The sequence below is a fragment of the Hippoglossus stenolepis genome, chromosome 16 (genome assembly GCF_022539355.2).
Source record: "Hippoglossus stenolepis isolate QCI-W04-F060 chromosome 16, HSTE1.2, whole genome shotgun sequence".
In the NCBI taxonomy this organism is placed as follows: Eukaryota; Metazoa; Chordata; class Actinopteri; order Pleuronectiformes; family Pleuronectidae; genus Hippoglossus; species Hippoglossus stenolepis.
The window spans coordinates 11,378,118-11,513,691 of record NC_061498.1 but is presented as its reverse complement, the minus strand read 5'-3'; the positions used below and the strand labels follow the sequence as shown (position 1 = coordinate 11,513,691).

At 42.1% G+C, this 135,574-nt stretch overlaps 16 protein-coding genes and 1 long non-coding RNA gene across 22 annotated transcripts in view; 6 read left to right on the top strand and 11 right to left on the bottom strand.

Annotated features, from left to right (window-relative positions):
• pbx4 (pre-B-cell leukemia transcription factor 4) overlaps positions 1 to 22,796 on the bottom strand; it is a 43,017-nt gene extending 20,221 nt beyond the window's left edge. For 2 of the 4 annotated variants that reach the window (XM_035181171.2, XM_035181172.2), the window contains exons 1-7: positions 21,962 to 22,796; positions 19,602 to 19,715; positions 17,829 to 17,902; positions 2,266 to 2,510; positions 1,345 to 1,535; positions 574 to 709; positions 227 to 383 (exon numbers count right to left, since the gene is read on the bottom strand). In XM_035181171.2, the coding sequence (XP_035037062.1) occupies positions 227 to 383; positions 574 to 709; positions 1,345 to 1,535; positions 2,266 to 2,510; positions 17,829 to 17,902; positions 19,602 to 19,715; positions 21,962 to 22,146 (1,102 nt within the window). In that variant the 5' untranslated portion in view covers positions 22,147 to 22,796. The remainder of the gene's footprint in view (positions 1 to 226; positions 384 to 573; positions 710 to 1,344; positions 1,536 to 2,265; positions 2,511 to 17,828; positions 17,903 to 19,601; positions 19,716 to 21,961) is intronic. The other 2 variants (XM_035181174.2, XM_035181173.2) reach the window with 2 other exon arrangements.
• Positions 22,797 to 26,893: 4,097 nt separating this feature from the next.
• Positions 26,894 to 31,108, bottom strand: LOC118122825 (kinetochore-associated protein DSN1 homolog). The gene is made up of 11 exons (XM_035179701.2): positions 31,002 to 31,108; positions 30,720 to 30,750; positions 30,325 to 30,613; positions 30,161 to 30,234; positions 29,217 to 29,289; positions 29,014 to 29,101; positions 28,824 to 28,880; positions 28,647 to 28,718; positions 28,394 to 28,541; positions 27,594 to 27,681; positions 26,894 to 27,492 (listed from the first exon to the last, which is right to left on the bottom strand). Exons 1-11 carry the CDS (start codon positions 31,076 to 31,078, stop codon positions 27,410 to 27,412), a joined length of 1,080 nt encoding a protein of 359 aa, XP_035035592.2. The 5' UTR covers positions 31,079 to 31,108; the 3' UTR covers positions 26,894 to 27,409.
• A 1,796-nt stretch (positions 31,109 to 32,904) lies between these two features.
• Positions 32,905 to 41,502, bottom strand: atp13a1 (ATPase 13A1). The gene is made up of 25 exons (XM_035181186.2): positions 40,825 to 41,502; positions 39,949 to 40,038; positions 39,234 to 39,497; positions 38,967 to 39,122; positions 38,772 to 38,841; positions 38,570 to 38,676; positions 38,307 to 38,436; positions 38,128 to 38,183; positions 37,896 to 38,022; positions 37,622 to 37,759; positions 37,203 to 37,323; positions 36,925 to 37,082; positions 36,571 to 36,746; positions 36,372 to 36,482; positions 36,154 to 36,279; positions 35,966 to 36,074; positions 35,621 to 35,814; positions 35,198 to 35,294; positions 34,926 to 35,110; positions 34,608 to 34,722; positions 34,319 to 34,515; positions 34,051 to 34,193; positions 33,815 to 33,926; positions 33,583 to 33,726; positions 32,905 to 33,486 (listed from the first exon to the last, which is right to left on the bottom strand). Exons 1-25 carry the CDS (start codon positions 41,149 to 41,151, stop codon positions 33,376 to 33,378), a joined length of 3,564 nt encoding a protein of 1,187 aa, XP_035037077.1. The 5' UTR covers positions 41,152 to 41,502; the 3' UTR covers positions 32,905 to 33,375.
• LOC118123673 (coiled-coil-helix-coiled-coil-helix domain-containing protein 5) lies at positions 40,899 to 43,530 on the top strand. The gene is made up of 5 exons (XM_035181188.2): positions 40,899 to 41,037; positions 41,629 to 41,763; positions 41,971 to 42,111; positions 42,208 to 42,359; positions 43,175 to 43,530. Coding segments are annotated over exons 2-5 (324 nt in total). The 5' UTR covers positions 40,899 to 41,037; positions 41,629 to 41,761; the 3' UTR covers positions 43,204 to 43,530.
• A 420-nt stretch (positions 43,531 to 43,950) lies between these two features.
• lmx1al (LIM homeobox transcription factor 1, alpha-like) lies at positions 43,951 to 62,739 on the bottom strand. The gene is made up of 9 exons (XM_035181187.2): positions 62,370 to 62,739; positions 60,173 to 60,261; positions 59,365 to 59,554; positions 48,516 to 48,748; positions 47,110 to 47,273; positions 46,915 to 46,992; positions 46,700 to 46,820; positions 46,437 to 46,592; positions 43,951 to 45,611 (listed from the first exon to the last, which is right to left on the bottom strand). The coding sequence occupies exons 1-9, from the start codon at positions 62,411 to 62,413 to the stop codon at positions 45,454 to 45,456; spliced, it is 1,233 nt and encodes a 410-aa protein (XP_035037078.1). The 5' UTR covers positions 62,414 to 62,739; the 3' UTR covers positions 43,951 to 45,453.
• Positions 62,740 to 63,603: 864 nt separating this feature from the next.
• LOC118123883 (GEM interacting protein) lies at positions 63,604 to 76,393 on the bottom strand. 2 transcript variants are annotated; one of them, XM_035181531.2, is made up of 21 exons: positions 76,142 to 76,393; positions 74,904 to 74,994; positions 74,048 to 74,144; positions 73,829 to 73,892; positions 71,647 to 71,772; positions 69,951 to 70,015; positions 69,733 to 69,840; positions 69,562 to 69,642; positions 69,196 to 69,357; positions 68,874 to 69,011; positions 67,971 to 68,161; positions 67,747 to 67,838; positions 67,584 to 67,646; positions 67,376 to 67,465; positions 67,076 to 67,218; positions 66,810 to 66,986; positions 66,580 to 66,717; positions 66,288 to 66,487; positions 65,859 to 66,183; positions 65,186 to 65,288; positions 63,604 to 64,358 (listed from the first exon to the last, which is right to left on the bottom strand). In XM_035181531.2, the coding sequence occupies exons 1-21, from the start codon at positions 76,185 to 76,187 to the stop codon at positions 63,724 to 63,726; spliced, it is 3,135 nt and encodes a 1,044-aa protein (XP_035037422.2). In that variant the 5' UTR covers positions 76,188 to 76,393; the 3' UTR covers positions 63,604 to 63,723. The 2 variants fall into 2 exon arrangements, with proteins under 2 accessions (XP_035037422.2, XP_035037423.2); XM_035181532.2 differs by lacking the exon at positions 76,142 to 76,393 and having other exon boundaries at positions 71,647 to 71,767; positions 74,904 to 74,948.
• Positions 76,394 to 76,826: 433 nt separating this feature from the next.
• colgalt1a (collagen beta(1-O)galactosyltransferase 1a) lies at positions 76,827 to 84,271 on the bottom strand. The gene is made up of 12 exons (XM_035179874.2): positions 83,871 to 84,271; positions 81,234 to 81,344; positions 81,029 to 81,146; positions 80,355 to 80,489; positions 80,056 to 80,260; positions 79,845 to 79,964; positions 79,615 to 79,691; positions 79,379 to 79,485; positions 79,137 to 79,269; positions 78,921 to 79,048; positions 78,624 to 78,830; positions 76,827 to 78,514 (listed from the first exon to the last, which is right to left on the bottom strand). The coding sequence occupies exons 1-12, from the start codon at positions 84,101 to 84,103 to the stop codon at positions 78,247 to 78,249; spliced, it is 1,842 nt and encodes a 613-aa protein (XP_035035765.1). The 5' UTR covers positions 84,104 to 84,271; the 3' UTR covers positions 76,827 to 78,246.
• Positions 84,272 to 84,350: 79 nt separating this feature from the next.
• Positions 84,351 to 87,923, bottom strand: pgls (6-phosphogluconolactonase). The gene is made up of 6 exons (XM_035179879.1): positions 87,763 to 87,923; positions 87,125 to 87,411; positions 86,939 to 87,046; positions 86,182 to 86,283; positions 85,802 to 85,942; positions 84,351 to 85,406 (listed from the first exon to the last, which is right to left on the bottom strand). The coding sequence occupies exons 2-6, from the start codon at positions 87,386 to 87,388 to the stop codon at positions 85,260 to 85,262; spliced, it is 762 nt and encodes a 253-aa protein (XP_035035770.1). The 5' UTR covers positions 87,389 to 87,411; positions 87,763 to 87,923; the 3' UTR covers positions 84,351 to 85,259.
• Positions 87,924 to 88,599: 676 nt separating this feature from the next.
• LOC118122924 (zinc finger and SCAN domain-containing protein 5C-like) lies at positions 88,600 to 90,603 on the top strand. Its single transcript, XM_035179878.2, has 4 exons — positions 88,600 to 89,078; positions 89,170 to 89,251; positions 89,340 to 89,436; positions 89,837 to 90,603. The coding sequence occupies exons 1-4, from the start codon at positions 88,780 to 88,782 to the stop codon at positions 90,526 to 90,528; spliced, it is 1,170 nt and encodes a 389-aa protein (XP_035035769.1). The 5' UTR covers positions 88,600 to 88,779; the 3' UTR covers positions 90,529 to 90,603.
• Positions 90,604 to 91,613: 1,010 nt separating this feature from the next.
• On the top strand, positions 91,614 to 95,384 carry LOC118122923 (zinc finger protein 182-like). The gene is made up of 4 exons (XM_035179877.2): positions 91,614 to 91,991; positions 93,176 to 93,312; positions 93,431 to 93,536; positions 93,618 to 95,384. The coding sequence occupies exons 1-4, from the start codon at positions 91,730 to 91,732 to the stop codon at positions 94,229 to 94,231; spliced, it is 1,119 nt and encodes a 372-aa protein (XP_035035768.1). The 5' UTR covers positions 91,614 to 91,729; the 3' UTR covers positions 94,232 to 95,384.
• On the bottom strand, positions 95,223 to 98,820 carry LOC118122922 (zinc finger protein 287). Of its 2 annotated transcripts, none has more exons than XM_035179876.2 (4): positions 98,382 to 98,820; positions 97,540 to 97,655; positions 96,588 to 96,681; positions 95,223 to 96,500 (listed from the first exon to the last, which is right to left on the bottom strand). In XM_035179876.2, the coding sequence occupies exons 1-4, from the start codon at positions 98,656 to 98,658 to the stop codon at positions 95,608 to 95,610; spliced, it is 1,380 nt and encodes a 459-aa protein (XP_035035767.2). In that variant the 5' UTR covers positions 98,659 to 98,820; the 3' UTR covers positions 95,223 to 95,607. The 2 variants fall into 2 exon arrangements, with proteins under 2 accessions (XP_035035767.2, XP_035035766.2); XM_035179875.2 differs by having other exon boundaries at positions 95,223 to 96,503; positions 98,382 to 98,818.
• A 38-nt stretch (positions 98,821 to 98,858) lies between these two features.
• vac14 (vac14 homolog (S. cerevisiae)) lies at positions 98,859 to 101,561 on the top strand. Its single transcript, XM_035179873.2, has one exon. The coding sequence runs from the start codon at positions 98,995 to 98,997 to the stop codon at positions 101,365 to 101,367; it is 2,373 nt and encodes a 790-aa protein (XP_035035764.1). The 5' UTR covers positions 98,859 to 98,994; the 3' UTR covers positions 101,368 to 101,561.
• Positions 101,562 to 104,900: 3,339 nt separating this feature from the next.
• trim35-13 (tripartite motif containing 35-13) lies at positions 104,901 to 108,897 on the top strand. Its single transcript, XM_035179630.2, has 6 exons — positions 104,901 to 105,928; positions 106,744 to 106,839; positions 106,938 to 107,168; positions 107,274 to 107,296; positions 107,388 to 107,506; positions 107,594 to 108,897. The coding sequence occupies exons 1-6, from the start codon at positions 105,527 to 105,529 to the stop codon at positions 108,130 to 108,132; spliced, it is 1,410 nt and encodes a 469-aa protein (XP_035035521.1). The 5' UTR covers positions 104,901 to 105,526; the 3' UTR covers positions 108,133 to 108,897.
• slc27a1a (solute carrier family 27 member 1a) lies at positions 108,216 to 114,919 on the bottom strand. The gene is made up of 13 exons (XM_035179629.2): positions 114,446 to 114,919; positions 113,444 to 113,611; positions 112,946 to 113,340; positions 112,156 to 112,323; positions 111,476 to 111,545; positions 111,300 to 111,391; positions 111,098 to 111,207; positions 110,775 to 110,984; positions 110,566 to 110,692; positions 110,092 to 110,229; positions 109,639 to 109,803; positions 109,353 to 109,499; positions 108,216 to 109,249 (listed from the first exon to the last, which is right to left on the bottom strand). The coding sequence occupies exons 2-13, from the start codon at positions 113,608 to 113,610 to the stop codon at positions 109,092 to 109,094; spliced, it is 1,947 nt and encodes a 648-aa protein (XP_035035520.1). The 5' UTR covers position 113,611; positions 114,446 to 114,919; the 3' UTR covers positions 108,216 to 109,091.
• Positions 114,479 to 116,647, bottom strand: ptger1c (prostaglandin E receptor 1c (subtype EP1)). The gene is made up of 4 exons (XM_047343873.1): positions 115,784 to 116,647; positions 115,493 to 115,645; positions 114,737 to 114,812; positions 114,479 to 114,612 (listed from the first exon to the last, which is right to left on the bottom strand). Exons 1-4 carry the CDS (start codon positions 116,645 to 116,647, stop codon positions 114,479 to 114,481), a joined length of 1,227 nt encoding a protein of 408 aa, XP_047199829.1.
• A 2,670-nt stretch (positions 116,648 to 119,317) lies between these two features.
• Positions 119,318 to 127,068, bottom strand: LOC118124063 (adhesion G protein-coupled receptor E5). The gene is made up of 17 exons (XM_035181856.2): positions 126,696 to 127,068; positions 125,021 to 125,101; positions 124,632 to 124,802; positions 124,394 to 124,534; positions 123,938 to 123,981; positions 123,723 to 123,827; positions 123,393 to 123,546; positions 123,061 to 123,183; positions 122,761 to 122,951; positions 122,513 to 122,674; positions 121,962 to 122,156; positions 121,514 to 121,731; positions 121,358 to 121,418; positions 121,179 to 121,270; positions 120,869 to 121,037; positions 120,690 to 120,785; positions 119,318 to 120,251 (listed from the first exon to the last, which is right to left on the bottom strand). Exons 1-17 carry the CDS (start codon positions 126,724 to 126,726, stop codon positions 120,210 to 120,212), a joined length of 2,076 nt encoding a protein of 691 aa, XP_035037747.2. The 5' UTR covers positions 126,727 to 127,068; the 3' UTR covers positions 119,318 to 120,209.
• An 8,029-nt stretch (positions 127,069 to 135,097) lies between these two features.
• Positions 135,098 to 135,574, top strand: part of LOC118123322 — a 10,541-nt gene continuing 10,064 nt past the window's right edge. Inside the window, exons 1-2 of the long non-coding RNA XR_004698568.1 lie at positions 135,098 to 135,247; positions 135,407 to 135,539. This is a non-coding gene — a long non-coding RNA (uncharacterized LOC118123322). The remainder of the gene's footprint in view (positions 135,248 to 135,406; positions 135,540 to 135,574) is intronic.

The window sequence follows — 135,574 nt, the reverse complement described above, 5'->3', positions numbered from 1 at the left end:
ATATCAGATTTCATGCTAAATAAATAGGATCCTTTCACATGGTTCTGAACAGACGCTGTGAGGGGCTGATTTGTTGTGCATTGTGGGTTTTGCTTTTTGACGAGTCAGCCAATGATTGTGTGGTTCTGTCGGGTTTGGTTGCATTTAAAAAGGCATCAGGATGTAAAGGAACTTGTTAATGAGAAGCGGCCGAGCTTTTGAAACGATGAGATGGAGCAGTAAGTACCTGAGTTGGGTGTTGCTGGGGAGTTAGCCTGGCTAGCCTGCGCCGACACATTGGCAGCATCCACCGCCGTTTTAACTGCGTAGAGGTTTGCCTCCTCCTGGAACTTACCAATGTTCTTCTTGTAGCGTATTCTCTTGTTGCCAAACCAGTTAGAAACCTGAAGGACAGATGGACATCAGATATTCGAGTTTCCTCATTTAACTCTTGGAGCCTCAGTGTTACAGCTCACTCAGCTAAAAATATGTTAATACTGCAATAAACAAAAAGTGATAATTTCGACAAACAGCACAAAAACAGCTAAAATTGATTTTTATTGTCCTGAACAATGAGCATTGTTAGCAACTCACCTGAGACACAGTGATCCCACACTTTTTGGCCAGCTCCTCCTTGGCTTCCTCACTGGGGTAAGGGTTAGACAGGTGGGAGTAGAAATACTCATTCAGCACCTCTGTAGCTTGCTTGTTGAAGTTGCGCCTCTTACGTCTGAACACACACAGAGAGAAGAGATAATGACCCAAGTGCTCGGAATGTACATGTCACAACAAGGTCGACGCGCTTGGATCACTTCAGCCCTCAAGAAAACAACCAGCCATTTACACACACACACACACACACACACACACACACACACACACACACACACACACACACACACACACACACACACACACACACACACACACACACACACACACACACACACACACACACACACACACACACACACACACACACACACAATCTGCGCAGCTATCCTTGTGAGGACATTGCATTGACTGCAATCCATCCTAGTCCTAATGAGGCAAAACGACATCTCTGATGTTCTAGTTAAGGTTCGGGGTAAGGTTTGAATAGTGGATAGCCTAAACAAAACCCTAAACCTATGCTTAACCATTACCAACTGGCCTTAACAAAACCTAACCTTAATTCACACCATAACCAGGATTATTATTATTATAATATTTAGCCTGATTAAGACCAGGCTTTGGTTCTCATGAGGAATTCTCTTTCAGACAAGGTCAGTGTTTGTATCAGAAATTGTCTCAAAGTGGTAACAAAAACACATTAATGCACACACACACACAGAGAAAAAAATACAGCGAGACACACGGACGGACCTGGCGTCTAGGAAACGTGAGCGCAGGATCATGACGGCCTCGCAGGTGCTCTGTTTGAGCTGCATCTGAATGGAGCTGAACTTGCGGTGGATGATGGCCACCATGCGCTCAATCTCCTTGGGAGAGATAGGCCGTGTGCGAGACTGCTCTCTCAGCAGGTTCATTACATGGTTGGTGAACTCACTGCAGGCCTGGACCGAGGAAAGAGCGAGACAGAGAGAGAGGAGTTGAATGTTATTGTGAGAAGATAGTCCGAGCACAGATTCTATCCACTGCCCTGACATGTGATGATGACATGTAGGGCCTTGGCTTGCCTTTTCCCAAAAAATAGGCTAATATTAGAAAACATGATTTGTGAGACAATAGTGGCCTTTGAAGCATGAAATACAGTCTGTAGCTATGCTTCTCAAACCGGTTTTAAATCAGTGAAACACGAGGAAAGGGTGGGTCTGCCAAATACCAAAAACCAAGTGGTTTTTCTATTCTTACCGAGTTTAAACATATTATGTGTCGAAAAATGTTTTTTTGTCAAATCTTATTTTCATTCTTTACAATGGAGCGAACATCTTTCTCCAGGCAGTTCAATTTCCTGAGACATGTGTTTAACAACCCCGGCTTAAGTTTTTATTTCACACCACAGCCGCTGATAATATAAATTAAAATACATTAAAACGTGGAAACAGAGGTAATCAGCCTTGTATTGTTGCATGATTGGCCACATTCTAACAGAACAACAGTTCATTCAGTTCACTGTACATTTCCTTTTGCTTGGCACAAAATTAATGTTACCACACTAGTGAACCCGGGTACAGAGGAATGAGTCTCTGACTAAAACTGGCTTCCTTTATTAATTTATTACATCATGTTAATTTTAGTGATTAACGGTGTATGTTCAAGTATTTCGGTCAGCTCAGCACACACCTGCTCATACTTCTCCAGCTCAGAATGGTATATCTGGCGGATCTGGGCGAGCTTGGCTCTGTAGTCGGAGTGTTCTATGCTGCTGTCAGTAGGTGAGCCCCCTGCTGCTGCTGCAGCTGCAGCCGCTGCGGCCGATCCTCCTCCCTTCTCTGGTCCTGACACACCTTCTGCGAGCAGCATGTTGTCCAACCGCATGATCTGGGGATCTGGTGGGTCCTCCTCCTGCACACCTCGTATACTCAGCACTGGGCGGGAGAAGAGAGAAAGCAGGAGTTAGACGGGCAAAGTTTGTGTTAACCTACCGAGGAAAAAAAACATCTTTTATAGGTCTGACAAAACTTGCAGGTTAAGAAGTTTTGAAAAACTGAGAGACCGCACATTTCGTTTTAAGGAAAAGGTTAATACTGTGGGTTCTGGGGTGCACAGGAAGACATTTTATCATTGCTAAAATTCAAAGAAGTGCAGCCCTGTCAAAGCCTAGTCAAGTTTCTCCCCTGAGTCATTGCTTCGAGCGCCCGGCTGAATGCTCAATGAGCCTGAACTTCCTCCAAATCAACAGCAGAGGGCAGTGTGGCCCCTCAGTGGCAATCTGCCAGAGATAAGGGCATGAGGCATGGGACCAGTAATGGGAGTGCATGTGCTGTCACTATGAGCCCCAGTGGCCATAAGTATAGTTATCAGTCGCTGCTCTCCACCACTGTATTATACCAGGACCTCTGTCAGCCTGCAGCCATGCTCTCATCTCTCTCTCTTCCCGAAACACACATACACACACACATACGCACACACACTCCCACACAGATACCACTTTGTTACTCTAAAGTTTTAAGTACAGACAACCATCTTTTCTTCAGAGCCTGAAGCTTTCAACTCTCGACTAAATTTCCTCTTGCCCCTTTTGCTTCTCAATCTTTCAACTTCAGAAAGTAAAAGAAGAATCTTGGCGCATGATTTACTAACAGTTTATTTATCAATAACCAGTACACCTAAAAGTAAAACAATTATAGAAGGAAAAATGTGGTTTAGAGATTTGTTATTCAAACCTGATTTTCTTTACTTATTTTGAAAATATGTAAACACCTCAGAGCTCTTTTTTTATTTACAATTTGTTTAACAAGCAAACTACTGAATCGAACGAAAACTGAATGGCACCTATTTTGATGATTGAGCAATTCTTCTCTTTATTTTCAAGCAAAAACCCACAAACTATTCATAAATAAACAAACATGTACTGGTTCTAGTTAGCACTGTTGCCTAGGAGACTAAAAGCATAAATTCATATCATAAATAATCAGCTGACTTACTGATAAAGTAACCTTAAATTGCAGGCCTATAACACATTTGTATGCACTGAAAAAAATTAAGTGTCAAGTTGTACAATTAATACATTTTAATGTATACATTCATTATGAAAGTAAAAATTGTTGTTGCTGGAATTTGTCCATTAATATGTATACCAGGGCAAAAAGGTTCAAATGTGATGCAATCATGTAATATTGGTTCAGAGTCACAAATAAAGCAATTACTATGCACCCATTTATGCTGATCTTTATAATATAGGATTAAATTAAGGAGGTAAAAGCCATTTTATATGGCAGCGAAACCAGACAGGATTCTGAAGGAGACAGACGCCAACAATATGGATGACAGGATTAATCCCAGTGGAAACTGGGTGGTGTTAGGCGCTTGTCCTCCTCAAGGATTACAGTAGTTAATCAAAGCTCATCAAAAGTTAGGGGGTGCATGAATTAGTTAATTCAGGGATTTTCTTGTAGCCACAACTTTCAAAAGTGTATTAGTCTTACTGCTGCAGTAAAGATTTCCCTGTAGGAGTCGTGCAGAAAAACAAGTTTGCAGCCGTGGAGCGGTCAGAGCTAACAAATTAGCAGGACTGTAGTGTGGGGCTAACAGATGTGAAAGAAATGAGGACAAAAACTGTTCTGCCTAAAAGTTTCCAAGTGCTACAGAGAAGGCGGATTTTTTTCCTTTTCAAACTTCATTTGATAAATGAGTCTGTTCCACCATTTAAGGCCTCCCTTAGCAAAGTGTCCAACTTTCCCTCTTTTCCCCTTTTTTTCTTGTTCCTTCTTGCCTGTTTCTTTCCCTCTGCTTAGGTCTCTTCTCTCTCTGAGGCACATTCCTGCTCTGCTGCTCCCCCATCTCAGGGCTCAGGAATGCAGCAGACCCAGCCGCCTGAACTAATGACCCTGATTCGCCCATCTCTTTCCCTCCACTTTTTCTTTCCTTGTAGTCATCCACATATGATCCCTGCACCTCTTCTTGGCCAGATAACCCGACAGCTAATTTAGCGATCAAGGAGCAGAAGTGTTTGTTTTGTCCTGATAGTATGTAGTCGTGTGTGGTTGATCTTCACTGTCCTTTTACAGATAAGTACAACTGAACTACAGTGGGGAGGGCAACTGTGGCTCTTGGAGCCTCTCACCTCTCCCTATTGCCCCCACTCCTCATTATGGCCCCCAGCTGTAGCCTAATGCCCCTACATTCCCCTAATTACTCCAATTAAGCTGTGATTACCCACAGTTGCACTCATGCTCAGTCTAGTGGCCTAGTGGTATTATAGCAGCTGTTGAGATGAGTTAAGATCCTGCACAGAAAAAGACCATATGACATGGATGCACCTTAAAAAAAACTCTCCATGAGACCTCAGAAAAATACAGTTAACGTTTATGAGAAACATACAGCTCTGAGAAATGCAGCGTTTCAGTTTGAGCAACCAGCTCCTTACGTCGCCGCCGAGCTAGTTAAATTACAGAGCGCCTAAAACTCAGAGTGCTGTAAGTAATGATACTTAAATTCCTTTAAAAAAATTTTAAAAAAAGCAGGAGAAAAAAAAAGCAGGAAGACATCTTAGGCCTGCAGCCTGCATCCACAGCTCGCAGAAATCACACCATTATGCACACGTTACCACCCTAGCCGAGCTGTGTGCCATTGAGAGACGGAGCGAGCAACACATACTATGAAATATTCAGGGTATCCAGCTGGGCTTTCACTGCATACATAATCATTCTCATTTCTGCACAGCCAATGTAGAAACGGTGCGCCGTGCAGACACAACACGCAGTATATGAAGTGGTGCAGGTAAGGGTGAACAACCCAACCACGAGCGTGGTGCTGTACATTAACTGTATTGCCTTCCACACATTGAAATAGATAAGACTTAAATGCAGTCAGTATATCATTGCTCAGCTCACAGCACAAGCTTTATCCTTGTCTGTCTTTTCCCTCGCTAGCATCCCGCTTTTCACTCTGTCTCCCCCAACACACATCCTCCCCTCTCCCTTTCAGCACACCCCCACCCACCTCCCCAGTGCCCCCTCCCTCTGTTCTCCATTTCAGTCGAGTTCTCCATGTGAGCCGCAATCCCTCATGCTGTCAGCCCCCCCCTCTCCCTCTCTCTGTAGACAGACAGGATTAGCATTTTAATTGCATCAGCTCCCTTGGGTATTCTCAGCCTTTCACTGGGAGAGAGCAGGGGAGCGGGAGAGAGAGAGAAGCATAGAGAAGGAAAAAAAAGGGGGAGAAAAAAAGGTAAGAAGAGAGAGGGTAGAAGGAGAACCAAGGAGAATTGAAAAAAGGAGTCACAGGAGAAGATATGTGTGCGAGAGAGGAAGAGACAGAGAAAGAGAGAGAGAGAGGGAGGACGGCTACAGGAATATACAGAATCCACAGTACAGACGTGCCAGCGAGCGAGTGAGCCAGAAAGAGAGAAAAGATAGGACTGTGAAAACATCAGTTTTTCCTTTCATTACAGACAGAGAATTCAGATAAAGAGAATAGGCCATAGAAAGATGGTTTTCACAATGAAAATATGCAACATGAATATGTAAATTCACCTCACAAAAACTACAAAAATAAATCTCAACTGCAGCTGGGCAAAGAACGTATAACAAAAACTGTTTGCAAGATGTAAATTATCATCTGGGGAATACAAATGCAGCAAGGGAAAACTGGGACCAGTCTTCACATATTAAACGACTCTTCACTGTTTTATGTTTTTACCATTAAAAAACACATTAAACTTTGAAAAACTAGAATGGCACTCAGTAGAGTCCCTACCTCGGCAAGGCCCAACAGCCCCATTATGAAATCACATTTAAATTCACAAGATCCAGATTTTTATCTGGATCTGCACCAAAGTGCAAACTCAGTATTAGTCCCCTTAATATGCAACATTTTGTAAAATCAAGATCCATCCACCAAAATATTGAAAAAAGCCCCCTCTTGCAATTTTAAAGAAAGAGAAAAGAATTCCGGACCCACACAGAAAATAAATGTTTTTTTTCCTGACCCATTCTGCATCTTTACACCAAGTTTCATGGTGATTCATTAAGTAGTTTTAGTGTAATGTTGTTAACAAATAGACAAACAAATAGACAGATGAAAACACAACCTCCTTAGCAGAGCAAACAAATGACGACCTAACTTCTTCCTGTACAGTGCACAACACTAAGATAGGTTCCTGAAAACCCATCACTTTTGAATTTGGTTTCCAGGTTCTAGTCGGACAAAACATTTGATAAAGAAATTCAGCTTCAGTGGAAGTTTGACAAAACCCAAAGCCAACCAGATGTGATTTTTATTTTTGCTTATTTTTGTCAGTTTGACCTCCATATATATTTTTATGAGTGACATTAGAGAACAAAGTCCTTGACCTTTAAATCCATGCAGTAAAATACACGCTTCACTGTCCTGATGTTCAGTTAGTCACACAGTTTAAATCTGTAAATGCAAAATCCTGTACTGGTATCAGGACTGGTGGTCTTCTGCAATCTGAAAAAGGGCATTGATAACAGTCACAACTTTTTTGTAACAGCTGGTTAATATCAACTTTTCCAAACAGGTTCCTCTGTGCATACAGGATTTTGATTTACCATTTCAGTAGAATACAGTGTTCCTCAGAAAAAGGACTCGGGTGAATAAAATGTTGCCTTGGGCGAGTTGTAGAATACGGCATTAAAACTAAAGAACAGAAAATGAATAATTTCACTGATGGGCTATTTGCCAAATGGATATTGGGGAAGAAGCACTTCCACTGCAAATGCAACATAAAACCTGTGTGCCCCATTCTTTTAAAAAGGGAGCTTTTAGAGGAGTACAGTCAACTTAATGAGCCCAATCCATATGTCCTTTCCTACTTTTAAGCAGCTCACGCTAATCAGCATCTGTTTGGGTAGTTCACAAGAGTCCTGTTGCACGCAGCCCCCCAGTCTGACACGCACGCACGCGCACACACACACGCACACACGCACACACACAGAGAGTAAACACAGTGTGGTCTGATTAAGGTGTGAATTGGAGAACTCACACCTTGGGCAAACACAACACTTCAGTCCAACACATCATCAATCAGCCCTTAATTAACTAAAGAGAGAGGCTTGGACACTCGAGCGATGACTACGTGTACCCCCCTTGAATGGTCACACACAAACACACCGTCACACACACACACACAAGGACACACACACAAACACTAATGAGGGATCAATTTGTGTTGGCACCCAATCTGCACAAATAGATGCTAATAAAGAATCTACAATATATTTTCCCCATGCCCATCACTTACATTAATAGTTCTTTAAGTTATCGAAGCAATTTCCCAGATAACCGTTTAAGAAGTTTTTTTAAACATAGAAAGTAAAAGGTAGCAGAAAAACAAAATCTAAAATATATCTACATTTAAAAAATACATTAACTTGACAAAACGTGACAAATAGAGACATTAATCTGTGAAAGCCTTTTATTTTCCCTAACCCAGCAGAATTTGTTTTCCCCCATAGATTATTGGGGCCTTATGATGCAATGCTTATGGTAAAACATTGTAAGAAATGATTGAAAAAATTCTACATTGTCTTTTCACGATTAATTACACGTTCATTGAGTACGGATCTAACGATTCTCCACGAGCTCTCTTTTTTTGGTTTATTATTCTGAAGCTGCTAGTCACTTCTGTGTGTTGGTTCAGATTTCACTGGGTTTGGTCCCGGGCTTGTGATTCGATTGGAGTGTGCTAGGACACGCATACGCACACACGCAACAGGCTGCACCTGATGCTGTGGCAGCGAGTGGGACTGGGCAGGGAGACATGTTGCGGTTCCATCTTAGCGTAAAATGAACCAAAACCGTGGACGTTTGGACTGCAATTTTGGTTTCGGTTCAAGAATCCTTACAACCTTATCATTGAGTGCAACAGATATTCTCAATGAATGGAGTGAAAACCAGTGTAACTGCAGACTTTGACAGAGTGTTGCGTTATGGGTTGGTTGCAGTCTGTCTATAGCAAGTCTTTAAGAGTTAAGCTGCCTGACAAGTGTTTGGTTTGTCCACTTAAACCTGCAGGAGTTTCTGAGGGCAAGTGAAACATGTTCTTCTGACACAGAAAATTAGTTATTAGTATCTCCTGACATACACACTATCAAAAGACCTATCTGTCATAGTTAGACTTGCTATCAGGAGCACTGGGAGGAATCCCGCCACAATGGTGGCCTGGTGGGCCGTCAAAAAATCCATTACATTTTTACTGTCCTCAGAAGGCACGCAGAACTCTGCATAACACTGGTAGTTTATGCTTTAGCTGTTTGTGTTCCCACAACAGGCGTACAGTTCTCGGAAAGAAGACAGAACTCAGCATAGTACTGGCACTATCTCCATGAAACAACATGTAATTATGTATTACTTTGATTTATTCCGTTTCTGCTTGGGAGATTTGTGTAAAAATCTGCAGCGCTCCACATTAAAACAGTCAGCTACAGTTAAACGTACAATATGCAACTTCAGTTGCTAGTTTTACAATGTCGTAAAGCAGCGTGGCATCATGGGAGTTGTCGATGAAAATCTGCTGACGTTACTCAGTCGCAAAACCATGTCCACGGATGAGGTCAAATATTAAAGTTTATTCACATTACAAAATTCAGGAGAATTAGGTCAAGTCGTTTTTAGATATTTTAATGAAAGATTGTTACGATTAAATCTTTAAAGTTGATGTCAACTTTAAAAGGCCTCATCTTGGCGCAGGTGGCTATATCTAGTCACATCTTAGGGCTAATGTTAGACTGCTATATGAAATTACACCCACATATTGGGTCCAAACACTGTCGTGAGCACAGAATTAAAGTAGTTTGTGACTTTAGTTTACCTTTGACATCTCACATCGATCATATGTCCACTCTGTTTTCTAAAGAAGACCTGTCACAGGCCTGAATGGACCAGTGACAAATCAATCAACTGCACTGAAACTTTCACTGGCCCTTGGTCATACTGTATGTCGGACCCTGTATAGTTTGTGGTACATTTTCTAGCCATTTTCTTATTTAAATCTTAATTAAAGAATTGTCCCAGGTTTACATATTACGCAAAATAAAAGAAACAAAATAATATATGTTAACAGGGCCTGTCAGATAATAAAAAAATTGAAAATAGAAAAAATATAAATAATGTGTGAACCAAATCACTCAAACAATATCAAAATCAAAACTAGCTAACATACCCCAAAATATGACAGATTGCACCCTTTAAAATCAAGTCACATTGGGAGTTTGCGTGTAAAATCATGCGCTCGTGACCAAAAAGAAGTGGCACTCAAGTGTGGGCAGGCTGAGCAGCGGCGATGGTGAAATTTTAATCAGCCTCGTTTACAACCATAATGTCAGAGTATATCATTTATTATGTTCTTTCCTCATGTTTTTAGGAATTGTATGTTAGCCCTGTTGTTGAACATCAGGACAACACAAGAAACCTCTTTTTGGAACATACTGATGTTAATTTAAGTTACTGAGCAATATTACATTTTTTTTAGAACCACTATGGCAAGTTTGTTAAAACGAGTGATGTTTGAAAGATATAGTAAGCACTGTTAAGCACATGTGACTAAATCTGTAATACAATATCTCTGGTCTAGTACAGTTCTGCACACACAGAAAGACAGAGAGACAAGGAAGAAAGAATTTGAAATGTCACAGGAGGAAGGAGGATGACGAAGAGCACCTAAGCAGGAGGCTTGTTATAGCACTGCTAGGATCTTCCCCCAGTCAACTCTCATCAGGCCAGCTGCCTCCTGTGCTCATTAGCACAGACTCTTAAGGAGCTCCTAAAGACTTTGTGAAAAATGAACGCTCATTTGAGAGGTCGTTAATTTGCACTGTTATGCAAATTAGGTGGCAATTAAGCGATAGATCAGAAGAGCAGTGCCCATTTATAACAAGTGAACAAGCATTATGACACAGTCAGATGGTGCCAGAGAGAGCTGAGGGTACATGGTTAGTCTGCACAGGTCCAATGTACCAGTTTAGTGAGGAATAAAAATCACTCTGCCTATAATATGTACGGCTGGTCAGGATAACAATTTACCAGGGGTTTTACACACAGACTACGTTAACATGTAACACACATTAATGAGTGCACATTAAAAGAGATACTGAATTAAAAAAACTAATCAACCTGCCAAAATAAGCCCTCAATCTAGTTCAGTATTAGATTTATAAGGAGCACCAAGGGCTAAGATGGAACATGGGCTTCCCAGTATCTGTAATAACCCAATAAATACAGCTAATCTCCGAGTGGGTAGTAAAACTCGCTCCCTCCACCGGCCCTGATGTTTCCATCTTTCCCCTGCATTTATGACATGGTGTGAAATATACAAACATACCGTACAGGACAGCAATGTGGACTACTGAAGAGGGGTGGAAGGCTCCCATCAATTGTAATTAATCCTTAATTAGTCAGGATTAGGAGCTAGGCTCCGACACACTCCCACCCCACTGCCACCAAACTAATGCAATCCAGCTGAGGCCACATTTACATATCTTTAATTAAAGCGACGCCAGCTTCCTTTAAGAGCAAAGCCTAAAAGCAGTGTGAGAAGCATACATGCTGATTGGGGGTGAAGAGGTAGGAGTCCAAACTTGACCAGTACTGATGGGTCACTCGGTATTTCTTTGTTGGCCATAACTCGCTGGGAAGATATGGATCAAAAGCTGGACAAATTATGGTGCATTGCCCAACATGCCACTCTGGCCAATTAAATCAGTCTCTGTCACCAATATAAGCACATCCACTATCTTTATTTGCTGCAATTTGATTTTGTGAGTACATGCAATTAATTAATCCAATTAATTTCATTTAAATGTTCTGCTCCAATCAGTAAATTCTGGAATAATATATCAGATGTGAGATTCACAGATCATACCTGAATCAGCACTAACAAAATATATTATCATATATAGACACAAACACCTGGTAATTTTTAACCCAATGTTCTGGGCTCTTATTCATTAAATCTCTGCATCACAACATCATATCTCGCCGTCCATCACACTTAATGTTTTAGCTGAATTACACAAGAAAATAAAAAAGTGGGCTGTTGTCCTAAGTTAACTATGCAGTTCAGTAAAAATCTATCTTGTTATATCTAATCTTCAATTAAAAACGCAGTCGCTATCCATATCCAGACACCGTGACCTGGCTGAAATACTGAGTGACAGCACAGTCAAATCCCTGCCCTTGATGAATCCTGGCTAAAATCGTATTGCAGCAGTCTTAAAGGTGAACAATTCCACTGAGCTTTTCCCTTCCTATAACACACTCAAGACAGCAGTTCCCCTTGTCAATATACAGAAGCCCTGTTCCTACAGGAATAATACCACATGGGAAAATCAGTGGGCCCACACACCATTAGGCCGAGGCTGAAGGTTGGGGTGCTCTGCCTCCCCGGTTTCAGTTGGGGTGGGTGGGTGGGTGGCGGTGGTGTGTCTGTCAAGGCCAGGGGTCTGTGTGATATTAGCCGTCTGCCAATCTGGCTTGGGGAATGGACACCGAGTAATTACTCCTGCTCTTACTGCCTCATCAATCTCCCTGTATTGCTCCTGCACCCCCCCAACACACTATCTTTTTTCATTCTCTTCAGCAAAGAGGCAGGGAAGAGAGAGAGAGCGAAAAAAGGAAAAACAAATCGAGTGGCAGGACACCACAAAACAAAACTGAGATTTCTGAAACAGCAATGAGATAATCCTGCACCACTACATAGCGAGAGTAAATTAAAATGAACTATTTAAAATGGTGATTTGACCATGTGTCCCATTCTCATTTTATACCCAAGTGACAATAAAACTGAAAATGCAGGTTTAGTAGCTACACATGGGTTGTATTCCTGCCACAATCAATTTTTTATCTTGTAACAGCTTTTGGCTTAAAATGCACTATATGCTCTCCATCATAAAAATATAATAAAAGTCTTCCCACAGGTTCTGAACAAGTCATGAAATTTTATGGCTCTGTTCCAAATTGAGCTCTTTGAAAACTAATAATAATTAAGTTGCTTTAATGAAGCATGCGAGTCACTAGACTTCATTTACTGTAGTCTATCAAAGCTGGTGGAGTACAAACATCTAAATCAACCATGTGATGCTGAAAGGGGTTTTCCTTACAAAACTTGCGACCGAATAAAGAACCTCGTTTATTTTTGTTAACATTCACGTGTGCCCTCTTAAATAAATATACAAACAAATTTCACAAGACTGAGAAAGGTCAAATGTTTATTCTGGCTGTGAATAAACAAGTGGCAACTATGTGTGACTTTTAATACTGTGGCATTGTTTAAGAGTTTTTACGACTACTAATGTGCTGTAATTCAATTAACATGTAATTTGGGCCATTTGGTTGCTAAAATTCTATTGTAACGCAGACTTGAGTTCAGTGAATGCATCTGATTAGTGGAGTTACATGGTCTCCAAAAACATTACAATCCCAATAAACAAATTTAACACACTGTTTAATAGTGTGGTTGCTGTCGAAAAGAGCCAACAAGCTAACAGAAGCTAATACAGGGATCCATTCATATACATGTTATTCTAAATAGAAACACAAAGGTCTGCACTTTTGTGAGTGTGTTGCTACAGGTTACAATATAGATTTTATTTACATAATTTTGAAGCCTCAATAAATAGTTAATACTCCTCCATTTTTTTTCATTAACACATAGCTAATTCATAACAATTCATTTTGACAAAATATACAGCTACAAATACATTGAGGAACAAAACAAAAACAAACATGTATTCGGAATATATAAAATGTTATATGTATATAAAAGTAAAATCAGCCTAAGCGAGACCTTTAGTATTCACTGATAAGACATCATAACTATTTGGCAGGGGGGAGTTCTCTGTTAAATATAGTCAGAAGTAGCACTGAGAAAACCAAAGCAATATTATTGAGTTCAATAAATCTCACCTTTCATTCATCTTGTACAAGCATTAATAGGATGTGATGATGGGTTGTCAGCTAGACGCCTTGCAGCATAGTAGCTAAGTGCTGCTGGCTCTGTTAGGGTGCAGCAGCTGTGCGATTTTGATGCTTGTAGGTTGTTATAATAAAATATGAAACTTCCATCCAGGTAGATGGTAGGCAGTCAATTAAACAAACATTAGAAATAATCAACTCAGGATGCAGTCAGTGCGTGTGCAGTATTACATGTAGAGGATTTATTTGTGGTGGTGGTTGGTGTGGCGTGTGACCGATGTGCTTGCAGAGACTAATGCAGTTTAGAGGGGGAGAGTGTAAACCAGGTTCTTCTCTGCAACTACAAATCCCAATTTTGTCGTTACAAAAATGTATCAATGTTCCCAAAAAGCCTCACATCCAAGTTTTAGGACCCCATTTAAGCTGCTTTCAGACAAGCACTGGACTCCGCAGTTCCTCAATATTTTTATCTAAGGACATGCATGTGTGAACACAAATGTCTGAGTGAGAAGCTCCGCAATTTCAATCCAGGAGAAGTCGATGTGTGAACACAGCGGGGGATCCCCCGTGAGCGATTGGGAGGTTGATGACGCTTCTAATATGCGACAGATGCAAAAATAAAAAAAAAACGAAAAGAAAATGAATATATCCCGGTGAAAAAGCAGTGAACATAGAAGACACAGACAAAGATGTCAAGAGAGTTTGTGGTAATAAGAGCTGTGGGCGTCAGGGTCCTGTACACAAAATCACGTGATGTACACAGCAGAGTTAATACGTCACTTCCTGCCTCTGTCTGCTGCACCCGGCTGCTCCACCTCTCTTAATGCAGAGGATTTGATGCTGTTTTGAACACATTAATGCAGAGAACCTTCCGCTGTGTTGTGTGTTGTGTATGTATGAAAGTTCCTGCAACACAAACAACTCAAGTGTGTGGCCAAAATCAGTTTGTTTTAAAAAGCATGAAATAAGGAGCTCTAACATAAGATTTACTGAAATTGAAACCTTAGTGATTTTATCTAACTGTGTTGGTCCTAATCAATATGAATAAGCCACTCAAGTAGAGCATGGGTATGAGAAACACTTGAGAAACCTGCTCCATACAAACCTCCAAACAACTTAAAATGTACAGAGAGATGAATGTGATTTAAGGCCAAGGCAGCCAGCAAATAACCAGTGCCCCAGACACATTGTTTGGACACTGGCATACCTGGGCACCCAACAGAGCTATCATCTGGCTAAAGTTAACACGACACTGGCTACAGGCCAGCAGGACGTCCTTGTTGTTACTGTCGTTGTTAATATGGAATATATGACCCGTATGAATGGTTGTGTATAGACACATCATTATCATAAGGATAGTGAATGACACATTTAAATAATAAGAGGTGACACAGAGCCAGCCATTTCACTCTAAGGTGTGTAGGCTTCTAGCCAGCTTGTCTCTATTTCTACACAGCCAACTATAGGCATTATCCCACAGACTTGTTTGTCAGACAGCTAATCAAGATGAGTAGCAAGTGTCTGGGGTGTGAACTTGCCCAAGTGTCTTAATGTTGTCTCCAAGCAAAAAAAATAGCAAACATGCTTTTTTTCCAATTGAAAAACAAAATTTTCTCTATTTAAAAGCCGTCCAAAAATAACAACAAGAGGGAACGTTCAGGCTTGAAAAAGAGGGACTAGAGCAGAGTGACAGAACAGAGTGAGTGACAGATTCACTGTCGTGTAAAGCACCAGGAATGCATAAAAGTAAGGAGCAAGCCTCAAACATACCCAAACTAAATGAGAAACTTCTGAGAGTAACTGCATTGGCTCGTGAGAGATTTTGGCATAAGCTGTCCCATTGCACCAAGAGCTATTTTTACAGCAAATACCCATGAGAGGGACAACGGCGCTGAGTTAAAGCAAAGCCACTGGCTCTTAACTTTGATCATTTCCCGTCTCCTCTGAGTGCTTTTGGACAGTATCTTTAATAAAGTATTGAAATGTATAAAATGTCATGCAGATGGAGGTCATGTTTAATGTGAGAGCCCAAGAAAACACAGGAACTGTTGTGAAATGGGGTGTTTTGGGGGTGGTGGGGGGGTACTGGCATTTGCGCAGAACATTTCCTTTACAATGAAAACAATCTAACCAACTGCAGCACTCAGAGGAATTCACCTCCCATCCCCCATACCCCCCACCCTCTCTCCACCACCACCATTACATTACCATATCAAAGCCCGGAGTTCAGAGCAAGTCTTCTCTTTCAAGAATGGGAGCTAGGCAGAGGGAGGGAGGGGGAGAGGACAAGACCAAGGCAGGCAAGAGTAGACCCAAGACCGAGTTTGCTTTCATCCCTGTTTGGTGTGTGCGTATGTGCGCAAGAGAGACAGAGTGTGTATGTGGGTGTTCCAATGCAAGTGCATGTTTGTTGGCAAAAAAAATACTGCAGAAAAATCTGTGGAGATACTAGAGGACTACTGATTGGATCTTCCACAAGCTGCACTGAAGAGAAGTCAATTCACATTCCAGAGGCACATAATGGGGCCTGCAGGGGGTCTGACAGAGTAACAGAAATGCCAAAGCAGGTACACAGTGCAGTTAGCAGGGCACTATGTGGCAGATGGCCAGCAGGATCCCGGCAAAGCCAAGGAGCTCTATATCTCATGGTTGGCATATTCACCTCAACCACAGATCTGTTGCTAACCTACAGTATTGTATGCCTTGTCTGTTTTTTTCTGTTCAGCTCACTGTACAAGAGCTCACAGACCCCCTCTCCAGTTTGCTGGGAGACTAAATGGGAAAATCAAAGTGAATGGCATTAGGGTAAATAAGACCACTGGTTGCCTGGGAAACAGTGTACCCTGCCCCACTCACTCAAGCCTAGCCTTTACTTTTCTCCCATCACTGGAGAGCAATAATACATTATTGACAGAGGGCCACAACAGGCAGCAGTGCAGCATTTTCAAATTGTATTTGAACAAGAGAGATTTGCTGTTCGTAGATACACAAGGCAAATGAAAGAGAGTACAGCATGCAGATAGACAAGAACGGAGGGAGACTGGCAGTTGGGGGAGAATTCTAAAAACCCACCCCATTCACACGACCATAACCATCAATCTGCCATCCATCCCAGGCTTCCTCCTTTGAACCCTACTAGAATCTGTCAGAGAGCTGACTTGAATCGCTAACTAGATGAGAATAAGCAGCTTGTTTACTTGGAATTTTTTTTATGTGAACCAAAGCTAATCAGAGACACTGTATTTACATAGGTAATAATTTAATAATAAGGTTGTGTTTACCTGAAATTCACTATTATTTCTTAGAACAATTTAAGAATACTTTCCTTTTTCTTTGCATGTTGCGTTTAGATTAAGGGGTTGCATTGATATGCATAGAAACTCACTCTCAATGCACAATTACCCTTTGTGGTTTAGCTGTTGGAGAAAGAACAGCTTTGTACTCTAATAGCATAACAGTGTAACAGTTAAGTAATTACCGGGGAGTTTTTCATATCTGCCTGCTGTAAACAAATTGTGCATGAGTTTAGGATCAGGTTTGATTGTTTAATCTGATAGTTTGAAGAACACGTTAAATTTCGGTGTGGGTCTGAATATGGGGGCTGATCCAGGAATTTTTTTCTTCCCTTTTTTTAACATTGCCAAATTTTGCATTTTTCAACAATTTCTTTGATTTGTGAGAGAATAAATAGATTTTGGACTGATATGTAACAGTGTGTGCAATTTGGTGTGGTTCCAAATAAAAATCTGGATCTAATGAATTTAAAAGCGGTTTCACCAGGGGACTGTTGGGCCGTAGCGGAGGTATGCACTGTACTGTGTGTTATACTAGTTAGGGACAACCATAGTACTTCTCCCTTCAGCTTCCTCAGTTAAAACGGAAAACTGAATTGCATTCTCATTAATAAGGATGTGAACTCAACATGTTTGAGTGTTGTTCTGCCGCAGCTTGTGCTGTCTGACTCAAGTTTCAAAGGCCCCAATCCACTAAGATGAGTTTCAGCTGGTCGGTGGGAAGTCTGGACAGTGGCCAAAAATAGACAATTTTCTTTTTATAATCACTAGGAAAAAAATCCCAACTGACTGCAACTCATATATAGAATGATCTTGAACCAAAGCATGCACCATACATGCAGCTACATCGGTTCTGCAGCTAATACAAACAATACTCAATCAATGGAGTTCTCCAAGAGGCCAATAAAAAGTACATTGGTGCCAGGAAAACTGAAGCATAGACACACTCTATCCCAACAGTGAGTTACAACCTGTGCAGACTGGAGAACACAAAGAATGAGCGGAGTAGAAACTCACCCGTCTTCTCTTTGATCTCACAGAGAACGCTGAAGAGGGCTGGCTTCATTCTGTGACAGTTCAGGGCATGCTTCCTGTAAGAGAGAAGAGGGAATAAGAGAGGGAGAGAGTAGGGAGGATTACGATAAACAGACCTCCATCTCAAGTCATACCATGTCCTCCCCCATAAACAGGTAGTGTATTATGCATACAGAATTTCATGTAAAGTACAACACAGCAGAACAGAGCTATGTTGTTTAAAGGCATTTTTAATGGCCAAATGCTTTTGTCAGTGCATAAACATCCTTGATGCTTCAATCTGAACCAGCAAGAGTAATATTGTCATTTGGATGCTTTGCACTATGGGACAGGTAATGATGCCAAACCTCAAGGTCATTATTACTGAGCACCAGATTCCACAGTAATCTAATTTCTACCTCTTACAGAAAGACTTGTACCATAAAAGTAGATTACAAGTTGATAGAGAGGATTAGTATTAAGTTGCAATTTTAATTTAATCACCGGCATTCTCGTTATTGCCGAACAGGCTAATAGCAATTAAAGGAGAAAAGGCAAAACTTCAGAACTTGAACTACAGGTTATCGTAATCAAATCCCAACACTTGAGCGACAAAACTTCCTGCTAATACTCATCCATGCACCCACACACACCCATCCAACTTACAGTTATTAAAACATGTACAGCTGGGGTCTGCTGCAAAGCCCGAACCCTAATATGACCCTAAATGACTTTACTGAATTATCTCTAACACTATTGTGTTGACAATACAAACTAATTACATGAGAAAAGTACATTACTAACTGGGTACCTATTAAACTGCATTATAAAAGTCTGTCACTTTTTCACATCTAAAACCAGGTTAAAGGCAAGAATGTGCAACTAAGCATTAATAAATGATACCACCCCCTGTAGCTCACAGTGTTCCACTATTGTTGAGGTTTTCAGAGAGGTGTTGTTAAATTCGAGAATAACTGTGCAGCTATAGTTTGCAGTGCTGCTGTAATATTGTATTATCTTGTAAAAGTGTTTCTGTAATTTTGTACACCTCTGTAATTTCACTGAATTGTCCTACAGAGAAAGCAAAGAAGCATTTGGATGTGTTCTATTCATACTTTCACAAATCCCACTAGATCTAATTTATAGAATAAACTGAAAATGTTCCAGCAATTGTAAAAGTGCAAAACAGATAATGTTTAGGTGAAAAACTACTCAATTTCTGAAAAGACTAAACACCTGAAGATCACCCTGATATAAAGCATTTCTTTTCCAAATTACACATTGATAGAACAATTTATATATGCAATTGTAAAATTACAACAAGGATAATGTTATGGTGAAAAACAAAACCAACATGAAGCCTCCATTTCTGATGAACATGAGCTGAAGAAGATGACACAAGAAAGCCTAAAGATCATCCTTACATAAAAGCATTTATCTTCCAAATAACAACACATCAATACAACCACAGATGAAGATGATTTGGCTACACCTGACCTCAACAACAATTCCAGTTGTGAATGTCCGCTGGCGTTTTAATGAGGGGACTAAGGTGAACTATCAAATTGTGCGCCTACTGTATGTGCCACAAACTACTGCCATTCTGTTTGATTATTGAGGCAGGTTGATGTCAAGAGTTGTGCGTCTAGCATTAATTATGTCATTTTGTCCACCAATTTTGTCACTGCTGGATTTGAGTTGGGGGAGGGCTGCCATCAGCATGGAGGGTATGAGCAGGAGGGGGAGAAGGAGGTGCTCATGCGGTCCTGTACTGACCTGTGTTGGAAGTTGAGTGGCAGGCCACCCCCTGCCATGCCCCCCCCTGCTCTCCCTCCCTCTGTGGGGTCGTCTGATCCACCCCAATGCGCCGGCGAGTCCTCTGGCCAGCATCTGAACATATGGCGACAGGGTGAGAGGATGAGGGCGGATGGTGCTCAGGAAGTGTTCTCTGCAACACCGAGTTCTTGCACGGCACTGACCACTCCCCATCCCAACACACTGCCACCCTACACGGCGAGGGCGTCGTGCTCACATGTGAACCACCTCACACATTAATTTGTAGATCACGACTGAGGGGAGGACTGATGTGTGGGTGACAAAGAGTTAAGGGTGATATTGATAAAGATTGTACATTTGAAGTCAGACCAGCTGCTAGATATAAGCAAACCTATTTATAACGACAGGCTGCATGTTGTCATTAACCTGGTTGTGGTTTAACCTTTTACCTCAAGTATACCTAAGAAGTAAATTAGCAGACAGACCAACAATTGCTCATGCAGTGCAAACCAGCCTGTCAGCTAATGATAAACAGAAAATAAATATATTATGATTGAAATGCCTTATTGATTATATAAGTGCTATGCTAAAGGCAGCTTCAAGGACTTAAACCGTGCGCACCACACAATTTGTGACTGCATTCTTTAGCGTTAACCCTGCTCTCATACGTATAACAGGAAGAGGACCTGCTCTGAGATGGGAGTTCAGATCAATACAAGCATACAGCAAGGACATCTCTGGCACTTCCAAAGCAGCCACACCTTTAAATAGTTTAATAGACTGTTTATATCTAATAATAAGACTGCTACATGATTCCCAACAATGTAATTGGGCCTTTAAATCCTAATCATCCTAATTATGGCATTTGATTAACCACAGTGTTTTGTAAATGGTAAGGCGCATATCATAAGAAGAAAATAAAGTATGGCCTGCGTGAAATATTCCAAAGCAAAAGTATTTGCATTGGTCCGCAAAGTGAGGCCTGATTAAGTCCTCAAACTTGGTGGTGGAGAAAAATGTAATATCCCCAGTGTTCATAGGCTGCTGGTGTAGCATCATCCCTCCCCCTCACCACCATCTCATTAATAGAAACTCGATTTGCGGACAGCTGCACTCGCGTACACATTATAGGAGAATTGATTGCACCCAGCACACAATGAAAAGGATGAACACCAGGGAGGGAGGGAGTGAAAGAGGAGTGAATTAATTAAGAGAACCAGGTGGTCAAATGTTGGGTGGAAAATCACTAGCTAATGACACATCACACTGTGGCCACCGTTTTGCAGTGGACGGTTGCCTATTGTTCAAAAATACTGACGCTTCATCTGAAACTGACCTTATGCTCCTTGAGCCACATGGCGAATGAGTGCGAGTCATTCTCTCGCTGCAGCGCCCACACGGCTCACAATAACGATTTGGTGGAAGAAGAAAAAAAAAAAACACCTCGCACACAAACATTAAGTGGCGAGTGATACCAATGACCGATTGCTGTCATCACAACCAGCACTGGGGCCTTGGACGATTGAGTAATCCTCACCCTTACCTTAATCCACCCCCCCCAATTTACATATCAATGACTAATGATATCTGCTCTCATTGATGTAAAGCGCCATATCAGATACATGCTGTTGTAATTAGGCAAATCTAACGTGGCAGAGGCTGATTAGTGGTATGAAAAAGCTGTTTTTCTACACAGGATCTACATGAACTCAGATAGCTGGGTCTCCAGCAACTTGCAAAACATGCACTATCTTACAAAGCCTTTTCGATTTTGTTGACACACTTCGTCTTAGTTTTGATCCGACTGTGCAAACGGGACTATTTGGATCCCTAAACTTAGCATAGTCCTGTGAGCCGATGAGATGATGTCAAATCGTTTCAAAAATACATATAAGATGTGTTTTTCTTTATGCAGGGGGGCACATTGAACTTTATTAACCTAAACAGAAAACAATGCTACAGTGTTGGGGGGGGGGAAGTGGTTATTTCTCATAGACTCAAAAGGAGTAAACTTTTAAAAGTGGCACAGCATTAATAAACCAATTAACAATCACGTTCACGTCGTATTTCAACCAAATCAACATGTCTACAATCACAGTTTGCCATGAAGCACGGTTCGAATTAACAAAGAACCTCGTCTCAAGGTACAACAGCACTGTAATGTGCTGAAGTTATTCTGCGAGCAAACCCAACGTTGGTGGGTTTGCAGCGAATTATAATGTAACGTGAAGTTGCATAATGTTGTAATTGCGCATTACCTTACGTGAAGATTTCATGTATATAACGCAAAAGTAAGATACACAACAGCGCACTTTAGCTTTAGCTACGAGGAGTGGAAAATGGCTCTTCGCCTGTCTTACCTGGCCTGTGCTTCGTCCAGGCTCTCGTCGGTGATGGCCATTATTTGCTGTAGGATATCCCCGATGTCTTGCTGGGGCTGACCGAGGGACTGCTGTTTCCTGACCGAGTCCGGGTCACCGACGTCGCCTTGTGCTAGTCCACCGAGTCCGGCGAGACCCGACAGCATCCTGGTCTGATCATCCATACTTTCAAAGAAAAACTCGCCGTTCTCCCTCGGTCGAAGAATACACACAAATAGCTAGCCTGTTAGCTAGCGCGCAAAGTATTTTCCGCGACAAACCATACACCACTTCGTACCTCGGCCGACAGCGACGATTAGCGAGCAGTGAAGGGTCGTTGTCATAAAACAAACGGCGAAAACACGCTTTGCATTCGCTCGGGTTTTTTCTCTTCCCCCCTCCGCAAGTCAATAAACGCGGCTAAGCGGGCTAACGTTAGCTAAGCGCCGAGTGAAAAGCAGCTAGGTTAGTAGCTGTAGCCCAGCAGAGGAGCAGCAGCAGCAGGGACACACATGCACGGACTGTGTGGGCTTGCCAACAGCGCCTCGCACATTTTCGAAATAAAGAAAGGGAAAATGGAAAATACGACAACACGCGAGCTCCCTCTTCTTTTCTTTTTTTATTTTTTATTTAGCCTTATTGTAAAATCTCGCGGGGGGGAAACCAAAAAAAAAAGACGCGAATGAAGCGACGAAGCTAAACGATGGTCTCGCTCCCGATCAGAGACCTCCTACCAAAACACACCGCGGTTTGCCATTGTTGTTGGTGTCGCGCGAGTATGTGGGATGTGCTGGGGCTGCGCGAGCGCTGTGCGTGCGCCGCGCTGACCATTGAACTCGCAACACCGCGCAGCGCGAGCGTGCGTGTTGGGGGGACCAGTGCTACACAACAGAAAGCCGCCGACGTGCACCACACCGCTCTCATGTACGCGCTGCTGTAATGGTGGCACTGTTTGGTTTCGAACCACACACTGTAACGGCTTCACCTCTGCAGGTGACAAGAATCTCCTCGTGCACGGCCTTTACAAACGGATAGCCCCTTACGTCATCACCACCGCTGGTCCTTTTGTAAATTGGGTATTTTTATTATATGGTGGGATCATCTACATGGCATTAGAAAGCACAGACTGCTTCTTTCTTTTAAAGAAAACTTTAAAGTGCATGTGGAGATGTGAGGTATCTGCTATTGGAGATTATAACAAGATGAGGATTAGAAAACATTGTGTAATAATAACAAATAACTGTTCCGCACATACATTTTGAAGGTTGTTTTGAACAATCTGTCCCTGATCAACGGAAAAATAGGAGTATCGGATCTAATTTGATCTCCCATTGTTCAGTAGCATATCATTTCATACATTGCTTAGATATACAATATACCTGCCCTATTGTAATTGGGTAACAGTGTTTTAGTATTAGGTGAGATCACCTACAAAGCATTAGAAAGCACAGATTGCTTTTGTAAAGAAAACTTTGAAGTGCATGTGGACATCTGAAGGACTGGGGATGGTGTGCTATTGGAGATTATAACAAGATTAGGATTAGAAAACATTATGAAATAATAGCTAACACGTTGGAGTATGTTACGTGCATTCATTTAAAAATTGGATCCAATTTGATATCTCATTGTTAAGTAGCCTATCATTTCATAAAATTGCTTAGATATACAATATGCGTGTCCTATTGTAGTTGGGTAACAGTGTTTTAATATACTAAGAATACTTTGAAGTGCATGTAGAGATGTGAGGTATTTTCAGATGATAACAAGATGAGGATTAGAAAAAAATGTGTAATAAGAACTAATCAGAGCCTCATATATGTTCTGCACATACATGGTGAAGTTTTCTTTTGAGCAATCTGTCCCTGCTCATGAATATGATCAATGGAAAAAAAAGAGGAATATTGGATCTAATTTGATATCTCCTGGTTAAGTATCATTTCATAAATTGCTGAGATATACCTGCCCAACTGTAATTGGGTAAAGGTATTTCTTGTCATTAATCTAAGGTGGGATCCCCTACATAGCACAAGAAAGCCCAGATTGCTTTTGTAAAGACAACTTTGAAGTGCACGAGGACATCTGAAGGACTGGGGATGACACGCTGTTTGAGATTATAACAAGAAGAGGATTAGAAAGCATTGTGTAATAATATCTAACATGATGGAGCCTCTGCCATATGTCATTCACATACACTTTGAAGGTTTGTTTGAGCGAGTGCGAAGCTTCTTGAACCTGTCCCTGCTCACAAATGTGATCAAGAGGAAAAAAAATAGGAGTATTGGATCTAATGTGATCTCTCCAGGTTAAGTATCATTTCATAAATATCTTAGATATACAATATGCCTGCCCACACACACTATTACTGGAAATACTGCTTTCATAATAACTGTCATTAGTGCTCCCTTCTCTCTCATGTAATTTCTTTGTAAATACTTAAAACAAACATTGATACACCTCTTCATTTATATTAGACACCGTCTTTTCTCCTGAATGTTGTAAATACTGTGATTTTGTTGATTTGCTTTGTTACATGTGACATCTATTGCACTTCTGGAGAGGGACTCCTCACAAGCTCACAATCTGAGGTTCCTGCGTTTCTTCCCCTGTTAACAAGGTTTTTGTTGGTTGTTCTCCCTCTCTCTAGTCTGTGGTTAAGGGCTGAGGATGTTGCACCTTGTTAAACCCTATGAGGCAAATTGTGATTTGTGAATATGGGCCGTACAAATTTGATAGAGAGATTGATTAACCGTGCCTTAAAGTAAAAGCCCCAAATACCCATCTGTGTGGGCACATTGTCGCGCCACCAAGAGCAATAGTCAACCTCCACGCAGAGCAGACAAACCTACATCATTCTGTCTTAAGACCCTGATGAATGAAACATCCCATCAGTTTTCAGTATGAAAATGTTGACAGCACAGATTGAAAACAAGTGTCCTTGTTTTTTTGCAAACTGGGCAATTCTGCTGTAGTTTATCACTCAGATCAGAGAGACAGCTTTCCAAGACGAATGACTGGCTGAATGGATGTGGAGGAGCGCCGCAGCCAGTCTTGCTGTAGCGAGGAGGAGATGATGGGTGTGCATGAGGGAGTAGGACCAAACTGGCAGTGGTTTATGCTGACTCTCCACACATCCATCTAGTGCAATCTGTGGCTAATCAATCTAAAGTTAGAGACAACAAGGATCGAGAATACAGTAAACCTGAAACGTAATTGTTCATTGAATGTGCATATAACACAAGTCACATTTCAGGCTTCTTTGTTTCTGTTGGTTCCCACCACAACCGACACTAATCTTTAAAACTTTTGGCTTCAAATAGGGAAGAAAAAAATTCACATGCATATTAATACATACTGCACAAGATCCAGTAGCTACTTAACTTTAGACATCACTCATGTTAATATTGGCAGAAGTGGATTCAGTTACTATGCACTTCCTAAATGGAATGATTTCCAAACTTCCCTCCAACTACAGTCTTGTGTTCCACTTGGAGATTCAAAATCTTCACTATTTGATGTTTTTTATGAATCTTGTGACTGTTTTTATAAATTATTATTGTGTGGTTTTGTTGTTGCTCGTGTTTAACTGTTTGCGGCTGATTGTGCATGTTTCTTGTTCTCAGGCCTCAGGCCAGGATCTCGATCTCAATGGGACTGCCTGATTAAATAAAGATTAAATAGAAAAATAAAAAACAAATGAATAATTGAAAAGAGAACCAACTACTTCCTCCTAATTGTCTGCAAACAAGGAAGAAACTGGTCCCACCCCGGGTACCTTTGCATTCAAATTAAACACTTAAAGAATAACTTCTAACACACCATTTACTGGGGCCATTGAGGTTGTTTAAAGCAACACTTAATCATACAAATTTAAGTGAGCAGCAGCAGGGATTACCATCGAAGCTCAAAGTCAGTGTCAATCACTGTCAAGGGAGACCTTCCTTGAAAGTAAAAAGAGTGTCAGTGGCTTTGTAAACTTCTTGGTTTTATTGTTGGTGATTCATTTAAGGATCATTTCTGTGAAACCTCTATTCATTTGGATGCTAAAGCTGCCCTCCTCTCACCCCACGAGCATCAAGCCTCATTTTCATCTAAATAAGAATCGATCTCTCCTGCTGTGCACCATCCTCCCTTACTCACAACTCTCACGGTCACAACACTGCTTCTCTTCTCTTGGCTTGTCTCCGTGCTCTCTAGTCACATCTCCTGCATGCAACCACCAGGAAAATTCACCATTTCCCCATGTTGGGAGATCATAGCTGCAGAGCACAGAAACCCATTTACACTGTTGGCGGTGGGAGAAGAGGGGTTTTCCTTCCTACTGTAATTATCCTAGAAAAAAAATTAAGTATGAACGTTAATGAGTGAATGGCTCCAAGAGATAAGAGTGATAGTGAACAAAGCGTTGACTGACTGGTACAATGTCAAAGCTTCGTTCTGCATCAGTGACCGAGCCAAACGCAAGAGATGGGGGTGAGTCACTGTGGGGGAGGGGCCTCCTCCGGAATGGTCAGGGGACACAGATGAAGTGAAATAGATGCAGCACCAAAAAGAGAGTAAATGGGACTGAGGATGAGCATGTAAAACAAAGAGACTGCAGGCAAACTACAGAGCAGGATTCCCATTTATTCAAACTCTCTCACCAATGTGCATTAATATTAATGCTTTCCTTTTGTCCAAGTCAATTCTTATTCAAAAACAGGCACATTTTCTAATAGATTTTAACCTTTTTTTTTTTAATGACATTGTGTTTACTCTTTGCATAAGGACTTTTGAGAATACCTGTATAATAGATGCTGTTTAAATGTAACTTCAAATACACCCCATGACTCAAGTTCTTTGAAAAGTACTTTGTTAAAAAGATTGAATCAGTTTTGGTTTGTGATATCAATACATTTCATTGTTTCAAGAGAAAAGACTTCACTCTGAAAAGGGTATTTGTTCCAAGAGAATTTCTTTCCCAGTCTTTATTTTATGAAGATACACAGAATGACCACTATTCTGGTTTTACAGGAAGTTGTCAAAGTCTTCTGAAACATTTGGCTTTGCTCCATTTCTGACAGATGACACTCAAGTCTTAATATCAGGTTTTGCAGGCGTGAATGCACTTAAGTCAGGTTTAACAAAACATAAAAAAACCCTCTGCCCATTAACCCAGCATGCCAAGATAAATATATAAAGCCTACCACTGCCACCTGCTGGTCAAGCACGTGGACTACCTGAAGTAGCTCTATTACCAGTCCTGTCGTTTGCTGAATGAAATGGTTTCATTTGATGGAGAAAACACGAGTTTAATTTATTTTAAAAAGACAGAGCAAAGAAATTAAGATAACTATGATCCCAAATCACATAACAGCAATTTAAAATATGTATAAGCTCATAGACAATTTATAAAGAGCCAGAGTCTGTTGATGTGTTTTTTTCGTTTGTTCTTCCCTCCTGTCTGAGCACTTATGTGGTTGCAGAGGATACAGGTGCTGCCATAAGGTTTCTAAATGGGTCAGGGGAAAGATCCTGGAATCCTGCTTCTGCCGCTGGTAGGAAAAAGAAACCAGAATTCATGTTAATTTGATAATTTATGTAAGTAACAAAATTATTCCAGTGGAAAGATTCAAAAAGGAATAAAGTTCTTTACCCAATCGGCCACTAGTCTCCTTCACAAGTAACTGTGACTGCTCCTTCACAGACAGAAGGTCTCTAACCATCTTACACTGAGTGTCCATCTACAGATAAATAAATACAAAGGAAAAACATGGTAAAGCAGGTCAAAATCTATTCAAAACAGATGTTAACTTCAATAGTAGTAGTTGTCTGTGTACTTAAAGCCCTTAAAAAACAGAGAAGCAACAATTAAAGTTAGGGTTTCAGAAATATATCCATAGCTAGAATTATATATACATTTATTGCTAAATCTCAACAGCAATCTTAATATGAAACATCAACTGTTTTTCAACTTTCAGAAAGTGGGGTCAATTTTAAATACTGAACTACACAACAAAACAGAAATGAAGTGAAAGAAAATTAAACTGTTTTGGCTGAAAATACTGTTTTTGGTGGATACTATCACTCATAGCAGGAAGCTGACTGAAATGCACTGGGAACTTCACAGCACAGTATGGGTGTTGCACTTGTTCTGTGGAAATTTGTTGTTCGAATATAAATCAGACAAAACTGAATGTGACTTTCTTATTTACTTTACTGGCACCGTCACCCACGGCAGTTGAGAGCCAAAAACTTGATAAACATTTCAAAGATGCAGAAGAAAGAATGTGTTCCAGTTTCTCGTGTACAGCCAAGAAGCATTTCACTTCTTTAATGCCAGCTTTACCATATAACACCATAAAGATGGCATATCACAACAATGTTTTAATTAAAACAGATTTTTGCTTTTGCTCAAATTATCAGTAGTAACATAAAATTTAATTTGCAACTTACAATCACTGCTATAGTGTGAAGCTTGGGCTGCTGTCTACAGAGGAGGCCGTGGTAATCAGGTTTGCTCTGTATGAAAAGGTACTGGGAGGACTGGGCCATACATGAAGAGTCTAATGCGATGCCTCTCTCCTGGCCCTGCTCCACTTTCCTGAAACAAATCCAGAACACGTTATCGACACAAAACCGTGAAGACAAAACTGCCACACTAACAGCATCACCACAGCGTTTCCTCAGGGATACCACACACACTCACCTTTCCACTTCCTCTGCTTTACTCCGGTGTTTGTTCAACAGTGCCTCCCAAGATTCACTCTCAGCCTCGAGCCTAAAACCGAACACAGACCGGTTAATAATAGGTGAAAGCATCTATGGTTAAGTTTGAATATATGAAGGATTTGTGTGTGCCAGAGTGAAATGAAGAACAACATGCCTGTTGATGGTTTTCTGGACTTTTTCCACGGCTCTCTGCACTGCAGGATCACAAGAACTGAAAAAAACAAAACAAAAAAAGAACGTATGAGAATAAATGCAAAGTGATAAATCAATCAGTAGCCAAAAGGAACAAATAATTATCAATATCTTTCATGCAGAGAAGTAAATAAATAGAAAAGCTAGAATACCTGGCTGCACTAGCATGGAGCTGATGAACCTGTGGTTTACTGTGTAAACTTTTGGCCAGATAACCCCACTCTTTCTGCATGTGCTCGACTGGACCGTGGAGGACACAGAACACAGACACACAACATCTTAAACTCAATTCTTCTTTAATAAAGACTTTTTAAAAAATATGTGGCATATCAAATAAAGCTGTGCAAGCACTAACCTTGTTTTTGAAAACGCTCCAGTGAGCTGTTTGGCACAGACTGGAGGGAATTCTGAGTTCTTTCAACTGCCAGCTAGAGACAAAATAGCTGTGATTAGACTATCACGAGTTATGAACTGTACCAACAACCTAGTGCAGACAAACCCCTCACAGTCTTCTCATTATGACACAAGTATTCTCTTTGAGAACTTCATAAAGACATCTTCAGTGCAGAAGTTAATTACTCTTGAATAAACCATAACATCAGGTCGCTAAAGTTCTGAAACCAAATCTCAGTAAATCTCACAATGTTCTTATCAAACCACTTTTACAACAACATAAATATCTGGCTACTTCTTGCAATACAACAAATGTTATTTGATGCCCCTTAATTTGTTTGACAGCAACTTTTTTTTTATTTTTTAAATGTATCATCTTTCCAAATATTTTCAGTCTTGTGAAACAAGGTCTTTATCACAAATGTTAAATAGATGAACAGTAATTTATGGAGCCTGATTACCTCTGCCAATGTTATGTTTTCACCCCAATCTGTTTGCTGGTTTGTTTGAAAGCAAGATAGTGCAAAAACTACTCGACAGATTACCACAAATGCGTTTTGTATGAATCAGGGAAGAACACATTGACTTTTGGTTTGGATCCGGATCAGGGAGCAGATCAAGGATTTTCTTTCAGATTGGGAGATAAAGCGTTTTTCAACATTTTCCTTGGTTTCTCAGAGAATAATTCAGGGACCTTGATGTAATCAGGAAAAATCTGGCATATTTATGGGACTGATATTTAAGAGTGTGTAAAATTTGGTGCGGAACCAAATACAAATCTGGATGTACTGAACTTAAATGTGGTTACAAAAGGGGGACTGTTTTATACATTCAACTTTTTCACATTTCTAATTAAGTTTGTCAAAAGATAATTCACTAGTATGCTTAGGACTCCTTCACACTTACCCTCATGGAAGCCTCCATCAATCTCTCGAGCCTCTCTTGATGTGACAGGGATGTGCTTATGCTCCTGCACAAAACTACAGTAAACACACACAGGGGCATTAATGGACAAATATCCCCTGAGCTTTATTTTGCTGATCACAGGGGGGCACAGACAGACAGCTCACCCTGATATGGGTTGGGCAGGACAGGGAAAGAGCGTCTCGTCAGGGTGGCTCTCCTCCAGGATTTCCTGCGTGCAGACGGGCTGACGGAGACACCTGAGGGCCCCTCTGGGTTCTCTGGGTTCTCTATCTTGTCTGTTTCTGGATGTGGCTCCCGGGTGGTGGGCGATGGGGGGTCGGTCCGGGGGGATTTGTGTGGGGGGGCTGTGCTGGCGAGGCTCGATGACCCGGGGCTTGTGGAGGAGCATCTTTTCGACGACTGTGTGGCCGAGGAGACCTTAGAGCCCAGAGACTGAACACAGAGCGACAGGAAGTGAAGATCTGGAGCAGGATCAGCTCGCGGACACACAACAAGCGGATGTTGTTAGTTAGTTTGAATGTTAAGAAGAATGTCTCACCTCAGTCTGATTCCCAGCGACACTCCCGAAACTGCAGGAAAACACGAATTTACAAGCTAAACGTTACATGTACAGAATAGAAGTAACACACGTAAAGAAAATAACGTTACCATTGTCATTCAATAACACGTCAACGTCAAGTACCGCAAACTAAACAGACAACATTTACACCAGACACATACATTCATTTAGCTGTGAATGTTTAACTTTGCTCAACACACCACAGACGTTCATCGAGAACACGACTGACGCTAACGTTGGAGAAAAACATAAAATACAAACCCGTCATGTTCCGCTGCCAAATGTTTTTCCGCCATTTTTTCTTTCAAATAGTTCTCCTCCTCCCAGCGCGCGCCCATCAAGCCGAACCCCTCCAGGGCGCTAAGAACTATGGGAAATGTAGTGTGAGCGCAACACGAGAGAAACGGTGCAAAGGAAGCTATTTTACAGTTGTACTGACAGAGCATCAACAGTTTGTATAATATAATATAATATAATATAATATAATATAATATAATAACAACTTTATTTGTATAGCACCTGTCATACAAGAAATGCAGCTCAAAGTGATTTACATATAATATAACATACTATTAAGCTTAATATCAGACTTATTCAGACTTAATGAGTGACACAATACAGAACAGTATAAGTATATAGTTAGTTTTAAAATATAATGGGAAATCTATGCTTTCCTGGAAACATATGAAGGAAACACAGGCAATAAACAGTATTTACTGCGGCCATCCATTAGAAATTGCATGATTCTCCACAGATTTTTTTATGTAAATCATATGACTTCTTAAATTACAGGCCATAACCCCATGTGCAGCTAAAAGTAACTCCTGGGGGCTTCACTTTTAAGATGATCAATTAATGACCATATTAGCATACTCATGCATGAGTCTATTTTAACGTATTTAATAATCTTGTAAGTGATGTTTTCAGTTTATCATAACCGCTCACCGAGTCGAGTGAATCAACCCTGATCCTCTTTATACTAATTGGTTGGATTTGTAATATCTAGCAGTTCAGTGTCTTGGTGGTTTCGTCTCCTAAATTCAAGATGTTGTGCTAAATAGCTCATTTCATTGGGAGTGAATGTCTTTTTCTCTTTTATTGTGGTTCTGCCATTTCAGTTGTTATTGTTTGCACAACTCTTCATTTACAACAGCAGGGCTTTCCTAAACTGTACATCCATTATGTGATTTCCTGACCCCTGGATGTAAATAAGTGCATATATAACAAATATTTATAACGAATGACTGTTCCTTTTTGAAGTGTCTGAAAAAGCTTCTTTCATTTTTTATCTCGTTATTTTGTCATTAACTTGTGTTCATATTTATCATTAGACAAATTCCTGTGTTACCTAAGTAATGTGGTGAAAATGCAAAACATGTGTGAAATAGCTGAGTTTGAAATGAAAATTAAAAGAAAATCAGGAAAGGCACCACTGTTATGTAGATTTATTCATGTTCTCTTTAAAACGACCTCTTGAAAGATAAGCTAATTGACTACGAAGTATAGATAAACCTAGACTCAGCTGTGGCAGCCTCTGACTCTCTATTCTTGAGTATATATATATATATATATATATATATCACTGTATATCATGCCTCTGTGTATCATGAATTTTATCTTTGCTCTTTGTTGAATTCAGGTTTGGTTTCAGGGGGTATATATATCACTGAGAGGATGCCAGAATTATACACATTTTAGATTTCAAGGCCATTTAACATGTTCATTGGTATAGTACTTGATCCACAATGCAAGGGACTGAATTATTATATGTATTTTCTAGACAGCTAATGTGTTTTACAATTAAAGTTTACGTAAATTCATTCAATATCAAAGATAACGAGCAAACGGTTTTTGATCTCCAAAGATCTCCGTTTTTTTTTGGTAGTTAGAACCAGTTGTAAATTTAACATTAATTTGACAAGCTTCAAGTCTTTTCTACTTTCAATTGATGCTTAATGGACTGACACGCTTTGTTTTGGTAGGTTTCACGTGTCCCAAGTTTCATTGGGGGAATGTCTACAGGTTCAGTGTCTTCATATACTCATTATTTACTTACCCATTTCTGGGACCAGAATAGTTCATTAACCAGCCGGACATCCTCATCCTTTTAATGTGCAGACACACCAGTAGTTGTATTTGATAAAACACTTGACAGACGTCATAATTTGTATCTGTAAGTCTTTATAAGTCTGTTAGAGATGTTTTTCACTTTTTACAAAATCAAGGAGAGGAATCAAAAAATCAAAAACACTTCTGCAATTCTCTTAGAGAATGCCCATTTGTGTGCCCGTGTTTTCACTCTGGCTGGCACACAGTCTCGCACTCCACTCAATACTGCTGTCTTCATGTCCTCGTAGCAGTGGGGAGGGACAGATGAAGAGAGGGATAAAGAATTGTAGAAAAAGATAAAGAGTTATAAAGAAGTCAGATAGAGAATCTAAAGAGAGACAATAAAGAAACACAGATGGTTGAGGAAAGGTAGAGTAGGACGAGGGAAGGAGTGGAGTGTACACTACTGCTCGCCATGTCTGTCTCGGCTGTTTTGTCACAACAGCTTCACTTGTTTTCTTCATCCAAAGTCTTGTCTCCCTTTACAGTTTGGTTGGTAAGGGCAGCAGTCGCTGTTGGCACAAGTTCAAGAAGGCAGCCTGAGAGTTCCTTTGCCCAGCAGGTACTCCAGGACACGGTCCACCAGCAGGGCGGCAGCAAAGTCCACCACCAGAACCTGGGCAATGATCATTTTGAACTGCAAGGAAGTAAAGAGGAGGCAGATTACATCATGGGGTTATTAATGATTACAAGTGTATGAGAGCCAAACAACGGTGAGATAATGTCAGCTTACGTCAGTTGGAATATCTACAAGAGAAAATTGTTCATTGAATTCTGGCGAGGAACCAGAGAGAAGTCCCACAATTGCTAATCCTGACAGAGCGATGCTCCATAGAAGTGGTCGATTCTCGGTGAGAGACTCCATGAAGGGGTGACCCTGTCAAACCAAACAAGAAATGCTGTGAATCTATTATACCCTAATGAATGCAGAGATAACAAATACTAATGGGACTAAGGAGAAGTACCTTGTAGTTAATGGCAAAGGTGGCCATCTGCATGGCCATGGACATTATATACACGGTGCTGTTGATTAGACTGGGTTCAAATTCTTTGTATAGATCTGCAAACTGCTCCGCTCTGCAAGAGAAAATTGACAAGATAATAGTTATTATAATGTATTAATGTAACGTTAGAAAAACTGGTAAAGCAGAATTTCCATTTACTCTCCCATTCTCTCTCTTTCTGTCTTACAGTGATTTACCTGGGCGGACTTCTGCTTTGTGCCTCTTTGTAAAGATACACCAGACTACAGAAGTGAACAGCAAACTGCAGCAGCACAGTCAACACCGTATAAAGATTGAAGATGTTTGGTAAGGGCCGCTCTCGAGACAATGTTTTCAGTGGCTGTGTACACAGGAGAAAAGATATGAAAAACAGTAGACATTTGTCATGTTAGACGTAATGATCTTTCAAGGAGAACAATCAACCAGAAACATGCAGAACCTGTAGTTTCTTCAACAAATTCTCACCTTTGATCTAGAGATGAAGAGGAAGCATCCGGCCAACAGCAGGCCCTGCAGGGTCGCCTGAAAGTCACTGAACTTGACCCCCTCGAGGTAGAGTACGGACTGGCTGTAGGCCAGCACCAGGGCATTGAGAGCAAGGATTTTAAACATCTGGAGCGTTGTCACCAGGGTGCAACGGCCCTGCTTTATGACATGGCAGACTGTGGACAAAGACAAAGTGACAAGGTTCACATGTGGAGTGACCACATTTTTTAATCAAGAGCTGAAAGCTGAAAGATCAGGCCTCACTTACTGCACTGTATGGATGAGAGCTTGGAGGTGAATGGGGCTGCGATGGAGGCATCACCCAGCTTCACTACTTGTACCTGATCCTCTTCAAGTTCCCGTAAGACTTGACTTATCCTCTCCTGTTAAATAATAAATTACCTTTAGACCAGTACACTTCAACTCTATTAGTCAATAGAATGCACATTTATTCTCTGTTTTGAGCTATAAATACACAATTTCCTCAATCTTGGTAAAGTAAGTGGAGAGGAGACTAAAAAGAGGAAGTTAATCATAAACTATTGCCTCAAGAATCAGGGTGGAGTTCCTTTCTGATGACACACACCTTTTGTGCAGCAAGCTGCTCTTCTCTCTGAGCCATCACCCTCTGCCTGGCTGCCCTGGAGGTGAGTTTGCCTACTGAACTGACGGGTGGTAGAGGTCTGGATTCTGCTGCGGGTACCTCCTTCTCTCTCCCCCGTTTCTTTTTTTCGGGCATGCGCTCTGGGGCGTTGGCTAACAGAGCGACACCTGAGGATAAAACAAAGTGATCGTCACTGCTTACTGTGTCATACGTTTGCACAAAGGCTGGGATTCCCTGCAGTTGATGAACCTTACCTATGTGGGCGTGTTTGAGAGCGCCGACATCATTTGTTCCATCACCGCACATCAGTGTTATATAACCCAGCCCCTTAAGACTGGTGATCACGAATTCCTGTAACACAACAGACAAACCAGAAACATCCTTAAAGTTCACCCTTCGAGACCATACATAGTAAAAAAAATGTATACTCAGGAAAATTATTCTCTAGATTTCCCATAATGCTTCTCAACGACCAAAATCGGCAAAACCCTAACGTCAGCTATTGATGTTTGAAATAGTCAGTAGTCCACTCAATTACAGCTGTGGTTTACAAACTTCAACATAGAGTAATGTTGTATTGACACAGAAATACAACATCTGTAGAGTATGAAAAGAAAAAATGACACAACTACTACTACTAGTTTTGAAGGATATACAGCTGCTGTTCTGGGACTCACTTTCTGTTTTGGACTGACACGAGCAAACACTTGTATGTGAGGCAAGAGGGCGTTGAGTAGCCGAGTGTCAGAGCTCAGTCTGGCCAGCCCCTCCCCTGTTACACACAAGTCAAACTGTTGCACGAATGAGGAAACGGAGGGAGGGGGCACTGGTACACGCACGCTGCCATCAATGGATTCCCACTGCCATTCACCTGAAAAATAACATCAGATGCCCTTCTTTAGAAATACCTACTGAAAATGGATTACGACAATAATCTCTGTGTGTATTAGCTACAACATTTATTTCTGTTCTTGACAGGCTTACTTGAGCAATACATATAATTCTATGATGACTATTCTTACTCTGATCGACGCTTGGCTGCAATATAAGAGTGTGTTCTTTCTCAATGAAGTGAAGCTCTCTCGCTACGTGGCACGCCGTTAGAGGGTTGTCGCCTGTGATCATCACAACCTGAAAGCAGAGGGAGATCGATCTTAAAACCATGCTGTTTGTGTACCGGTGCACAATGGTGTGTTGTCAGCTTGTTTACATGATGAGATGCTTCCTGGATCTCTCTGATTACTGCCTTGCTGTCACTCTTGAGCGGGCAGGACACAACCATGAACCCAACAAAATGCAGGTCACACTCCAGTGCTTCGCGACTCATCTCCCGGACCTATAAGAACCCAGAAATATCAAGCTCAGTTCAAAACCTACTCAAAGACATCACACAATATCTGACAGTTATGAGAAAAGTTAAACAAGAACCTGCTGATGACTGAGGTGTCCTATCTCTTTATAACCCAGGGCCAGCACTCGGGCCCCTTCCTGGGACATTTCCCTGTGGACTTTGTCATAACTCTCCGGACACTCTGAAAACTGTAAACACAGCCACATTAGAACACCAGTAGATCATGTTGAATAGGGTAGAAAACAGCAGAGCATGTAATAAGGATAGTGTAAATACCATTGGTCTGAGTGTCTCTGGAGCTCCTTTGACAGCTGAGATGTAAGAGAGTTCAGTGGAGCCCATTTTCTCATAGGAGGCCAGAACTGACATCCTCTTCAGAGCGCTGGCAAAGTGGAAGCGCTGGTGGATCTTAAGTCCCTGGGTTTTGATGCCTCGTGGGAACACCTTTTCATCTGGTCAAAGAGACAAGAGTCAACAAGAGATACATTTAAGCATGATGCCACTGAGAGCAAAAGGTACCTGAATGTATCATGAGAGGGCCACACAATTATATGTAACCCACACTCTCGCACACCTGCCAGTGCCCTGCACTGGGCACGAGGGAGGCATGTGGAGGTCTTATCCACGTACCTTTAGTTAGGGTCCAGTCAGCAGCGGTCAGCATGGCCTTCTCTAGTGGATCTCCGACCAGCTGTCCATCATCCAGAGTGACCAGTGAGTGACAGGTGGCCACCACCCGATGCGTCTCAACTGGGATCTCAGATACAGGCATCACCTCCTTTCCTTCCCTGTGTCATAAACACAAACATCACTCAAATATCCTCTAGACAAAGTAGTGTGATAACTAACTTAAACCATAGCAGAGTAAGCTTTATGAATTATGTTGTTAAATAGCTGGCTGAGTTTACCTAAGGCCTGCTACTCCACGTACCACCAGACTGTCACTGGTCAGTGTTCCTGTTTTGTCAAAACAGCAAACCTCCACTTTCCCTGCAAATGGTATCCTGAATGGCTCTGTACAGAATACATCTAGGCAGGAGAAGAAAAGGAAAACGGGAATGAACCACAGATTTTACAAGCTTTTCATTATATGCTGCTTTGTCCAAGTCTCTTTGTATATATTTTGCACACACACACACACACACACACACACACACACACACACACACACACACACACACACACACACACACACACACACACACACACACACACACACACACACACACACACACACACACACACACACACACAGACACAGACAAGACACACACACACAGAGAGAGACACACAGACACAGACAGGAGAGGAGCAGAAACAGGCTTACAAAGTTTAGCCAGAGCGATAAGAGATGTGTTAACTGCCAGGGAGAGCTCTATGGGGAGTTCTGGTGGAACAACTGAGGTGAGGATAAGCGTGCATTCCAGAAACAGCTTGTAGCGATTCCTGCTGAGATCTTTGGTCCCTGGGGGTGACAATACAAAGAGTAAAGATAGTATTTGGGCATTGCTGAAGCACTCGCCTCCACCTATCAGCTATCACTTCAACTATGATAATATCTGTGGGTAAATTTAATCTTGAGTTGATTCCATGCACCTCACCTTCTACCCACACATACACAGCTGCAGCAATGGCAAACACAAGAAGGAAGAGGATGAAGATGAAGGTCTCCATGTTGTTTGCCGTCACTCTCTTCACACCAAAGAGGATGGTTCGTAATAGTTTACCCTGGAGGACAGTTTGCACATAGTCATGTTTTTAAAACTGGAATTAAAATGCATGAAAAGAAAATGGGGAATGTAGTAATATTGATGAACTAAGCAGCTTTCTTACCTGAGAGGTGTAGAACCCTGTTCTCAATACATAGGCCACACAGCCATTGTCTACAGCTGCAAATAAAGAAATGGTTTAAGAGTCTGCACCTTGTTTTGATGGTTAGGCAACAGGCATTAGCACTTACGTTTGAGTCTGCACCTTGTTTTGATGGTTAGGCAACAGGAATTAGCACTTACGTTTGAGTCCAGCACTAGCCTTTAAAGGAGGGCTATGTTGGACCACTTTGGTCCCACCGGAGATGATGTGGAGTCGAGAGTCTGTCTGAAGGTCCAGGACTCGCTCTGGGTCCAAGTCCTCTACTGGCTCCTGCACACCCCACATTAACAGCAGTTATTGAGATGCCCCACAAAAATCCCATGTAATTTAGCCAACACTCCATCAAAGTCTATAACCTCAGCTCTGGATAGTGTTATCGTGCATTTATAAGTTTGCTACCAACCTTCATCTGAGGCACAGACTCTCCAGTCAGCATGGCCTCATCCACAATGCAGCGACCCCTGAGCAGCAGCACATCACAAGGTACCAAGTTGTCCTGGGGCGATCGTCCTATGCAGGAGAGAGTATATATATATATGAAACACACACTAACAGTGTTAATCTGATGCATATGAAGAGATTAAAAACACTGACAGAAAACGTACCTATTGAGACGATGTCACCAGGGACAAGCTCATCACTTGAAATAGGTCTCCACTTCCTGTTGCGATATACCTGGCACAAAAAACATAAAATAATATTGAAATTGTCATGGAGACATGGAAAATACTGTACATTGTTAATGGAGAGTTTTGCAAGATAACCTGTTTGTTTATAACTTTAAATTTGATCAAGCCTACCTGGATCATGTAGGGCTTGTTTCCCATGCGGCGGATCTCAGACATATTCCTCATTTGCTGCTGGACAAGGGAGGCCTCGAACGCCACCAGCATGAACAGTGTGAAAACGCTGTAATACCAGTACTCGTCCAGACACCAAAGCCCCACACAGAACACCTGATGGATGTCAGAGGATAGATAACGTTACATGAATACAGACACTATTACCAGGTTTACAATTATTACCCATAAAATTACATTATTATATAGAGAAACTTTCATACATACCTGGAAAACAAAGAAGGGAGCTGTGGCCCTCTCTCTGAAGAGCTCCAGGAAGTCTGGCACTACCATCTCAGCACGATTGGTGCTGTAGCGCTTTTCCGCAGCTCTGAGTTCGGTCTCCTCCTGGTAACCACGGCAGGACTGGAAGTGGCCCATTGGCTGGCAGATGGGATACGCTATTGGAAGGAAGCATTTCTTCTCTTTGTGGTCAAACATGTAGCGGATCTTTTGAAACTCAAAAGATAGGGTCCCATCCCCGTTCTCATCCTGTTGGTCAGCACAACAAATAGAAAATAAATTATTACATAATTAATTCAAGAAAGATATGTTTGTGTATTCACAGATTGGAAAAAACTGTCTATTTTATCCTTTATACTTTGGACAAATCACAGTACTACACAGTAATTAACTGTAACTAACCACTTTCACTCACTAGGTGACAAATATAAGTAGTTTTAGACGAATGCATCAATAGAATATCCTCTTTGGACAGATATAATCACAAATGTTAACAGAAAATAATGAGTTTTATCATTTTCAAACATTGAAGCCATTTCAAACCAATCTCTCGAGAGGAGTGATGAAGCGAAAATTGATTTCTAAGAACTGGTAAGATCGGGAGACATATCAGAACTTGACAGACATAGAATGTGACATCTCAGACATGTTCCAAATTACGAGAACTTGGAGCATCCTGACAGAAACTATATGAACTAACCTGGTCCCTCTGTAGTGCCACAAGCTCAGCAGAGCCGTTGTTGGGGCAGGGTATGACCTTTGCCAGCGTAGCCTTGTTTGGGTCTGGTTCCTGTATGAACAGGTGACAAATTCACACACAGTGTTAAGGTATTTTTGGTACAGTCATGTGCCTCTGCAGCTTTGTCCCTCTCAAATGAGAAATTCCCTGACATACAGCTGCTTGATCACTATGATATTTGGTGCAGCTTGATTGAATTTAAGGGTACTGTTGGGCCTTGGTGGAGGTATCTGCTCTCCTGCATGCAATTCTAGTTTCTTGCTGTGAAGAACTTTGTTTAGAAAAGTGCTATATTAATCAATTATATTATTATATTATATTATATTGTTGATACAAATATCGTACAATGAGGGATGTAGATTTTACTGCACAAGTACTCATTGCAAAAAAACACGTTAACCATAATTTATTGCTCTAACCATATTCTATTAATATCTATAATGTTGTGTCGTAAAACACAATTTCCCCTCATACACTGGCAGTGCAACTCCAAGGTTGTGATGAAATGGAATGGAAGCTGAAAATGAAACTTGGAGGAAGGGTCACAGTCACACAGTTACAGCCTCTTGGCACCATCACAAAAACATTGGACGGTATCAGCAGGTCCCAGAGAAGTGAAAGGGGAAATGAAAGTTTGATCATTCGTGTGTTTGAAATCAGTGCCTATAAAGCCCACTATCCATGGTTCAAGCCCAACACCTGCCCTACTGTAGTGCCTTTGAGCAAGTCATTGATTCCACGTCGCTCCTGCTGTCCCTGACGTTTGATCTCTATGCAAAGGAGATAGGGGAAATAAAAATATGTCTAAATCGTATTGCTGTTATTGATGATGTTTACCTTGGAGCAAGTGAGCAAGCAGTGCGCGTGCACGGACCAATAACCGGAGAGAGCAGTGAGGACGTGCGCGATCCCGATGGCTGCCAGCGCTAGGAGGCCTGCCTCCGGATAGTCTGAAGCCCCGTACACCCCCAACCACACGTACAGCCAGCCCGGGTAGAGGACGGCCAGGAACGGGAGGACAGTGCCGTGCAGCAGCCGGGGCCTCCGCCGGTACAGAGTCACCGAGCTCACCAGCTCGTCGCCGGTTCCGCTGTCATGCTGCTGCTGGTTCACAGAAGGGGCCATTTGCAGCTCACCCGGTCCCCGGATCCCGTCTGCGGCCATACTCGCCTCTTTCTCGGCGTCGTTCACGTTGCGTTGCTCTCTCCTCCGGGCCCCTCTCTCCTCCGCCGCCGCCCCGTCGTGCCGTAACCGGTAAAAATACAATATTTACACGTAGCGATGCTCGTTCCAGCCTCCAGCGCCAGTTTTCCTCAATCGCTCGCTCTCCGACCGTGGCTTCCGCATACGTAATCACGCAACGTCACGTAATGACTAAAAACCGGAAAAGGCAGTTATTTTCTTCCCACCGTCGTTGAATTGCGTCTTTTTGATAAAACTTTTTTCAACTAATGAATAACGAGACAACTCTGACAAGATGTCGTCCTTTTTTGTTGAACTCTGTAATTTCGCATTAAGCGGATATGCCTTTAATGAATTCTACGTCATGGTCGGGGAGTGGCCAGGCCGCGAGATTGACACAAATAGGAAGCCAATCACATAAAAGAACCGTGTCACACTGTTCTATTTCTGTCCAATCAGATCGTAATGGGTGTGTACGGTGTGGTCTCCGCACAGACATGGCTCCACATGCTCAAACTGTTCCTGTGACCATTGACTGAATGTGGTGCTGTAACCTTCACTGATCAGACTCCTCGTTTGAGACAAGATCAACATGTAAGAATCTTCCTCATCATTGATGCATGTGTCATGTCCCACTATCATCTATCTAGATATGTAGTTGCCGTCTGTTAATTATACGACTTTGTGAATCAGACCTCATCCTCCACATGAATACTTGTGCTTGTTACAGCAGGTTTATCAGGTCAATGATCTATGGCTGCATGATCACTTACTGATTTATATTCGTCTGTAAACTCTCAGGCAGGCTGCTATGGATATCACGGCAAAGTACTGCCACAAAGAAATGGAGGAATATGGGTCATGTGTGGCCTCCAACCCATCAACATGGCAGCAAAGCTGTCATGAGCTGAAGATGAAGGTTGCACAGTGCACATCATCACAGTAAGGCATCGACAATCCCACCTATGTGACTGTCTCATCATTCAAACAACCGCCAGAGCACATTGAAAACAAACCAATGTGTTTTTGTTTTGATAGCCCGGTGATCCAGAAGATCAGACAAGACTGTTCCCAGCAGTTTGTGGAGTTCGAGCGCTGCCTGAGAGAAAACCAGAACCAACCTACCTCCTGCTCACCGCACGTGGCTCGCTTTCTGGGCTGTGCGGAGACGGTGGATATCAGTGGAGTGGGTAAGGACCCTGCTGGGATTGGTCATGCATAACTCAAGGTCACATAGGAACAGTTGATTAACATAAGAAAATTAGAACGGCACTTTGTAGTGTGCAGACCTCCACCAAGGCCCAACAGTCCCCCTTATGAAACCACATTTAAGTTCAGTAGATCCAGATTTTTTATTTGGATACGCACCAAATTTTACACACTCTTAAATATCAGCCCCATAAATATGCCAGATTTTTCTTGATTTCATCACGGCCCATGAATTATTCTCTGAGAAACCAAGGAAAATGTGGAAAAACATCCTAACTCAATGTTAATGAAAATCCTGGATCTGTCCCCTGATCCGGATCCGCACCAAAAGTTTATTTTCTTCCCTGATTCATACCGCGTCCATTAAGTTTCGTGGTGACTAAATCCGGATTTTTTTATGTACACACTCTTAAATATTAATGCTCTAAACATGCCTGATTTATTTTTATCTCGCAATGTTTAAGAAAGTGAAAAAGAAATTCCTGGATCAGCACACTGATCTGGATGCGCACCGTAATTTAGTGGGTTCTTTCCGGACCCATAGCGGAACTTACCAACTTTCATTGAAATTCTTCCAATATTTTTGCGTAATTCTGCTAACTAATAGACAAACAAACCAAAATGCTGACGAAAACATTGGTACACTGAACAGTGGAATATGTCACACATGTAGTGGTGTCCTGGACCTTTTTAGAATTTAGATGCATCAACACATATTTGATTCCTATACTGTATCATGTTTTGGTGATATTGCTTTACTAGCTAACATACTAATAAATTCATTTTTCTTTTCCAGATGCAAATCCTCCAGCTCAGCCATCGTAGCAGTGAGATGCCAGCATTCGTCCACCTTCAGATCACACCTGTGATGGTGTAGCTTCACACGTCCACATGCTCAGTTACTGTATGTGCAGTGACGGTCTGGACATCAGTTTTCCTCTGTGTGCATTTGTTCTCAACAATAACAAATAGAGGATTGTGAAAAGCACTGTGACTTATAGATGGGTATTGGAGAAATTGTAATTACTGTGTCCCTTTTATCATGTGAATGTTAATATGAAAATAACATTTATACTTGAGTGTAAGTGAGGACGTCTGGTTTGTACCGGATTTATTGGTACCAATTTCATTAAAAATCCGACTTGTATTACTCATCTGGTGTGGTCATTCTCCATTGTCTCCTGTTGCTTGTGTCTGTCCTTCTCACCCTCCCCAGGTCTGAGTCAAAGTCAAATATTAAACTGGAATGTATCACTCCCACACAAAGTCTCCTGGCTACTCAATGACTGAGAAACAGGGAGTCTGGGAAGAAAGAAAGGAGGAGGAGGCCGTCCAGCTCTAATCAGCAGGACTACTGAGAGAGACAGAGGGAGGATGTTGAGTTAAGAGCCCTGTGACCACTGAGCAGAACAGACCTTTTCTGGTTTAATTATTAAAGCGCTGAAGGGGGTAGAGGAGGGAGGTGGCGCTCATTCTTTTCAAGCGTAATGAATTACCTTGGTTCATATCAGACGAGCAAGCGATCGGCGCACCTCCATTTATCATACTGAGGACAAACAAGGCAAGCACGCGTCAAAGATGAAACCGCAGATTGTATTGAAGATACGGCAACATTACATTCAAAGCACATCACCTGGCAGTCACTGAACAAAAACAAAAAAAGTCAAACAGGATTCTGGCCTAAATACCGCACAAATAAGTTACATTCACAAAAATATTCACTTTAAAAATACCATGAGTTAGTGATCAGAGTCAAAACATAATGTCATGAAGAAATGTCACAAGCTGTAGCCAATCACAGGCACCTTAATGAAACAGGTATGATCCTATAAACCTATTTTATTCTGCCCCTCCTTGTGAGTGAGATCCCCGACGTTTTGCAGGAAACACTCGCTATTCAACTTAAGTTCGGAGGCTATTTCCTTCGACCTAATTTGTGACACATAGATATCATGCTACAGTTTAAATATTTGCTGATTATCACAGAAAAATGTACAAAATATCTACCTAACATCTAATTTGCGATGTTTGAGAAAGGAATAATTACAGAAAGTGACTACAACGACTAACTGTAACACAGTCATACTCACGTTTACATTTGGAGTACACCATCATGTACCCAGTGTCCTAAGTTTTGGGCATTAGAGATCTATTGGTTATCATTTGCTGTGCTGCTTCTTAGCAATTACATGATAAAATAAAAGGGAAAGCTAAAGCAATAATAACTTACACCACCCTGTTTCCGCATAAGGCTCTTCAAATGACCCTGTAGTGTTGTGGAAATGCTAAAAAAATTACATTTTTTTTGGTCCATATTATACTTCACATGCATGATCAAAAACTAATATGGTTTGAAATGAAACTTTTACACCTGGTTTCTTCTTCTTTACAATCCTTGAAATCATTGGGCGACTTAAATTGTAATCCTATCCAGCACAATATCCTGAGTTATGGCTCAGGTTACATAAACATACACACTAACCTGAGAGCAAAATTGTACGCCAATCCATATACAGTGTTGTATACGCTGCAGTCTTTCACACACAATAATCAATCACTAGTCCTGTCACCAAAAAAAAAAGAACTTAAGCAGTGTATTAATTTAATTTAGACCCTTAGCTGCTCATAAGACTCCTACATACATGTCACTTGATTGATGAATTCACTTTCAACAACCAAATTTCACCTGTAATTCGTGATATAGATATTAATATGTTTGATAGGTGTCTTTTGCTTTTTGTTGGAAGTGCCATGAAATGCGTTTCATTGAACATCACATAAATACAACAAGAGAAATTGAGGTCCTTTAACATATCTTGGACATTTACAGTGTCTGTATTTCCAGCATATGATTCTTATCGAGAAACAACGGTAGGGACTTTATGCAAATCTGCTGCAAAATAATATGACTTGACGTGATAATCTCGGCCTGTGATAAAAGCTCAGAAGTGTGTTTGGGTGTGGGCTACTTCGTGGAGAGTGGTCCCACGGGCAATGTTGATGGACTGACTCCATTAGCTGCATCTCTGAGGTGAAAGGTGGATCGGGAGGGGAGAGGGTGAGAGTTTATAAGGGTCAGGAGGTGAAGTAGGAGTTCTGCATGGAGTAGAGACGGTCGATGGGGTTTCCCACTCGCCCTGGCAGGAGACCGCCGTCCCCTGTTGCTAGGAGGCAGTCGCCGAGGTGGCCGAGGCTCCCGTCGCTGTCCAGGTCGTGGAACACGGTCTCTGAGTCTGCAGGGGAAGAGAGTGACAGTGTGCAGAGCTGAAGTGGAACTGTCTTCATAGCTGTACCAGCGAGCACAGATAAATATGGAAAGAACATGGAAAGCACAATTCTTTTTTATTCAAAGCTCACTTGAAGCCAAGGAAGTTGAAAAACAGACAATATGCCAGCCCTCAGAGTTTTATCCCAGCCTCTTCTTATCTTTAATCAACTGGAAACCAGTAGGAAACGTGCTTCAAACGTTCTCCTATCAGCTAATGTAACATATCTGATCCGCCTATTTTTGCGTTACTATTTCCCACTGCACATTTTCTAAGGAAATGATAAAGAAACATTAAGCAGTGTAATTAATTGACAGCAGTGTAAAGGCCGCGTTAAACCCATTGGTTTGGAAGATGGCTGACATTTACTCAGAAATGTTTCAAGGGACTTTGGGGGCCCCAGGCAAAAGGGACCGAACGAAATGCACCTTTGATTCTTTTACGATCAAAATTACAAACAAAGTGTATGTACATGTTTTTCAATGTCTTTAACTAAACCTCTGAAAGAACGAAGCATTTGGCAGAGAGCTAGCGGCATAGGGTCTCGTTTGGAGATTTTCTACGATGGTGTTGTTGCAGTCTGCTCTACGTAGCTGATAGAATTTAAGGGGATTCTCACAAAATGGTTGTCGCTGTGAACTGATATAATCAGCCCCCTCTCAGCTTGGGGCCCCAGGTAATTGCGTGCTTTGCCTATCCTGTTGCAACCACCCAGATGAAACTGCGGAGACTAACTTGCTGAATGACCCCATGACCTTATTATTGTCTTGCAGCTTTCCCCTCCTGTCTTACCATAGGAGTGGAGCTGCTCGCTGGTCAGCTGCGGCGGGGTCAGCCCATGTCGAAACGGCTCTCCGCCGTAGATGTTGGGGTCCAGAGCAAGTAGCTGCTGACGTGGCAGAGAGGCATATCCCAGAATCCCATCCATGCCATGAGTACTGGATCCATCTGATAGAGGACGAGAATCCCCTTAGTCACACAGATTTATAGCATATTGTTTTTTAAAATGTTATTTACTTTTTTATTCTTCTCGATGCTGCGTTGACAGCTCTCACCCTCACTGTCGTCATTGCTCTGACGGCCCCCTCTGCTTTGTCCTCTCCGGGTTCCTCCAAGCTGCTCCTGCTCCTGCTGCTGCTGCTGCTGTTGCTGCTGTCGACGAGCGATCTTTTTCATCTGAGACACAATCACGTTGCATTGTGATATATTTCTATACGCATGTAGACGTGTGACATTGTGTCTTCATGAAAAAAAACGGGTAAAGTCTAACCTTGGCTCTCTGGTTTTGAAACCACACCTGCACAACCCGTACTGTCAGTCCAGTCTCAGCAGCCAGTGTCTCTCTCACCTGCAGGGGGAGGTGTTCCATTGTTTTATCTTGAGATTTACTGCTTTACAAACTGATAAAGACACTAGAACAACAAGACAATGCATTTTCCTTGATAACACAAGCTGGTCCACCCACCTTGCGGCAGGGCTTCGCAGACACTTCAAATGAGGCCTTGAAAGCGCGGCGCTGCTGTGTGGTCAAGATGGTGCGTGGTCGTTTAGAACGCTTGTGCTCCTTGCCTTCATCACCACCTTTCCCCCCGCCGGAGCCCCCTCCACCGTCCTCATCCTCACTCTTCACTGAGAAAGGTAAGCAGACAACAAACAATCAGACCGGTCTGTATGAGAAGGTGCACTTTTATTCTCCAGTATTTAACACTGCTGCCAGCTGTGGTCCCCAGTTAGTGACCAGTTGAAGAAAAAGAGTGTTTCTTCAGTGTTTGTAACATTCTGAAAAAATAAAGTACAACACACCAAACCAAATTAAAAAACAATAAAACATCCTGTTCACTGTATAATCTTTAGTTGTATAACACTTTTCAAAGCAAAGTTATAAAGAGCTTGAAACAGGATAAATCACAAATGGATTTAATAAAATCAAGCAATTAAAATACAAAGAATATATATAATAGAATAAAAATGAATAAAGACCCCAACAAGGAAGATAACCGCTAAATAATAATAACAAAAAACAAATAAGGCATGCTTGCTTTAAGACCAGGAGCTAAAGATTTCATAAAAAGATGAATTTTGAAGTGATTTAAAAGATGTCACTGATTCTGCAAGATGCAGATGCTCAGGCACCTCCTCCAGAGCTGAGGGGCCCTGACCACAAGAACTTGGTCTTGAAGCGGGACTCAGGAACAACCAGCAGCCTGCAGGCTGATAGGGGAGGATTTCAGGATCAATTTAGCGATGTAGCTGGGAGCAAAGCCATGAAGTGCTTTAAAAGTAATGATCTTAAAATCATCTGGTAACCAGTGAAGGGAAGTGAAACAGGGCTGATGTGAACTTGTCAAGCTTAAAGGGAAAGTTCACCTAAAAATGAAAATTCACTCATTATGAACTCGCCACTATTTATAAAAACAAAAGAAAAAAAAATAGCATAGTGGTGAGTAGATAATGAATGCATTTTTATTTTTTGGTGAACTATCCCTTTAAGGTGTGAAAGTGAATACAAAGACTTGCAACAGTGAAAGTCAACTTTATTGTCATTTCTGCTGTATGTACAGGACATAGACGGGATTGAAATGCCGTTTCTCTCTGATCCCCTGGTGTAAACATATACTGTAAGTAGACAGAACATATAAGTATATAGTCTAAACGAAATGAAATAAAAGCATGGATGTATTATATGTACTTCAAACTGAACAAGGGAGCAGCTTGAGATTTTAACTCCTTAAAGGCCCCCTCACTGGTTTGCTGTGGTGGAATGTGACAGGAGTTGAATGAAAAATACGTCGGCTGAATGATGGTAAAAGAAAGAATGCAGACGTGTGCAGAAAAAGCAGGCAGGCTCTGAACTGAACAAAGCTACTGTACTTGATTCTGTTGGCGTCGGACTGATGGCGGCCAACATTTCCCTCTCCTTCTCGTAGTCCATGCGGCAGAGCAGTTGGCCTTCTTTCAGCACAAACTCATCACCTCTCTGCAGCCGGCGCTCACACTCGCAGCAGCTGAAGCAGCCCAGGTGGTACACCTGGCCCAGCACGCGCATTATCAGCTCGGAGCGACCAATCACCTGCAGGCAGGCGCTGCACTTCCTCACAAACAGCCTGTGGGCACACAGAGTGAGGTTATACATGTGAATGATGGGAGTCAAGGAGTGGAGAATAGAGAGGTAATTAAAGATGGCGGCTTTGACACATTTACACTCGGCTCCGATGATTCTGGAGATTAACATAGTCTCTTAATTAAAGGTCGTATAAACATTACCCAATTCACAGAGCAACAAGGTGAACATCTGCTGAGAGGAATTACAGTAGTCGGTATTTTTACATTGTATTTTCTCTTCTCCCTCATGACAGTAGGTGGCAGTAGAAAGCTTTTGTTAAGAGAGCTCCCTGTTGTGATTTTTTTTTTTTTTAATTCCTTAAATGTTGAGATCGGTTTAAAGGGGTGAACCTCTGTCTATTCACATCCCACCAGCAATCTTAAAGGGCTGATTTCACATTATGAATAAAGCTTAATAAAGATTATTGCTCAGCTCCATTGCATTTCTCCACGACCACTTTCCTTCTTTTGTCCCCCCATCGCTCTCCTCCTGAGAGATGTTATAACCCCCTCGGTTTCTCTCCTGCCTCACCGTCTCTTCACATCCCTATTTCCATTCACGAGGCCTAAGTCTCTGCCATTAAATTCCTCTCAAATCCCTGCTCTCGCACTTGGTTTCCTCCCCCTCCCTCCCTGGTATTTTCTGCCAGCATTCCCAGTTCTCCCTCATGCCCTCCCAGCCTGCCTCCCCAGTTCACTGAAACTAATAAAGACAGGATTAATTAGATTGTTGTTTAAACAGTGCGATGGCCAGACAGACGCTGTAAACTCATAACCAGGGATTGGGGATAGCATGGGGTTAATCTCTCTCCTCTCACTTATGCACACTAAAACACATATACACACACACACACAAACATAGACACATGCACGTGCACGCGCCGGGCACGCACACAGACATTTGCACACACCCACTCACAGTTTCAGTATACCTAGTCTAAAATTTGGCTAGTAACCATAACCCATCATCCTACTGCTGGTGTAACCCACCTGCAATGAGAAGAAAGTGCACGTACACTGGATCACGAGAATATCACTTCAACATGAAGGTAGCCAGAGCACATAGGTGTAGGTAGACGGGAGAACAGGACGGGCACCAGAACGAAACTGGATAAGAAAGACGGGAGGGTGTGTAGGGGTGTGTGTGTGTGTGGGGCAGGTGGAGGAAGGGACGAAAGTGTTGAAGCTCCCTGACTGAGCGATAGGAAGGTGTTGCTGCCCAAATCTGGAGTGTAAAGAAGGAGCCAGGTCTGCACATTAGTGCTCCTAATCTGTGATTCTGTCCCAAACACAGCTGCCACGGCTAATCTTTCTCAATCCATCTGCCAAACGCTCCCAAAAAACTCCCCAATTGACAGTGTCGCTAACGTAACATCATAAACACAAGTGTCCCCCCCAAACGCATCCCTGCAATAATGTGTTCCGACAGGGCCTGAATGTTGCTCAACCCATTTTCTTTTCAAGAATTAAAATTGTATCTTTAAGATGCTGTAAGAAATCCACAAGACGCCGCACGTTAACCAAAATATTTGACAAATTTCACAAAGGAGAGCGATTGGCACTGCGCTCTCTGCAGCCTCGGTCTCCATCCAAACACATTCAAGGCTTCAACAACTTAAATGCCTCTTTTAATTGCGAACAAAATACAACACAACAGAATTGTCACAGGAATGCTTGCATAAGACTGACGATATTGCTGGTTAAGTCCCACACTCCCTAATCGGGGTGTACACAGCACGGTAGGAATTTACTCAACATGGCAAATGAAGGCAACTTGGGGCAACTGCCACAGAGGGGGGTCTGTAAGTAGATCAGCCTAATCCCTCTAATAGAAGTATCATTCACACCGGCCCTGACCAGAGAGCAGCTTCCAATAAATCACTATGGACATGATAGTTAAAGACCGGAGACATGAATTAAGACATGAATTAAGTAAATTTAGCTTCTACTGTTGCAGCAAAATTATACAATTGTGTCAATAATGCACACAACCAATTTTCTGCTTCATACTTGTATCCGTATACATGATCATTTCTTTATTTCACAACATTGTTGCACAATTTCCAATACAAACTTCTATTGGGAGATTTTTTTTAAATAGAAAACATTCATTTGAATGTCTCTAATTTAGCTTTGTGATTGACATGTTTATACTTGCAACAAGAATTAGTCGGGAAAAAGATGTTTGTATTAGCTACATACAGAGGAATTATATCTGACATTTCCAATATGCACAAAAGTAGAATTTAAATTAGAATCTAAACAGCTGCAGTAAAGACCAGCTGTGTATGGAAATCCATGTCTTTTTCTTGTAGCTTGTTAGTCATCGTAAAAAGAAACATTCACAAAATAAGGAAACACGTCCTCAAAATTACGAATGACTTTCTCAAAAATTACAGTTTTTCAATCTAATGACTTTGTTCCTCAAACAATTTGAAACTTCCTCAAAAAAAGGATTTTGTTTTAAATAGTTTCTCGTCATTATGATATACTGTGTCATTATTTTAAGGTTTCTCATTATTTTCAGACACTAAGTCATTATTTTAGTAAGGTTTCCCATTATTTGAAAATATTCAGTCAGTTTGAGATAAGTCATTACTTTAATAGGGTTTTTAAAATTATTTTGAGAAAGTTCCCTCATCATAATGATTTACGTTTTTCTTTTTTAAATCACATTGCTGGAAATGGGTTCCGCAGTTATGTGAGGAAGACTTCGGATTTATAGTTTCCTCCATTGTTGTGATGTATTGTTCACGACACATCCAGAATTACAGAGAACAGAGATGTAAGTGCAGACAGAAGACTATAGAACAGTAAACTTTGGGAGCTTGTGATGTGCAGAGCTTCAGGATCTTTGGCTGCAGGCGACTTCGCGCTCGGCGCTGTGGATTTGGGAAGGGGTTGGGGCCACGACTAATTACAAACTCACTGATTATGAGATCAAATGCAGAGAGGCGGAGAAAGGTAATGTCTTCTAAGTATTGGGTGGGTGTAATCAGCTCTTGCTTGCTTGCTTTATTGTAGATCCTAGGCATACAAACAGAATAACAGAATTTCCCTCATCTCCCTAAGCTGTGTCATGTGGCATTGTTTTGCCTGTGAGCTCTGACAAGCACGACACTGTCTGGACCCCAACACAATCGTTCCATAAATATGTATGTGTCTCAGAGTGATTACAGTTGTTGTGCTTGCTTCCATAATTGATGAATATTTATACAGGTATTGGTTTGCTCCAGGTTTGGAACCGTTTAATGGAAAAGGGGCCAGAAGAACCCAACGTAGACAGATTTTGTCTTAACTCTGGAACTGTGGCTCATCAGGGATCACTCATTTGAATTCCTTACTCCTAGTTTAAGATCTAAAATGATGTCTCTTCACATGTAATATGCCGTAGCTTGTGGTTCCCACATGCATTATGTGTTCAGAATGACCAGAGCGTGTGTGTGTCACATACATACATCCCCCGGAAAATGAAGGTGCATCCAAGGATTTGTGTGACAGATGCGAAAAGAAAAATGATATGCAACAACCTCACTTTAAAGTTGTATTCTGTTTAGCATCCACTTCCTAGATGTGTGTGCAAGGGTGTGCGTATGTGTGCAAGTGTGTGTGCGCGCGCGCGTGGATGTGTGTGCGTGCACTTTTCGGCGGATATTGCTCCGTGAAGCAAAATGGCTCAGAGCCAAGGTTCAGTAATCACATCATCTCCTTTTATTAAATCTCCCTGCACTGCTTCTGTGTTATTAAAATCTCCCAGCATTCCCCACAATACTCGCTACCCCTGCCACCACTCACTCACACTCAAACACACTCAAACACACACGCACACACATATAATAAGGTACAGTCACACATGATGCACACACACACACACACACACGTGTATATATAGAGTCACATGCACGCATAAGCACAAATATGCACAGTTTGTGTAAACACAGATAAGGTGCCTGGGTACAAACATCAATAAAACACTGACAGATGCTGTCATTTGTGGAACGTATCCATCCACGCATCAATGGAGAAACATCATAAACATAAACAGTCACTTGCTCAATGAGCCTCCTCCAGATTTAGTTAAAAACTGTGTAATGACCACGAGGGCCCTCAGCACATGGAGGACATCTCTGGAGCCATTTCTGCACAAACTCTCGGAATCCCACAGTTGCACAGTAACATGTCATGATAAATTCGCCCCGCACTAATAATAAGAGCAGCACTGAGGCCTGTAATATTCAACTTCTGATGTAATGTACCTGTGTAAAGTAACAACAAAAAGACCTGCGTGACGCGCAATGGTCTGCATGATATGTGTCTCTGGGTCTGTGCCATCTACACCTGATGCTACTGAGAATCAACGCTACGTGTGGGGCTATAGATGTGTGTTTGCGTGCGTGAGTGAGTGGGCGCGCGCGCGCGTGTGTGTGTGTGTTAGTTTAGATAACACAGTTAATCCCCAGGCCACCAGAACGCAATATCCTGTCTGCCCGTTTCTCATTTCCTGTCTGTCTCTGGCGGAGCGGGAAGCGGTGGGGAGGGGGGCGGCGGGGGACAGCGGGACCCGTTGCCCCAGAAACAGGAGATACAGCCAGTCGATTTGAGAAAAGTCTACGCCGATCTCCCCATCTCTCCCTCTCTCCGGTGCGACCCCCTATTCTCTCTCTCTTTTTTCCTCTCCCTCTCTGCTTTTATTATCTCAGATTTAATAAAGCCGAGGCGAGCAGCTTGTTCTGCCATGAAACATTTATTAGCTGTCTGTTATAAAATTGTTGTGGGGGAGGAAAGATGATGGGGTCTCATCTCGCATTATGCAAAAACAGTGGCAATATTACCCCCCCCCCCACACCAAACACACACACACACATACATGCAACCAGACAAAAATCAGCCCGTCCCTGCTGCTGTTCCCTTCCCAAAACTCTCGCTCACACCATGACTTTACCTTCTTTTATCCCATTTCTCTTTTTCCATTAGTGACATTTCGCCCTGACATTCTTTCATTTACACCATAAAATCCAATCATTCCTCAACATCACGCCTTCACAACACACAAACTTTCTCCGGCACACCTCCCACCATCATCTGTTGAGCTGCAGGTTTGACTAATATAAGACCCCTGGGTAAGGGAGGAGTGTTTGAACGTTTCACAGCCACATGTATGCGTTATGTGTAAAGCCTCTCACTGGGATTCATATAAACTGTACTGTAGTAAGCTGCAGCCATGAGTCACGCAAAGACACGCAAACTTTAATCATTCAAGGACAAAGAAAACCACATTTTCTCACTTTCTAGACATTTAGATATTTCCGTTCCATTTGCCTGGGTTGTGTAATCATGAGAAATCATGATGGTGTTTCCTAAAAGACACATTAGTAGTATATTGTGTAATTTTTAAATGTACATTTTTAATAGCTTTGAGTACCACAAACAAAGTTCTACTCTCCTCTTTCTTCTCTCCAGAACCTGAGCAAACAAAATCAAAGTTATCGGCATGGTTGCAAACCACTGAAAATGAGGGGGAAACAATTTTTTGTTGAACGTGTCTCTTAAAAGTGTAATTCTGGCTTTTTTTTAATTAGAAATAATTCATTAATATGATAGAGATTTATGAATAAAACTGCGTGTTGATAGGAATATGAGTTTACTGTGTCTGACATGTCGTTGCGTAATTCTCTCTACAAGTACTTCCCTGCAGCCCGGTGTCAGACCTGTCATCGCACGACAGCCCCAGAATGCTGGGTAATTAGCACTGTACCCAATCAGCCTCCCTACCACCACCACCTCCTCCTCCTCCTCCTCCTCCTCCTCCCATTGCCATCCCGAGACACAAAGAGCTGCCGAGGGGAGGAGGGGGGGGGCGATTAAGAGAAAACAAGGGATAAACGGGGAGATAAACTGTTTGGTGTCATCGCTGCTATCAATCTCAACGAGGAGGAAATGAGGTTTGGAATAGAGAAATATTATTACAAAGCAGACAGTGATGAACGAGGTAGCTGATGAGAGATGGAGAGAGATGGTGGGTGGGGTGAGGGGACAGGGGGGAGAAGAGCAGTGGAAGGCAGAGTTTCTATCCTCAGTATTTTTTAAGGAACGAGACTCAGAAGTTCACCCACATCGATGCACTGGAACCCGAGAGGATGCCGCGAGAGGCCGTCAGCACTGGACCCACAGCTTTTACCGGAGGGGGGATCCCATGACTGTGGTGGTGGGGTCTCCCTCTCTCTCTGTCTGCAGCGAGCGGGTTTGTAAACCTAGATGTCGTCTCGGTGGCCTCCACCCCACAGAGTGAGGTATTAAACCCGAGGTTTAGTGAATATCCACCCCGGTGACCTGCCTTTCACACGGCTGAAACTGCCTTTATAAGGCTTACAAGGGAGCTCGCTGGCTCCGCACAGCCAGGCTACCCTCCATTCTGTCTGAGCTCAACACTTTTGACCAACACTGGCCTTATACTTCTCCGCTTGGCAGAGAACCATGATGTCGAGCCTGGGTGTACAAGAAAGTGTAGGACACTGAGGCTGCACACTATTCCTGCTAACCAGCATCTTTTTCTAACTTTCAATCAGAATGAAATGTCGTCTTTTACTCACAATGAATGTTAAAATTTTGAGCAAACTGCTTTAATATATTTTGCTTTGAATTGTTTTCGTTATTCTCAAATTTCCACCATGTCTCATTCAGACCTATAGAATTGTTTTTACTAATTACCATCCAGACTTCCTGTCTCTGATATAATAAATATTTTCCAGTTTGCAGATTTGTATAATTCTGCTCATCTTGCCTGTGAAAGTGACACCTGACTATATCCTGATGGGAATTGTGAGCGTGTGTGTGTGTGTGTGTGGGGGAGTGACTCCAAAGCCTCATTTTGAACATCTGCTCAATAACAGGATGGAGTTCCAGAGAATTTCTCGAGGTTTCAAAACAAAAATAAATCCACAAGTAAAATCCACAAGATGCACTTGAGTTTATTGTGTCTAAATCCCCTCATTTCCATAACAGATTGAGAGCAGGGAAACTCAAAACTGAAGGCATACCTCCTATTTTTTTCTCTTTTACGTAGATAATGAGTGGCACTAGGGTGTGTACACTTGTTTATTACCTAAAGCTTCAGGGAATAAACCTGAACGTGAACTGAACCTTTTTTCTGCACAATTCTACACACAAGGTTGAATATTAGGATTCATGTGCTTCACCTTAAAAAGTATTTTGATATGTTGAAACCTCACATTAGTATATTTAGCAACGGAGCGATGAGTTTAAAATCATTTTCGAAGCAAAGTATGATTTGAAAACATTGAACATGCAAATGTTGAATTAAAAAAACTAACTTTTGCCTCGGGGGCAGTTTACACGGGATGAATCGGGTGGGGGATGGGTCACATTTCAAATTAGATCTGTTTTCTCATTTGAATTTAGAGACATCCACTGACTTCCACAGAATAGATTTGAAAAAAATCACAGCTATCCGCCCAATGATTTTTTACAAAATGAGTGTGGATAGCAGAAATGTGCAGCGTAGCTCGCCGCTAAAATGCAGGGGAGCGAGTCAGGGAGGAGAAGTCTGCTTGTCTGCTTGTGCTGGGTGATGTAATTCAAAGCAAAGGATGAATTAAAAAATATTTGGACAAGCCAGAGATACCCCGTGAAGGAGACATGGAAAATGGCCCAGTATGAGCTCAAAAAGCCTGCAAGATGCTGTCTCACCACACCATCTATTTTGTCAACACAATCCTCACCAGTAATTTGATTCATTTAATGCCTGACATGCAAAAAAAAACTCATATCAATGCATCAAGACACAGGCAATTGAAATCTGCCCCTGCCTCTTTGAACCAAAAGCGCCACCAATAACAGAGAGATCATCAACCCCCGAAAATGATTGTAGAAAATTCCTCTAAAATTCTGATGCACGTTCCAAATTCTTGGACATGGTTCTCTGTCACAATGCACACACCTGCTCTGGGCGGGAGCTCGGAGGAGTGTGCAGTGTGAGGCGCTGATGGACAGACTGCAGGGAAAACAAGGAGACATTGTTGCTGATCCGCCGAAGGTCACAGGCAGTACTGTGTGCCAAGTCTGGCACGGACTCAACACAACAAGGCGACTCTCCATATGCAATGTATAGGGGACTAAATCAACACCATAGTGAATGAAGGGCTGACTATTAATTTGGGCCTGCAATTACATTCATTACACGAGGAGAGCAAATACGCTTTTTCATTCCCTCACTGAAAATGAACCCAGTGCTTCATTTTTCCCTCCACGTTTCCCACTCATTTTTCCAGATAAACGTCACACAATGGGACTCTCATCAACCGGCCGTACACCCCCACCACACACACACACACACACACTTTTTCACCATAGCTCTCTCTCTCTCTCTCTCCCCCAGATGTCAGGTACAGTGGGAGAGTCTGTGCTGCTGGATGCCGTCTGACACTTTTCAAAACAATGATAACAAGCTGCAGGCTCGTCCTTCAGCCGTTCACCCCTGGAGCTCCCATCGCAGGCACACCCTCTCAACACAGACACACACACACACACACACACACACACACACACACACACACACACACACACACACACACACACACACACACACACACACACACACACACACACACACACACACACGATGCAATCTTCAAACTAAATCAGGACATCTTCCATTTCATAAAGCAAGCGTTAAGTGTGTGTTATGTTTTACATTGCAGAATAATGTGTCATGTACTGTATGTCCACATGCTGTATATTACATTACTATCAACGGATGGAATAGCACCGTGCAGTGCTATTGATTCAAATTAGATTGTGATCATAAACGTCCAGACACTTTTTTTTTATGCCTCTGAGTACTTTAAATCTTTTAATTATTACAACTATTATCACGAAGGCTCCTGCATTTTTTCCCACATAACAACTGTCAAAGTAGACTGTGCTATAAGCAGCTAAGATTCAATGATCATTTGAAAACTTATTAATTCCTTAAATACCCTTAAGTGGCTTCACAGACGATTTCACAGACTGTCAGACATCACTATATTCTATATCAGCATCGTACAAGCTCATTTTCTATCTGTATCCCACTCGGTCAAACGTTGACGGATCATTTTGATGTTTTGAAAATTTAAAATGTTAAATTCTAAAATCTCCATTCATCATAGACACACTCGTCACATTCACACTTTGGGGACCCTGAGGACATCATAGCTAATTGTGGTGTCAAACATGAATTTCCAACATGAAGCCGTTTGAAATCGATACCTCGCCGTGACGGCACTGTTGTGTTCAGTCTGAATCCCTTTAATCAGAATTGTGCAACGCTGCAAGTGACTGATCTTAGAGGCCGACACTGAAAATACTTCACCAGTCTCAACAAAGTTATTTATTTGCTCTTTGCTCTTTGATGATAATTTGGCGAAGGCTTACTTTCTTTCCTTTCATCTTTTTTTTCCAGATTTATGCTTGTTTATGTTTTTATTCATGTATCAGTGTGTTCAGTTTTTCATCACACAGACAAACTCACTCTCAGACTATCAAGAGAAAAACAGTTTTTTGTCATTTCTCCCAAAACTTTTTTTTTAAATTCATTTTTTACTTGACCAATAAAGGACAGTCTATTTGAAGTTAGAAGTGGGTTCGATCTTTTTGTGTTACAAGCAACCAACTGACCTCATTTGCATACAACTGTGTAAACAGTGATCACATCAATGTCATCAAAACTTTGCAGCGGTGCAAATTTGGAAACTTGAAAAACAAAATTTGGTCTTCAACACATATCAAGAGAATTTATCTTCCTTTTGACCTGCAGACATCAGGAGGTGGAGTGACATCACTGTTGAGGAGAGTGGATGACAGTGTGGCTCTACAGCAGAAATCACACTCTCTTGTACTGAATATACACACTTGTGAAATACTAGAAATTTTGCTTGAGAATTTTTGTAATTGTGAGACAAGCTTTACTTTAGCTTCTTAGTCACTTGTTTCTTTGCAGATTAGGATTTTACTTTATCCACATTATCCAGAAAGTTGAAATTTGGGGTGAAAGAAGAATTCCATCCCCAAATTGTATATATTTATTTACTTAATGATGAGGAGATGTGTTTTTAAATAACCAGGACATTTCTCTCAACCTGTTCCACACACAGCAAGCAGATGTGGGCCACTTCAGGCAATGATGAGGCACTTCTGGCCTTCGTGTGGCAGGGACAAAATGGACGTGAGCCTTAAGTGGCCCACTTGTAAAATAGCAAATGTGGCACAAATTATCCCAAAACAAATGAGGGACTTTCTCTAGCAAACATGCGGTGCTCTAGGCAAGTTGTAATCTGGATGAACCTCAAGTGGCCCATGGGGCACTTTAGGTTGAAATGCGGCATTGCTATGGCTTACTTGTGTGGCCCGGATCTGGCGAGATATGTGGGCCTGATGACACGCAGTGTGGCGGTGTGGGCCAAACCTGGACCAAAACTATTTTACATGTGGGGACGAGACGATGACCATGTTGTGCGCCTGAGTAATTCTACTAAATGATTCCACCCCTGCACCATATACTCCAAACCACAAACAAGACCTCAAAGTGTGTGTGTGTGTATGTGTGTGTGTGTGCTCTTACTTCTCATAGTCGTGCTTGCAGTACAGCTGACGGTCCCTGCAGTAACAGGTCCCGGTGAGCGCGCTCAAACACACGGCGCACTTGACGCAGGTCTCGTGCCAGGAGCGCTCGTTCACGCGCAGCAGGAAGCGGTCGGCGATGGGAGACTCGCAGCCCGCGCACACCTCTCCCCCGCGCCTGAACTCCGGACCTGAATATGCAGGACACGTATAAAAACCCAGAATATATTTTTAAAAAAATACTGCTGACACGAGCCCAAGTCTCCACAACTTATTAAAACCCCAAGTTTTAGATTGTGACTGATTTCTCCACAAGCTGAGGGAAAGTGAAGCATCTTTAATAACGGTATTACGCAGAGTCACCCACTTTGTGCAGGGCGTAAACAAATAATTGCTGTTTATTTAATATAAATACAACAGCCCCCACAATATTTATTTCATCTATTTCTACATTTATTTTATTTAATTTTTTACAATATGCAGTTTTTTTATTATTGGGCTTGGGAAATGTTCTAGAATTACATGTTTTATTGTTTATAATTCTTTTATATCACACACAGCAAAAGCAACTTCAAATTACATGTATTTATTTTGTACTTTTTTCTCTCAAATATTGCCTTAAGCATTCGCGTTTTGTTTTGTCATTCTTCAGGATCCTTTTATCACAATGTTTTCCTCCAAGTACGCACATGATACTCCTGCAGGGATTTTCTCAGCGTCACATTCACATTCGGGGGATGATGTTTGAATGTTTTTCATGTGAGTTGGATTTCGGTCTGCAACACATGGTCGGAGGATCAGTCACTCACCGAAAGGCGTTGAGGATGGAGGCTGCTGCAGACAGGACTGCTGGCTCTCCTCTGTTTTCATCCCTTCTCTCCTTCCCTCAGTGTGATCGCTGCAGGGAGACACAGAAACGTGCAGAATGTCAGCCGGACCGCCACAGTGGACTTCAACGTGTAGAAATCAAGAAACCAATAATATGTAATGTCAAATAATGTAGAAATGGGCGGTGCTCACACGTTTAGCCTTGACAATGTAATAGGCCTATAAATAGCCCATATATATATATATGGGCAACATTTCAAGTTCCCATCATTTAGATCCATACATAGATTGACTGACACACACACACGCACACACAAACACATACACACACACACACACACACACACACACACACACACACACACACACACACACACACACACACACACACACACACACACACGGTGAGAGTGCGTGTGTGTGTGAGATAGAGACCTTGGTTTGTTGTTGAAGGCAAAAATAACAATATACCTAATGAAATTTAAAGACTTCAAAATACGAGGCACACATCTCTGAGAATTTCATAAAAGTCTAATTACAATGAATTACATCTAAATTATATATGAGTATTAGCACATTATGGAGGCGTATATACTTGGGCCCGAGTCAGCTGGTATTTTAAAAGTTCATGTCAGCCTTTTAATATCACTCGACACTTTGAGTAAAATAGAGATGGGAAGTTGTTATTAATACACAATGTAAATTTATGAAAATATTTAAAAATGACTTCGGCCTATTTTCCTATATAAAAAATACATCTATCTTGGCCGTTTCAAAATAAGAGTAGCCTATAAAGAATTCTAAATGTTTTTGTGTAGGCTATAATTTACACAATATAATTATTATGAAATGGAAACTACATATTTTTAAAGCTTCTTCTAAAAAAATCCATTCAATAATTAAATTATAGGGAATTCGTTTTGGTTGTTGTATCACAACACGGATTTGTTTTTGCACAACCTGACTTGAGCATTAAAACTCGCTCACGGCATTTTAATATCCTACAAAATCCATTCAAACAAAAAATCTACAATTCCACAGAAATATTATTTGGCTGAAAAAAAATTATACAAAATATTCTCGTGAATTAAAATTTTCTATGTTTTTTGTTGTGGCTTCATTAGACTGTGTGGTGTTTTTAAACTACGGTACTATCACACTATATTCCAAATGAATGATAGCTTACATTTTATTATTGACATCATTTCTTGTTTTGGTATTTTTGGGGGAATCCCTCAGATTTTTCACTCAGATTCTAAAGGGCCTGTAGTTTGTATATTTCCAGTTAATATAAAACGGACTGTTGGTTTTTTGGATGATCTCTACATTGCCACAGAAAATGAAGGAGTCAATTAAAACAAATGAATTATGTAAATACAACTGATCTGATGTGGCATTTCCCCTAATTGCGGGTTGAATCCATTACTGACACAATAGTGTGATACATCCATAATTAGATGTTGAGACTGACAGCCCTATACTCAATAATAATCATAACAATGACCCGAGTAAAAATTTAAAGAAAATATATATTAACTTTTAAGACCTAGAGCCATCCAATCACCCTAAAGGGAATATTTTATATATGAGGATCAATAGGATCAATAAATTCAACATGCAATGAAATAAACAGTGAGAAACTTCTTTATAACCTCTCTTTTTGCTCTCAGGAATTAAAATGATGACAGGCAGAGAAACTATCTTATATGATGGTTTCATTTAAACGCTATTTTAGTCCAATCCTGTCTCTGTGTCATCAAATTCAAAAAGTACAATGATTATAATAAAGAAACTGGATGAAGTTGAGATGTAACACATCATACCTGTTCGGTCAAACTGTAAACACCATCAGCGTCATACAATCTCCATCTATAGAAAGTGTTTGAAACTGAATATTTCAATTAAATAATAATAAACAATAACACACTATTTAATCCACGTTATCTTTAGCTATTGATTGGTGTTACTGGGCCAATTTAATAAAAAAAAAAGCACATATAATTCACCAGACAGCGTCACTGTGACTTCATCTTTTAAACTGAGCATTTTTTTTTTACGCAAAATAACATTAAACCTGTGCGTAAAAGCTGCTGCGGGAATAAGAAACACGTTATCAATGCGCAGAAACAATCACACGGAGATCTGAAGTCCCGGATCCGCTAACAACCTGTGTCCTACCTTGAGGTGAAACACACTCCTCCTGAAATCTCGGTTGGCAACATTAAACCGCGCAGGGGGAAAAGTTTCGGCCGGTGAACGAACCCACGCGTTTCCAGACGAATTCACCTGCACCTCACAGTCCGGCGCGCATGCTTGTTGCCTACGATAAAAATCCAAACACCATGATGACCCAAACTATTGTCTATTGTCTCCCTCTCCGCTTGTCTCCAGCACAGCCCGCGTGTGCGCGCTCCGACTTGTTTTGTGCGCAAAAAAGGCGCAGAGGGAGGAGATGGACAGACACGGAAGGAAGGAAGGAGGGAGGGAGGGAGAAGGTGCGGAAGATGATGAGGGAAGATGAGCGATGATGCAGCCTATTGATGGCTCAGATGGGGATGATTTCACATTTGTGTTCAAGGTTAGAGAGAGAGAGAGACTTTAAAGGGTCGATTTAAAAAAAAAAAAAGGGGGAGATTAATCCGCCTCTACGTGGAAAACGATCTATCATGGCACCAACTGCCTAAATTTGGAGAACTATTATCAAAAGAACAAAAGCAAATGAAGATGATAGTTATAATCAACCGTGATTTAATCAGAAAATGTTCACTCACTTTGCACCATGATGTCCAGGGAGGGGTTTCATGCAGGGAGGACGAGGCTGACGTGATAGAAGAAGTCACATCTGAAAACACTGCGCTTGCAATTAGAAATTAAATGGTTTATTGCTTTTTCTACCATTGTGCTGGCAGGTTTCCCCCTTCACACTCACATACCGCCCCCTTGTGTTGAAACAGAAATGGTGCATGAAGCTAAAAACAATATTTGGACTCTTCTGACACTGAGAGAGGATTATCTTTGATTCCATCACATTATTTTCCACATGGAGAATATAAAACATTAAAAAGAGCCTCGTTGTTTTAAAAACACACCGTGATGGCATTTGTGCTTTGAAGATCGTCATTACAGTTTGGGACAAAACCAAGAGGAACTGGAACATATGTGTGGATTTGTATCTTTTAACCTGCATCCTGTTTGTTACATTCAAATGTAGAAGTAAACGGATATATACAAGAATCTCTCTTGTCCCTGTAGGTATCAGACAGCTGGATGGTCAACAGATCTAAAAGAGGATTAGTGGGAATAAGGCTGTGGCTTCCTGGTACGCATCATACCTTCTTGGTAAGGGAACTGTCATCGAGGTAACTTTCTGAAAACAGTTATACTTTCTGTTAAAAAGGGAGATATCAGTGTGTAAAATATAGGAGCAGTTTATTTTTAAGAAATGCATAAATGCTGATTACACACAATAACATTGGTATCAAGGATCTCCACTGTGCATGTGAATGTATCCCAGTCATCTGTCCATCTCTCCTCAGACGAAGAGCTGCTCGTCTTTCCCTGAGTGGCAGCGTCTCAGCTTCAGACCGGACAGGATCTTCTGGGCCGGTGCGGACAGGTTGTGCCCAGTAGGAAATGTCTTTGGTGGGTGACAGAGAGCCTGACTCTGTCCAGAGCTCTGTTTGCTTTTGGTCAGATTTGGGTTCAGAGCGGCTTGACACCCGGCCGCTGCCTCCTCCTGACAGGCCCCCTGTGTTGCACCTGATGATGTCACAGTCCCAGACGATGCAAATGTTGAATCCAGTCCCAACATGTACTGCACAACCTCACGGGGGCTCAGTGGAACATCCGTTTTACTCTCAGTGTCGGAGTGGAGGGGCAGGTGAGTGTTCTCAAAGTGGACGTCTAACCTTTGGGGGAGTCTCTGTGCCGCAGGCTCTGGAGAGGAGCTGCGGCTGCTGTCGGCGCTCCCTGGATTTTCCCTCACTGGTTCTGAAGGCTGTCTGGCTGCACTACCTGGGTTGGAGAGCCGGATTCCTGCGTTGTGGTGCCGGTGATACTTCACAGGCTGTCTCGTGAAGCGATAGCGTGGTTGTGTCTCCAAATCAGAGTCTGGTACTCCCACCGGCTCACCCTGATGATCAGTCGACCCCCCTCTCATAGCCAGGACTGGGGAAGATGAGGGAGAACAGGTGGGTGATTCATAAGAGCAGCGGAAACACAGGTTAGTGATTTTGTATAGTGTAAGCAAACACAAAAACTAAATTATATTATTAAATGGAGTTATTCTTGAAGGTGGAGAATGATTAATAGATATATTGATTGATATGTTTGAATATTTGAAGATCCATACTGTTTTAGCCACAAAGAAAAGACAATTTTAAAGACAGCAAGAGTAAAGCCAGCGAAGAAGAGATGAAGCCCCAGAGGGCAGCAAAAATAAAAATGTCCTTTTCGTTGTATGTTTGTCGTCAAAATTTGACCACGACTCAGAGGTAACACCACAGTTTCTACCAATGAGAGTGAGATTACTACAATATCAACATAGTTTAAATAAATCTAAATCAATTAAATCCCTAGCACGCAGCTTAACAATCTGACTCACATATAGTATATATAGTTTTACAGATTAATGCAAGTAGAGGGCTTCAGTGAAATAAAATGGAAGGAAGTGTCATTTCTAAAAATAGGTGGAGGAAACCTAAAAAAAAAAAAGAGGAACTGCAACAGTCCCCTGATGCTCTTTGCTTCTACAGTGTCTGCTGCTCAGGAACATATCGAGTAACACTAAACTAGAACAAACCAATCCGTGTGTGAGAAATAAAGGCTACGACTTAGAAGATGTACGAAAGACATCGTCAAGATTTAAACTTCTCCTCAAACCGCACAGGTACAAGCCATTGTACAAATGATAAATCCTCTAAACATCATTTACCCACGACTTCAACACTAAGGATTCAATCTTATCTAGAGTAACCGCTCTACATCCCGCCTACCTGCGCTCTCATTGGCTTCAGGGCTGAGCTGGTCCACTGCCTCATTGGACGAAGACTTGTCAGATATATAACCCTCGCTTGACTCTCTCTTGAATGTTCGACTCTGTTGGAATGACACATATTTGATTGGTCATTTGTGGTCTATGTTTGCAGATACCACATCTACACCCTATACTATTAGTGTGTAATACTGATTATTATGGGGAAATTACATGAACAGCTATTTTAGGATGAATCAGGCCATTTTATATCACTTGTAAAAAACAGTAAACCTTATTTAGGACATTTCAAATGGTCAGATTATGTAGTTCCTATCATCAACACCTCAGAGGGGGAAGTATGTTTACTTTTGTGCCTCTATTTCATCCGGGGTAGCCTCTGTAAATTGTTTTTGTTAATAAGCAATAGAAGTGAAATATAGTAAAGCATTGAAAAAAGGTCATGCAGGTCAGAGTTCAGGCAGGAAGAGAAGTAGAAAATGCAGCAGCTGTCCAGCGTGTTAATCCTGCTGCAGGTGCTAATGCTCTTAAAACAACAAGTAAATGAATCAGGAGAAGTAGCTCAAGTGCAAACGCCATCTATCCTATGTGCATGCGAGGCAACTGCTGTTGAATTCTGCAGCCAAATAAAGGCTGCTGCAATGTCCTAAATGATTTCTGACTGCAGTACTTACTTCTAGTGAGCGTGGGCGCTCTCTGGGGGAGTGTTCATGTCCAGGGCCGGTGTAAACGTCCCCATCCAGGGGGCAGGAAACTCTGGGTGGGGTTTCTGGGAGAGGTGCAGTGGGGACTGGTGGAGGCGGTGTACCGGGTCTCCGCTGAAGGCCAAAAAACGTGTCATGGTGTGTGATGAGGAACTCTACAAGCGCAGCCTGGTAGCTGGTCTCCAGCAGAGCAACCATTGACATGTCCGTGGACACAAGAGGGCGCAATAGCGTTGGCCCAAACACAATACCCAAATTGCAGGGGGACATCTTGTTCTCGTAGCTCTCTGAGACTCTGTGAAGACAAGGGAGCGGACACGTTCAAGGAAATCTCAAGGGAAGTTCATGCCTTTTCTCTTATCTCTTGTATAAATTACAGTTTTGTGACTACATGCTCACTTTTGTAGGTGAGACATCAAATGCTGCAAGGTGCTGTAGCAGTATAGCGGAAGTTTCTGTAGAAGCTTCTGCAGGTTGTTACTGACGTCCATTATCTCATTAGTGTCTGGCGCCGGCTCCCGTTCACCCAGGTGCAGAATGGTCTTCCCCACAGTGATGAAGTCGTTGTGCAGGTCAAAGGTGATTAAGGGCTCCGGGAGCTGGAAGAGATAATATCGAGAATCTTTTCAGATCTGAAATCCACACCAGCAATCAGCCTGTTGAATTCTATAAAGCTCAGTCATTTCTGTACCTCCTTCAAGAAGTGCTTGAGGATGGATGTGATGTCATGAGGTGAGATGTCAGAGAGGTCCACCTGCTCCTTCTGCACCTCAAAGGCCTGACAGAGCTTCTGGACTCGAGGCTTGGACCCACTCACTCGATACACCCCCTCGAAGAGAAAAAGAGAAAACGGTTACCAAACCGCAGCTTACACTCGACAGCCTCGACACTTTGGTCGCCGTGGTATCTGGTGAACAATACCTGGACGGAAAGAGCACGGCTCTCGATCTCAGACGTGCAGCGCTGCACCACGAAGGGCACCTCGTCCGGCCTGTCACGCGGCAGCAGAGAGAGGTCCACGCCGAACACGGTCCCTCTCCTGTTCTCGCACTCTAGCTGACACACCTCCATGCACTTCCTGTGCAAAGCCGCTCCGCACTGAGGGTGCAGTGACAGGAGAGATGACATTAAATCACATGGCTCAGCACAAACTTTCAGCACATCATCTCTACCGTTTGGCCTCTTACCTCCTCACATTCGACCCCACTGACAACAATGTAGGTGTCACACTGTTTGCATTTCACCATCTTGCTCTTCATCTTCCTGAGTCGGTGTGTCAGCGCAGCTCGGGAGGGCACGCGCACTTTGAATGGCTGCCCATCAATGCATTCTATGTGGAGAGAGAGAGAGAGAGAGAGAGAGAGAGAGAGAGAGAGAGAGAGAGAGAGAGAGAGAGAGAGGAGTGAAGCGTGCAGTTTGATTCCCATAGTGTGGTGCTGTAAGGAAAGAGGTATTCCATACATTAGAGAAAAGCCAGTAAAACAAACCTGATTCTGATGCCACATCCCGCTCATCCAGGTCGTCTGATGACAGAGTCAAAGTGGATGCCACTTTAGGTAACCTCTTGTTACTGTGAGCTGTGCATTCCCATATAAAGAAGAGACACAAAAGAGAGGAAATATAAAAAATGTTATCCATTGCACAGGTTTTAATATGCATGTGAAGGAAAAGTTGTGGAAACTGAGTGGAGCTCACCAGGGCTGGAGAGAGATTCTAAACTGCCGCCAAAACTCTCATTGTCGCTGTACCCTGTTTTCCCTGAGGTACACCACAACACACAAGGAAACGCACATTAAATCTAAACAGAGAATATTTCTGTTAATATTGTCACATATATACAATAATGAGGAGTCCTTACTGCCATCGCTGGGTCTTCTGTTAGGACTATCATCCGTCATAGGTGAGGAGTCCTGCTGGGAGCTGAGAGGTTGGCTGGTTTTTCGTTTGTTCCTTTCAAGTAAAAAAAACAGATCCATATTTTTTAATGAATCAAGTTTCAGGAGAAATACATTATCCAATTTGAACTGACGGACATTTAAACATGGAGGTGAATAAGAATTGGTGAAGAGCTGATCATCATACCGTTTGCCCTGAGGAACATATTCCTGGAAGGCGAAGACTTGGAGAGGTTGCTCCGGACGACGCTTGCTGAGGACGTAGAGCAGGTACGGCTCGCCGGGCTCCAGGGACCTGCAGGTCACCTCCAGGTTGTGGTAGCCGAGGGGAACGGACTCCGTCTGCTGCCGCTGGTAATAAAACATGTTGACGGTGGCCTGATGCAGAGTTGTGATGGGGAGACAAAGAAGTGATTACTGTTTTTTACTGTTTCTTTACCTCCACAAAGGAGGTTGTTTTCATTTGTTGTTTGTTTATTAGTTAGCAAGATTACGCAAAAAAATACTGGACAGATTTACTTCAAAACTTAGTGGAAGGATGCAGAATGGTAAGTATTGGTGCGGATCCAAATCAAGGGGAGGATCCAGGATTTTAATTTTTTCTGTTTCTTCAACATTGTGAGTTTGGGAGTTTTTACAGATTTTCATTGATTTCACAGAGAATATTCCATGGACCTTGATGGAAGAAACCAAACATGCTTAGGGGACTGATATTTATGAGTGTTTGAGATTTGGTGCAGATTAAAATAAAAAAAATCCTGATCCAGTGAATTCAAACTTGGTTTCCTAAGGGAACCGTTGGGCCATAGTTTTCCATAATGCGAGAAAAGTTGCAAACCAGAAAGTACTAAGTAGATTACTATATTGGAGCAAAGACGTGCATTGATTTGTGCAGAAGTGTGAATGCGTCTTCTTAGAATCCTTAGTTGACGTTGCTATTCATGTGTGTATATTGCCCTATGTCATGGAGATTGATTTTGTAACTAAAATACAGTTGTGCCATTCCTACCATACATCCTCTGTTTATACACCACATATATATCGAGCTGGCAGAGGGCCAAATGTTTAGTTTCCGCGATTTCACACCAACCTCCTTGAGCACGTTGTCTCCCTGACAGATGAGCTTGCGCATGTGAGAAATAATTTTCTCTTTGACCTTCACTAACTCCTCCTGGTGGCTCCTGGCATCGTTCGCACACTGTCTGTACAGAAGGTCTGCCTCCAGCACCTGGAGGAGACAGGGGGGAAACCTGTGAGATGCCGTACAGCCCCAAATATGCAGCATTGCTCTTGAATTTTGTTGTGAAACATCATAAATACACCACGAGAGAACCTGTAATACACAACACTATAGGCTGCCCTGTACTTCTGCATTTTGACAGATTGATGCGGTGCATTAAGGGGAAACTCACCTTAGTCTGGGCGTCATCTTTGGACTTCCTCCTCTTGTCCAGTGTTTTGATTCCAGCGGTGTCGTCCAAAGCTTTAGCAGTGACAGCTTTAGCCTTTTCGAGCTCATCGCAGCGTTGGAAGTACTGCTGCTGAGCCTTTTTAAAAGCTGTCACTGCCTCGTTCTGACACACACACACACACACACACACACACACACACACACACACACACACACACACACACACACACACACACACACACACACACACACACACACACACACACATATTAGTTTGTCATAACAGACTGATCGGTATTTTCATGGAGGTTGATATTTTGCTGTAGATGCTTGTTCAGACATCCAGTCACTGGGAACGGACACTCACCATCCTCCTCTGTTCTTTGGCCCACTGCTCCTTAAACTCTCTGCGCCACTTTTCAATCTCATTCCTCTTGGCAGCCATGGCCTTTGGGACGGAGACAGTAGACACAGATATTGGATTAAACACAGTCATAGCTGCACACTTGCCTCTTTTGTGTGTTGTGGATTTCCGTACTTGGTAACAGCGGGTGTGCAGCAGTTCAGACGTTTTTCTCGAGGACACACTGTTCTTGACGTCTTGCTCCAGCGCCATGGTGTAGATGTACTGTAGAGGCATCATTTCCTACACAGGCGAGAGCAACGTTAGACAGTTTTTACAAAGTAAATACACACATTGAGATAATCACGACAACATCTACTTTGGAATTACACATCCAGTAAACAAAGTCGTACCTGATGTGTCACGTTGGCTTTTGCTGCCTCGGCTGTCTTCATCACATTTTTTGCAAATTCTTGTTCTGTCAAAACAAATCCTTGTTGAGTTTTTCTTAAACTTAAATTATTCAAATGATATTCTCACAGTAGTGACTGAAACCACAATACTGATTATTGCTATTTCTGAGCAAATTGATGATATCTAGCGCCTCCGTGTCCGTTCAGATGACCCTGACATTTGCTGAAAAGCCAATTAAACCTCTCGGAGGTAAAACAAGACTCAGCTGTGGCTCTGCTCTATCCATTTTGACCACGTCAGTGGAAGTGATTTGCTAAAAAACAGCCTTAGCCTGCATTTTTTGTCAGACGCTTGAACTAACAAGAACTACACAGGAAGTGAACTCATACGCTTTTATTTTCAGTCCGAAACTGGGACATTCTCACGATAACTTGAGCACTTTTCGACACAAAGTACAAAGTGCTGCACAACAAGAAAACAAAGGGTTAAAACACAAAGTTATTACAACAATAATATGATCACGAGATAATTTGGCTTTACTTCAGGATTATAGATCATAACCTCATTCTAGCACTCTGACAGTGGTTCTTGATCGAACTGCTCTTTAGAAATGGAAACACTACTGTTGCTGTTTGGTGTCACTCAGTGTTGCTCTACTCTGTTTAATCCACAGTAGTTTGGGGTTGAGCTCCACCCAGCTTCACTCATCTGTGGCTGTTGCCTAACACTGCTCCTGACACAGCAGAGCTGGAAACCTTCCTCTTTATTTTAATCACTGCCAAAAATACTTGCACACCCGGCTTCCCAGTCTGGACACTGGTCACCTGTGCAGGCTGATACCAGGGTAATCACTGTGTATACTCTCCAAAGACACCCCATCTTCTTTATTACCCTCCCAGAGACGGCTAATCTGCCCTCTAATCCCTCTTCTCTGTGTGTGTGCATGCATGTGTGCAGAGTGCAGGTCACTGGGGTGACTGAACCACCCACAGACATCCTCACTGAGTCATATATTCCAGAACGGCCAAGTTATGGCACGTTGTAACATGGTGCTTCAACCACACCAGACACCTCTCAAACACGCCTGTCACGTCTGTTCTTCTTTTATTGACTGGCAATCTGCTCTCCCGAGGCCTGATGTATTACATATGTATCGCTTTTCTAGAAACGTGTGCGTGACTCGTCAACATGTCTCTGCCTCTTGTTACAGTTCAGAATTCAAAGATTCTCTCACCTGCTCAAACTCTGTGGGAAAAAGCCACACGAACTTATACCAAATGACAAATAGTCCAAAACAAATACATGTTAATGCTTTTATAAGACTAACATTTGCACAGTGGAGAGAATGGTTTTCATGCTCTGGACTTTCTATAATGTAAAGACAGAACATGTGCATTTTGCATTTACCTGTTTAAATTTGCTTGTGTTTTCTATTGTTATGTCTGTAAGGAACTTTAAACCTGTTTTGGAATAGTGCTAAATAAATAATGTTTGGACTTGTAAATGGGCTTCTTCTACATATAACACTTCTACACTCATTCATCCCAGTCCGGTTACAGTATCTTGCTAAAGGACACAAAAGAAAACTTGAACCCCTGACCCTCTGATTTGTGGACGACATGCTCTACTTCCTGTGCCAAAGCTGTTGCATGTTACACCACTATTTCCTTTATCCAGCTGCCTGCGTGCACTTACCCAAGCATATTCTCTTCTCCATCCAGGCCAGTAGGTCTTTGGCGTAGCGGCACCACATTTTGGCGTACTGCAGGGCCGTCTCCACGCCATCCCCACAGCGGCAGAGGGCAAGGTCGGCTTCCTGGGCTGAGAGGGAGTACATCAGCATCACTGCAGGCTCCACACGCTTGGAGCTGTACCCAGGGATCACACACCGTCGACTGGGCAACACCCCAACTCGGCTGTAGGTCTCAAATAGCCCCCAGTATCAAAGGAACATCTATCCTCTGACAACCCCCAAAGGTCCCCAGACTTTACCAGAGCAGATGAAGGTACTCGAGAAGTTTACACCCAACCCAAAACAGGAAACAATGACTGCATATGATAAGTCATTCTGCTCCTCAGAATAAAGCTCCTGTGGTTTCCATGCACTTATCTCTTGCATGAAAACTGTAACAGTTTTGCAAAGAAATCTCTTTTTATCTGCCCTAAATCTCCCACATGACCCAAATGAGGATGTGCCCTGACAGAGGACAGTTTGTATGGTCAGCATCGGCTAAATAACTTCCCTCCTCACACCTCTTCCTCTCTGAGCCTGGCCACTCCCTTGCACACCTGTTCACTTCTAGCCGAATCCGTGCTGTGAGAGCGGGGCCACAAACACGGCTCAGAGCCAGTGTGCAGCATCAGAGACTCGCCATGTTCACAGCTGTGGTGAGGCTGACAGGGTGTTGATACGACAACCACTCTTCGCCCTTCCCCCTGTGAATCACACCAACACAGGCCCGGGTGATGTTCGATTGAACACGAGCGACAGTCACATGGTCTCTGGAGCTGACTACACACTACTTTCTATTTTTTCTTAATTCCCCTTTTCCAACTAGATATTGCAAATAGATATTTTCGTTAAAATCGATTACAACGCGACTTAAGCTTGTCCTGTAGCCAACGGTTGAAGCACAGATGCCCTTTGAGAACTTTCACTTCTTCAAATGGACCATGGGGCAGTTCCGAGTATCCAGCTCAGCTCAGAAAACAGGGCAACAACAGCTTCTCTCTCAAGCTCCTCAACTCAGACATGCAGATTTGATTCTGGTCTGTCCACTTCACACAGGTGCCAAAATCCAAACAGGGTTTTTTTCTCCTCTTGCGTTCAAGCAAAAATCCACAAGAAAGAACCGGCAACTCCAGAAAACAAAGAATGGATTTGTGGCCAGACTGTGTGACCTTTTCCTCTCCCTGTGTTTCGTTTTAAGCCTCTGGTCACTTTTAGGAACCGGCAGCCTCCGAGCCGAATCTGTGCTGCCTCATGGCGACACGGCTTCCAGCACTTGGATTGGGGGATTATCCTGGTCAGGTCCAGATTGCGGAGTGACAGGGCCTTAAAGGAGCATTGAGCGAGGTTTACCTCCTTGTGTGTGACTGAGCAGAGGGGGAGCTGGCATCCAAACTCAGCCAATGAGAAGCATGAAACCAGATTGCCAAAGAGCATTTCCTAGGAATGTGCGATGTGAAATTCAACTCTACCCGTATGCAAAAGTCACCCGTCTCTTTACAGAGTGATATAAGGAATTGCAGATTAAGGGATTACGGTTCAACAAGTGCAGACTGAATCTTAAAAAGACCCATTTACAGACTGAAATAAGAGGAGTTTGTGTGCTGCAAGAATCAGTGAACAACTGGTTAGCTGCTGTAAACTACCTCGGTAATTATTGATCTCTTACTGTGGTTTGAGTCCCACTGAAATTGGAGTAATATGAACACGCCCAGTCTTTTTCTCCATCTCCCTGTTTTTCCTCCCTTAGCCTGCGTAGTACCGACACCCCCTCTTTCTTCGGGCCCCTCTGTCCCCCCCTTGCATCTAAGGTAAAAGCTGAGAGCAGCTGCCTCCTGCTTTAATCCTCTCCCTTTATCCTAATCTCGTTACAGCCGCTCAATTACAACTCATGGCTAATTATAAGAAAACAAGTAAAGTTTGAGGAAGATGCTCTATTAGGAGACGCACACTGGCACCAGTAACCGCACGTCGTCACCGAGGATCTGCTGGGATGTCAGTCAAAGCTTTGTTAACTTAAGCAGTCGAGATTTTACTCATTACAAGCCTAACTTAACTGGAAACTACACAGTGACACACATAAGATGCTCCTATCACCTTTACACGCTCTCTCTCTCTCTCTCTCACACACAAACACACAAATTATACCTGACGGGTTTCCATCTGGTTCACTGGCTTCAGAGCGCATCTGAGGACAAAACGCATCTTCACTCTGTTGAGAAGAAAAGAAAACCAGATTTAATTCCTAACTCGCCAACAATATTCTTTGAGCAAGTTCTGAAAAACAATCAACTAGTCATAGTGTCATTGATAAACAACAACATAAGCAACAGCTGTGAGTATTTCTTGTGTGTATGGATCCCTTACAGACGCGTCATGTTGGTCTATGAGCTCTGTGCTGTCTGCAGTGATGGATTCTGGGATGGACAGTGAGTCGATGTCCTCCAGATAATCCTCCCCTGTTCTGAACGCAGAAAGGATGGATTGAATTGGGAGAGAGTCAAGTACAGTCAAGTATATACACAAAAACAGATGTGGGTAACACACTAATTGCACAAATATTCCTCCCCCCTTAAGATGAACATTTATACACATTTGACGATTTTCTACGACTTTGCTGAAATGAAGATTGATTCAACTTTTCATGAACTTACTCCCTTGAAAGAAAAACTGTACTGAGAGATCATATATACAGTAGCTGAGTTCCTCTTCTGGATTCACTGACAAACGTATCAGTTTCATCCTGCATGGTTTCCTATGATCAGCAGAGCTTACAGCATCTTTGACTGACACCTCAGGATTCAGCAGTGAACTCAAAAGAAGTACTCAAACATTTTACTCAAGTATGCTTTAAAATATCTTTTTAATAAGTATTAAAAGTAACTATAATTTCTTATTAATTATTTTTCCCTAATTCAACACTACTGATGCTGCTGCTCTCATTGAAGGGGGAAGGGTCTTAAGTTACCTTCCCACTCTGATTATATCAGTGGACCTTTTAAAAATAAAACACAATATGAACATGTAATACAATGCATTATGTAGCACAGTAGAGAGTACAGATATTTCCTGATATATATAGTGGGGAAAAAGTGCCTGAAAATAAATCTACTTTAGTACAGATACATGAAATATCTACTTAAGTACAGTAACAGAGTAAATGAACCATATTTTCATCCCACCATTGGTATTAAGAACAGACTGAACTATTTGTAATACTTACGAAGAGACCAAAGATAAATCGAGATTATCAAAGTCTCGGAAGATCTCGCTGTATCGCTTGGTTTCAGATTTACAATGCCGCTTTTTCACATCTGCAATGAGAAACGGAAAAGCTAAGATACATGGAACAACACAATTATTTTAGAATTTACAGTATGTTACCACCAGATCACACATAACCTACATGCTGACAAAAGGCCAAGACCTTTATGATGTTTTCTTTGTTTTTTTAATGTCACAAGTCAAACTGACCCTGATGTGGGATGTAGTGACGAGTAAAGCAGCTTTGATGTGATTACTGAAGATAATCAGCGTAAATGCCAAATGTACAACACAATAATACACTATAAAACTGATTTAAATATAGAAGAAGCATTAAGATAGAAACAATTGTATTAAAAAGGCGATAAATAAAGAAATCAAACTCAAGTTCCTGTACTGAAATCATGTCTGGTATCGTTTCCTTTACATTTCTGAGGAAAAAATAGGTATTTGACTGAATGTGAAATTAAATATGAGGAACACCTTGATAACACCACCTCGACCTATTGTAATCCCAGTATTTAACTGCTGGTTCATCGCCGCGTGATGCAACACATGTCGAAAAGCAATCTCACTCTCTTTCAGAGACCTCTCTCCATTTCGGTCAACCACATCCTGTTCGCAATTTGTGTCACGAACCATTATGAACAAAGTCCCTGTTTTTCACAGCAGCAGTGTCTCGGTGCAAGAATGAGAATTGAGAGGCACCTAAGATGTTTGACAAAAGCTACTATGAAGACAAATTATACTTCAGGGCCCTTGGCTGTTTTTTTAGTTTGCTGTATAGCTGCAATACTTTTAATGGCTGCAAACAATTTTAGATTTGTGAATTTAAGTCACGCTTTTTGGTAAGGACTAAAGCTGCATTTCCTGTTGAGTAGAAATACAGAAGTCACGCAAAAAAGACAGAACAAGAATGTGTCAAAACGGAGAAAGAGTTCAGGAAGTTCACTGATCCTCCGACTGCGAGGATGCACTCGGCACCACAAACCTCCTGACTCACACAAAAGAAACACACAGTACATGTATGGGAGTGCACGCAATAACCACGTCCGAAGTCACCGAGCAAATTTACAATCAGCACACAGCAAGAAACTGTTCAGGAGGGATTTTTTAAAACAAATAAACCAAAAGACACGATATAAAAGCATATATATGAAGTGGCAAACAACACTTCCTCACATTGTTGGTGCTCACCTGGGGCTTGGGATGACTCCTGGCTCGACACTTGCTCTTCTTCCATCTCGGATCTATTCAGAACAACTGCAAAGATCCCTAACAACGCCACTCGCACATCATCTACACCCCAGGTCTCACTACACAACAGGAGGAGGCAGGAAATGTGTCCTGCAGTGCGTACATGCACCGACACACTTATGGTAAATCATTACCATGCAGCTCGGAGCCTGCTGCCGTTGGGTGCTCTCACAGTGATCTTCCTCTGACAGACTGGAGGTTGGCCAATATCTTCACCAGCATGGGAAGAGGAAGTGTATGCATCTGTAGACCCCGCCCACGCTGTGACTTTATGCACAGTGAGAAGGTGCCACACTTGTTTTCTTCAGATGGTGTCTCAGTGAAAACGTCTTCTGATCTCGTTTGTGGCGGGTAACGTCAAAGAGGAAACATTTTGAATGGCATGTGGTTTAACACACTGCAGATATTGGCAGGTATTAGTGTAATAAGACAGTTGATACTTAGACTCAAAATATAGTCTGAACTAATTTGTTAATTTCTTATTGCACCACATACTTTTGTGGGAATATATCATACTGCTCTATTTTACACATAAAACTGCTTCTACAAAGGGCCTCATGTAGATGAATTTCTGACATGTGACTTCAGAATCAGTTTTAGGAACAAGGAAATTCTTTATCTTTTATTGCATAAACACAGCGTGATGATCGGTATTAGGACTTCAGAGACTGAAAACCACATCTGCTCAGGAGAAACCACACAAGCTTGGAAGAGGTGGCCACATTCATGAAAACTGATACGGCCGCTAAAAGACAAATGCAAGGATATCGATAGCAACGTCATGTATTCATACATTCCAAGGATGTAAAGCTCTGGCGGCGTGCATAGCTGTCAGTCACTCCTCTAACTGGGATTAATGGACCAGAGGAGTTGATTTGATTCTTGATAGTTTGACTTCATCCTCAAAATTGTATTCTCAAAAATCTTCCTCCTCTCATTTTTGCCTCCTCATTCTTTGCCCTAATAGTCTTCCATATATATAAGAGTGATAAAGGATTGAACTTTATTTTTAAAATCATTTTTTTTATTTTGATTGGCACAAAGCCCCACTAACATTTCTGTGCAAAAACAGTGGAGGAGCATCTCCCATTAACACCTTACAGAAATCAACTTGTTGACAGATCAAGTGAAGCCGTGTAAAGCCGGAAAACCAGGATGGAGCGAACATGTAAAAGATTTTTATCAAGTCCTGCTCACACAAAATGCTCAAACTCAGATTAAACTGAGAAAGAGGTGGAGATGCTGACGTGTATTTGGATGTGGCTGGGGCTGGGGTCACCGACAGCTGGTTGGTAGCATTAGCCTACTAACAATCCAAAATCAGCACCAAGGGGGAAAAGGCAAAACAACTTGCATTGGCATTTTACAGTAGCTGAGTGAAATCTATGGTTCTGAGTTGCTTTGTGTGTTTTGTTGCTTTGGTAAACAGCTGCTGCAAACATGTTAACTGTCGGCTAATGCGTATTCAAAACACAACAATATGAAATGTATACTGCAAAGAGAAATAAAAAAAACCTAAAGTTTAAAACAAAGACATGCAGACGTTTGTCCTCTCGGACTTCTGACAACAGAAATCAATGAATTCTGAATGTTACTGGTTGATTTAAGACATAAATGCTTCCATGAAGTTTTGGTATTGCTCAGTGACACAGTACAGTTCATGCCCAATTCTTTTGTTAATGCATTTCACAGTGTAACGTCAAATTAGGACAACATTACCTGCCCAATGACTCAAATGTAACAGTCCAATTGCCTTATTTTCTAACATATAGGTTCATTTCTGTATGACAGACAGAAGCAGGGTACTGCAAATGCCATTCCGAACGGCAAGTCTAGCTCCTTTATATAAAAAAAATACTACAAACGGACGACATGACATGATTAGGAAACATAAGACACATGTGACCCCTCTGTCCCATCTGGATAAATAAAATCTGTTTACAAACTGTGATCAAAAGTATCAAAAGATGAAACATGTTTAAAAAACTAAGGTGGTGTGCTCGGATGCACCTCTGAATTCTTCCCAGGGTGTCATTCAGTTCCTTTCATAGCTCGTCCCGTGCTGCGCTGTCCAGAGGAGACTGGAGCACATCCGAGTTCTGGGCCTCGGTGCTGATCTCAGCCTGCTCCTGGGTTTTTCCCGAGCGCGCCCTGTCCCAGTCTGTGCGGACCTTCTCGTTGTCCCACACCGTGGAGGTCTCCGTGTCGCTGATGTAGCCTGAGTCGCCCGTGTAGTGCGTCGGATACACCAGGAGGGGCTCTGCGGAAAATGCCTTCAGGTCCCTGCTTTCAAACTGCTCCATATAATCAGACCTGTGGAGGAGAAGGTGTCGTCAAGAAAGACAAAAACGTGCAAATCTCCTGAGCAGAAGTACATGTTGTGTGTGTGAGTACTTGTACGTGGTAGGGAGTGAACACTTACACAGGGTGTTTATCGAACATGATAGGGAGAAACTCATCCACTGGCAAAATCCTCTTTAGAGGTTCTGCTTTCAAAAGCTTCTCTGCACCTTGTAGCGATATCATATAACCAAGTGTCCAATATGAATAGTCTGCTTCCACTATGTTGTGAACATTAGGCACCGCTTTCTCTGGGTGATCCACTTGCATTCTCTTACGACCGATATAACTGAAAGAGAGAAAAGGTAAAGAACAAGCGAGACGATTAGAAAGGGAATCCAGGTGGAATTAAAGATGGTGACGGGAAGTGAACGCTCACATGAGATCCCAGTCCAGTCCTTCATCCTGCACCTCGCTCATCAAGTTCATTAGGCGACGCTTGAAGAAGATTTCGAATCGCAGGTCGTCTTCAATCACCAGAGAGATGGGTAAGCGTCGCTCCACGATCTGAGACCAGACACAGATTTATCAGTAAATCACTCATCTGTCTGTTTCAGATATTTTTTAAATGCTTGGCCTTTGCACGGGGGTTCACCTCTTTCCAGATTTTATGATGGGAAAGGAAACATCCCAGCTCTCCTTTTGTGAGTGGGCGCCCGTGATAAGGGTCACTGTATCCAGGGAGCATGTGGATGCCCATAGCATTAATTTCACTGATATTCATCGCCCTGAAATAGAGGCAATAACAAATGTCACAAATGTTAATAACAAAGAGCAGACACATGTTATTTAAAGGCACAGAATAAGTCAAATATTCATCTATCCGAATGAACTCACTTTCCATCTACGGCTGCAATGACCTTACAAGCGATCTCCTGCTCGTACAGTGTCCTCACCATTCGGTCCCGACGGTCAGTTCGCCTCTGCAGGTTTATCATGAACACCTATGCACGGGGCAATAGTGGAACCAGTCAGTGTAATTACAGACTTCTAACAGGAGGGGGAGGCACAAGCGCAGAGGTGGACAGAGGGCCATTTTTGCAGAATCCATCTTCGCCACACTCTTTACTCACCTCGTCAAATCCCAGTTTGTCAGGTTGTTTTGTAGGAACAAGTATGTATTTGGAAGGCATCACTGGGGAATTTCGCACTACATCGTGAGAGGGAAGATGGATGCAGAAATGGTATGAATGATACGTAGAAGACCTCTGCTGGAAGTAATCGTTAGATGGAGCAGCAGCAAGTAAGTAATGATTTAAAGCTGTGGGGGGGGGGAGCCTGAGTCTGAATGGAAGATACTCACCATTCACCTCCAGGACAGAGTGCAAGAAGCTGTCGGCTTCATCTCGCAAAGTGTTATGGGATCGAAGGGGCACAGGGAAGTATCCGTAGGTCTCTCTGTTGCATACAAACATTTGAACCTCTGTGGAGAGCAGGAGACGGAGATGTTTTCTCGATTCCAAATCTACATTTCAATCAACAGGTTTAGATCCATGCACTGAAGGGTGTAATACCTGCCATCCGAGCGGAGAAGGCAAACACGATTATGTCATCAAAAGCCCAGTTGTACTCTGGGTGTGGTGGGTGAAAGGCCAGCTGTGTGGACGCCTCTTTCCTGAGGTCTATCAGGAAGGTGGAGTGGACCATGGGTACGGCGAAGCAGCCCCTACGCACGCGCTTCCTCATGGGTAGGTAGGCCGGCGTGCGCTTATAGTAACCCTGAATGGGCAGAGTTGATTAGCAGTTGAGTTCAGAGGGTTCATTTCAAGCAACCACGCTCTCTTTGAAAATAGCTGACATTGCGCCAGAGTACCTGTGAAGTCATGCCACACCAGAAGTTTGAATAGGCCGCACGGGATTCCAGCATTGGAGCAATGATGGTCTTGTTCTCCTGCATGAGCTTCCAGACCATGTCGGGATTGGTGAGGAGGTTATCGCAGTCCGCCAACTACACGAGGAAGAGAAGATAAACTGTGAAATATGTCTGTGAATGTGTGTTATACTTTAGAATGACTCAGAAATCAGAAGAAATGTTAAAAGGTCAAATGTGGCACTAAAAACATCCCCACAGACTTCTGTTTTTAAGGCTATGTGATGAGTTTCCAAATGTTTGTATGGTTAAATTATTGTAATTCTGACTATTTTGTTTGAAAATTATACCCCGCTGAGGCTCGGCAAAGTGGGCCGGACTGTGCAAAGAATTTAAAAAATATGATTCATGTCGTGTCAAAGCTTTGTGCATCCAGATGAAGCAGACTGGATAAACTTTAACCATAGGAGACATACAAAAAAGTGGGTAAACTTTCAACACTGGTCCTGGTGTTTAAATTACAAATGTTTTGGTGCCTTGTCCTCCACTCTGTACTTAACCTCCTGCTGCTATTATGGAACAATAAAGATAGTCTGGGTAGCAGCATTGGCTCGCTTCTTAAAATGGAAATGTTTTCAGTGCTACTGTGCCTGTAAAGAACAGTTTTGTTGGCCTACCATAAAGAAGTCGGCCCACATCTCACGAGCCGACTCCAGCGCCACTTGCCGGAGCTTCATGACGTGGTCATAACGGAGGTCGCTCCATTGCTTTGGACCCTCTTCATCAGTGTAACGTCTGCAAGATACATATTAGACTGGTTTTATTGGCTCTGTGGAGCTTTTTCTTACGCAACATAAACTCCGTCACCTAATCTTGACCAACCTGGGTTCCTCTTTGGGCCTCCATTCCACATTATGGTAAAGGTTCTGCACCTTGACAAGCCAGTCACGCAGGATGACTGTGGTGTTGTCCTCGTTATGATCCGTCGCTACCCTGTCGGTACACAATAAATGTAAATGATTAGAATGAAGTGAGAGGGACTTAACTTAATCAACAACCGAGGACAGGAAAAGTAAAACAGTAACGACGGCTGAATGTCGCACCGGTGCCAAACTGGTTTCAAGCTGGGACAAGAGGTGTAAGATGATCCCAAGACTCAAATGACAATGGTTCTGTGTTCACTTTATGTATGCCCATTGTCTGCAGCTGTGGGAACTGACACAAGTGATAATGAGACGATATCACAGACGAAAAACACTGTCTATCTGGTTGATATGATTTTAAGGCCGATTATTACACTTTACAACAGAATTAGGGAAGTAAATCTTTGTCTGAAGCCCCTTAAAGCAGGAGAAGGAGAATCTGAACTGGCTGAAACCACATGTGGGGCAATAAAAGTTAAGAAAGAGACCTTGACTATTTGATCTAATGAGTCATTCTATCTGCTCTCTATTGGGAAAATGAGAAATAATGCCACAACATTCACAGTTTTCCATTTCTGTAGCCATGCAGGGTTTTTGTAGAGAGAACATCTGCACTACACTGAGCCAAGTTTGTGTTTTGACCATGTTCGCGACAGCCACAGTGGATCCTCTTGAAACATTTCACATGGATCCGTGAGAACACAGCAGCTCCATGCTAAACAATTTCCTCCCTCAATCCTGCTGTCCGCCTCAAGGTCTGGATTCTTCCACTGAAATAAATATTTGTTAAACCACGTACGACTGGTGCTCTGCAATGCATCTGCGAGTGGCGTCTCACATTTATTCTATCGTTGCTCCAGTGAAGCTGAAATGCGGAGCTAATTGCGGACCCTAAAGATTTAAGTGACAGTCTGTCCAATTTCTGCATCTGAGGCTTTGGCGTGTTTACAAGCAGCTGCAAAAGGCTTCAGCAAGAAGCGAGCTACACATAGTGTTATAACACTACAGCTGTTTGCATTTTCCAGATGTAGCTTAATGTGTTTGCAGGACATGTCAAAACAGGACTGCTCCTGCCTCAGACGTATTTACAGAAGAGTAACTCCAACTGCCAAACCAGAAAGGATAAATTTAACATTTTCACTCACAAAAAGCCTCTTAACTTTATTGAGTGAAACTTGTTCATGGGGTTGGCGAGTGTAAAACACAGCTCTCTGAGCCCTCCAGGCACTCATGGAAACTGTTCCGAGCTCTGAGGGTGTAAGCGTGGGTGGGCTGTTGGAGCTTGTTAAGTTGTTACGTGAGAAACGCCTCCCCTTCACTTCCCTCGTCTTTTGCCTGATGTTTAAATGGCCTGAAACATAAATTTGCACAACCACTGGGGCGATTTGAAGAGTTAAGTTGTGAATGTATGTGACATATGACTGACAGTTACTGTGCAGACGTGTTGAAATGTATATACTTATATTTTAGATGCAATATCACATAGCATGTAGAGGGTCAAGTCAAGTTCAAGCCCTGTCTACAAGCAAATCTGTGCTGTGTCGTGCTTTTTTAAACCACTTCATTATAACAGACATGAATGTGCTTAACAATGCTATGAAATAATGTAAAGTTAATGTAGTTGTTACTTAATTTCACATGATAGTAAATACTAGGTTAGAATATTTAAACGTTTTGCAAATCCAAGTTCCACAACCAGTTCCCTGCATGGGGCAAGTTTTACCAGATGGAGATCTCTCACACGATCATGTATGGGAGCCAGGAAGTTCCACTCCACTGTACTTTCCATTGTTAATGGAAAGTACAGATACCACAACATTTCACTTCTGATTTGTAAGTCAAATTAGGACTGGGAAGTGTCGCAATATCAATAATTATCGCAATAGAATCTTCATGAATAGCAATATCTTAACTAATGTTTAATACATGCATCGATATGTTGTTTATACATTGTACAAAACCCAGGAGGAAGAATAACACAAGTTATAAAGAATATACTAAATGTTTAAAACCCCAACTTTCATTCAGGAGCAGGAATTAGTCTTTCAACTTAAAGGAAACGGCATTTATTGGGTTAAATATGGACTAGAATGGAATGAATGAATTCCAGACTTTTTGACCACATCAGATGTAAAATCACTCTTTGGTTAAATCACAGCTCCCCTCGTGGCCACATCAGGCCCGTCCCCTCCCCTCCACGTATACAGATCAATGCATGGCTCCTCTGATGAGCAGGGGCCAGATGTGCTCACCTCTGTCCAGCACACACTGGCTACATTCAGGTCACTGTGTGTGTGTGTGTGTGTGTCCATCCTCTGTGCTTTGTTTCCCTGTTTGTTGATATTGGTGGGACAATCTTTTTTTAAAACAAATATAACTTGCCTACATTCTTAACACCGTCATCTTCTGCAAGACCACCCCCCTTTTCAACTCGCCCCCCCTCACCCAGCAGCTTCAGCCCCACACACTTTCATGCAACATCATTATTTATTAAAGCACATGCATCAACACATCTGATCACAGACGAGCGACGGGGACGTTGGACTTTTACTTCCAAGCTGCAGAAAAGTCAGAGGGTCCGAGTGTGGAGACTCACCACAGAGCCATCCGGTCCTTGGGATAGTTGAGGCGCTCGATGGTGCCGAGGAAGTAGGGCAGAGAGTGCTCCGAGTTCCGGCAGATGAGGGCTAAGAGGACCCGGGGAGCCAGGAGCGGGGACTCGGGGCTCCAGCGCTCCTCCGCAAAATATGCCCGGGCTGGAGCGCAGCAGGTCAGGAGCAGGAGGAGCGGCGGGGCGGCGGAGAGCCAGCGCAAGTTTGCACCGGGCATCGCGGCGATCAACTAAGGGATATCGTGATAAAAGCAATAGCAACAAGCCGGTAATCCACAGTGTTGAGAAGTCACCGCTTCACATTTCGCGGTCATCACAGAAAAAGTGGAAAAAATGTGTGAAGCTGCAGCGGCAGCGGGTCGTGATGTGACAACACGGCGAAGGGGAGCGTTAAAGGGCGGGGGCAGATCTTAAAGGGGACGGACTAGTGAACATGGATGCACAGGGAAGAAAAGACACAAGGGAAACGTTTAAAACTTTATTATTTGGTTTTGACTGCGAATAAAAATACAAGTTGCAGGTGGTTTTAAGATGCACCAAAGTTTTAAATGAGATTTTTTTTTACATTTGTTTTAAGTGGTGTGAATGCAACTCTGAGCTGACGAGAAGAACAAACTGTTTCTTTACAGTTTCCCAATAAAGTCCCTTTGTCAGGTTAATGGACTGGTTTTTGCGAAAATAAATGTTATAAAAGGCAGATGCACACATTTATATATCATTTATATACCACTTTATAGTATGTTTTTTGCCATTCACCCAGTCACCCACATTCACACACTGCATCTATGTGCACTTTCTCTACGAGGACGAGGGACAAACTCTGCAATTCAGCCTGCAGAATAGAGGAGACTGGGATCAAGCCGCTGACCCTCTTGGTGAGAGGACGACCGCTCTAACCCCTAAGCCAAAAAGTCAGCTCCCAAAAACTGAATATCCAGTTTCTTAAAGTTCACAGTGACCAAAATGCCCCCACCCCCCAATATGACTGACAACATTGATAAATACTCTGCTTACTTATATATGATGTGATTAAAAGCACATCATATATGTTATTTCAAATTTCAAAAGTTTGTTTCACACTCAAATTCACTCTCAGTTTATGTGCACTACAAGGCTCCACTTCACCCTTGTGTGTATAGCACAGCTAAACTATACATCTAGTTACAATACATTCAATTAGCAAAACACATTGTGGAGTACTTTAAAGTAACTCACTCATACACTCAGGCGTCAAGCAACTTTGTTCATCTCCATATCCTATGTCACCCCCTCATCTGTGTAAACCAGTATAACTTTCATGTGAAACTAGGAATGTTCTGCACGGTTTTCCAGCCTCTTCATTCAAGGTTTTTTCGCATCAGGGTCGAAAAGTCTCTACAGTTTGGCCCCTGAGCCCGGCCTCTCTACCTGGATGGTCAGGGAGGCGGCTGCAGGGTCATCAACAAGCCAGAACAGCTCGCCGTTGGTTGGGACGACGCGGGCTGCTGGGAACGCCGGACCCTCTCTACCCTCCAGCACTTCCTGTAAGAAGAAAATTACTGCGTTACAATACAACAGCAGTGTTGATTCAATGGTGTGAATCAAATTTCTGCAGGGTCATAAAAGTGCTGAACCATAAATAATTTTACAATTTTAGTAGGAATTGGTGGAAAGGAAAAGATATTTGTTCTTCATTTTTTCCTCCTTTCTCCTGGTCCCATTCAATCTTTCAAACTGCAACTAGTGTTTCCTGTGATAGAACCTGCAGAAACCAGTTCAGCGGCTTTTCTTGCATTGTTGTATTTTTATCTCCATCTCATATTTAATGCCGCCTTTGTCTGGACCTGATTCAAGCTGATTTATCTCGTCATGGAAATAGCAGCTTTAAGATTCTGAATTTGAGTTGTGTGTGTTCAATAGAAGTCTCTAAGTGTTACCTTTAAAATTGGCGCTTTGCTTCCCCCAGTTGACACAAAAGCCACACAGCGGGCAGCGTTGACCACTGGAAAAGTCATAGTTATGCGCTGCGGTGGTGGTTTGGGAGAGTCGCTGATGGGGGCCACAATCTTCTTGGTTTCCTGAGTATGAAGTACACCCAAACCCAATCATCCATCATGTGTAATGTGAGCAGTCGTCAGAAAGTGCCATTGTGAGAACCAAGATTATACCGTTAGTGTCAAATATATGATGAGCCTCACAGACATGTAACCACGCATGACAGTGCAGAACACAAGGCTCTCACCGAATACACAGCATGAATATAAAGAAACATCCATTGTCTGTATGTGAAGCAGATTCACTGGAGTACAGTCCTCACCTCCAAGAGAGGGTGGTCTGGGAAGAGAGAACAGGTGTGTCCGTCCGGCCCCATACCCAGCAGTAACAAGTCAAACACAGGGAAGTCGTCATCCGGGAAGGCCTGTGTGTTCGAAAGTAGCAAAAAATACTGTTAAATATTAAAGCCTGAAAGAACATCCCTGTGAGAATATGTAGCAATAACTGATCATTGAAATGTAACAAAACAGTACAGGGCAACTACAGATGATTCAAACTAACAATACCATCAGGGAGGCATCTGATCACCCACATATTTGTTCTAATGCATAACAATAACCCCAACCGCCCTGCAACAGATGGTATGGCCCAACAGAGCCCTGATCTGGCGGAACTCAGATCTCTGTATCATTTGCCTGAGCAGGGTGGTACAACTTGAAGGCATCACTGGCCAGCAAACATTACTTTGTCCCACAATCCATTAAACACTTTAACAACACATTGAAATGTGTTTTTTTGTATCATACTATTTATAAACTTTCTTATGTAGATGGGGATGGGCAATCGACAACATTTTTATTGTTTTCGGTTGGGATTTTGTACCACAGGGAGGACATTTCTGATCTTATTTTATCTTATCTTATTCAAGTCAGCCTTGGGGGGGAGCCATGGAGACACAGAAGACAATAAGACACCCTTAATCCACAGAAAATATAACTTTGGCAAGTTCTCCAAGTCTGTGATGCTTGGAAAAACCTACATCTTTAACACATTGCTCTGCGTGTAAGAGATGAGCGTACCTCTTTCAGTTTGCGGGTATAATCCTCAGCGCACTGACTGACGGGCAGAGAGGGATCGATGGTTAGGATCCCGCTGTCAGGGATGTTCACCTTGGAAAACAATTTACTCTGGAAAAGAAGCAAGAGGAGTTATATTCTGTTCTGAGAGAACAACGTAAATACACAAACACACTCCTGCACAGGTACCTTGTACAGCCCGTAGGTGCTCTCGGGATCATCAAAAGGAACCAGTCGCTCGTCACAGAAACCAGCCAGCCACTTGCTGCAGTCCAGCTCTGGCAGGGCGAGCAGCTCTTTGCCGAGCATGGACACGAGGCTTCCTCCAGAGAGGCCCAGGGTGAACCTGCCACGAGAGGCGATGGCCTTCTCGGCCCGGGACGTCACCAGACGGGCCAGCGCCGGACCAAGCTCCGCTGAGGAGGGGAAGACCACAACTCTTCTGTCAGCCATGACAACGGAATGAATGGAAATGTCTGAGAAGAAGAAAGACAGGGGAACAAATGAGTTTGAGCAACACATTTCAACAGGAAGTTTCAACAGTCTGTTATGCAAGTGTTCATGTTGCACCTCTCCTCTGACACATTACATAAACTACTTGTGTGTTGGTAGGTTAAAGCCTTATTCATTTCATTTATTCTAAAGTTGACTCTATTGTAGCTGAGGCTGTGCAGACAAGAGACTGGGGATTAAGCTACGAACCACAGGATATTGCTTTGACCATTTGTTGGGCAATATCCGGGAAGAGGAGCTGATTTGTTAACATGAAAAATAAACCTGACATTTGACCAGAAACTCATCAGTTAAAAAACAATAAGCGTCATTACCTTGTTGGAGTCTGAGGTGCCGAGTGTCATGAAGAGGATTTTCAGTCGGCTAATGTAATTCGACGCACCACTTCCTCGAACGAGTTTTCACCAGCCAATCAGGTTCTGTGTTAAGACCGCACTGCATTCTGGTCAGTCGAGGATCTCCCACACAGACTGTTTGATCCACTAGTAATAAGTAACAAAAAAAAGGTTATTTATAAAACATCTATGTATATTTGGAGCGATGTTACACAACACAGACTAATGTTTAAGTTTAACTCTTTCTCGATTGCAAAATACAAATCTTACAAGCAACAATCTTTTCTAAGATAAACATACTTCTGTGCAGGACTGTGATTACAGATAGAAGTACAAGTACAGAGCAAGTTTACAAAAATAAACAGAAAACCCCACAATAAAGTCCAAAGTATATAAAACCAATAATAATACAAAGAAATAAAGTAATTTAAATCTGTTTGGAGTCAAGTTGAAAGATACATTCAACATCTATTCACATAAAAGTGCGGATAATATAATATAATATAATATAATATAATATAATATAATATAATATAATATAATATAAATGTTGAGCACTACTTGAGCACCGCACTGCCTTCTGGTTAATGGAGTCTAAACTAGTTTATCCCATTTCGACTCTATCCACTCCTTATAAGTAAAAAAAGATAATTTAGAAAATATCTCAGTATATTTAGAGATATGTTACAAATCAAAGACTAATAATCAAATCAATAAATACATAAATAAAGGAAAAAAAGATTAAGATAAAACAAAATATTGTAGTTTCGTAAATCGTTGCTATGATTCCTCCCATCCGGCAGGTGGCAGCAGGGCGCCAGTCAGTCCACCGTCCACTTGAGTTTTTGTTGACACACTCCTCGCGCGTACCTCGCTGTCATGCACACGCAGCTCCTCTCGTGCGTGACATTATAACTACATATTAACAGTGAACACCGACAAGCAGCTCGTCCCGTGCGCGTCCCGTGCGACGCAGGATCGACCTCGAGAAAGACCATGTCGACCGCCTTCTCCTTCCAGACGCAGCTCGTCTCCATCATGGACGCGTTATCCAAAACCGCCGTAATGGAAATCAGCAAACTGGTGGAGATCGAGTCGAAGATGCTGAAAATCGAGATAACCCGAGGGCGCAACGAAATCTGCTCCCTCACCGAGAAACTGCAGCTGATGGAGAAACTGCTCTATATCGCACAGGGGGGCAGGCAGGAGGCGGCGGCAGCAGCGTGCACGGTGGTGAGGGATGCTCCAGCCAACAGAGCACTGGAGCCGGACAGGACGAGACCTGCCATGAAGAGGTAAACCCCTGTGTGGTGGTAGAGATTTGCCACGATGTCCTTTGCTGCCATCCTGCCTGGTGTATTAATCAAAGGTGTATTTCCCTCCTAGTGAGATCCCATGGGAAAGCATAAGTTCCTCCACTGAGATCAGCAGTTTGCATCACGTTGAGGAGGAGCAGGCTGCAGCTGAAGTAACTCATCATATAGTGTAATGACATTATATTAAATACAGTCCTTCATTTATAACAGGTGCAATTTTGTACAATGTTTTCTCAATAGCTTCCACAGAAAGAGCAGCCTGATCTCATCGTGGTGAAGGAGGAGCCGTCAGAGGTGGAGACCAGGGACACTCAGCAAGACAGGACAAGTGAAACCAGTGAGTTTTAAATGTACAAGTTACTGATAATTATCACGATTAATGTCATATTATAATTTCTTTCAGTGTAAATACTGATTTTTACTCCTGAGTGACATTTGTGGTTTTAAACTGAGAATGATTAAAACTTGAGAAACAGCAAAACATTTCACAAATCTGAGGAAGATCAGTTATGTGGTATATCTTCTTACTGTGCTGGCACAATGCATAATCATTATATTAATATACATTAAACCTATGTTATATTGCTATTGATAAAATTATAGTGTGATCATTACCGATGATGTTTTATTTCCCAAAACAATGTTATAAGGGGTCAACACTTGTATGATGAAGAATAACTTGTGAATTCAGGTTTGAGTTGGTCATATTACTAATTTCAACATATTCGTGTCAACAGGAAGGAAAGCAGTCACGGACGCTCAGAGGAGCTCGGATGTGATGAAGCGCCACAAACCGATCGCAGAGCGTCAGCAGCCCGTGTTCCCTGAAAGCTTTGTGACCATGAACACCCAGTCGCCCCTCGCTGGACCAGGGAGGAGGGTTACACAGTGGAATCAACAGCTCGCCCCTGCAAACACATCAAATCTAGAGGCCGGGAAAAGCATCGCTCAAAACGTTGCCTCCCAAAGCTTAAGCGTGCTCAGAAATATGAAGATTCACACTTTGAGGAACTCTGGTGCAAAGAGGTTCGCCTGCCTGCAGTGCGGCAAGAGCTTCAGGTGCTTTAGTCAGCTGGAAATCCACCAGAGGAGTCACACAGGAGAGAAACCCTTCAGGTGCACGCTGTGTGGAAAGAGATACGCACAGAAAGGACATCTGTACACACACCAGCGCACACACACTGGGGAGAAGCCGTATCGCTGTCCAATTTGCGGGAAGGGCTTCATTCAGAAATGCACTCTTGATATGCATCAGCGTACACACACCGGAGAAAAACCTTTTGTTTGTATCAAATGTGGCAAGGGTTTCACGAAGAACTGTAATCTGAAAAAACACCTTGCGGTACATTTAGATCCTGGTTTGACCATGTATGGCTGTGATTCTGCTGCTTCAACATTCAGTGCGACATTAATTAATGGAACCACTTAAAACAGTCAAATGTAACTTCCACAGCTGTTTGTTTGAAATACATATTTATAATAAAGGTTTTATCTTTGCTCCAGATTTGAGTGGCAGACGTTTGTGAAGAACCTGATTTTTAAAAAGTGTAAGTATAAGTTTTCTGCCGCTTTCCTTTCATATCTCAATTGAAACCTGATATTTTGCTACATTACACAAATGCACACTTGACAGTAGGAAAATATCTTTTCTGAACAGACCCTGAGGACCAAACAAATAAGTGAATCACTCTCATCTGTCAATAATAAATATGTAAAAAACAGTCGAGGTTGCAATATTCCAAATGCCAGAAAATTGATTCACAATAAAATGTGCTCCTTCCGTATCAACTGCTGTGAAACAATGGAGGAAGGTGCTGCTCAAGCTATACTGGCCTTCCTTGCCTTGGGTTTTACTGGTATATCAACAGATTGTGTGGTCCCACACACCTCTGATTACTCAGACTGTGTTGTTGGTTTATTACTGCTCAAAATGTATTGATTTATTTTAATAGAATCATATCCTATACACTTAATAATTACTTGCAGGTAACATTACAATTTTGAGTACATTTTTTGAATGACACTGATGCAGCAATAAGTTTATTCCAATATAATATATGTTATTATGAAACCGACCATTTAGAAAAATATGCACTTTTAATCTAAGTACTATTATTGTACTTATATGATTATACTTTGACAGAAAGTGTTAATTGATCATTACTACTGTTGTATTACTACTTTGTGTAACGGTTTCTACTTCTCCCACCTCTACAGGGCTGTTGAAGTTTTACCATGTCTCTTACTTATACTTATAAAAATAAAATTCAATCAGATTTATCTTAAATTTGTACCTCTTTTAATCTTTTACCTCTTTTATTCTACTGTTTTTAATCTTATATTTTGCTTGAAATATTTCTGCTCTTCAAATAGTTTTGTCTCTGTCTTATTCTATATGAATTTACCTCTAATTGTATGAAACGTGTTTCATAAATAAAACTGTCCTGCCCTCCCTATACGCTGTGCTGCCTTCAAGTGCTCCTCGTTAATATCGCAACGCAATGTACAAATTTCCCACAATCCATCGCGGTCCAGCTATAACATATTGGACCAGGGATCAGCGTCGCTGCGCTGGGACATTTTTCTCCCCAAATAACAGCAGTTTCGAAATATTCCGTTTCCCCGTCGAGATGATGTGCGACACCACGAACCGGAGCTTTCGGACGCAGCTCGCCGTCATCCTGGACAAAGTGACCAAGGCGGCTCTGGTGGAGATCAGCAGCCTGGCGGACGAGTGCTCCTCCGTCCTTCACGCCGAGATATCGCTGCACAAGACGGAGAACGAGGCGCTGAAGAAGCGGTGCTACTCGCTGGAGGTCCAGCTGAGAGCCGCGAGGGAGGCGCCGACCTTCCCCGCCCATGTCAACAGCGTCAGCCGCCGGCTCCCCGCAGGTCAGGACGGTCACAGACCCGGACACAGTGGGTCCTCAGGCTCGCTCCAGAGGTGGAGGTGTCAGCCGACAGTTTATATTTGACAGGCTAGCTAGCTGCTACACCCCGCTGGTGTTATATGAAGTACAGCAGGCTAAAGCTAATGGAGTCTGATGCAACAGCCCTGATGTTAAGTTTTGATTGTTTCATGGTTTTCTGGAGGATGTTTGTGAAGCTGTTTGTGTTCTCAACATGGGGGGGGGGGCTCGCTGTGAACCACTGCAGGGGGGCGTGGGTGGACCACAGGAAGATGGTGTGACATCAGTTAAACAGATATGATCCATGTAGGGACAATCATTTAAAGGTTGCTGATGTGTCTGGATTTAACTTAACTAGCTTAACTTTTTTTTTAACTAGTTTATTTTAAAAATAATAAGTTGACTGAGGACAGGTGTGGTGTGAGCTTGCACCATAGATATGTATAGACATGTATATAAAGATGGACGACGCGCCTCCCCTTCCTCCCACTATCCACAAATGCAGCTAAAATTAAGAGTGTGGGAACAAGTGAGTGGGGGGGGGGGGATCGAGCTGTGGTAGTGACCAATCAACAGTCAGTCTGAGCTGTCAATCATGACATTTCACCCCCCCCCCATGTTGACTACATCAAAGTGATTATTAACACCAAAACTCACATGAAATACAAACTTGAATATAGAATACCGTGAGCAGAACTGCTCAAAATGACAGAAAGCATCTTTGAGAAACAATTATTTAACGTGTACTTTGACTTTTTAGTTTGGTCTGTGTTTCGTCCACTAACATGGAGGAGGCGGGATTCATGACCAATTCTGCATCCAGCCACCAGGTGGAGATCGAGGTGCTATGGCTTCACTTTTTTTGAAAGCTGTCATCTCGTCCACATTGATATGAAGGAGTTGGACGATAGCCCTTAAAATGCAATGTAGTTCAGTAGCACTGCAAACTGACCATGGAGTCGAATCGCCACCTCTCTAAAACAACGTCAACCAACCTGAATGTAGAATTTATTGTAGCGCTGTTTTGGCCGAAGTGTTGATCTTCATTCGTAGCCCTTCAAATTCAGTCTCAATGAAAAAGACTTCTCTGAAGGTGTAAAAACGTGTATTTCCACTGTGATTACCATCTGTTGGAGATCTGAACTTCATATCTGCTTCGTCCTCCAGAACATCAGCAACCTGCTCCGGCCATCGATGGAGTTTTTGGGAAGGACTGGTGTATGGACTTTTGGAGAGAAGAGAAACTCCCCTCTCACAGAAAAGAAACAATGGAACCTCCTGCTATGACAAGCATGGGAGTACCGGTTAGTAAATCATTTAGCAAGAGGTTTTCAATTTTTAATGATCTATTCTTTCTTAGTGAACTGAAATGATCGAGTTACTTTTATTTACAAAGCTGTTTGTCACCTGTCTCACTGGCAGGCAATAGACCTGACGGAGAGAGAGCCTGATACCATCTTCGTCAAGGAGGAGATATACGATGATCATCCCATTGGTCAGCAGATGACTTTCACAGATAGCAGAAAAAGTAAGATAATAAAAGGACAAAACAAATAATTGTAATCCCTGAAGTTGCTGTGATGTAACCACATTTAATCTCATTTTACAGTTGTCGGGATGTTTGAGGAGGACACCATGCTTCATAGGTCTGTCGATGAGCTGGAGCTTCACCCGGGGGAATTAAACAACTTTCCGATGACGGCCGACAGTCAAACACTACAACGCACGCATCCGACAATCATGGACAAGTTAATAGATGACGCGACAATGAGCACTCTGGCCGACAACACAAATCCTCCTTCAGCCCCCGCCGAATACTCTGACTATACCAACGATATCCACATGAACACAACGAAAGAACTCATGATTCAGCCGAAACAATTAAAGCCAACAAAACGGTTCGAGTGCTTATTCTGTGGGAAACTGTTCAACTATTTAAGCAGTTTAAAAGTCCACATCAGGCGCCACTCCGGTGAGAAGCCGTTCAGCTGCTCCGTGTGCGGGAAGCGATTCGCTCAGAAAACGTACCTGAAACTGCACCAGCGTGTGCACTCGGGGGAGAAGCCGTACAGCTGCCCAAACTGTGGCAAGAGCTTTTCCCAGAAAAGCTCTCTGAACATACATCTTCGGACACACACCGGTGAAAAGCCTTACAGTTGTGTGGATTGTGGAAAGTGTTACGCATACAAGTATGGCTTAAATCACCACCAGTGTTTCACTTGACCTGTCAAACAACCACGTGGTTGTTTTGGTAAGATGTCTAACTGTGATGAGCGGTGCTTTCGGTTGTGCTCACAGTGGTTCAGCATGTGCCAGTATGTATATAGGGAGATTTCAAATACCCCATTTTAAATCAAAGTGCTGCTGTAAATTGTAGCTTGTTTGGTGTTTTTAGTTCTACTTACATAGGAAATGCTGCAGCAGCAAAATGAGGGTATAGATAATATTTATCCCTTTTAGTGTATCATTTGATTTGGTGGGATTCTTGGTCTGGGGGGGTCGTTGTCAATTTGTACGATCCCCTCATCAAATCGTTTTAAAGTCAATTTCACAATACGCTTATTATCAGCTTAGATGAGACACATTTTTCTGATCCAAAAATATTTCCCATTTTGCCCATGCATGTTGTCTTATGACTGGCGAAATGTGTTACATATACATATATACCTCAGTGTTATACTGTCCATCAGACCACAAAAGGCCTGTGTTGATGCCAAAATAGCTTTGGACAAGTGCTCAGTTTGCACACATGTAGCATAAACCTTTAAAACTACCTCTTCACAACAAGGTTGGAGTAAAACAACTTCCTCAGTTTGCTTCATTGCCCATGCCTCAACTCTGCTTTGTATTCACCACATGCCACGCTTCATTTATTGGCATTTATCAGTGGAGAGAGTCGATAAGCCGATTGCTTTGAATAACATGACTGTTTATGACATGAAATGTTCTGTGTTGGCAACATATTTTTAAGATTTGTATTCATTGTTCAGGTCTGAGAGGTGTTACTGTTCTGAAATGTGTTTTTATGGCGGAGAGACAAGTGTTGTCAATGTTCAGTCTCTTAAATGTTAACCAAGAAATTATATTTTATTCTGTACTTTCCATTGAAAGATCCTCATCAGAGCTGTCATCCTCCCGACAGAGCAATTAGTTGATTTTGGGTATGACTCCGGATACGATTCCCTTGGAACACACCACGCTGACACACTAAATGGATTCTCTGAACCCAAGAGGGATGTCTTTTTTTATTTCACTCACACCTGCATGCCCCTTTCAAAGCCCTCCAAACTGCCAAAGTGGAAGATTATATTCAAGGCAAAAATACTTTAAAAAAAAGAGTTCTATCAATAAACATTTGAATCTCAAAGTGAACAAATGTGACTGTTCTTTATTCTAAAGAAAGTAACAACAACTAAGATGCTGAACTTCGAAAAAGGGTAAATAAAAGTGAGTATGAAACAGAACATTTGCTTCATACTCCTGCTACTAAAAATAACATTAACTACCCTAACGTCAATGTGAGCAGTACTATTCTGCATTTAAATAAATAAAAGTACAATCAGTCACTGACAGGTTTCAGCCAAGTTCTAAAGATGTCCTCAAGCTACAGGCTTGTCTCCCCCGACATCAGGATTTTTGTGTGCCATCATATGTTGGTTGAGGTTCACCTTTTGCGTGAATGTCTTTCCACATTTACCGCAGCGGAACCGTTTCTCTCCAGTGTGGATGCGTAAGTGACATTTTAGATTGCCTTTCTGGGTGAACCTCTTTCCACATAAGCTGCACTTGTGGGGTTTCTCCCCTGTGTGGACCACATAGTGAATCCTCAGAGCCGATGGGTTTGCAAAGCTCTTCCCGCACAACTGGCAAGACTTGCTGACCGTCTTAGAAGGAAGTGGAGGCACGCAGGTGTGCGACTTGTACTTGGTCTTGTGATGGAAATGCTGCTTACAAATGCTACAGAAGTTGGACTTGTGTGATTTCATGTGGCACGTCAGAGTGCCCTTGTGGTAAAATGTCCTGCTGCATATTGTGCATGTGAATTTTTGTTTTTTTGGAGCTCCGACAGTTGCTACATTAGGCATAGTAAGGTTTTCTTGTGAACCTTTTTCCACAGCCGTGCTGTTTTCAGTGTTGTCAGTTGGTAATATCTGCAGCTTGTTGTTGCTGGGCCCACTCGCAGCAGCGTTCATAGGAGGCTCCTGCTGACTTTCTTGAACAAACTGTACGTCGTCGTCGTCGTCGTCGCAGTCGTCGTCGTCGCAGTTGTCGTCGTCGTTGCAGTCGTCGTCATCTTCGATTGGAATGATAAAAGTGCTGAAGGCTTCCTCTGTGTCGTTGATGGAAATCAGCTGCATGGATGGTTTTTCAATAGCAGCTGCAGACTCGACCTGTTCTCCTTCCTGATCAACTGACAGCGTGCAAGTGCTACCATCAGCCGAGTAACCCAATGACAGCTGCTCTGGTTCCACAGCTGTACTTTCTTCATGTCCTGCTGCATAGAAATACACAAAAACAAACGCTGACAAATCATCTCATCGTGTGTGTGCTCCTTAGTGCCAACACTGTACAGTCTTACCCTCTGTACTCAGCGTTTCCTGCTGGCAGCTGCTGACAGCACCCTCCACAGAATCCTCACTTTTTGTAATTTGGCCAGATATCGTTGCCACAGACTGTCAATATAGAAAAAGTCCAGCTGTTGAACTGTAGTTTAATACGCCAACATTTTCTGTGATGAGAGTTGAAATGATTAATCAGGTTAAGTCAATAATGAAAGGTTCAGTGTGTAGAATCTAGTGACATCTAGTGGTGAAGTGTCATGTTGCAGCGGAACACCCCTCACCTCACTCTCCCCTTCCATACATGAAAGAGAACCTGTGGTAACCCTCAGTTGCCATAAAAACTCAAAAGGTGTTAAGTGTGTCCAGTTTGGGCTACTGTAAAGAACATGGTGGACTCCGTGGAGGATCTGCTACCTATGTAAATATAAAGTATTTACATATAAAAGGCCCATTCTAGGGTCAAGAAAACAACAATTTGTACAGTTTAGATGAAACACACTAGTGAAAAACATCACTAGGATTATTTTATATTCAATTACTGCCAATAAAATCCTTTCACCTAAATCGTACACACTGAACCTTTAAGAGGATAAAAAAATAAACTCCTCTGGTCCCAACTTTTAAAATCTGATGATAAGCCCTCTGTAATTTTACAAGTTAAATATAAGTCAAATAAGTTTGAGGATGTAGCTAAAGGTGCAGCACTCAGTGTGACGTTTGTGTTGTGTTTAGATGCGTAACAATCCCCCATTGTTATTAATAAGTGTGCTGCTTTTAGCTGGCAAATGTATATTACTAGTATAATATAAAATAACAAGCATCAACCATGCTGGCATCGATATAGTGTTATATCTATACATGGACTTCCCATAGGAAAACCTTGGATGTTGTTGATGTATTGTAGGTTTAACAGTAGACTACTAAAGCCTGCATATCTTGAACACAGTTGTTTATTACTCATACTCATACCTTATCACATGTTGGTGAGTCTGTGACTGTGTCCGGATGATACGGGTCTCTGTCTTTCCACAGACTCATGCACCAGTCTTTCCCAAAGATCGCTTCTATGGTGGGGCACCCAGACTCTGAGAAGTTTAAACAGAGAAGACACACCAGTTCACATCGAAGCAAAACAGGTGACAAAAAGTGTTCGTCCATCAGCAGCTGATCTTAAAGCTTTATTGCCCCGTTTATTAGTTTTCTGTGCATTTTTAAATCATTTTCCTTTCACCTTTTATTTGACTTGTTCATTTATTTTTATGTCACAATACTGTTTTCATGTGACATAGCTCTATATTTATTTACGCTACATTGTTTCTGACCACCTAAACGTGGTAGTCTGGCCTCCTTGTCACATTGCATCCTGGAAATTGTTATTTCTCTTACATTTACTTTCTTGTTTTGCTGTCAAAGCAATTTGTTAACTCTGTTTTTAAAAAAGTGCTATACAAATAAAGTTTATTATTATTATAGAAGTCTGCAGCTTATAAGTCAGGACATTAAGAAGACTTGATTATCAGTAAGTTCAGTTGTTTTTGGTGTGTATATATAAGTTTGGTAGCTAATATCAAATTTGAAAACATGTAATTAGAATGATTTGCAGATTGGTTATACACATTTATTGATTATAAAGCAAGTATCCATATGATTCTGCATTATTTCACTCCATCCCCTAAAGTTTAAATGTACTCAAAGTGCAACACAACTCTTATAAGTCACTTTTCAACTAAATATCGACCACTTCCTGCAGGAGGATCACTTTGTGGCAAGGTACAAGGACCCAACCTGAGCTAGTGGAAGACGACAGTTACCCTGAGGCTCTCCACCACTGTGGCGGACGGTCTGAACACCCACGGTGCGGGAACCTTTACACGAGTTGGGGGCGTCGCTTCTCACGGTGCTCAGGTCGCTCTCCAGCCGATTTACTTTCTCCGCCAGCGCGGAATTGGCGAACAGGAGCCGGGACACCTCGAGCTGCAGCTCGGCCGAGTCCTCGTCCACCAGCTTGCTGATCTGACCCAGGGCAGACCTGGCCATCGTCTCCATGATGGAGCAGAGCTGAGAGTGCAGAGGGAGGCGGCTCGCCATAGCTGCGACGAGCCTCCTCGCCAGCCGGAGAAACACGTAGGATTAAATTGTATTATGATAAAAAAAAAAGCTGGTTGGCATAAAAATGAAAACGCGCAATAGCTGTTGCCACTTAAGCTAGGTGGAGCTAATGGTTCTCCGCGAAGAGGGACACAAATACACGTAGCAACCGGAAGGACTTCCGGCGGATGCCACCGGTCAGCTGCGTCGTATTACAAAACTTCCTGGTTTGGCCATTGAAACGGATGTCTCCTCTCCGTTAGATGTTCAGTAAATGTCAACAGCTCCGTCTCGCTTCATAGCAGGTTTACATTTGTGACCGCCGCCGCCGCCATCATGAACCCGGAGAAGGACTTCGCTCCGCTGACGCCCAACATCGTGCGGGCTCTGAACGACAAACTGTACGAGAAGAGGAAAGTCGCCGCTTTGGAGATCGAGAAGCTGGTCCGGGAGTTCGTGGCTCAGAACAACTCCACACAGATCCGACATGTCATCCAGATCCTGGCGTCGGAGTTTGCCCTCTCCCAGCACCCCCACAGCCGCAAGGGGGGTCTGATCGGACTGGCCGCCTGCTCCATCGCCCTCGGTAAGGACTCGGGTCTGTATCTGAAGGAGCTCATCGAGCCCGTGCTCACGTGTTTCAATGACTCAGACAGCCGCCTGCGCTACTATGCATGCGAGGCCCTCTATAACATAGTCAAAGTGGCCAGGGGGGCCGTGCTGCCCCACTTCAACCTGCTCTTCGATGGCCTCAGCAAGCTGGCAGCAGATCCGGATCCCAATGTGAAAAGCGGATCAGAGCTCCTGGACAGACTGCTGAAGGACATAGTGACGGAGAGCAACAAGTTCGACCTGGTGGCGTTCGTCCCGCTGCTGAGGGAGAGGATCTACTCCAATAACCAGTACGCCAGGCAGTTCATCATCTCCTGGATCCACGTCCTGGAGACCGTGCCAGATATCAACCTGTTGGACTACCTCCCCGAAATCCTGGACGGGCTCTTCCAGATCCTGGGAGACAACAGCAAGGAGATCCGCAGGACGTGTGAGGTGGTGCTGGGGGAGTTTCTGAAGGAGATCAAAAAGACTCCATCCAGCGTGAAATTTGCAGAGATGGCCAACATCTTGGTGATCCACTGCCAGGTCGCTGATGAGACCAAACTCTCAAACGACCTGATCCAGCTCACGGCTATGACCTGGATGAGAGAGTTTATCCAGCTCGCGGGCAGAGTGGTGCTCCCCTACACCTCTGGCATCCTAACTGCAGTGCTGCCGTGCCTGTCCTACGACGACAGAAAGAAGAACACCAAAGAAGCGGCCAGCGCCTGTAACCACAGTCTGATGAAGCTGGTGACTGCTGAGGATGACGAGGATGAGGAGGAGGAGAAAAGTGGAAGCACGGAGTCGCCGGCCAGGGAAGACGGACAGCCAAAGATGGAGGCAGACAGCAATGATATGCTGAATGCGTCGCAAGAATCTGTTGGTTTCAGTAATATCAGCTTCTTTGCTCCAGCGAATGCCGAACGGCCTCAGGTGACACTGGACCTGGATGGAATTGTTCAGGTGTTGGACCGTCACCTCCACGACTCCTCCACTGGCATGATGACCCGTATCGCCGTGCTCAAATGGCTCTACCACCTCTACATCAAGACACCGCGCAAAATGTTCCGCCACACAGACAGCTTGTTTCCCATGCTGCTGAAAACACTGTCTGATGAGTCTGATGAGGTGATCCTGAAAGATCTGGAGGTGTTAGCTGAGATTGCATCATCTCCTGCCGGCCAAATGGACCAAGCAGGCGTCTGCGACGGCACCGACAGCAAACTGGTGCTCAAGGTCCCAGACGGAGCCAAAGCTGTACAGCAGCACAGCACGGGTTCCAAAGCAGTGGACTCCTCCCCCTCCACTCCCAGTATGAACTCCTATTTTTACAAGTTCATGATCAACCTGCTGAAACGCTTGAGTCAAGAGAGGAAGCTTCTGGAGAACAGAGGAGCTTTCATCATCAGGCAGCTGTGTTTGCTGCTTCATGCAGAGAACATCTTCCACTCCATGGCTGACATCTTGTTGAAGGAGGAGGACCTCAAATTTGCCTCCACTATGGTTCAGACGCTCAACACCATCCTGCTCACCTCTGCCGAGCTCTTCCAGTTACGCAACCAGCTGAAAGACCTGCGCACTCAGGAGAGCTGCGCTCTGTTTTGCTGCCTCTATCGTTCCTGGTGCCACAACCCCGTGGCCACTGTGTCGCTCTGCTTTCTCACACAGAACTACAAACACGCCTACGATCTCATCCAGAAGTTTGGAGATCTAGAAGTGACGGTAGACTTCCTGATGGAGGTGGACAAACTTGTACAGCTCATAGAAAGCCCCATTTTCACCTACCTGCGCCTGCAGCTGCTGGACGTGGAGAACAACCCTTATCTGATCAAGGCGCTGTATGGTCTGCTGATGCTGCTGCCACAGAGCCAGGCCTTCCAGCTGCTCTCCCACCGCTTGCGCTGCGTCCCTAACCCAGAGCTCATGAGGACTGTGGACGAGTCCAGGTACATGGACTCTAAACAGCAAACGGCATCCAAACGTGCCTCACACGCTCAGATGGATTACAACGAGCTGCTCCAGCATTTCGACCGCGTCCAGAGCAAACATCTGGAGGTGCGACACCAGCGCTCTGGACGTGCCTCGGACCACCCTGACAGGAAGCTGATGTGAAGTCATTGTGCCATTGTGTCATTGTGCCTCAGGTCATTGAGAACAGTAAGAGAAGGGTGAAGGAAATTATGTCAGGACATATATCTAGTTGTACTGAAAGATGCTAATGAAGCCAAAAAGTATTAAGTGAGTACAATTTAAAAACTGTCTTATCAGAGAAGCACTGGATATACAATAAATTTTCAATAAACATCTCTTATGTTTGAACATTTCTTTGCTAATAAAGAGGGAAAGATTATGTAACATAAGTAAGATACATTTAAAACAGGAAACAGATTTAATACTCGTCAGATTGTACTTAATGTGAAGACTCAAAGAATGTACATAAAATCGCTTACATCACAACCGGTGGTGGGGAGGATGTGGTCATATCCCGAGTTATAATCCTGCTCCGTCAGCTGCCAAGGATTTTTTTCCCCAGCAAAAATGAAATGTTCACAGTATTTCAAGTGAAACTTTCATGCATGTTAGTGTTAAATATTACACTTGTTTTCATTTGCTCTCCACGTGAACCACAGTATTTACACGGTGTTTCCTTCTGAGCAGTACAAATAGAGCGTGAACTCTTTGTTGCCTTAATCTCATGACAGCCAGGAAAGACGTCTGCACACAGCTCAACCGAGGTGAACTCTGGAAGCTGTGGGTGACTGATGCTGGTATAAACTCTGGATAGACCCGTACTGTTCCACCTCTTGGTCATTTCTTTGTTATTGCAGTTGATCTTGACTTGACACACCTCCGAAGCTTTTATTTCACCTGCGTTCTTATATAATCTTCAGCGGATTTGTATCTGTCTCTTGTTTGTGCAGTGTCTGTTTGTCTTGCACTCCTTTTTAAAAACAAAAATCGCACTTCTGTCATTCTTGTGTGGAAATTATTAAAGTGGACCACATGTTTGAAATCATACTTCCTTTTCCATGTCCATGTATTACACAAAACCTGTGTATTTAGAAATGATGGTTGAGGGAGGAAAAGAAGAAACCGCTTCCTTTTCTTCGGTTAGAACCTGAAGCCTTTTGAAATGTTTTAATCAATATTTTGCACTTGATTATATTATAGAAATTTTGCTTATTGTACACCAGGCTTGAAATTTAGTCAGTCTTACTTTGCGTTTAAATGTGTTAATGCATTTTGATCATTTTGTTTGGGTTTGTGCTGTGATTCAATGTTAAACACTAGACTTTATTGAAGCGAATGAATGGTTGTATTCAAGCAGCAGACTTTAAAAAGTTTGCTTGTACATATTTAATTGTAAAGAAATATAATCTTTCACCTGTTTAAATGTTTCCTAGTCATTAAAAAAAAAAGTCACTGCAGTAAATGTAAAATTGTAACTATACTGATTATAAAAATATATAAAAATCAAATGCAACAGTGTTTCTGAATCATTGTTTTTACATAATTGGAAATGAAAGAAGTTGAAGTCAAAGCTTTGGAAACTGAACTTAATATGCAAACACGTCAGAAAAATAATTTCAAATACAGATTAAATGCCTCAATGTGAATTAATATTGTCGAGCTCACTGCTGCATAGTAAAGTAGCTCATTATACGATATAGCTACTATATATCTCTCTTCCATATCTGGCCTATGTGATTTACTTTTCGGTAAAGTTTTACTTCTCCTCTCCAGTTGAAAACCTTGGTCTGAAAATGAGCTGAGCTGTGGTGAAACTAGAGGAGCCTGGTCTCTTGTCATCACTCATCGGCTGCTGGCCCATATGTTGCTGAACACCCATGGCACATACTGTACATGGTTAATATAGGTCTTACTCCCTGGTCGAGACCCTATTAGTCAAGAGGTCCTGTGCTGCATCAGTAGCCCGTTTGCTTTTCTAAACTACTTTTGTACCTCAAAGGATTTTGTAACTCTTGTTTGGAGCAGTTCTGGAAACAACATGGTGCTGAAGATTGTACTGAGAGTCTTGGATTTCCACAGAAGTGATCTGAAGCACATGGAAAACCCCAGTTTCTCCTCTGTGCTGCTGATCTGGCGTCTTTCACGGATCAGTGCTACATGAATCACAGCACGTTTCCCATAAAGGACACATTCAAGGATCGTAAGGTAAGTTGAATAAAAAATACCTTTCAAGGTTTAATGTTTGTTTCTCATTTTGAAAGTGTGGAGCATATTTCAAAATATGTTGATCTAGACAAGTTAATCCACAAAGTCAGAACACACAGGACCAGATTAATGTTTGTATGATTTACTGGATAATGGTTATATTCTTAGCTATCATTAACAGAATTTGTTGGAAATTAAAACTTATACCCAAGAAACTTTAGTTTTTTGCAGAAACAGCTGTAGAAAACATCTGTTTCCCAAGGACTCCCTGCTCTTCCCCAGGGGATCTGTGATGTATGCACTGTAGATGATTCGACTCTCAGTTGCTCATTATCCCTGTTTGCTTCTGTATCTCAATGAGATGCCTGTCTACACACACACACACACATGCACACACACACAGAGACAGCATCCAGCTGTCTTTCCCCAATTAATTTCATCTCAACAAGTTGGAATCGACTGTTGCATGTTCAACAAATGACTGTTATGTATAAAGGTTTAAAAAGCTCCAAACGATTCACCAAAATTCAAATTACATTAAACTGTGTTTCGTAAAACAACTAAAACCACAATGACTTTGTCACCAGAACCTTAAACGTATTAATGGAATTGATATTTAAAAAAAACTTTTCAAATAAATATTTATTATCTTGAATTTCTGATGCCATTATATACATATTAAACTAATTAAAAAATGGCAATGATTAGTAAGATGTTAAGACATGAGATTGAGGCTTGATATTTCACAATGTAACCATACATTATAAGAGAAAACCCAACTGCAACCAAATTTATAGAACTTAAAGTGAGAAATGATCATTCTTGCATAAAATATTAACAAAAATGCTCATCTCTTTTCTGCGTTGTCTATTCTGTAAAATAAACGTTTTCACATCTGTGCATATTTGCGAATATAAATGTAATGTAATGACATGTCTGTGAAAGGCTTAAATCAGACGATATCAGCCAACTGATTTTTCGGTTTTCTGTCATGTTCACTATTTTTTATTACATTGCCATATTATATGTGATATTATGTTTCAGAAGGTCTCTATCATTTCAGAATAATGATTTCTAAATAAGCAGGCTGTTATAAATGTATAGGACAAATCCTCAATGAGCTAATGTGTGTTCGACCGATACAACACACAGCAGTAACATTCCTGTCTGTGTGATTAAATACATGACATACAGTGTATTAAACCCCCAGAGTTAAAGCAGCACGGGTCTACACAGTGTCTCCCTGTGGCAGGATCATATTCTGCATGGCTCTTATCTCTCTCTACGCTCTTGGTCTATTTTTGACGCAGCATTGATTCTGGTAATCTGAGTCCCACCACAACGTCCTGGATTACAGGACAAACAAGGTCAGCGAACTGTTAAATACTTCGGAAATTGACAAATGAATCTTCACAATGCTACTGTTGGAACATCCTGCTTTTTAGAGAAAATAGTCATTGGTAAGCTGCTTGAGTAATGTCAGCTGTGTTCAGAGTTTTTTGGGGACTTTGCGTGTCATGTTTTTAAAATAACCAATGCGTCAGTTCTTAAAAAGCTGTTGCTCAAAGCTAAACGTATCTGTGAAAATAAATGTCCCAGTCGTCAGCAGGAGGATATTTCTCTGCTCACATAACTTCAGTCCAGATCTGTCTATTTATATGTCCACCCCGACTCTTATTTTAGAGGTTGTTTCTCTGCAAAGTCTTTATAACACTGTGACAGGCTGTTTCAACAGTCTTCTCAAATAACTCCGAGGTGTTTGTGGCATGATTCAAATCTAAAGTCCCTCCTGAGTGCAAATCTTCCGCTGTCACCTCACTATCCTCTGTCATGCTCAGGTTATCCAAGCTAATATTTCCTCGGTGTGTCACAGATAAAGAGTCGCTTACATGTGACCCCGGTTGGTTTTATTCTGAGCTGTGGTGTTAATTTGAGAATGAGCAATGTGCATGCTCAACAAAGCATCATAACAGGGGATATGACTTGAGGAGCTAAAGCATTAACACTTATTTCTGAGGGTAAAATGAGGTAGCTGTGCAGAGCCATGGGAGGGGCCTGGGATCCACGCCTTGCCATCGAAACACTGTGAGTGAGAATGGCCAGCAGTCGTGCTCATCTGGAGGATGACCTTTCCTGTCCTATCTGTGGACATATTCTCAGCCAGCCAGTGGTTCTCAATTGCAGGCACCGATTCTGTAAAGCCTGTCTGAAAGACAGCTGGGACACACAAGGCGCCGGGGATTCACACTACTGTCCTCTGTGCTGGCGCCGTTCCTCCATGGAGCAAATAGTGGTGAGCTCGGTGCTGGAGAAGGCCTGTGTGTCATTCAAGGAGGACAGGAGCCAGAACGACCCAGAGGCTTGTAAAGAGCACGGGGAGAAGCTCACCATGTTCTGTTTGGAGGATTTGGAGCCGATCTGTGGGTTGTGCGTGAAGGCAGCTGCACACGCTGGACACAGGCTTTACCCTATTGGGGAAGGTGCTCATGACTGTAAGGTAGGCATGTGAAAGTCTCTTGGGTGTTCTCCACAATATTTCACCTTGGCAGTACATTGTTAACCAACATCAGCTACTTTGGAAACCTGGCGTTACCAAATAAATTCTTCTTGCAGATTGCTGCTGGAATTATTGTTAATTACATTTTCATTGAGATATGTCACTTTGCTAAATTTGAAGACTTGTATCTAAGGTCAACAATAGTGTGAGTGAGCCTTAAAATTGAAATGAGAACATTTGCTTTTTACTCTTTCTGCAAATTCACAAATAAAATCCTAGTATCTATCCATTAATACATGAATAGAGTTGACACTTTTATAATTTACATCTTTACAAAATTGAGAAAATGTGTCTTAACTTGATTAATTACTATCTTTATGTTTCTCTAAGCCTGAAATGCTGACTTGTGCCAAGGTGTTTGGCCGAGTTCATTAACTTTCTAATTTTAGGTTTATATTTTTGGTTTGTCGTTGCTGCCGTGGTCCCGACCGGACTGAAACTCGACTCCCACAAGGTTTCTGTGATGAGACATTCCTTCTACTCCTGCCGTCCTCACAAACCGGGACACCTTGAGTAAACATTGTCCTTATGTGTCCATACCTGGACCCTAAGCTGCACGAGCTTGATTTTGTTTATGTGAGAAGGGCATTAGATCATTCAGCGCAGATTTGTCGCCGCTGTGTTGTTCAGCTTCGCATTTACACGGAATGCTGTCGTGGAAGAGTATGTGGCAGCTGAAAGCCCCACATTGTGCCGACAGCCTGGCCATGCTGACCTTGTTTTTAAGTGTCAATGCCATGTCACTGACTTTGTAGGAGGAACTGAAGAGTGCTCTGGTGCCTTTGAAAGACAAGTTGCAGCTGTACAAGAAGGCGAAAGTGGTCTGCGAGGAGATGGCCGAACACGTTAAGGTACTTTGAGTCCCATCAGCACCAAATGTTACCAAGGGCACCACAGAGAGTGTCAGTGTGGAGGTGGTGATTACCCATCAATCATCTCTCTTTTGCAGAACCAGGCTGAACACACTGAAACGCAGATGAGGGAAGAATTCGAAGCCCTCCACCGTTTCCTGAAAGACCAGGAGGCTGCGAGACTTTCCTCTTTACAGGCCGAGGAGGCTCAGAAGAATCTGATTATTAACCAGAGAATAGAGGAGATGAACAATGAAATGACGTCTCTCTCCAACACCATCAGATTAGTGGAACAGGAGATGAATTGTCACGATATCGCATTTCTTAAGGTAGAAAATACTGCTTCATGATCTCTGGTGTGACAAATCTTAACCCGCTATTGTTTGACATTCACGTGCACAAGAATTCATGAAGTTTGTCCACTTTGTTTTTAGAATTACAAGGAGACTGTAAGGAGGTAAGTGTTATCACCACATCTAATATCTGGTTAAACCTTTTCTTTCTGAATAAAATATTTAAACAACTGACTGCTAACGTATTTTTTTCAGAACCTGGCGGAAGTCCCTTGACCCACAACGGATTTCTGGTGCTCTGATTGATGTGGCAAGGCACTTGGGCTCACTGAAGTACAAAGTGTGGGAGAAGATGAAGACTATAGTTAGATACAGTGAGTTCCTCAAACAAGGTCATGTGTTCTTAGTCAGCTCTTTCCTTGCCACATTCGTAACTTCTACTTCTTTTCCTCTTTTTCCAGACCCTGTGATTCTGGATCCCAACACAGCAGCCAGCTGCTTCATCCTCTCGGAGAATCTCACAGTGTTGCAGAACTCTACCCAGATCTTCAAGCTGCCAGACAACCCAGAACGCTTTGACATCAGTGCCGAGATGCTGGCCGCTGAGGGCTACTCCTCTGGACGCCACAGCTGGGAGGTGGAGGTGAAGGACAACACCTACTGGGTGGTGGGAATCGCCAGCGACTCCATCAACAGGAAGGGGAAGCACGTGCTGACACCAGCGGAGGGGTTCTGGACTATTCGCTTTCGCAACGGAGAGCACAAGGCCTGCACGGCGCCATGGGAGCCGCTGACCATGACTAAGAAGCCGGAAGTAATCAAAGTGGTTTTAGACATGGACCGAGGCAAGGTGTCCTTTTACGACCCTGGAGAGAGAACGCCTCTCTACACATTCATGGATGTCATCACACCCAGAGCCTTTCCCTACTTTTGCAGTGCCTGCAAAGAGCATCCACTGAGAGTCCTACACACCAGGATATCCTTGTCAACAGACAATTAATTCAGCATTATGGAAGGAGATGATTTCAGTTTACAGCACATGAAATCTGTAAATGCACCTCAAATGAACGACTGAAACAAAGACATGTTTAAAATATTTTAATTTGCGTTAAAACAAATGTAGTCTGAATGATTTGAACTTGTAAAAAGTGTCACAATCTCTACCACTCATATATTACTACATTGATAAGATTTATTACATAAAATAACAGTAACAATGTGTGACTCGGGTTTGCATGGCACACAATCACTACTGTGATTTTTTTCCAATTTCTTTTGAACTCTTTTCCAAGAAAAACATGAAACAGGTGTGGAGTTTCATATAAGGCACATACAGTACGTGTATTTGCAAACCCAAGCCAGTGTTGTTCAGAGGCTCAAATATGACATCTGAGATTAGTTTTCCATTGCATTAAAATGACTATGGTTAGTGTTGGATTTAGTTGCCTAGTGTACAGCATGTTAAAGTCTGGTCTTTTGAGTTTCATCCAAACACATGGCCGTTAAGTATCTTCACTCTCAAGTGTTGCCTAAACCTACATAGAAATAAACTTGCAGCATATTCCAAACATGGGTAAAATACCCTGTAACAGAGTTTGACTTGACACTACCCGTGCAGTCCTAATCATGTTATTGTAACATGCTCCTATGTCAAACGGGTTATGGGAGACACCCATTCTATAACCGCTGAGGCTCAAGTGCTTTTTGAGGTGTTCTTTTAATATTTTAAAAAGTTATTAAAGGAAATAAATGCCCTCACATTGTGCCCTGTCCTCATACAGTGTTAAAACTTCATCTGTAACAGTGCTCTCTCTATGTAAGTAGTTCTCTCAACTTCCATGAGCAGTTAAAATCCAGGCAGGTCTGACTGATCCCAACACCAGCCGATGCCTGTTATTCTCCATCTCTCCACCGTCTGTCTCACCAAGGCACCTTCACTGCCCTGCTGTGGCCGACACGTCATAGAGACATTCTTCCCTCCGCTATCGCACTGTATAGCTCCTCATCAATAGCCTCATAACGCGCAGCTCTGGAGTTCAAAAAGTAGATCTGGTCAGTTGTGAGACGTGGGTCGTATCCCTCCCTCTGCAGCCTGGTCTTCTGAATTTTAAATGTACCTATGCAGGAATGTGGAGATGGACGGATTGTGATTTATTGATATGAACTCATCAGTGACGGTTGATAGTTGTATGGACTCAGGAGGGATATGGGACAGTTTACCTGTGGTGTCTACATTTGGGGAGATTCGCAGGAACACGGGTCGAGCATACGGAGGAAGAGCACGCTGGACTTGCTGAAAGAAATCATTGCAGTCGAAACACCCTGTGGCATCTGCAATGGCAGCCATGCCTGCCTTACCCTCCACACCTATAATAAGAAATAAGAGACGTGGAGATAAATGGTTACCAAGTAGTGCAAACAGTCAAAATCAATATGTGACAAAAGGTAAAAGACTCATGTTCCAAATATGATGCTAAAACCCGAAAACAACAAAGTTAACAATCACCTGGCACGGCTGCACCATACACTGCCACATCAGTCTGACCCAGAAGACTGCTGAGTATGCCCTCCACCTCAGTGGTGGAGACATTTTCTCCCCGCCAGCGGAATGTGTCTCCGCCGCGGTCTCGGAAGTACATGTAGCCCATGTCATCCATCACCAGCACGTCACCTAAGGCAGACAAATGAGTAAAAACTCTATGTCTAGTCCACAATCACAAACTAGTACTCCTAATATAACTCACGCTGACAAAGGAAGCAATCTAGTGTTGCATCAAGTTTTCAAGTTTCAACATTTAGGAGCTATAAATATCTTTATCTTCAACATTTTTAAGACTCCTTGCATTTAAAAAGAAAATGCATACAGCAAGCTACTGTATGTTGAGTGTTATAATGCAATATAACTAATATATTGCTGCAATAGAAAGATACATTTTGAAGAATACAAAGAATTGGCAACCTGATAAATATGCAGAGTCGTTTTTCTTGAACACATTGTGAGCTATCTTCTTCTTGGTAGCATCCTGATTCGCGTAACCATCAAATCTTCGTAATGGGTCCTGCTGGTTGATGCGACCCACCAGAAGCCCCGGCTCCCCTGCAAGACAAGGAGTTTGACAGAGTGCTTACAGAGGACCAACTCAAGAGAAGGAGACATATTATACTTATAAATATAATAAGGCTTATAATTTCCATTTGGGTTATTAGTTAATTATTTTTTTACATGCTCTAATGTTCAGAAAACACATCGCTCATACTGTCCATTGCTGCAGCTCCTCTTTTTAGCCTCTGTCTCAAACACTTGTTTTTGTAAATTTGCAGACCAATTAAATACTAAATAACACACAACAAGAAAGAAAAACTACCAAAGCATAAATTGTCTCCTTTAACAATAACATACTACATCCAGCAAAGCCATCATTGTATTAGTTACCAGGGCGGCAAGGCACACAGAGGCCCCGGCTGTCGCGAATTAGCTCCATGCTGTCCTCGTCTACCCTCACCAGACGGATGGGGTACACATTGGGGAGAATGCGACTGTTGAATCCACAGGCTCCCACCTGGCAGAACAGAAATTAATTTAACTTTGATCCACTGCACATTTGATCAGTGAGCCCACAAGTAAACACGGAGACTGCTGACCTTGCCATCCATGTTGGCAATGCTGCAGTTGCACTCCGTCGCTCCGTAGAACTCGCCAATCTGCGCCACCCTGAAACGTTCTGTGAAGGCCTCCCACACACTCGGGCGCAACCCATTCCCCACCGCTAGCCGCACTTTGTGGCCCTTTTCTGACGGCCGCTCTGGCTGAGACAGGAGGTAGCGGCAGATTTCCCCGATATACTGCACCACCTACAAAGGGGAAGTAGACTTGTTATTGTGGCGGAGTTCAAAATGTATGTTTTATAGTTGTTGATCTCATAAAATATGGCAGTTCTCAATATTTTCCAAGCACACGCTCTCACAGTGCAGTTGTACTTGATGCAGTCTTCCCAGAAACGACTGGCAGAGAATTTCTTTTTCACCACCACAGTGAGGCCATGGATCAGACACTGACCGACTCCCATGATGTTGCCTGGTGAGAAGAGAAAGCTCACACGTCAGTGATGGAAACATTAAAGGGGGGGAAACCGTATTCATTAAGAGCTGGAGGCTGTCCTCACTCACCTGCTGAGTGATAGAGAGGCAGGCAGTCATAGATTATGTCATCCTTGCGCATGCGGAAGGCGAAATACCCAAAAGCAGCGATTCTGTAGTAACTGTCATGGGGACACACAAAGATATATCATGACAACTGTGGAGGGTGTTTTTTTTTTATTGAGTAGTTGTTCAAGAAAACGTACCGACTGTGTACCACAATGGCGGCCTTGGGGAGTCCCGTGGTGCCAGAGGTGTAGATATAAAACAGACGATCTGCAGAAGAGAACGCAACAGAGCATTACATTTACAAACTGTACAGCTTTTCATTCACTGAGGGGATTTCATTGGTGAACCCGAAGAAAGACAGAACAGAAAATAAAGTCAGAACCAAAAGTTTTTCATGGCAATACAGACATTTTAACTGTTAAGTAGAGGATATCTTAGACCCACACCCTAAATGCTGACTTATACCATATGTTGGTTAATCTGAGACAGATGTATCATTGTTATTCAGACGGCCCTCGTCTTAACCAATCATACTTGATACCCTCCTCCAGACAGATTTTGCTGTCCAGAGAAAACTGTCATTATCTGTCCTGAATTAACGATGACTCATATCTCTCAAAGTTCTGCACAGCCAAGCATTCACGTCCCCAGGTTTGAGTTAAATAATTACTGGGAAGCGATTTCAGATCAGAAACTTGACAACAAAGGAAAATGAATTACTGCACGGCATATCCCTGGGAATTCAAAATAGTGCAAAAAAAAAAAGGTTATCAACCAAACAGGGTTTGGACTCTGTTTGAAGAGGGTTATGTAAAACGAAACTACTCATTAGCATAGAGATTACGTTTCAAATACAGTAAGGAGATAAGGTACTCACCGCTCATGCCTTTAGGGGGAACACAAGGTGTAGGAGGATGTCGGGATGCAGAGGCTAAATTTGGGTCCAGAGGTTGAGCTCCCAGAGAGGCTGCATGTTCTGCACTGAGGTCTCCAGTAGAAAACCGTACCATAGACTGGGTGATGGAGGAACTGACTTCCAACATGGCTAAAAGAGGGAGAGGAGAGAGCGTCAGTCAGATCAGTTGGTTTTCATAAATACAAACTTTAAACACATATCTAATAATGTGGGTGAAATGTGGGTAAAATAATCAAACTAAGTTCTGAAGCCATGTCCAATCCTGGACAACTGATAAATACAAACCCTACATCTTAGTGACCAGAGACTATAAGGACTAAAAGGGAAGTGTTTGTGTTGTCACAAAGAAAGGTGAAGCAAATGTTAACCAACTTCACAAAATGATGTTGCAGAAAGAGTTTCACGAGCATTGTGATCACTGATGAGCATGTTCTGACCGAATGATAAGTCTGAGAAGGTAATCATCACAGTGTATGATCCACACAGAGACGGAATATTAACAGTGTGACACCACGGACAGAAATGTTGAGCACCTCACATGATGTCACACAAAACATCAAATTTCCCCTGAGGTTGATTAATGTTTTACTTTGGCCTCTAGCAGCAATATAGTCATAAGTGGTATGATAATATACTGTTATGTTATCATAGTGTAATACAACAGCTTAGAATAAACGCTGCCACTTATAAAGAATTGAAAACTAAATACAAAACGCTGTGATCGGCTTTTCCTGCCCGAACACATTCTTACCATCTGCAAGCTCAGCTCCGAACACAATAGCCCGTGACCCCGACACCCCGATACAGTGCAGGAGGGAGTCATGGCGCAGGTTGAAGTTGATGAGTGCAGCCTCCACCCCAACCTTGGCCAAGCCCAGCCACAGTGCCACCTGCAACGGCCTGCTTTCCATGAAGAGGGCCACCACGTCCCCGGAGACCCACCCCTGACCTCTGGCCCAGTGGGCCACCGCGTTGGAGTGCTCGTCAAGCTGGGTGAAGGTCCACGTTTCTCCTGTCGCCTCGTATATCAGTGCTGGTTTGTTTGGGTAACGTTTTACTGTCTGAGCGAAGATGGAAGGAATGTTGGCTCCATTTCGCATGTAACGCCACAGGGACAGCTTCACTCTGAACAGCACATACAGGCCGCTGTTGAGGGCGAGAGGGGAGGGAGATCAGGGGAAAGGTGGATGAGTGAGGATGTACATCGGAACACAAGCATCAGAAACGTAACCTCTCACATCCAACTTACATGAGGTCTCTCTTGGCGGTGCATGCTGCAACATAGAAGTATTTCCAGCTTCTGGTGCCCAGGTATACTCCGAGTCCTGCTGCGAGACTCCAGGGCCAGGACACCCCAAAGAGACGCAACAGTCCCATCGACCCCAGAGAGGCTGAGACACTCGCTGCATTGTGCATTCTTGGCAGGAAGGAAAAGGAAATAGGAAAAGATGAGCTTTGAGGAAAAGTGATGGGTTTCACTCAGGGAATTGAATTACTGTAGAGCAGGCTGTGCATAAAAGAAATATATTTCTTACTTACTTATAATTATTATATTGCATTATATTTAAGTTACATAATAGTTAACTATTGTATATGTATAGTAATTGCAAGGGAAAAGTTTGACTTTTATTTCTCTTCTCTTGAACCCAGATGATCAATATTTTATTTAGATAGATATAAAAAAGAGATTTGACTTTTTGCAGTTTATGGCTATTTTACATTGGAATGTTGGCACATGTGGACATTGACACATTACAGTTACTTAAAGACGTAAGAGGCATTAAGACACATTGTTCTATCTCAGTTTGCGTCAAAACTCTGTGAAACTCAGAACAAATTGCAGTGAATAAATACACAAAATCGTGCATTTTGTTTTCCTCTTATCATGATGTATCGTTACATGATTTCCTTCCAATTTATTGATTATCGCTGTATCATCATATTGTCATTGTATCGAATCCTATTGTGAGTTGCCCTGTGATTCCCAACCCTAATATATCATGTATTTATTTCCAAATATTGTTATGATTGTCTATAGAATGTAATGATGTTGTAAGCACTTGTTGATCGGATTCATCTGGAAATTCTGACTGATCTTACACTTATCTTTTGTTGTATTTTCTGTGTGTGTGTATGTGTGTGTGTGTATTGTGTAAAATAATACGTATGTTAGTTAACACCAGAGTTAATACACACGAGTTAAGTGCAGGTTCCTAGCATCGATGACTTACACCACACAACCTCGACTTACCTCCAAGTGGATGCACTGAGGCGATGTCACCTTTCACCCACTGACCCCGACGCTCCTCACAACTTGTTCTTCAAGTTTGTGTTTCCTCCCCGAGGGCACCGACAGGTTCCGGGCTCGTCCTCCGCTTACCAGGGGGGCCACGTGAGGACACAGCTCCGACGTGACCACTTCACACCGACCGGTACTTAAATAACCGTAGGAGCACTTTTCACAGTTCAATGCTAATCAGCGCGGTTGTTGTTGTTGTTGAGCAGTTTTGCAATGGACGCTACATTCAGGAGTGCAACCTACCGACACTGGGGGACTCCCGCCGGCCGTCTGTGGGCTGGAGTGTGTGGTTAGTGCTCGGGTAGCGGGACTGACCGAGCTGGGAGTGAGAGGAGTGAGCTGCTGAGAGCATCGGGCTGTTCTCTTTACTCCATGTTGAAGTGAGTCTGTGTCAGAGAAGGACCGCCCATCCCGGCAGTGAGAGTCCTCCAGCAGCTTCGCCATTGGTTCACCTCGACGCTTCTTAAGCCGGTCTCATTTTTGGATTGGACAATACTAACGACCGCCTCGTTGCCAAGCTACGCGATTGGCTGGAGGCTGCAAGTGATAGTGGTGCCGGCACGGATTACTAAGTACTTTCTACTTTGTTTGTGACAGTTTATGGCTTTTGATTGTGACTGAGTTTGGTTTGAATATTAGATCTTTAGGCTACACTCCAGATCAGTGGGTGGCAGTAATGTGCCCTACAGAAGAAGAAGAAGAAGAAGAAGAAGAAGAAGAAGAAGAAGAAGAAGCCCTTCATGATGTATATTTGCCGTTGTGATTCCCCATTTGTCATAGTTTGCCCTTCAAGGCCACCATAGGATGTGGAATTCATCGAACCCAGTTGCCAATAACACAGCAAAGTTCTCCCATTTTTCACACACATCAAATAAAGTATTTATTTCCGTTCCCATGAGAGGAGCAACATGGTCATTGTAGACTGAAGGTTTGCCTGCGTTCGTCTGCATATGAACTATTGGCCGTCTCTAACGGTCTCTGTGTGTAGAAACAGCAAACTCTGAAAAGCACCGCTCTCCTCAGCAAGATGTAAATCCAAGGGTCCAAGATCTGATTCCAGGAAGCCAAACGTAAACTCAGGAGAGTGAATCCATATTGATCATTGTCGGAGGGTCTGGGGCTTTGGTTGATCTGCATCACAAGAATGTGGGCCTGTAACGTAGGAGAGATATCGATGATGATGTGTCAGCCAAAGCTTTATAATCTACAATATTCTTTTAAAATACCTAACTTTGAAAGGTGGAAATGGTTCCAGAAACAAATTATGCAATCTAAATATGTATTACTCACCAGAAAGGGGCTCCAGCACACACAGGAAACCACAGTGAGCACCGCCAGTTGCGCCATCATCTCTATGTCCAATGTGCAGAAGGAGGAGGACGTCGACGCGGAAGATGGACGACGTGTGCAGCGACCTGTTGATTTTGTATTCGTACTGCGGGGCTTTATTCTGGCCTGCAGCAATGCCACACCACTCAGGATGTTGCAGAGTAGGGAAAGGGTGAGCGCCGTGAGGCCCAGGCATGAGAATGCCAAAGCCAAATAGGTGTCAGGTGTAGATTGGGGTTGATGGATGGGTAAGAAACACCATGTGCCAGGAAACTGGGTAGCGTAAGTCCCTATGGCAAAAAAAGGTAGAACTGCCAGTATGAGTGCAAGAGAAGACAGAAAAAACACAACACGTCGTACATGAGTCACTGTAATCACAGCAGCATGGAAAAATGGCTGGGTGATGGCCACGCAGCGCTCCACTGCCATCGCACCACCAAACAGCAAAGGGCATATGCCAAAAAACACCATACTCGCCCCAAAGACTTGACAGAATGTGGTGGGCTTCTGGGCTTGCAGCTTATACTGCTGATCCATGTGCAAATACAGAGCAAAGGCTCCTGGGATCACATGACCTCCCAGGTCAGCGGCTAGCAAAGCCACCGTCAACAGCAGGAACGGTGCTTTCGATTGGCGGCGGAATCGGATGCGGGACCTGGCCAGGATGCAAAGAGCGGTGAGGTTGGAGATGGCACCAAATGTCATAGTGAAGCAGGACATCCCTATGCTTGAAGATCTGATGGGTGGCCATGTGCTGCCGTTCAGCCAGGGACTTAGCTGCTCCGAGGAGTTGATCTTCATGTCCTGGTGGAGAGTGGATGGCATAGATTAGAAAACGAGGAAAATCAAGTCATGAGTATAGCCGATGTCTTCATTTACAGAGAATTAGGAACAAATAAAAAAAAACTCTACATAGTTTAAAGCCACTCATGTTTCAATGCCATCCTATTCTGTTATCTAAAGTGTGTCAAATGGTGACAACAGAGTCTTGATTGCAAAAGTGTGTACCAGTACGATACATGCTTCACTGGGCAGCTCAAAGACTCATTACAACAAGTGGTCTGCCACTGACACTTGGGATTTAGACCTTAATTAAAAAAGCTACGAATTTACAAGCAATAGTGAAGAGGAGTGGATTAATATTCTGCTGAGCACAGATCGTTTTTTTGTCTTTGTCTATCATGCACATTAAAGGACATAGATGTATTCTCACAAAAGCAAAGTAATTTTACTGCCTTTGTGAAAAAAGAAGGGCACTTGTGTCAGTTTTACTGCTTTTATTTCGGTACGCCTGTTTCACAAAATATGTTTTGCTTTTATTTGTTTTGACTTGTAAGAGCTCTCACTTGTCATAAACCTTCAGGCTCATTTACAGTTTCCTTTATTCTCTCTGGAAGTGCAGCTTTCCTACGCTGCAACTCCGCGCTTGCATGTTTCCCTAATGTGTTACTATATTTCACACGGTATGTTGATTTCACCTGAAGTGTCAAGATGCCTCAGTTTGTGTGTCTGTTGAAAAGGGAGGTGGAGATGGGTTTAATTGTGGGATAGATAATAACTTACAATCACTATCTAAAAAGCTGTGATATCTGAGTCAGTGTACAACTAATCCCCCTGTTATGATACATGAGGCAAAAAGCACTATACCTAATACTGTAACAGGTTAACTAATTATCACTTTACAGAGAGATTTTATTCTAAGCTCTTTTCTCAAGAGCATTTCTTAAGCATGTGGATGGAAATCTTAAAAGAGGACTTAAATAACAAAAGTTTCCAGGAGCTGACATTCTTTTTTATAAGAAGATGAGTAGGAAGTCAAACCTGTAGATAAATTTGATAGCCTGATGTTCTTTTTTATCTTTTAGAAGAAAAAAAAAAATCATGACCAACAGAGAACCTGGCTGTTTATTTCACAACCTCCAAATAGATGTTCGGCTCAAATACAATGCTCCTCCTCGTGCCATATGATTCTGATTCTGATTATTTCAAAATTACTAGTTACCCAAATTATGGAGAAACAGAATTTGAATATCATCTGTTATTTAAATTCTCCAGACAAATACTTAATCTTTTCTCACATATTAAACTCTCTTGTTGAATTTTCTTCTGCTGAACACAGGGTTCTTAAAAAGCAAGATATTTCCCCGTTATTCAGACGCAATAAGGAACGCCCTGTTAATCTCCGGGCAGCTCTACCAGTTCATTATCCACGTCTTAAATTCCTCGACGTCTGGATCTTTCTTTCTCCTCACGTCTATCATTCTTCATGAAAGCGGATTAGATTAATTAAATAAGTGATGAATCCCAATTTTCCTAGAGATCCACCTCTTACCTCATGCATCAGTCATATTTCTTATATTTAACACATATTTTAGCTTGAGTTAGTCTAATGTGCTGCCTGAGAGGAATGTGCTTAGTAGTTTGTCTATGAATAATAAATGAAACTTACCATTGGAGGACTCTGGACGAATGCTGGATTGCTTGGGATGGCTCAGGGGGAATGAAAAAGGACAAACGTGTGTCTCTCCTGTCTGCCGAGCTGCCTGATTTGTCACATTCACTTATCACAATTGTCCACAATCATTTACTCTTCTTCTTCTTCCTCTGTTTCCCCCATGACTCGCTGACACTTTCTCCTTCTCCCAGGTTGTAGCTTTCTTTCTCTCTCTCTCTCTCTCTCTCTCTCTCTCTCTCTCTCTCTCTCTCTACAGGCAGGTTTTATTATATCAACACTCTGGATCTATTTTCCACCCCTCCTTCCCTCTCTCTGTTCCCTCTATCTATTTATCTCCTGTTCAGCATTTGAATCAGAGCTGATCCCATCTGTCCTTTTCATTTTGTAATACTGATTCAGTGATAGCTGAACACATGAGCAGCCAAATTCAGGGTCAGCCATCACCAGTATTTTACAATTCAATTCAATTTCATGACATGATTGTGTTTATGTGGCTGTTGATGGAAGAGTTTGATGGTTATTAGATTTGTAAAGGGTTTCTGGTAAACTTTGGGATCCTGTGTGAAAAATGAAATACCCATGCTGAACTCCAAAAACAAAATTTATTTATAAAAACACCTGTGTCTAAAGATGTCCTCATGCAGGAGATTAAGCATAAACCAAAAGATGCATCAACATCGACTCTTCCAGTTTTCAGGGCTACTTTAGGTTTGTTTGCTTTTTGAAGCCGTCATGCCTGTGATCTGACATAAACAGGAAGGAAGAGAGAGACTTCCATTTCCTCTGTGTGTTTATGTTTATGTTGGTTTTCTTACATAAACCAGACAAATGTGTTCCAGTAATAAGCAAGGAGCTATGAAAAAGAGCATCAGATATCAACATACAGAAACAAATATATAGGTATGTTTTTACTTACTGTATGCAAAAAGTTATCAGATTTTTTCAAACCCGGCTAAAAATGAGGTCTGACATCACAAACCTTTGAGAAATGTTTAAATAATTATTTTTCTTCTATATTTTCAATAAAATAATTCAAGAGGTGCATCAGAATATCTGGTTTATTGCAAAGCTTCCAGCAGAGGCATGAAAAGGTATGAACAAACACACACACACACACACACACACACACACACACACACACGCACACGCACACACACACACACACACACACACGCACACACATGATACAACACAAATTGTAAATACACTAAAAAAGATAACATCCTTAATTGGAAATTCAAAATGTGTGATGAACCAGCACTAATACATTTATTACATTCTTTAGACGATAGTAAATAAAATATAAAAATAAAGTTTTGAAACTTATTTGAACTAGGTAAATAAAAATAATATTTTCAAATGTAGATACAATACGTAAAAGAAGTTACAGCATGCTGAACAGAGAATGAAGTCAAATAAAAGTGCCTGGGAAATATAAACAAACATATATACATTTCAAATCCATCTCTGTATCTTAATTGTCTTTTTCATTTTTCTTTTTGCGTTACCCAGTGAGTGGATAAAAGAAAGTGCTTGCCTTTTAAAATATCCTTCAGATTGTCTCTGTCTGTGATTTAAGTACCTGGACGACACAACAAGCTGTATTAGATGTACCCAATAAACAGGTCTTTATATAATATCATCTATCATTTTTTTATTTTTGCTCCAAAATCAATATTATTTTTTACACAAGAAAAATGACAAAATATCTGTGTTCCAGTAAAACTTACCGAAAAATGTCATAGTCTCAATTTGAAGGAAATCCCTCAATAGTATTAACCAAAAGGAACTTAAAAATACAAAGGACCAGCACATGTTAATGAAATATACTATTTACACCATTTTGCAGTAAAGCAAACTTGCATTGGCCACTAATAAGAGTGCAGATATACAGTAAGTCCAGCTAAGCTCTTGAGTAACTGTTCTGTCTCGTCAGATCTGAGACTCTCCCGTGTCCTGGCTGCTCTTGGACGCCTGAGGATGACAGAGAGGAGGGATCAGATCAGTCACAAAGCACTTTGAGTGTACTTTTATAATCATGACAAGGTTTGCGTTGGCACCATAATTTAACGCACTTCACATCTCCTCTCATACTCTTATAATGTCACCCTGGAATATAGATTAACAGTCTTTTAAACAATTCAATTACAGATCAAATGTTTATCTGTGCTGTCCAAATGCATATTCATTTAAAAAAAATTAAATTCTACTTCTGCTTGTTGTGTAATGACGCCATCTCATATTTAACAACCTCCTCCTCCTCTAAAAAATTGGCGTTTTATACGAAAACAACCAAATGCAAGAACAGTATCAGATATTATACAGTATCACATTGCAGTTATAGGAAAATACAGTTTGATGTGACTAATTCTATAAACATCAAACATAAATATATAATTGAATATAGCTTACATGTGCTTTTCTGGAGTTGGAGTAGCTGAACTCTGAGTAATTATTCTTCTGGGGTGCACAGAAGCTGTGTAGGATGTTTCTGTATTCTTCCCTGACCTTCATAAGAATACAAGTTAGAATATGAGTTCAAAAGTGCAGAAGAGCTTGTTATTTATATTATGAGACGAGCGGAAACCGACCTGTTTGGAACACAGACAGTGCATGACGAAGAGCATCACCCCCTGAAGGCTGCCAAAGATGGTGAACAGGTAAGACATGACTATGGTGCTCTCCTTGAACTGGAAACATCCAAAGATCCACATGGTGGCCAACACGCACAGCTGAGCCACTGCAGTAATAGTGAATGCCCTGCAGGAGGCAGCAAAGACACATGTAAAGGAAACCCTGTGGTCAAATCTGAGGCACTAATCTAAAAGAGCCTGTTATTTATTGAAACAGATAAATGCACATTCATAAAGAACATGTGTTTCCGATCAAACGCTCTCTTACTTTATTTTCTGCAAATTGTCCAGGTCAGGGTTTAAACTCGAGAACTTCTGTGCCAACTTCCAGACTGTGATGAGAAAGAAGAAGATGTTGACCTGAAAGGAAACAGAGGTGAGGTTTTAAAAATAAAAGCACTATATTTAAGATTAATTGTTCAGCTCATGAATGATTTGTTTACTTACAGTGATGATCACACAGGCAGGGCCAAAGAAACTCCAAATGAACTCCAGGTTTAACCAACAACTGGAAAATCATTGAGCAAAACCGTGGGTCAACATAACCTGAGGTCCAAGCTTGAATTAAAAATAAAATACTCAGCATCAGTGGAGGGAACTTACTATGTCTCAGTGCCGTAACCTTTGGGATTAGCTAAGGCAGAGATGGCGACAATCACAGCCGGGACTCCATAGCCACCTGCCATCATGTATGAGGTTTTGAAGTGGGTGTTGAAGACCAGGACCACCATCCGGAAGAGTTGGATGCCCTCCAGACACATCCAGCAAAATGCTGCCAGGAAGAAGAAATGCAGCAGCCCTGCAACCACGGCACAGCCAACCTAATGCAGGGGAGAGATGAGGATGGCAGCAGTGAGAAAGGGACAAAGGATGCTGAGGAATGGGGATAAAGAATTAAAGGTTGTTCATACTGTAAATCTACAGCAGCCACATAAATCATTCAGCAGTTGTGCTGTTCATCAGTATTTTTTCCTCTGAACGTGTCAGAGACCGCACTCATTTGGACAGTGCAGGAATTTTGACCACGCAAGCTGTATTTGGAGCATTTTACCCGGTTCTCCGTGCGGGCGATGCCTGCGAGGAAGATGAGTATGGCGATGAAGAGGCTGATGCAGAGGTGGAGGTGGATGGTGGTTCTTGGGCTCTTGATGGAGCGGATCAGCGAGAACGTCAGGATGCACATGAACAGGCAAATTAGCGAAAGGGGCAGACCCACCCAGGTGATGAGCTGCAACTCAAACTTATTCTGCAGGAGGAGAGAGAGAGAGAGAGAGAGAGAGAGAGAGAGAGAGAGAGAGAGAGATCCCCTGTCAAGCATATACTGTCAACCCACATCATTTTATCCTCCTTCCTTCATCTCCACCTACATCCCTTTATTCTCCTTCCCTACCCACATCCCTTTGTCCTCCACCCCTCATCCCTGTTTATATACATATATATATATATATTCAAACATTTTAATCACATATTGTCCTGGCGTGGTTCTTGCCATTGAATGTGCAATATAAATAAATCTGACTTGATTTACACTGCAGATGAATAGACTGAAGTTATAAACCCTCAACTCTATGTATGATCATGCATGTGACAAAGAGTTGTAACCTTTATGTCATAGAGTGCCATGAGCACGGCAAAGCTGCTCAGATGGGTGCAGGAACACACAGTGTAATTAGGGTTGGACTCCACCACACTGCAGCCACTAGGAGACCACGCCCCTCCATCCAATGAGGAATTCCAGAACACACAGTGGCTGGTATTATTTAACTGTAAAAGACATGAAGACACCACTTGAATTAGAGACATATATATTTTATATACCAATTACATACCAGCAGAAAAAAGACCTTTACCTGTCTCAGGTGGTACAAAGTCAGTTTGACCGGCTGATTGAGGTGGCTTGTGTTTCTGTTGCTGACGGTGACAGTCACCACCTTGGAGTTGATCTTGAAGCTGTGGTTCTCCGGGGGCTTCATCTCACCAAAGAAGCCGTCTGCGGAGTCCTCCAGGTTTCCGTAACTCAGCAAGGAGAGTGTTGTAAAGCCTGTTGGAATCATAGCAACACTGGACTAAGTGGGCATTCATTACATTAGCAAATCATCTGTGTGTTGATATAAGTGGGAACAAATGTGTTCATTAGGTCTGATCATCACCAGGGTAATAGGAGGGATCTCCTGCAGCTGTCTCCATCTGCATGTCCAGCCGAGCATGCTTGGATGATGCAGTCACAGCCCCCATGGGTAACTCAGCCCCTTTATGTACCCGCAGCGCCAGCTCTGGACCCAGATGCAAAGACAAGCTTTTTATTAACACGTATTGCTTGTTTGTTTATGAGCTTTATATCTGAAGCGGTGTAAAAGAAGTGTAAAACTCTGAAAGGAATAAATTGCCTTTGAATCTTTCTTTATAAGTGATCAATCAACTGTGAATAAAAGGGAGAAAAAAGCAAAGAAAGCAAATAAAATGCTGCAAATATATTTCGAACCTGTGTGGTTGGAGGACATTTTTGTCCCCGGGGTCCGTATGAAGGGTCCGATCAGCCCCAGGGCGTGCTCCACAATGTCCAGAAAGGTGGAGACTTTCCTGTTATCATTGAAGGCTCCACCGGACAAGAGCTCGTCAATCACAGACAGCAGCCTCTGCAGAGATGTAGAAACATAAGCATGAGCAGGGAAAATTCAGGAGACAGAGTCAGACAGTGTCAGACTCTCGGTCTGCCAGAGCTTCCTGTGTCTGCACTGGTTGTGAAGATATTGAAGATTTTACCAAATAAAATTGCATTTCTATTGATGTGATGATAAGAATGTAGAAATACCCTTAATAGGTCTTCTCCATAGAAGTCTAGTGGACGCTTGCTCTCTGTGAGCTCCAGGCAAGTCTTTTCCAAATGCACCCCGAGGTCATGTGCACCCTGCAATTTCTTTTAAGAGTGATATAGAGAGAATGAGACAAATATATGAGATAACAGAAAATATAAAAACATTTTTGAATATATGCTGAGCAGTGATAAAACTTCCGGGGTGGAGTTACCTCTGTCAGATTGTTCATATCTTTGAAATCCTCACAGTTTAACGCTGAGGAAACAGGAAGTTTGATTGATCAGATGTGCTTGCTGATGACCACAGCATTCACATTATGAGGAAACCTACGCTCACGAAAAATATTTCTGTTTATACATTTACTGAACAAACACTGGTGCAGAATGGATGCGCGGTGGCAGGTTCCATTTCCACAGATTGTCTGATCAATCATACAAATGTCTAAAATGGGAACAGATCAGGGAGAGGGAAAATGGTTGTGCTGTGTGTTTCAGTCAGTGCTAATGGAAGAATAAATATCCTGGTCCACTCCAACGGTCACATCCAAAATGGTACTTGGTTAGTATTTTTCAGATAATTTTTTTCTTGCCTCAAGTAAAGAGGCACTAACATCATATCACTACAGCACATGGGGAACAATTATACACCTGTATATAAATGATCTTACCTTTACATGTCACGTTGTTGCCATAAAAACTGGTGGTCGAGATGTATCCATCATTACAATTGCAGGAGTAAAATGGATTTGTGTTGACACATTTGGCATTAGGTCCACAGATGTCTTTGTGTTCCAAACACTCATTGATATCTAAAAGTAAAACACATCACATTTGTTGCGAATTATGTTTACTAAATGTGAACTGGACTCTGCCGCCGTTGATTCAGTTCAATACAAGATGACTTACTTTGACATGTCACGTGTTTGCCAGCGGGAAAATTCCCATCACCTGTCGATGGTCTGAAACCGTCTTGACATCGGCAGTAGAAGCTGCCGTTGGTGTTGATACAGACTTTATCTTCTCCACAGGGTCCAACTTTGTTTGGATCATTCTTGTCCACAGCACATTCATCATCATCTTTGTAACAGAAAAAGTTCAGTTGAAGGACAACAAATCAATCATTTTTATACATAATCTGTCACAGAAATCCTTCATCCCATTATATATTTTAAGTTTCTAAATTCTGAAAGAAAAGATAAGCAATCTGTTACAAATGCCATAAACATGCACACATGCCACAACATGCTTGTTTTTCCACGGTGAGTTATGTGTGAAGATTAGTTTGTTTTTCATACCTACGCATTCCCGTTTCTCGCTCTTATATCCATTGTTACATGGTGGGTTGGACAGAACCATGACGACAGAGAGGCACAGAGCTGAGAAAAAACAAGCAGGCAACTGTTCAGTCGACAGTTTATCATCCTCTGAACATCACTGCAACATCTGTTACACTTGTACTCGAGCTTAATCTAAACTTTCTCCCCTTTTGAATCATTTTAAAACAGTTTGGTGCAGCTACAGGGACACAGCGGAAATGCTCAGGCTCAGTAGAAAAGGTAAATACCTTCACCCTCTCCTCTCATTTCCTGAGATTGTTCCGACCGCATCTGCACCATAACTCAAAATGAACAATAAATGGGTTTCTGCAGAACTCTGCTTCCTAGAAGTGAGGAAACGTGAGCTGGCACGGTGCAAGCACAAAATACTTTTACATCCTCTGCTGTGTGAGCGCAGAGTCAGTTCCCCAAGGGGCGAATATATGGCAAAACAGGAAGAAAGTGCAGTTACATTATTTGTCAGCATCACTGGGCTGTATGTTGAATCAAGTGTAATCCTCCGATGTCGTGGCCATGAAGATTTGCTCTATTTTTATGATATTCTGGGATATTTGGTATCAAATTATTGACGTGATCCAGGTGATATGAGGAAAGTACAGCACATTTATGGTGACTTTGGGTGAAAATCCCACCTAATACTAACTTGAGGAGACTGAGTGACTTAAGGAGGAACTCAAACTTCTCTGGACAGCTGCAATTACCATCTCTTCACCTCAAAACAGGAACACATAGAATAAGATCAAAATGTGCTTGCTTGGAATCATGATATTATAAAGTGTTTTTACATGGTTGCATGGCAACACTTTATGTTTCTTCCGCCGAGGGCAGGTGTGTGTGTGACTGTGATTACTCTCGGGCAATATGGGTGCTGAGCGATGAGCTCATAGTGTGTAGAAATAGACGGACAGAGGAACAGTGCTTCTCTATGCAGTGGGGCCCAGATAGTGGGTTATTTGGAGAGAAGCTGCTTAGCTCAGCATCACTCTTCTTCCTTTTCTCCTGATTCATTTGGGCTCTTTCCCACAAAGTCCAGGACCCTTCATACTGTATGAGAGTTTGAATGTTCTCCCCACGTCTGTGTGGGGTTTTGTGCTCCGCCTTCCTCCCACAGTCCATAGACAAGCAAATTGGTTTTAGGTTATTGGAGACTCTTGAGGTGTAAATGTCTGTATACGTTGGCCCTGTGATATGTTGGCGACCTGTCCAGGGTGTACCCCGTCTCTCGCCCAATGTCACCTGGGATTGGCTCCAGCATTCCTCAAAGGCTTTATATATATAGATACATACTCTATTATCTATAGATAATGGATGGATGGATGGACTTTGGATAAGGTTGCTGGCAGATTTGATCTCAATGGAAACTTGATAAACAAAGTGATAAAATATGGAATTTAAAACCAACTTGTCTTGACCATTATAACATGTAGTAAATGTATGTATTTATAGGTTATTGATACGTATCTTTAATACTTAAAGTTTAACTAAAGACAAAACCATATAGGCTTATATATATAACTTTGCAGGGTACTGCCTCAGCTTGGTTTCCTTTCTACGAGCACAGAATATGTTTTGAGCTTTTTAAAAACAGATGATTTCCATTCTAACTACAGCGCTGACGACAGATGTGACTCACCCGGTATCATGAGGTTCCACCTGCCCGCCATGGTGAACAAATCAATCACTGTCCAGGTCAGTATATGCGCTAAAGTTCAAACAGCCGAAACATAAACGTAGGAACTCTCCAAGTCAAAGGGTCCAGATCTCTTCTCCTCTTCTCTTCTCTTCTATTCTATTCTATTCTCTTCTCTTCTCTTCTCAACTTCTCTAAAGTGACTGTGACGTAACAGAGGAAAAAAAAAAATCTTCATCCCCCACTCAACAGTTGTGGAAAAAGTGTGTTTGTGCAGTTGCTAACAAACAAAAAGCAGAATATATATATATATAGATGAATGAATTAGTCTCTTTTCTCCGTCCTCTCTCCCTCTGCCTCTGTCTCCCTCCTCCTTTTGAATCTCATGTGATGTGCTGGGATGTCTACATTTTCTGGGGAGGGGTTTCACTCTCGCTGACTTACGCCCACACAGCTTGTCAGGGAGTGCAGCCTGCAGAAGTTCCTAATAACGAACTCTTTCACAACATGTTAAAGAACAGCTTTTTTTTCCAGACGCGTTATTTATGTCTCTGTCACCGTCTTTGCTTATTTTGCTTGATCTTTTCCCTCATGTGTGACTCTGTGAGAGGAGGATAGAGAGAAGGTCAAGAGGAGTTTGTGTCAATGGTCATTGTTTTACAGAGTCCATCTGGCTGGCACCCGGTCTGTGAACTATGACGATGACATATATATATGTTCTTTGCCTCAGACTGCATCAGACTGAGAAAAATGCAACAATGGTAACAGTTCTGAGCTTTATTTGGAAAGAAGCAAACAAAGAAAAGCTGAGTATGCATACATAGATTTGTATCTCCCCAGTCCCTGAAGGCAGGTCTGCTGTATTCTTATTCAATAAAAGCACAGGTTGAGCAAATTCCTTGAGGTTATAGATGGATGCTTACTGAAAAAAAATGTCATAAAAACCCACAGATGTCTTTATCTTTTTATCTTAAGTTCTATAAAGTGTCTGTGAAATGAATGTCATAAGGGGAAATGCAAGTACTTGTTTTATTCACACCTTTTTTTTCTCCAACCTCATTGTGTCCGTGTCACAAGGTGCTACATGACTTGACTTATGCAGACGGACGTGGGCTGTTCAAAGTTAAGAATTCAAACTGTGAGTAAACGCTGACACGGGTCACAGCAGCGACCAAATGGAACAATTACAAATTGTTAAAGTTTCAGCAACTATTCAAGCTCATAGTGACGAGGTCATTTTCAGTTCTTGAACGCCCTGTCCCAATGCTCGCAGGGTGGCTGTTGCATTATTTCACACTTGTAAACAATGAGGCTGACTTGGGGCTTTGTGTGCGTCGGAACACGAGGGTGACAACAGCTCCTCAGGGGACTGCAAGTTTGCATTGGTTCCACGAAGCATGATCACAGAATGACCCTGAAATATACTGACACTAGCCTGACCTGTTACAGTTATGAAGTCTGGTTTGATATATGAACTCAGTCAAGGAGCTCAAATTCACTTATTGTTAAGCTCGATAACGTCTTTCAAAAAGTGACCATAAAATACTTGTGGTTACATGTGTGGCGATCAGAGTGGGATTAGGTACATTTGGAAGCTTAATGCTAGTAAGAAATAATACTTTATCAAGTAATCAACAGCCAGACAACGCCACCTCAGGAACTTCACCTGAAGAATTATTTAGAATTAGTAATATCTGTACCAAGGCATTCAGGTTCATTATACTGAGGCAAGAGGCGTGGTTCTTTTTAGCAAAATTATTTTTATTACAAAAATAGCATGTCTTAAAAGGCAGTAAAATCCAGTCACACAGGGACGTGGGCTAATCAGGAACTGAGGCTTACCAATGGGGGGGGGGGATGGGTGGACGAGGGAGGAGGGATCCCAAAAAAAACAAAAATACAACTTCACCCCAGTCTCACCTGAAGACCACTCTCACACATACGTTGTGAAGAAAATCAAACCAGGGGGAGCAAGCACACAAAAGGCGGAGACCACAACCCGGGACACCAGCACCACCACCTTCGGCTCTCAGCGACTGAAAGGGATAAGGGAACAGAGTCAGTAGGGTAACAGGCAGAAGAAATTAACCAATGTACAAATAAACACAATATACGAAAAAACCTATGGGGTTGGCAGCCATCAGGTTACAAAATAATTAAACCAAGGCCCAAATTACTCGGAAAAGAAAAAAACCCTAACCACCGCGTGGATGATCCACTCTGCGACCATGTACCACCACCACCAAGTAACAACAATGCTGAGTAAAAACAATGCTAATCTGAACGTTTGTTTGGGCCTATGGGTTAGAGTTAAGGTTCATGCAGGCTAGGATTTTTGCATAAGGTTTATTTTGGGCATGGGGGACGGGCATTGAACTGTTACCGGCACCCAGTGGCAGTACCATAAATCAGAGCCAGACAGTTTTGATAAAGTAATGTAGCTTTCAGTCCTACAACTCGGCCTCTGTAGCTGCATGGTAGTTGTTGGGTTGTGCAGTTACTGGAGGATGCATCTTTGCCTGGAGTAAAAGCAAAATGACACACCGACTGGAAACAGAGTGTGTAAACAGGAACCAGAGCTGTTTCAAAAGGTGGTTATGAATAACAACATGAAGCAAATTGCTCAGGAACCACTGTTAGTATGGAAATACTAATTTACCGGATAAAAAAGACAAAAAGGGGAACTTTAAGTGTTGCACCTCAGATAGGGACCTTTTTACTGTTGCACAAACCTATCCTGTATAATGTGGTCATTGATTTTCAGAGCCCTTTTCTTTTGGTGACAGCATGAGTCCACAGTAAAACACACATTCATGTTCTATTTTCACACAATTCATCAATAATAATAATAATAATAATAATAATAATAATAATAATAATAATAATAATAATAATAATACAACAAACACATCCTGTGTGAAGGGGTTAAACTCCAATTAGTGAGGGATGGATAAGATGGCACGAGTGGGAGATTGATTTTAGGCAGATGTGAGTTTGAATGAGGGGAAGAGCACGGGGCACGGGAAGGGGTGTGAGGATGGAGACGGTCCAACAGGAAGATGGTGTAAAATGACCTTCAGTCTCTTCCTTCTCACTTGTTGCCTATACTCGCATAATAAAACATGGAGGTATAACTTGTTCCAACATTCGAGTAAAACACAGAGATAAAGCCATCGTGTAGTTTCACTACCTCAAATGTTTTATCTTACTTCAATTAAAAAAAATGCAGGAAGTTACTGTAAATGATGTATTGCATCATGCACTATATCCATAATGCCATGCAAATTACAGTAGCTGTAAAGATGTTTTACGGTATTTATACTCTGTAATTTCTGGTAATTAACTGTAAAAGTACAGCCAAGGTTAACAGTGGCTGGTTGCAGGTTATGGAAGTAATTATTAAAGGTGACTGAAAAGGAAAGGAAAAAACCGAATAGCAACTGTGGCCACCAGCCAACACAGAATCAACATTAAAAGCCTGTCAGACTGGGTGTGTAATAATGTTTTTAAAGGGGCAGGATACTGTGGTCACTCCTCGCTCAATGCTGTGCGGTGAATCACTGAGATGAGGTCAGAGCCGTGCGTATACTCCGTACTCAAATAAAGAATAATCTCTGCCTGAGTTGTCTGACTGAGCTTCGGTGTCTTCACACAGATTAATCCTGGATTCTTTTTCAAAGAGTGACTCTCCAGTCAATACGAACGTGGCAAACGTCCAGGGCTTATCCTGTCACAGCACTACTACTTCCTGGCCAAACCAAAACAGTATTCACGTATAGAGATTTGGACATTTTGTGTTGGTTGTGCTTGTTTACTTTTAGCTTCTTTCTGAGATCTCGAACAATGGGGGGGGCGGGGGACTGCAGCGTGGCCCAACAACTTCCTGTGTGGAGACAGACGAGTCTGGTACGACTGCTGTGTCTGTCCCACAGAAGCAACAGAGACTCATTTCAACATGTTGTCAGTGAATCAATACATATTTCTGAAGCTACATCACACTATTGTTTTTCTGGAATGATCCTTCCTCGTGTAAAAATCATAATTGCTGTTCTCCAATGATTTTTTTCTCCTATACCTGCAGTTGTGGTCTCTAAACCTCGAAAGATTTTTCAAAAGCTTGTGTAAATATTTTTTGGAAATGGCTGAGTGGCCCACACAGGAAAGTGTTGCTCTATCACACCAAATGTAAAAACACTCACTGTACTGTTGGTGGCTTGTGGTTAAGCAGAATGCACACGTTCTAGTTTTTGAACCTCAAAAGGGTGTTGCTGAAGGAGCTGCCAAACCCACCATGTAGATTGTGCTTTGATACAGATGCATGGAGTAAACTAAAAACAAAATGTAAAACTGCACATACGTGGAATTGTACATTTTGTATCATAATGGTATCGTTTTTCAAATCTTCATACTGTTTCCTACTTTTATATTTTAATTTTACACAACCACACCACTGCTAATTACTTGTACGTGTAAACGTACTTGGACGATATAAAACTATCTTTCTTCTTTCCCATTTGCCCCTGAGTGGCTTTCCCTCTGTTGGAAGCTAATCATAAAAAAATGTTTTTATAGTCGAATTTCCATTTTCCTTTCGTGTCTTTAGCATCCTCCCTTTCAAAAGGGCAGAAAGAAGGTTTCTCGCACCAAAATATTTCCTGTAATTGTGCCACAGTTCTGAAGAACAGATAAGCAGATGATGCATTTAATCCATGTTGATAGATTTATTATAAAAAATCGAAAACTGAATCATGTTAATACACTGAGTTGTTATTGGTATAGTCTAGATCAAGGCATTAAACTTGACATAATGTTGTTAGCAGGGCCTGTAGACCTGCAGGGAGACATCATGGGAGCTTTCTCTTTTTATAATCACATGGTTTGGGAATTATTTTTGCTAGAATTACATTTTCTATTTGAAATTAATTTAGTATTCATGTGTTTGCAGATTTTCAGATTTAGTCTTTTTCATAAAGCACCATCAAGGCTATTCTCTTTTTGAAAGATGAAACAAGACTTTTATTACCAGCCATATTTTTTACCAGCCATATTTTTGTGTGTTACCTTATTCAACAGAGGTTAACAGGAGCTCACACTAAAATCTTTCTGTGAGATTGTACATAAAACACAAAGGACTGATGATGTGTCTCGTCAGTTTCGCAGTTTCCTTTAAGTTTCACACCTGCTCCACTGACATGCAGTGCGTCGATGGGTTTTCACCAAGAGGATTTAATCTTTTCATCGTTTGCAATATCAAAGTGTTTTCAGTCAACTTTACATTTTAATTTATCGTAAAACGTGAACAATGTTTTCATACGACTGGATGTTGAGCGTTGTCAGGATGACACCAGTAACCCCGAACAGCACAGCTCCCTGCCCCGCCGCACCGAGTGAGCTCTACAACAATAAGTGCAAAATGACATTTCCTTTATATAACTGTGAAAAAATAGCTCTGACGCATAAAGAGGAAGTGCGCCCACACCTTCACACACAGACAAACCTACTGAGGACTCAGTGTTGAGCGGAAAGATAAAGCTTGAATTCTCAATTTCTCATTTTTAAAACAGTTTCTTCAATTCCCCAGCTCAATAAATTAAAATTAGTGTTATGTTAAAAAATGAACTGTATCATGGTGTTGAGTAATGGACAGAAAATGTGTTTTTACATGAAATCATGATGTCGCAGTAAAGTTGACCTTTGACCCTTTCTGTGTAAAATCTTCTCACTTCATCATGTTATCACATAAGACGTTTGTGTATTTTTTTCATCGCTGATGTAAGAATTATTAATGTAAGTCCCAAAACATTGTTTTGTGAGGTCACAGTATTTTTGGCCTTTGACCTCCACATTCTGATCAAGTCATCCTTGAGTCCAAATGAATATTTTTGGCAGATGTAATTAAATTCCTCATGGGTGATTCCTGATATATCACAAGAGCATCAAGTCACATGACTGAACGTTTGTACCAAATTTGAGGAAATCCCCTCGAGGAGTTGTGTACATTTACGAGAATTGGAACAGATCTACGCGCAGATAAACTGAAAACATAAAGTCTCACAGATGTCACTGGTGCAGAGGCACAAAGAGGAAATGATAATGGGGGAGTTAAAAGAGGGGAGGGATGTCGTTGTTATGTAACTTCATTAACATTAACATATTCCTCTTTTATTTGTGATGACTGGTGTGAAAAAGTGTATTTTTTGTACTAGTGTGAAACAGCCGAACACACCCAGTTTACTGACTGGCACTGAATAAAGATATAAATGTGAATCTCTAACCTCTAACTTCAATAACAGTGTTTAAAGTCTCTATCAACCCTCAAGTTCATAACCATAAAACATCCTTTACACCTTCAGAAAACATGAAATCCTCAGTTTTAGTTTTGAGAACTGTATTACAAGATATTTTATACGATGTGTGAAGGATTCATGGTTGATTCCTCCTGTATATTACAAAAAACTTTGTTCTAGTTTTTCTTACAATGGGAAAATAACTTTCACATAAGCTTTTAATCCAGTCTGAATAGACAAAAGCTGGCCTCACAACTGCAAAGTTTTATTCAAATTGGTGCTGTAACAAAGTGGAGTGTCTCTCCATAAAGGTTTTGTCCCAGTGAAACATCACATTCCAGTGGAGAAACGTGAGTATTACACTGTCACTCAAAAAGATGCTCCAGTATCCTCTTGTTGGAGACGTCAGACGAGCAGTGGTTTTCATTATCGCAGATGTACAATTTAATCCCCGGCCTGCAATTCCCCTCTGTAGCACCTTTGTTTTTAATTCTCATAATCTCTGGCTGTGGATATAATTCTGTATGGATTACCTTTTGGGGCAATTTTACCTTTCGTGTGCTTACCCTAGAGAAAGTTTAATTTGTAAAAATCCTGTTTGGGGCTGAAGATTAAGGGCAGGCCGTGTCTGAGTTGAGACGGTAATAGGTGTAAGATAATTTTCAGTGTTGAGAATTATTCTTATCTGGTTCAATGTGGAACAACAATTTACCTCCTGTTATTGGGTTGGAAATTGAAGCAGATCCGCGAGCTCAGCAAATCCCGCAAGTTTAAATAAAACTCTAAAAGCTGCTGACTTTTGCATTTTGAACACGATGCTGGTTTACATGTACGGTACCAAAGCCAGAGGGCCGCTCCGGGGCGAATGATCAAACCATGTTTTATGCTAACAGAGAAATACTTGCATTGAAATACCCTCTCTAACCTCCCAGGCCCACAGCTGAATCTATTTGGCTGTGTTAGTTTTCATCATATTGGACTGGATACCTAGTTACTGTGCACTGAAACTCTCACAAGATGCACCACTTTTTCTATCATAATTTTGACCCTTATTTTTTACTCTTGAGGTACCGAAGGACAAAATGAAAACAAGCAGGCTCCTCTGCAGTCTTAGTGCCCTTCACATTAAGGATTTTATCACATCCGTCACATATTAATCAATTTATATTTGATACATTTTCAGTTTTTGACATTTTCCTTGTTTGCAGACAATGATACATGCATCAGAAGCTTGAATCACTGGTACAGGTTTTGACAGGTTTAACATTAACCACAGACATTCAGTCACAACATTTACAATAAGAAAAGTCTATAATAATCACAGGCAGTGCAAACATAGTATTGATTCCTGGAGTGTGAACAAAAAACTGACAGAACAGTCAGCTACACAAACCATTCAAACAACTCGAATAGCTGTAATCATTAACTATGAACAATTAAGATGTGTGAACTTTTTCTTTAATGGGCGACTGACGTGATGCATCCTGGTGGGATTTGAGTATTTAACAATACAATACAATACAAAATAATACAATACAATACAATACAATACAATACAATTCAGAGAAGGGAAAAACAAGATACAGACATGCACGGACAAACTTCCATAGAAACAATAACACAATAAAACACTGTGTTGCATTGCGCTTAACATGCAATTTCTTAAATTATTAAATAAAGACTAAATAACGTTGCATATCAGCATTCAAGAGTACGTTCTTTCTTAATTTTTTATTTTATTTTATATTATCACTTTTATTCGTTGTTTTTTTAAATAGAATTTTGGTACTCAACACACAAACAGGGATGGCATTATCAATTCACATTTTCACCTACAAGGTTTATTGTGTATTTGCACATTAGTGAGCATATTTTTGCAAATGTATATTTTATGCAATAAGCGTTTATTTTTTAAAATTATTTTTCATTCAAGGCTTCGCCACATAAACTCACATTAAAAAGTCTAAATAAACTGTGTGAGAGTGAAACGAAAGACGTCAAAGCTGCTGCTGCAGGAGTGATGAAGCTGTTATTATCGCTGCTGCCACAAGAGGGCAGAGCTCGACGTTAAGCCACAGGTAGGTTACACGTAATCACTGAAGAAGAGACGCAGGCTACACGTGGTTGCTGACGCTGGTGGAAGTTCGAGGTGGTGGGGGGGTTGTATCCAGTACATAAAATGCGCGACAGTCTCATAAATGATAAGAGAAACGTTGTATCAGCAGATTTAATCACATCAGGTGACTTGAATCAAACACACCCAGAAAGGTGCGTGTTGGACAGGTGCATTCTGGGTCTACCCGTCATGCTCCTCATCAGTGGCGTCTGAGCACAACTTTTCTGTCTTATTCTCTTCTAGTATTTAGATTTAATAATATTTACCTCTCCTGGATGTTTTTTCTGCTGTTTTTGACTCGTGCATATCAGAGTAGTGATCGATGTGGACAGAGAAAGTGAGAGGACTGCTCATAATCTTCATGATGTGAAGGAGCAGGGAAGTTAAACCTGGAACGGAGACTGAGAGAGACTGGAGGAGACACACAATGTGACATTTATACAAGTAAGTACAACAATTATTAGCCAGTTATTAGTCTT

Bases quoted from the DNA above. Each gene is read 5' to 3' on its own strand.
- LOC118123673 (XM_035181188.2), top strand. The intron at 42,112-42,207 runs GTAAGGCATCGA...TTGTTTTGATAG, and splicing joins GCACAGTGCACATCATCACA to CCCGGTGATCCAGAAGATCA. The intron at 42,360-43,174 runs GTAAGGACCCTG...TTTCTTTTCCAG, and splicing joins GGTGGATATCAGTGGAGTGG to ATGCAAATCCTCCAGCTCAG.
- lmx1al (XM_035181187.2), bottom strand. From the start codon at position 62,413: ATGTTGCCAACCGAGATTTCAGGAGGAGTGTGTTTCACCTCAAG. The intron at 59,555-60,172 runs GTGAGTGACTGA...CTGCATATTCAG, and splicing joins TCCATCCTCAACGCCTTTCG to GTCCGGAGTTCAGGCGCGGG. The intron at 45,612-46,436 runs GTAAGACAGGAG...CTTCCCCTGCAG, and splicing joins CGAGCAGCTCCACTCCTATG to ACTCAGAGACCGTGTTCCAC.
- pgls (XM_035179879.1), bottom strand. From the start codon at position 87,388: ATGGCTGACAGAAGAGTTGTGGTCTTCCCCTCCTCAGCGGAGCTTGGT. The intron at 87,047-87,124 runs GTACCTGTGCAG...CTTCTTTTCCAG, and splicing joins GCACCTACGGGCTGTACAAG to AGTAAATTGTTTTCCAAGGT. The intron at 85,407-85,801 runs GTAACACTTAGA...TTCTTCTTACAG, and splicing joins GCAAAGCGCCAATTTTAAAG to GAAGTGCTGGAGGGTAGAGA.
- vac14 (XM_035179873.2), top strand. From the start codon at position 98,995: ATGAACCCGGAGAAGGACTTCGCTCCGCTGACGCCCAACATCGTGCGG.
- trim35-13 (XM_035179630.2), top strand. From the start codon at position 105,527: ATGGCCAGCAGTCGTGCTCATCTGGAGGATGACCTTTCCTGTCCTATC. The intron at 107,169-107,273 runs GTAGAAAATACT...CTTTGTTTTTAG, and splicing joins ACGATATCGCATTTCTTAAG to AATTACAAGGAGACTGTAAG. The intron at 107,507-107,593 runs GTGAGTTCCTCA...CTCTTTTTCCAG, and splicing joins GAAGACTATAGTTAGATACA to ACCCTGTGATTCTGGATCCC.
- atp13a1 (XM_035181186.2), bottom strand. From the start codon at position 41,151: ATGGCCGCAGACGGGATCCGGGGACCGGGTGAGCTGCAAATGGCCCCT. The intron at 38,677-38,771 runs GTACGTTTTCTG...TCTCCTGCATAG, and splicing joins TGGTGACATCGTCTCAATAG to GACGATCGCCCCAGGACAAC. The intron at 34,516-34,607 runs GTAAGTGAGGCC...CTTTGTCCACAG, and splicing joins GCTCTCATCCATACAGTGCA to TCTGCCATGTCATAAAGCAG.
- colgalt1a (XM_035179874.2), bottom strand. From the start codon at position 84,103: ATGCCCGGTGCAAACTTGCGCTGGCTCTCCGCCGCCCCGCCGCTCCTC. The intron at 80,490-81,028 runs GTAGGCCAACAA...TTCCTCGTGTAG, and splicing joins TGTGGGCCGACTTCTTTATG to TTGGCGGACTGCGATAACCT. The intron at 78,831-78,920 runs GTGAGCGTTCAC...TCTCTCTTTCAG, and splicing joins GGACTGGACTGGGATCTCAT to TTATATCGGTCGTAAGAGAA.
- LOC118123883 (XM_035181531.2), bottom strand. From the start codon at position 76,187: ATGGAAGAAGAGCAAGTGTCGAGCCAGGAGTCATCCCAAGCCCCAG. The intron at 74,995-76,141 runs GTGAGCACCAAC...TTCTCATTGCAG, and splicing joins GGAGTCATCCCAAGCCCCAG to ATGTGAAAAAGCGGCATTGT. The intron at 71,773-73,828 runs GTATAATTTGTG...ACTCCCTCTCAG, and splicing joins ACCAGATGGAAACCCGTCAG to CCCAGGAAGCCGACCTTGCC.
- ptger1c (XM_047343873.1), bottom strand. From the start codon at position 116,647: ATGCCATCCACTCTCCACCAGGACATGAAGATCAACTCCTCGGAGCAG. The intron at 115,646-115,783 runs GTGAGTAATACA...CCTACGTTACAG, and splicing joins TGTGCTGGAGCCCCTTTCTG to GCCCACATTCTTGTGATGCA. The intron at 114,613-114,736 runs GTAGGTTGCACT...GTCGGTGTGAAG, and splicing joins GCGGGAGTCCCCCAGTGTCG to TGGTCACGTCGGAGCTGTGT.
- LOC118122922 (XM_035179875.2), bottom strand. From the start codon at position 98,658: ATGGCGAGCCGCCTCCCTCTGCACTCTCAGCTCTGCTCCATCATGGAG. The intron at 97,656-98,381 runs GTAACTGTCGTC...TAAACTTCTCAG, and splicing joins CAGTGGTGGAGAGCCTCAGG to AGTCTGGGTGCCCCACCATA. The intron at 96,504-96,587 runs GTAAGACTGTAC...ATTTCTATGCAG, and splicing joins GGAAACGCTGAGTACAGAGG to CAGGACATGAAGAAAGTACA.
- slc27a1a (XM_035179629.2), bottom strand. From the start codon at position 113,610: ATGCACAATGCAGCGAGTGTCTCAGCCTCTCTGGGGTCGATGGGACTG. The intron at 110,693-110,774 runs GTCAGCAGTCTC...CTGTTCTGCCAG, and splicing joins TTGCCAACATGGATGGCAAG to GTGGGAGCCTGTGGATTCAA. The intron at 109,804-110,091 runs GTTGCCAATTCT...TGTCTGCCTTAG, and splicing joins CGACTCTGCATATTTATCAG to GTGACGTGCTGGTGATGGAT.
- LOC118122923 (XM_035179877.2), top strand. From the start codon at position 91,730: ATGATGTGCGACACCACGAACCGGAGCTTTCGGACGCAGCTCGCCGTC. The intron at 91,992-93,175 runs GTCAGGACGGTC...TTCGTCCTCCAG, and splicing joins CAGCCGCCGGCTCCCCGCAG to AACATCAGCAACCTGCTCCG. The intron at 93,537-93,617 runs GTAAGATAATAA...CTCATTTTACAG, and splicing joins TTTCACAGATAGCAGAAAAA to TTGTCGGGATGTTTGAGGAG.
- LOC118122924 (XM_035179878.2), top strand. From the start codon at position 88,780: ATGTCGACCGCCTTCTCCTTCCAGACGCAGCTCGTCTCCATCATGGAC. The intron at 89,252-89,339 runs GTAACTCATCAT...TTTTCTCAATAG, and splicing joins AGGAGCAGGCTGCAGCTGAA to CTTCCACAGAAAGAGCAGCC. The intron at 89,437-89,836 runs GTGAGTTTTAAA...TCGTGTCAACAG, and splicing joins AGACAGGACAAGTGAAACCA to GAAGGAAAGCAGTCACGGAC.
- LOC118122825 (XM_035179701.2), bottom strand. From the start codon at position 31,078: ATGGGCGCGCGCTGGGAGGAGGAGAACTATTTGAAAGAAAAAATGGCG. The intron at 28,719-28,823 runs GCATGTTGTTCT...GTTCGGTTTTAG, and splicing joins GTCCAGAAAACCATCAACAG to GCTCGAGGCTGAGAGTGAAT. The intron at 27,493-27,593 runs GTAAAGAACTTT...TTTTCCTACCAG, and splicing joins GGAGACTAGTGGCCGATTGG to CGGCAGAAGCAGGATTCCAG.
- LOC118124063 (XM_035181856.2), bottom strand. From the start codon at position 126,726: ATGGCGGGCAGGTGGAACCTCATGATACCGG. The intron at 125,102-126,695 runs GTGAGTCACATC...GTTTTTTCTCAG, and splicing joins GTGGAACCTCATGATACCGG to CTCTGTGCCTCTCTGTCGTC. The intron at 123,982-124,393 runs GTAAGATCATTT...CTGTTTCCTCAG, and splicing joins CAACAACGTGACATGTAAAG to CGTTAAACTGTGAGGATTTC.